The sequence below is a fragment of the Nomascus leucogenys genome, chromosome 8, assembly GCF_006542625.1.
Source record: "Nomascus leucogenys isolate Asia chromosome 8, Asia_NLE_v1, whole genome shotgun sequence".
Lineage (NCBI taxonomy): Eukaryota > Metazoa > Chordata > Mammalia > Primates > Hylobatidae > Nomascus > Nomascus leucogenys.
Window position 1 is genome coordinate 109,255,207 of NC_044388.1, and position 127,022 is coordinate 109,382,228.

The 127,022-nt window shown below is 53.8% G+C and overlaps 2 protein-coding genes across 8 annotated transcripts; both read right to left on the bottom strand.

The window, feature by feature from the left end:
- Positions 1–1,924: 1,924 nt before the first annotated feature.
- RALGDS (ral guanine nucleotide dissociation stimulator) lies at positions 1,925–53,004 on the bottom strand. Of its 7 annotated transcripts, none has more exons than XM_030818100.1 (18): positions 52,752–53,004; positions 15,999–16,109; positions 14,379–14,572; positions 13,716–13,775; positions 12,746–12,939; positions 12,058–12,482; positions 11,130–11,345; positions 10,690–10,793; positions 9,977–10,061; positions 8,409–8,477; positions 7,893–7,979; positions 7,385–7,417; positions 6,933–7,054; positions 6,630–6,725; positions 6,094–6,295; positions 5,677–5,919; positions 4,423–4,537; positions 1,925–2,978 (listed from the first exon to the last, which is right to left on the bottom strand). In XM_030818100.1, the coding sequence occupies exons 1-18, from the start codon at positions 52,767–52,769 to the stop codon at positions 2,803–2,805; spliced, it is 2,550 nt and encodes an 849-aa protein (XP_030673960.1). In that variant the 5' UTR covers positions 52,770–53,004; the 3' UTR covers positions 1,925–2,802. The 7 variants fall into 7 exon arrangements, with proteins under 7 accessions (XP_030673960.1, XP_003276844.1, XP_030673959.1 ...); XM_003276796.3 differs by having other exon boundaries at positions 13,716–13,811; XM_030818099.1 differs by lacking the exon at positions 52,752–53,004 and adding an exon at positions 32,835–33,092 and having other exon boundaries at positions 13,716–13,811.
- Positions 53,005–56,757: 3,753 nt separating this feature from the next.
- Positions 56,758–98,198, bottom strand: GBGT1 (globoside alpha-1,3-N-acetylgalactosaminyltransferase 1 (FORS blood group)). The gene is made up of 16 exons (XM_030818103.1): positions 96,188–98,198; positions 94,351–94,721; positions 90,542–90,676; positions 76,251–76,409; positions 75,397–75,984; positions 73,454–73,547; positions 70,804–70,921; positions 70,192–70,358; positions 67,748–68,151; positions 67,326–67,476; positions 65,917–66,106; positions 65,247–65,312; positions 59,828–59,878; positions 59,714–59,749; positions 58,993–59,127; positions 56,758–58,054 (listed from the first exon to the last, which is right to left on the bottom strand). The coding sequence occupies exons 11-16, from the start codon at positions 66,000–66,002 to the stop codon at positions 57,529–57,531; spliced, it is 900 nt and encodes a 299-aa protein (XP_030673963.1). The 5' UTR covers positions 66,003–66,106; positions 67,326–67,476; positions 67,748–68,151; positions 70,192–70,358; positions 70,804–70,921; positions 73,454–73,547; positions 75,397–75,984; positions 76,251–76,409; positions 90,542–90,676; positions 94,351–94,721; positions 96,188–98,198; the 3' UTR covers positions 56,758–57,528.
- Positions 98,199–127,022: the final 28,824 nt, after the last annotated feature.

The window sequence follows — 127,022 nt, forward strand, 5'->3', positions numbered from 1 at the left end:
GGCATGTGCCACCATGCCTGGCTAATTTTTGTATTTTTAGTAGAGACAAGGTTTCACCATGTTGGCCAGGTTGGTCTCAAACTCCTGACTTCAGATGATCTGCCCACCTCGGCCTCCCAAAGTGCTGGGATTACAGGTGTGAGCCACCACGCTCAGCCTTCTTGCAGCACTTTAAATATGTCATCCTATTACCTTCTAGACTCCATGGTTTCTGATGATAAATCAGCTGTTAATCCTGAGGATCTCTTGTATATGATGAATCTCTTCTTGCTTTTAAGATTTTCTGTCTTTTGACAATTTGACTAATAAATTTGGGTATGGATCTGAGTTTATCCTGTTTGAAACTCATTGAGCTTCTTGGATATGGAGATTTATGTCTTTCATCAAATTTGGGAAGTTCTGGACCATTATTCAAATAATCTCTGCCTTTTCTGAACTCTCATTAAATATATGTTGGTACATTTAATGGTGTCGCACAAGAACCTCTAGTTCTGTTCATTTTTCTTCCTTTTTCTTTCTGTTCCCTAGACAGAATAATTTCTATTGCCTTATCTTCCAGTACACTGATTGTTTCTTCTGCCTGCTCAAATCTGCTGTTGAATTGCTCTAGTACATTTTTCTTCTCAGTTATACTTTTCAGCTCCAGAACTTCTGGTTGGTTTTTATAATTTCTATCCCTTTATTGCTAACCACCCATTTGCTCATCCATTATTTTCCATGGTTTCCTTTAGCTCATCAAGCATATTTAGGACAAGTGATTTAATGTCTCTGACTAGTAATTTTAATGTCTGAGCTTCCTCAAGGATAGTTTTTGTCAAATCCTCTTTTCCCCTGTGAATGACCCATATTTTTGTTTCTTTGTAATTTTTTGAGAACTGAACATTGAGTATTATAATGCAGTGACTCTGGAAATCAGATTGTCTCCCTCCTCAGGAATTGCTTTTTTGCTTATTAAAGGATGCAGTCTTCTGTGTCCATAGTGACTTTTCCAGGCTTATAGTTGTTAGGCTTATATTTGTATGTTTGCCAGGCTTATATTTGTATTCCTTGTTGTGTATAGTCACGAAGTTTCTGTTCTGTTGTCTCTTGGTCAGCCTGTGACTTGATGGAGATCCCCTTAACTGTTGGAGTTCAGCAGCCTCTCCCTTCACCAAGTGTTCCCCTGGTGACTATGTCCGACCAGGTTCCAGAGTCCCAAAACAGTTTATTCTGATAGTTTTCTTTTTTCCAGCTTAATCGTTGTTTCTGTGGAGAGACTGAACCCTGGGGCATCCTACTCTGCCATCTTTTGTCACAAATGTTACTTTATTATTATTATTTTTTGAGACAGAGTCTCACACTGTTGCCCAGGCTGGAGGGCAGTGGCGTGATCTCAGCTCACTGCAACCTCCGCCTCCCAGGTTCAAGTGATTCTCTTGTGTCAGCCTCCCGAGTAGCTGGGATTAAAGGTGCCTGCCACCATGCCTGGCTAATTTTTTTTATTTTTAGTAGATATGGGGTTTCACTATGTTGGCCAGGCTGGTCTCAAACGCCTGACCTCATGATCCACCTGCTTTGGCCTCCCAAAGTGCTGGGATTACAGGCATGAGCCACCACGCCTGGCCACAAATGTTACTTTTAAAGACAGCTAAATTTCAGAAATTCTTGCTATGCCTTGTGAAAGTACCTCCAAACTCTAATCCCAGGAGTTCTGAGGGCTGTCTCAGCACATTTCCCAGTTTAATGGTGCCAAAATGAACATCTGCTGTATGAAAGGTAAACTTTTGTGTTTCCTTCAATGTGCTGAGAAGGGTAGCTGGCTTTTCCTGTGCATAAAATAACTGGATAACCCTGCAAGGGTCCTTATTTAAACATGGAATGTGAGAGTCTCTATCTCATTTTAATTAAGACAGGTAATGAAAGAACAAAACTGCAATGACCAGGCTATAGTAGAAACAGGATTTTAATATAATATTCAAGTCTAGCATTTGCTATTTACAACAAATAAATATTGCCCCTCCCCAATCAGTAAACATTTTTTTTTTCTTTTTTCTTTTTATACAAATATTCAATCACCCCACCCCCACCCCAAATCCTCCTTCCTCACTAACCCCCGTCTTGCATGGTCTCGTAAAGCCCAGGATGCAGTGGTGAATGGCACTTGCAGTGGCATGAGATTCAACATCGATGGGACTCAGCTGGGACTGTCCTCACTCACCGGGTGCAGAGTCTGGTCCATGAAGAGGGTTTCTCTCTCTGCTCCCGGGGGAGGGCTGGGGTAAGTGGTAGGTGAGACTCCCTCACTCTCAGTTGGCCCTGATGATGGAATCTTTGGTGCAGCCTGAGAAAGGCTAGAGTGGTGGGAGGGGCCGGGACCCCTGTGAAGGTCACAGGCCAGTGCCCGTGGGCATGAGGAGAGAACTGCAGTGGTCAGACACGGTGGGTGAGTGGGTGCTCTGGGATGCCCATGGGCACAGGTGGCAGTGACCCACACCTGGGAAGGTGTCAGGGAAGTGTACAGAGGTGGTGCCCAGGGGCAGGCAGGGCACCATGCCATGCCCGTTGGCACTGCTCCTTGGCAAAAGTCAGCTAGTCCTCTGGTTCCACAGAGCAGAAGGCACCTAAGGCAGCGAGTGGTCCACGGGAGGCCAGGTCAGCCTGACCAATGGCAGGCGTCAATCCCAGCAGCAGGAGAGGTTCAGGATGAAACTGGAGTCGGGGGTACCCTGGGCTGGCCGGTGGGAGGAAGGTGTCCAGCTGGCCTGGGCCACTCTGGTCCATAAGTGCTTGGCTACCAGCCAGCCAGACCCTGGGAAGATGCCCTCAGAAGATGCCCTTGGCAATCTTGAGTCCTTTCTGCTTCATGCGAGGGAGGGTTGAGCTGGCTCCATGCTTGACCTTCACTCCCTTGGTGAAGGTCCGCTTCTTCAGGACGAAGTCATAATTGGCGGTGGAGTTCATGGCATAGAAGACGTTGGCGTTTTCAGGGATCTTCAGCTCTGGTGGGGGAGGGGCAGAGGGGTGATCAGTGATGCTCCTGGGGGCCCTGCAGGATACCCCTACCGCTTGAGAGCCCATACCCATACAAGGACTGTCTTGAGCCACAGACCTCAGATCCCCCTCCAATACAGCTCCAGGACTCCAAGGACCCCTCTCAATGACTCCTGCCTGAGGACAGACTCTGCTGAGGTCCTCACAAAACCTGATGACTCTTGTTTAAACAGGGACTGACTGCAGAACCACCCCCGCCCCCGGCTTGGCCTGAACTGGCAGAGGGTCACCCCGTCCTGCCCATACTGCAGTGCTGGCTGCCCAGCTGGAACAGGCTTTCTAGAATCCAGGTCACCTCCCAGAATCCTGCCCTACTGAGGAAAAGGGCTCCGAGGACCAGGAAAGGACAGGCTTGCCCCAGGGCTCTGGCGCCCGTTCCAGGGAGGCCTGTACTCCTTGAACCCTGGCACCCAGCAAGCACTTCCTCTTGGCTCCATTTCCCACCATCTCCTCTGGCCCACATCCTGCTATAAACCAGACCTGGGCTCGATTCGTGCTCCTGCCGACATCGTGTGGCTTTTCGTCATCTTCTTTAACCTCTCTAGGCCTCAGTCTTCCTTTTCTGTAAGATGGGGGTCCCACCTACCCTGCCCACCTAACCAAAATGGTGCAAGAAGCTGCCAGAGGATTTAGACTATAACTTCTAGGGATCATAGGAGTTATTGCTTACTGTCTGGGCTAATGGTGGGGGGTGGTGTTCAGCTCACTGGAAAGAAAGCAGCGATGGTAATATTTGTAGTTAACTTTTATGGTGCACATAGATGCTTTATATATACATGCATATATATACACACATATACTGCATATATGTGCACATATATACATACATATAGATTTTTATATATATGATGAACACACTGGCTACTTTCATTTCCATTTGGGGGATGAGAAGACAAGCACAGAGGGCTTAAGGCGCTTGCCCAGCGTCTCCAGGCCCAGGATACCCCACTCTGAGCCTGCACTGGTTCTTGACACTTTCCCAGTTTCTAGAATACTGAGTTGGCCTCCTAGTAGCCTGTTCTGCTTTTACAGTCACACACCCATGGATTTTAACACTTGACACTTTGCTCCACAGCAGTCACCACTCTTTGTAGAGCACATGTCTTCTTGTCTTAGCCAGAAAGCGTCCCTTCCAGTGGGCCACCTGGGTGACCTGTCCCGGTGAAAACGCCTTTTCTCTTTGCTCCTCACTGATGTGAGCTTTGAATTACCTGTTCACGCCTAGGGAAGGGCACACACTGGGGAGTTCCAGTGGTCGCTGGGGACAGCAAGCAGACAATGGGGGCTGCCCTGTCCACAGTGTCTACCCACACTCTGCTGGTGAATTCTCTGGGGCTGGGGAGTGGTGCGGCCCTGCCCCCTCCGCCGTCGCCCTCTGGTCCTCTGACTTACTCCGGTCATCTGAGAGAATCTGCAGCAGCTCATAGTCCTCCGGCTCCTCCTCCTCCAGGTTGTGTTTGTCCATGGCCTTGCGGATTACGGCCGGAGCCTTATCTTGGCTGGTCACCTGCATCGTGGCGGGGGACGGACCGTCAGGGAAAAGACCCTGGAGCGTCTCCCTAGAGTGCAGTGGCCAAGGACCGTCTGGAGTCCCCTCAGCACGGAGCACAGGCACTCACAGCCTCTGGCCAGGTGCTGGGTCCAGAGAGGGCTTTGTCACCTTCTCCTGCTCCCCAAGTGAGGCCTCCGTCCTTCTCCTGTTCCCCATGTGAGGCCTCCATGGAATGAGGAGGGGTCTGTCCCAGCAGTGCCTACCCTGCTTCTCCTGTAAGAGCCTGTTCCCTCCTCCCACACTTCCTTGGGAAGCACTTGCCCCTCCAGGATAACAGCATCATTGAGCCTGGGGAACAGACAGTCCCTAGTCTAAGCCCTGGAGGTAAGAAAGGAGGGGCCGGCCAGGATGCTCAGTGTGGTCAGCACAGGCCAGGCCCCTGCTACCTTGACCCTGAGGGCCAGAGCACAGGCGGAACTCGGACATAGGGCTACAGCTGACTGCTTAATGACAACCATGCTAGCTCCTGGCAACGAGGGGTCAGGAGGGTGTGTGAATAATGAATGGGGCACCTGACCCAGGGCTGGGGTACAGAGGGTGGGGGTTACAAATGGTTCATCTGTCGCAGGACACCTGGAGGATGAAGAAAGAGCCCTCAGGCGAATCTATTCTGTGAGCAATTCCCATCTGCTGTCTCCAAATCCTATCCAGACTCAGACTCTGACCCCGCTGGCCCCCTCCAGGGCTCCCAGCCTGGTTGCCACAGTGGCCTCCTAACCAACACCCCTGCGGCTCTGGCACCAGCCCACGCCAGACAGAGAAGCCAGCCGTCACTGCTCCTGTCTTCCTCCCTGAGAAAGTCGAGGTCCTGGCAGTGCTCAGGGCCTATGTAGCCAGGCCCTGGATACTTCTCTGACCTCACCTCCCCCGCAGCACTGCCTCTTCACCTCCTGGGAGCTTTGCACGGCTGCTCCTTCCCTCCCCCTCTGCCCTCAGGCCAGCCTTGTCCCTGACCACTACCTTCTTCATCTCTGTACCTGGCTGACATCTGTCCTTCCCCCGCAACTACAAGGCGGACCCCGGGAGGGCAGGGATGGTGCACCGTGTTCAGGGTGCATTTGCCGCCGGTGGAGGGAGGGACCCACCCGGCTTACCAGGATGCTCTTGTACATGTTGCCGTTGTCCACGTCCAGGCTGACACGGATGATACAGCAGTCGCCCACCTGCTGGTTGTAGAGCGGCAGCGCGGAGCTGGAGTTGCAGAGCCCTGAGACGGAGCGCTTGTGGGTGCGCGTGGCAGCCACGGGCGTGGTGGAGGCTGAGGAGGACGAGGTGCTGCTGGAGGCCGAGCTGATGCCGGAGGTCTCCGGGGATGACTGTGAGGCTGATTCCCAGAACTGAGGGAGATGGTAAGATCAGCAGATCCCCCTGCCCTGTGGGGGCACCCCAGGCCAGCTGCCAGATGGGGAACCTTCCAGAAGCTGTGTTCAGGACCCAGGGCTTCCTGGCCCCGTGCATGGATTTGGAGTGGGAGATGGGAAAGGATACTAGGGAGAAGAGCAGGCAGTCACCTTCTTTTCCTGGCCATCAGGAGACTCCGGGACGAAGCTGATGTTGATCTCCTCCACATCGGAGCTAGAGGAGCCGGCCGAGTGCACGCTGAGCGCGTCAGCAACGTCCCCGCTGCTGAGGTAGGGGCCACACCTGAGCTGGTCACAGGACTTGGAGTGGGAGCTGCCACTGGTACTGAGCTCAGTGCTGGGGGCCTGGCGGCTGGGTGAAGGGTTGGCTTAGTTAAGGGGGGTCCCCAAGGACACATCCCAACCCCATAGCCCCTGCACTCTGTGCACGAGGACTGTGCAAAGTGCTGGGACAGTTGCCAGTACTCCGTTCACCAGAGCCATCTGGGAAAGCATTTAGCATCACCCGATTTCAGAGGAGGAATCTGAGGCCCAAAAAGGTGAGGGGACTCACCCCGGTCTCAGGGCCAGTCAGCAGCGGGGTAGGATTCCAGGGCCAGCCTCCCTGACTCCCTGAGCCCAGGCTCAGCCCTGAAGCTTCTGAGCCCCAAGGCAGCTACCCCTGCCACCCTTGGCCAGGCCCTTACTCGCTCCAGCGCTTGACAATGGCTGTGTTCTTCTTGGACCTGAGGGTGTTGCTGGCTGACTCAGATGGGGGCTCCAGCTCGCACGACAGGTTGTAGCTATGAGCAGAGGGGCAGTGGTGTGACGACCGGGGGCCATGCTCCAGCCTTCCCCCCGCACCGGCCCAGAAGCTGGAGTCGGGATGCCCCAGCCATCCTCAGGCACCAGGGGCTGATGCTGACCACGGGTCATAGCTGCTGGCCCTCTGGAGCTGGCCCCCCAGGACAGCTCGCCCACACTGTCCCCATTTGCTGCCGCGGCCTCACCTCTCAGTCTCGCTGAGCCGTTCCATGGCCTGGAACCAGGCCCCAAATTGCTCATCTGGCGCGATGCTGTAGTTGTTGCAGGCCGACTGCAGCAGCTTGATCTGGGCGATCACCTCGAACTCCTGGGGCCAGAGGGGGAAGCACAGGGTGGTGACAAGGCCCCCCGGGCAGGACAGGGGCTAGTCTCTGGGTCTTTGCTCTTGGAGTCCCTTCATCCCCTCTACTCCCATCCAGGCCTTCCCGTTCTCAAAGCTGGGCTCAAACAGCCATTCCCCAGGAGGTGGTCCTAGGTTATAACCTCCTACCCCCACCCTCCAGTGGGAGGGGACCCCCTTCTCTCTCTTTCCAAATGTCCCATGAATCTAAAAGGGGGAGGGTGGGAGTCGAGTGTCCTACCCTGGTGGGTCTGTTTTCCACCCCTCCTCAAGTCAGGGCTGCCTGCAGCTGCTTACCTTCCTCCTCTTCTCGAAGTTGATGAGTCTGCCCTGGAAGATGGACACCCAATGGCCATCAGAAAGTGACCCCTTGACCATTACAGCCTCCCTACCTCTTGCTGCACTACCAAGAGTGCCCACAAGGGGGCAGGGCGCACACACCCCTGGACTGAAGCTGGTGCTGGGCACCAGGGCAAGGGGACATGCGGGCGGGCAGAGGCTTGGGGACTTCTTGTCCAGCCCTCTCCAAGGACAATGGACTGAGGCCTTGGGCGAGAAGGCCCTGCTCAGCCACCACGTGCCGCCTGACCTTTGAGGGCCTGGCTTCCCTCTGCGCTCAGGGTCACTGCCTGAGGGACGGGCTGTGTCCCACTCAGCCAAACCCTGCTGCAGCTCTGTGTTTGGGCAGCCCTGGGGTGTCACCAGCAGGGCACTGAGCTGTTTACTTATTGCTGGGACAGGCGTGGCAGCCCAGCCCCCAGGGCTCAAGGAAGGTCTCTCCTCCAGCCCCGCCCGGCACACTCACATACAGATAGTCCTTCATGGCGGTGTCCAGCATCACCAGGTCGGTGAGGAACGTGCCCAGGTAGGGAACGGTGCCCTGGATGATGCCCTGTGACATTAAGGTAGGAGGATGAGCAAGGCTCCTCCCCTGAAGGCTTTCTCAGCCCCCAGCCCCAACTGGCCTCACTTGGAACAGCTGGGGGACCTCTCTGGGGGCCTCCTGGGGCCCGCTGCCTCCCTGGCCCCCAGATTCCCTCTAGCCATCTCCCTGGCTGGCATCTGGGAAGTGCCAGGTTCCCGAGTCGTGTGGCCCTTGGCCCTCCCCAGCCCCACACCCGCCTGAGCCGGCTCTGTCAGGCCTGTCCTTTTGTGGCTGCAGCTGGTCTTCTCAGATACCAGCTGATCCAAGCATGGCTCTGCTAGGGTCCAGGGGAGGCCACCTCTAATGGGGCCCATACACCGTGGCTACAGAGGAAACGGCCCTCCTCCCTACCCCGAGGCCAGTCCCCTGCCCCTCCGTGGCCTTGGGCACTCTCACCGTCTCCTTTGGCCGTTTTTGGGCTCTCTTGGGGTTCATCTCCAGGGTGGCAAACTTGGAGGTCCCCTCCTGGCAGGGTAGAGGACAGGGTGAGCGAGGCCTTATCCCCTCGGCCCTTAGCCCTCAGGCACCCTGAGCTGGGGTGCTGCCAGTGTGCTCGGGTTCCAGGGCTGATCTTGTATCAATACTCACTAGTGAGGGATCCTAGGCCGGCGGCCTGGCCTTTCTGAGCCTGCCTCCCTCCCTGGAAAGTGCGGATGAGAACTCCACCTGCTGCATGGTGCGGTGGCTCACGCCAGTAATCCCAGCATTTTGGAAGGCCAAGGCAGGTGGATCACTTGAGGTCAGGAGTTCAAGACCAGCCTGGCCAACACAGTGAAACCCCATCTCTACTAAAAAATACAAAAATTAGCTGGGCATGGTGGTGCACACCTATAATCCCAGCTACTTGGGAAGCTGAGGCAGGAGAATCCCTTGAACCCAGGAGGTGGGGATTGCAGTGAGCCGAGATCACGCCATTGCACTCCAGTCTGGGAGACAGAGCGAGACTCTTTCTCTAAAACAAAAACTCCGCCTGCCTCGCAGGGCCTCAGAGACTCTGTGCCACAGTCCCATTATGGCTGCACACTCCTTTCTCCCTTAAACCTTCCATGAGGTCAGCACCCCAGGGCTGGCATTCCTCCATTTTCCAGATGAGGAAACCATGGCCCTGAGATGGGCAGCGACTTGCCCTGGGCCCCCCACGGACTCAGAACAGGCTCTTCTGTCCTAGCCAGAGGCTCTGCCCCATCTGCCTTTACCCGTTTGGCCACTGATCCAGGGTACCGTCCTCTGGGCTTCTCGTGCGTGCCAGGGCCCCCAGTGGAGCTGTGCCATGAAGGGAGAGGGATAGGTGTCCCAGGAGCCCCCTGTGATGCTCCCCTGTAGGGAACTCTGTGTCCACGCAGGAGGGGGGCCTAGATGCCATTTCACTGACCGGGTACGGCAGGGGCACCAGGCAGTGACACTTTACTCCCTCTGAGGCCTTGTGAATCCATTAGTCACTGAAAGTTCTCAGTCATCTGGGGTATCCACCACAGCTAATGGGGTGCCATGGGAAGAATTCTACAGGGTTCTCTGGTCAGTGTCTCTTCTTGGGGCAGGGTAGGGAAGCCACACGGGGCCTCCAAATCTGCCTCCCAGGTCTGGCCACCTGGCCCCTGGCATCCCCTGCAGCTCCTGCCCCTGGGGTAGGCAGGCTGCCCTCTCCTTGGGTGTGTAGAGCAGACAGAGGTAGCGTCAGGAGCCTGGCCTCCTGGGGACACACTGGGCCCGTGTGGGGGCAGGAGCCGCATCCCCTTCCCACCCAGCAGGAGGGACCAGCGAGGAAGCCAGAGACCTGCTGGTCCTGACGCCCATCTACTCCTCCTGGAACCTCCACTGCCATCCTTACTGTGTCCAATTAACTGGGGCCCTGTCCCTCAAACGCCCAGGGGCCAAACAGATCCCTCTTCCCCCTTCATGCACACGGGAAAGGAACTTTTCCAGCAAGAAGCGAATGCCCCAGCCCCAGCCCGCCGCCACTCCACCTTGATGAGCAGCTCCCGGCTCAATGAGTAGTTGTTCTCATCTGAGAAGATCGCCGACAGCTTCTGAAAGATCCGGAAACTGTCCCTGTCAGAAGGGCAAAGAAGGAAGGAGAAAGCTGCGAATGGCGGGGAGGGGTGTGAGTGCAAATCTATTTTATTTTAGAGCTGAAAGACCCCCAGACTGCCTGAACGCAGCACACAGGGTTCCCCAGAGCACTAACGCTCTGCAGGTCTGGGGAGGGGGCCTTCATGTTGGTGCAACACGACCCCTGTTCCCGTTTCCACTGAGCAGCTATTTCCAAAGGGTTATTTTCTTTTTTTGGAGACAGTTTCAGTCACCCAGGCTGCAGTGCAGTGGCCCGATCTCGACTCATTGCAACCTCCACCTCCTGGGTCCAAGAGATTCTCCTGCCTCAGCCTCCCAAGTAGCTGGGATTACAGGTGTTAGCCATTGTGCCTGGCACAAAGGTTTTGATTTCCAATTGGATAAGGGTTCTGTGGCTACAACACAAATACCTGAAAATCTCTGATGTGGCCTCAACCCACCATCTGACGGCCTAGGAAGCTGAGCTCTGAGGCAGAGCTGCCAACTCAGGTCAGTGGAGGGTCCCTGCCCTCAGGGTTTGTGGCCTCCCATGGGCTCACTAAGGGGGCGATGCCAGCCCTGTGGGAGGTCCCTGGTGCACCAGGAGCTCCTACAGAGGCATGCCCACCTGGAAACATCTTCCCACGTCTTCTTCAGACGGTGGATGGAGTTGCTCTGCAGGGCAGAGAGGATGGCATACAGTGACGAGAAGTTCTTGAGGATCCGGCACTCCTGGGGCGGGAAGAACAGGAGGCGTGAGGTGGGGCCGGAGCTCCCAGCTTGCCTGGCCTCAGTCCCCCTTGGCTGAGCCTCCCCTCCTAATGAGACAGACACCCAGGGAGTCCCCAGAGGGCACGCCTGCGACCAGGGGGTGACAGGAGGATTTTAGCTCAACCCAAGGAAAGAGCGTAAGGAAGACGTGAGTGTCCAGGCAGTGGGCTGGGACAGTCAAGGCCAGCGTGCCCCTGGGAAGAGTGGACTGGAGCCTGCACAGGGCCCTGGACTGGAGACCACAATGTGAGAACAGATGAAGGCAAAGTGGGGGCCCAGGCCCCTCCTGTGGCATACCCTGGCCACCTCGATCCAGTGCTCCACCACCCTGGCCCTGTCTGGGGCTTTTGTGCTTCGGTCCCCGAGGCAGGTGGTGATGACGCAGTTGGCCACACTGTTGAACTGGGTGACGGTGGCGCGGATGGTGGGCGCCAGGTGCTCCTTGCCCTTCTTGTCCCGTTGGGACCAGATGGAGCCCAGGCAGTGGTAGGGCACCACCTTCTTGAACAGTTCCTGGGGAGGAGGAGGCTAAGTGTCACCTGGTCCTGCGCCAGCAGTCTGGGCTGGTGCTTGGGAAGCTGAGGATGCAGCTTGAGCCTTGTGGAGGTTTTATCCCATGTCCATGCGGGGTGCCCAGCACACAAGTGACCCAGGACAAACTGCTGGTGGGAACAAGAGGAGCACTGCCTCGCGCAGCCTCACCAAGCCCCGGCGCCCACAGGTGGCTCACGCCTGCATGGACCAAACGGCACCGCCTGCCCACCCCCTGGCGCCCCATCCCCCTGCCTCAGTCTGCTCCCCATCCAGACGCACATCGGCTGTGGGCGCTACAACTAGGGGCTTTGTCCAGTGTCTGCCATGGGCCCCAGGACACACCAAGTGCCTAATGAGTGCTGAGGCTGGTGAGCCTCCTCAACAGATGGGGGTGACCCACGGGTGCACCTTGGTGAGCACCCTCCACTCCCACAGGCCAGGCCTGCTGAGCTTCCTGTCTGTTCCGTCTGGAATCTGCATAGTCACTCTGGAGGACAGGGGTGACCTCATCTCTACTGTCCAGAAGCAAACTGAGGACTTGGGGTTAAGAGACTTGCCCTGGTTACTTGGTGTGTAGCAGCAGAGCTGGGATTTGACCAGAACATCAGCTCTGGACCAGGAAATGGTAGGTCTGGGGCAGCAGATGCCAGAAGGCAGGCCCATCCCTGCCCTGCCAAGCTGAACTGCTCACCGCATCCATTCGTGTAAACTGCTCTGCCACCAGGTCGGGAGGGAACAGCAAGAGGTGAGGCTTCTCCTCACTCAGCCCGTTCTCTGCAACCACGGGTGAAGGCCAGGAAGGCTCTAATGATGGAACTGGCACTGGAGCTGGCTCCAGCTCTAGAGTTTGTGAGGGAGCTGGATCCTGGTCTGGAGCTGGATCCTGGTCTGGAGCTGGCGCTGGAGCCAGGTCTAGTCCCACAGTTGGCTCTGGAGCCTGCTGGAGCTCCAGAGCTGGTGCTGGAGCTACTTCTAGCTCTGAACCTGGAGCTGGTGTTGGAGCTGGCGTTGGAGCTGGCTCTGGGGCTGCAGCTGGCACTGGGCTAGGTGCTCGAGCTGGTGTTAGAGCTAGCTCTAGTTCTGGAGTTGGTTTTAGAGCTGGCACTGGTGATAGAGCTGCAAGAGGAGAAAAGTTCAACATGCCAGCCTTTCCTGTGCCTTTCCAAAGACACGGAACAGCCCCGGCTTCCAGAGAAGCCTCTCCCCCTGAACCCATAAAACGTGTACCAGGCCCCCCTCCCGCCTGTGGTCCCTGCCTGTGTGGTCTGAGGCTCATCTGAGCCCCTGGCCCAGCACCAGACCCTGGAGCCTCCCCTTCGTGTGGCCCAGCACCGACCCCTCCTCCTTCACCCTCTGGCACCCACCCCAGTCCTCCTCACCCTCAGGCTCTGCCTCGATGGGTTCCGAGTGCTCCAGCTGGGCCAGGAGAAGGTGGGCACGGCGCTCCAGGTCTGAGCCTGGCATGTTGAGCTGCACGTAGGCCACCAGCTGCTTGAGGCAGGGAAAGTCCGGAGGTTGACAGAAATCCTCCGAGTACTGGTCCAGCCAGGTGCCCAGGATGGAGGAGATGGCACTGGGGACAGGTGGGTGGCAGCAGAGTCAGAGGCCTGGGATCCCCTTCCCCATGGTTCTCCCAGGGTTCCCCTGAGCCAGGCTGGGCTCCTGCGCTGGCCCCTGTCCATCTGAAGGCCACCTGCCCCAGCCCAAGCCCCCTTGGCTGTCCAGGCAAAAGAACCAAGGAGGCCCCTGGTCGGTGGCGACCACCTCTCCCCTCCTCCAGGGAAGCCCAGCCCATGCCTCTGCATGTCTCCCCCAGCACCCCCTCCTCGCTGGCACGTAAACTCCACGAGGGACCTGTCCTCCTGCCCGGCATCTGCAGGTCCCTGGCGGCTCCTCAACTTGGAGCTGAGTGCTGGCGAGCTGCCTTACTCTCTGAGAGCTATGCGTGGGTCTCGTCTTCCCACTAAGCCCGTTCTCCCAGAGGGTGGGGTGCAGCCTGCCCGCTGAGCACTCACTATTGAGGGCCAAGGCAATGTGAGAGCAGAGGCTCACCCCCACCTCCTGCCCTGGGCCCCTAGATCAGGGCACACTGATTCAAGCCCAGCTGGGATGAGGCTGTGGTGGGATGGGTTCCCGCCGGGGGCTGCTCTGAGCCCCAGCCACCCCAGGACCCCTCCACAGCTCTCGGTCATCTTTCTTCCTGCAGGCGAAGCCCCCAGACCCCAGCCCTCTGGCAGGAACCACAAGAGGTGTGGGAGCCAGGGTTCTGCCCAGGAGCCCCAGCCCCATGTACTCTCCCACTGTTCGGTGGAGACAGGGTCCCTTCCTCTTGGCTCAAAGCTCACTCACTTTTTAAGTTGGTCCTGGGGTCCACCATCCTCGTCGGAATAGGGGAGGACGCAGCCGTATCTAGAGGAGGCCGTGAGGGCGTCACATCTACCGTACCTGCTTACGATGTCTAGTGTTACTGTCTGACTCTCCGACTAGAACGGAGGCCCAGGATGGCAGGGATTTTTTTTTTTTTTTTGCTTTTTTTCATCAAATTATACTAAATGCCTAGAAAAGGGCCAGCACACAGTATGTGCTTCATATACATGTGTTCAATGAATGAGCCCCAACCAGCTCCTTCCCAGCTATCTGAGCGCCCCTTGGGCCCCTCCAACAGCCCCCAGATAGAATCCGGAATGTCCTTGACAAGTGGGAAAACTGCTTCGCCCAAGGCCACATACAAGAGAGGCTTGGGGCAGACAGCTTCCCCATGGGGACAGGAAAAGCATAAAAATGAGCACCACAGCCCCGCAGCCCATTCCTTATAGGGCAAGGCGTTGGGGGAGCACTTTCCGTGTCTCGTCCCGCCCAGGCCTGACGACAACCCCATGAGGTCCTCTTAGCACTCAGTTTTTCTTTTGTATGAGCAAAGCGAGGCTCAGAGAGGTCAATCAGCATTGCCAAGACCCACAGCCGGGTGGGGCGGGGGCGAGGGCCCCTGTGCAGTGGAGGGCTCATGCTCACCTTTTGAACAGCAGGTCCAGGACTTGTTGGGTGGTGGTGAAGGCTCTGTAGGTACACAGGAAGATGGTGACGTAGGAGAGGTCGCTGCCCTGGAAGGCGGGCACCAGGTGCTCCACCAGCTTCTCCAGCGTGCCAGCCTTCACGGTCCGCACCTTGCAAGTCTCATAAAGGTTCAGGGCCGACTCATTCTCATACTGGGGTGGGACAGAGGAGGGACAGACAGTCAGTGGCAGCACACGAATCTCCTGGAGCTCAGATGGAACCCCGAGCCCTCAGCAGCTTGTGGCAAGAGGCAGGACTGGGTGTCTCTGGCAGAACAAGGTTATCGGCTTTAAAAGGAGAATTTCAGGCCAGGTGTGGTGGCTCACACCAGTAATTCCGGCACTTTGGGAGGCCAAGGTGGGAGCATCACTTGAAGCCAGGAGTTCGAGACCAGCCTGGGCAACAAAGTGAAATCCCCTAGCTCTACAAAAAATACAAAATTAGCCAGGTGTGGTGGCGCACGCCTGTGGTCCTAACTACCTGGGGAACTGAGGTGGGAAGATGGCTTGAGCCCAGGAGGTCAAGGCTGCTGTGAGCTATGATCATACCAGTGCATGGCAGCCCAGGTGACAGAGTGAGACCCTGTCTCTAAAAGAGTGAAAAAATTTTTAAAGTAGAATTTGAGGTGCGGGGATGATTTAAATACTAACACCTTGAGGTCAGTTGTTAGCTGAGTAATGGTAGCTGCCCTGTGGGAAGAGCGTCATCTGAGAGTTCTAACAAAATATCCCCATTCTAGAGACGAGGAAACAGAGGCTTATCCAGCGGCTGGGAGGGACTGGCCCATTAGGATGCACAGCATCTTCCCTGTGGCATTTTTGTTTTGTTTGAGACAATCACCTAGGCTAGAGTGCAGTGGTGTGATCTCGGCTCACTGCAACCTCAGCCTCCTGGGCTCAAGCAATTCTCATGTCTCAGCCTCCCAAGTAGTTGGGATTACAGGCACACACCACCATGCTTGGCTAATTTTTGTATTTTTAGTAGAGATGGGGTTTCACCATGTGGGCCAGGCTGGTCTCAAACTCCTGACCTTAGGCGACCCTCCTGCCTTGGCCTCCCAAAATGCTGGGATTACAGGCACAAGCCACGGCGCCTGGCTCCTGCAGCACTGTTGAAGTGTCCTCAGAGGACTCACAGTGGCCCCACAGCCATGAGGAGCTGAACTGGGGCAGTGGCTCCAGCCTCCCTTCTGGAATATTACGCAGCTGAGTCAGGCCCCGGCTCTCAACCTGGAGGACCCCCAGGGATGTGTTCTGGGAGATGGCAACTTGCAGAGACCTCTAACGGCCTGAAGCCCTTTTGTTCTTGGGTGAAGACAGCCCCACTACTCCAGATGGTGTGCACATCTGGGAGAAGGCATGGAGGATGGTGAGGCGGATGGCTGCACACCCAGGGAAGGGAGGTCAAACATGAAAACTTGCTGCAGAAAACCTGATTAAGCCTGGGCTGGACAGTGGGGAGTCGGGAAGGGAGTGAGGGCCATTTCCTTTGGGATCAGAACTGTGGGGCCCTCAAGTGAAAAAGCCCTGGGAGGGATCCCCAGCTGCGTCTCCTAGTGGAGACCTAGAGCGCACTCACCCCGAGCCAGCGCTGGCCCTTGTTGGCTCCGTGGTGCAGTTGCACCTTGCGCAGGGAGATGGAGTAGATGACTCCGTTGATCAGCTCCTCATCGATCTCCTGCGTGGAGCTCTGTGAAGACAACGCCCAGCAGCCGGGCGTGGGGACGTCAAGGGCCTGCCTGGCCACCATGCAGGGGATGCACCTGTGCAACCTGTTTCCCAGATAGGGCACGGACTGGCGGCTGCACAGACCTACAGCCTGGGGTGGAATGAGATCACAGCTCGAGGGCCACTGTCCTGGCACTCCACTTCCCCAACTCAGCTAGCCAAGACCTGGGATGTGATCATGATGAGTCTACCAGGCTTCCAATCCCCTACAATCCCCTAGTAACTGGCTTCTGCTCCTGCCCAGGACAGACCCACCCTCGAGCCATCCCCCTCCACACACGGGACTGTTATTCAGCCATTGCACAGATGGGTAAATGGAGGCTGAGAGAGGAACAACTGGTCCAAGGGCATGCTGCCTCGGGTGAGTGGCGAGGCAGGGCTCCCCGGGCTCTGACATGGTTGACTGCGTTCAGGCACCTATGCCCCGAGAGAAGGTCCCCCTACCTCCCCAGGGCCAGAGGCCCATGGGCGTCCTCACACTCACCCCTCCTCTACCCAGCCTGGGGGGCCCTGGCTGACCCAGCAGGAATGGGCAGCTCCTCTGGGCCCAGCCCTGGTGCGTCAGCAGCCCAGGTCTGGGCAGGTGTAGGGCACCCCCGACGGCCACATCCCAGCCACTTCCTTCCCCTCTGCTCATTCATGCCCTCGTGCCTGCTTGGGCAATGGGAGTTCCCAGTTCTCTGACCATCATCACGTGAGGGGACGGGTGTGAGAGGTGACGGTGCTGGTATCCAGGCAGATGCTGGGGTTCCACAGAGCCCTAAACCACAGGCCTGGGCTGGAACAGGAAGAGGGCATCTGGCCCCAGGCAGTAAGGAAAGGCCGTTGTCTTAGGAGACAGACTCCCCCAACCTGGCAGGCTGGCCTAGGTCACTTAGCCACAATCACCCCCAGCCTCACAGCCCCCTATGCCACCTGCTCTGTCCAGGGACGGAATGAGCTTGCAGCGGGTAGAGGAGCCAGGGGGGGTAAGGACACAACCTCAGAGGTTAGGAAGGAGCTGAGAGGTACTGGCCTGGCCCAGGGTCATTAACTGTGCAGTCAGTGCCCCAACCCAGGTGGGCGTGGAGCTCAGAGAAGGCGTGGCAGACAGCGCTGCCTCGGGCCCTTCCCTCAACCCCAGCGGGAGCCAGGTAGACTGTCCAGCATGCTGGGGACGGGACCCTGGCCTCCTGCCTCCTGCGCACCCTCGGAGGCCCAGGAGCCATCCTGGAAGTCCACTTCCTCCGACCTGAGGTCGCCTCCCACTCTGGGCTTTGGACAACAGGAAAGCTGCGGGCATTGTCTGGGCTCCTGACCGCCACCGCCTCTGGACAGAGAGCCAGCCCCATTTCTTGGAAGTTAGCAGGGAAGCCACAGGCACGCTCACACCCCACAAACAGCCCCGCCAGCGGAGGTCTGGCCCTTCCACTGACAGGAAAAGAGACATAGGCTCACCCCCCTTTTCCTGACTCACACATCTCTCCCCTGCCTAGAAAATTGTTCCTTTGAAAAGAAAAGCATTAGAGGTTACAGTGACCAGGGCCCCCAACCACCCGGGCCTCCTCAGGGGTCCCAGACTGCCGCCTGTGAAGGCCGTTGGCTCAGCTGGGAGTCTGTCTCTCTCCCGGGGATTTTAGCCACATCTGGACCAGCTGGGAGACAGACAGACAGTACCCTGAGTGTCCAAGTCACCGGCAGTGGCTCTGAGATCTCGTGCAGGACAAGCCCGTCACAGGGGACTAAACATTAACCCTGGGGGAGCCCGGCACAGCACCCAGGTCCTGGCTGAGCACCATCAGTGCCTGCTGGACAGAGGTGTCCCCAGGCAGGCCAATCCCCAGGAGGGGCTGAAGCCAGGTGGCCTCGGCTGTCCCTGAGCAGGTCCAGAGAGCGGCTCCGTGAGCTGGCAGGCCAGCAGCTGGCCCAGCCCCGCTTGGTGTCATGTGATCCCTGCACCCTTCCCCCACCCCCGGGGGGGCCCTCTTCTGCCAGCCGGGTGGTGGGGAGGGATGCAGGCCCAACGCTGAGAGCCACGCTTGCTTGGGGTAAGGGAGTTGCCACCCTGTCACGCAGTCGGGGAGACGCTCTAGCCTGCGTGGAGCTGGCCTGTCTTCTCTGGCCGCTTCCCGTCACAGCAGCAGCAGGCATGGAATCAGACCATAGAGCTACGTGGAGCACAGCGGCCGTTTAAACCGTCTGCTCAGATGGTGGAGGTGCAGGCTCCAGAGAGAGCTGCCCTGGGGTCTGGGAACAAAGTGGCAGAATAAGGCCTCTAGCCCTTGCTCTGAGCCCGCTCACAGGACAGAGAAAGAAAGCAGCCAACAGCCCTGGCAGCTGCCCCAGGACCCTCTGCAGCAAGAAAGGCAGGGTTCCAGCACCCACAGGCCACCCTAGGTCACTGTTAGCAGACAGCCCATCTTGGCAGTGCCCGGGCCCCAGGGCACTCTGGCCGGGCTGGGAGCTCAGAGGGGGAGGAGCAGCAACGGTCTAATGAACAGCTGATGCAGAGAAAACGCTTTCCCCCAAGGGCAGGTGCCCAGGCAGCCGCTATGAGCTGACTGCTAGGAGGAGAAACGAACACCACATGCTTGGCTGTGTCCTCAGGGGACACTCCTGTCCCACCCCCAGCAGGCATGCTGATGTCCCTGGGCTCTGGGACCCAGTCGGCAGCTGTGCCTGTAAACACACTGGCCTTCTAACATTTGGGTCAGTGCAGTGAGGGTGGCATATGTGGTCCCTGGTGAGCAGGGGCCCCCACACCCCAATGTCTCCAGGGACACAGCCCAGAGCCCTGAAGATGAGGAGGGGAAACAGGGCCTGGTGGTGTCTGATGAGTGTGTCACCTGATCAGCCATCTCAGAGTGACAGGCCAGCAGGATGCCGTGTCCCTGGCTGACAGAAGGAGGAAGCCACAGGCCAAACCCAGACTCCCTCTGGGTAGAATAGTGAGCGTCTTAAGGAGCCCTACGGGGCCTGCCCCAGCCCTGCCATCTCCCTGCCCAGGCCAACAGCACCTCCTCCCAGCATCAGCCTTCTGGTGCAGCTCTGGACTCAGACCCCTTTCCTTGGAAACCGTAGCTAGTGGCCCCCTGCCCCATGGACGGCTCCAGGAACTCACCGGCCCCTCCCAGGGAGACATGGCTAAGGGCTGAAGCAGAATGAGGAGAGGGCTCTAGCCTGCACTGCGGCCTGGTCCTCCCCGGGTCTGTGCGTGGAAAGGCTCACAGCAGAGCCTCTGTGTGCGTGAGATCGTCCTGGTGGACCTCCCAAGCCCCTCTAGGCTGCTGCTCAGGTCCCAGTCACCAGAGGTCACCCCAGGATGCTTGCCGCCCCCCTGCCAGCACCTCACAGTTCTGGCCCACCAGACAGCAGCTCACTGTCTCTTGCTGGCTCTGCCCAGCCCCTGGCCCTTGGCCTTGGTGTGTCATCTGGGCAGGGCAGCATCACCTGTCACAGGCAACAGTGGGGGTCATGAGAGAATGCACACAGCTCGGCGACCGGCACTGGGACCTGATGGCGTGGTACCGGACGACACCTGACATCACAGCCCCCCGGGGCCGGCGACGGATGCTGGGCCGTAAAAACCTGAGGGAAACTTGTCTGAGGGCTGCCTAAGGCTCAGGGACCTAGCCGAGGGACACTGTGAAGAGAGGCTGAGTCACCCTGAAACCCAGTGGGTGGGAGCAGCTTTCTGACTTCAGCTTCCTGCTCCAATACAGAAGCTATCTGCTCTGATACGTAAAACGCATCAGAGAAGGCTGCTTGCTCTCTACAGAGCCCAGGCTCCTGCGACAGTGCGGGGCCCACGCTGCTGTGCCCTTCTCCGTCCTACAGAGGTGGGGACCCAGGCCTGAGGAGGGAAGCCAGTGGGGCTGTGTGCTGGCTGAGACAGAGATGAGAGCCCAGGACCACGAGCCTCACCAGGGGAGGTGGAACGCAAGCGCCTCGTGTCCATGCGCCTCCTGCCCTCGGGCCTGCCCTCCAGCTCCGGGTGGGTGGACCCAACCCTGATCCCCAGCGCACGGACAAGGCGTCAAGATGATAGGAGGCCAGCCCGGGGTGTGGGTGGGCCACACTCCTGATCCCGGGCACGGCAGCCCACAGAGGCGGCCTCAGACCGGGACAACACGAGGTGTCTGCCCACCAGGATGCTCCCTGGCCTCAGAAAGTGGAGGCTGGGAACCAACCTGTGCTGAGCCCCGCAAAGGCCGGCCCATCTCTCCAGAAACCCTCCCTGCTGGCCTGTGCCCTGCTACTCACTGATGGGAAAATCGTGCCTCAAGCAGGAGAAGGGAGAACCAGACCTCCAGGTCAGCCACAAGCCTTGGGCATCCAGGGTCCCTGTCCACACCCAGCCCGACAGTCAGGTGAACACAGGGCCAGGCCCGGGAGGGGCGTGGCTGGTGGCAGCTGAGGAGGAAGGTGGGCTGGTCCCAAGGGGGTGCAGGGCAGGGCCAGCTGAAGGTCCAGCCCCAACTTTAACCAGCCACGGTGCCCAGCACATGCGGGCACTTCCTGGGTGCAAGGCCCTTTGGACACCCATCACGTTTAATCCTCCTAATGCCCTGCCTGATGGATAAGGAAATAGCCTGAGAGGAACTCGCCCAGGTCGGGAGCCAGGAAGTGGCAGCCAGAACAGGGATTTGAACCCTGGCCTGTTGGGACCCACCCAGGCCTGGTGTTGCCTCTGCCACAGTCTCAGGCTTGGAACAGAGTCCAGCCCCTTGTGGCACGGATTTGGAGGAGGGGCCAGAGACAGGAAAGATTTCCTCAGGTCACACAGCAAATTCACAGGGGAGGGTGGCAGGGCCTGCTTTCCAGCACCTGCATCTCTAAGAGGTTTGTGGATGTGCCCTGGGCAAAAGGCCTGCAAGACACCAGGCCAGGGAAGTGCCATGCCGAAGGTGCCAGGTGATACACCCCAGGAGCCCAGGGCACTTGGAAGGCTCAGGCCACTCCCCTGGCACCTAATCAGAAAACCTCACTGTGGCAGCTGCCACCCGTCCACTGTGCCAAGTGCTGTGCAGGCTGCTCCTCAGGCCTCTTGTGTAACTCGAGAGTCCTCACCAGAACCCTAAGAGGAAAGCTGGCATCATGTCCATTTTACAGATGAGGAAACTGAGGCTCAGGAGCATGTCTACAGCTGCTAGGGAGCTGAGCTGGCATCCCAACATAGCTCTCCTCTCTCCAGAGCCCAGGCTCCCTGCCCCTCGGTTGAGATGGACACAAGTCTCCAGGAATGACTGCAGGGGAGGCTGCCAAAGCATGCAAGCTTCCCCGTGGAGGAAGACGCCAAAACCCTCCAACGCAGGTGCCCTGCCCTGCCCGCCAAGCCACCGTTGGGCTGTCATCCCACTGCCTCCCCGGCCCGTGGGCAACCAAGGTGTGCGGAACTGGGAGAACTGGGTCTGCTCAAAGCTCAGCTTGTCCTGCATGAGGCTGCAGGCATCAGTGTCTGCCCCTTGACAATCGAATGGGGAGCACTGCTCTGCTGGTGCTGTATATCTGGGAACACAGCGATTCTGGGCCTGCAAGGCTGGAAGTCCAACCCTGGGACTGGGTGGCCACAGCATGGTGGTACCACACCATGGGAGCCATCTGGGCGGCCAGCCAGCAGCCCTTGGGAACCAGTCCTTGACTGCCTGGGCGCAGCTTCCTGAAACCGCTCCACTGGCTCGTTCAGAGCCTGCCTGCAGAGGGCCAGTGATAAATCTCCCCACTCTTTTCTCATTGGCAACACAGACAGGTCCTGGAAATGCCCAACTTCCAGGTTAAGAATCAGACCCCAGCCCTGCCAGCGAGCAGCTTAGTACCTCCCAGGGCCATTCCTGAGCCTCCTGGGAAACAGGCCAGCATGACTGAGCCTCCCCCGCCTGGAGGAGGAACAAAGACCCAGGACCAGCCAGCCTGGATTTAAGCATGGGCTATGTTCTCTGTGGCACCTACTGTGTGCAGGAGCCATCAGGAGTCGGAGAAGGCACAGGCAGCCCAGAAGCCCTGAGGTCAGGTGAGCAGTAGGGAAGCTTATGGCTTCCCTTCTCCTGGGGGACCCTCCTGAATAGAGCAAGAGGGGAGCCTGAGGGTCCTGGGGGCTGCCCCTTTGAAGTCACCGAGGAAGCTCTCCTGGAAGACCACAGTCTGCACACATGCATGCAGGGACACACACCACACACACCCACACAGGGACAGGCCCCTTGCCTTGGGGTCTTCAGTGTCAAAGTGCTCATGAGCCCTGGGGATTAAACTGAAGACCTGCACACAGTGTGATGAAGAGATCAAACAGTGGGAAGACGTGGGAGGCTGAAGGGAGATGCTCCCTGTGAATACAGAGAGGCCCTCTTCACTCCAGCCCACCTACAACTGCCCTCAGGCCTTGGGTCAGAATCCTGCCCCTGCCACTGACCAGCTTGGTCACTCTGTGCCATCTAATTAACCTCTGTTGCCTCAGTGACTTTATCTGTCAAGTGAGCTCTTAACAGTCTTGACCCCAAAAGAAGGTGATGCAAATTACTTAGCCAAGGACCTCCCCAAAATCTGCTGGCTCTTATTAGCTGTTACTTTAAACCTGCGGGGTCCAGTTCTGGGCTTGCTTCCTCCGGGTAGCTCTCCCCAGCGTCCTGTGGCTCAGAGCACTTTTGCCTTCCTCTGAGCCATAAGCTTCCCTACTGCTCACCTGACCTCAGGGCTTCTGGGCTGCCTGTGCCTTCTCCGATTCCTGATGGCTCCCGCACACAGTAGATGCCACAGAGAACACAGCCCATGCTTAAATCCTGGCTGCGGCCCTTGCTGGCTGCACGGGCGTTTAGGTCAGAGACTTCCCTTCTCTGACTCCCTAGCTTCCTAGAAGGTGGTGTTGGTATCTACTCTGTAGGGTTGGTCTAAGGCAGATGAAGTGAAAGGGTGGCCCACAACCTGCACTTTTTGCCTGGCCAAAGCAACAGCCTGTCCAGAGATGGGGGCACGGACCAGGTCACCTCCAGAAAGCAAGAACTGTGCAGGCCAAGCTGGGTCGGTGGTGGCTTGGCTTAGAATCAAGAAGATAAGCGGAAGCCCAGATGTGAGGACATCTGGCAGCCCAGAGGGAAGCACCGGGTGGAAGCTAGGTGGGGAAACGGGGATGCGGGGGAAGGCAGAAACTGTCTGGTGGTTTCCAGAGAGGACAGGGACCAAGTGCGCAGCGTCAGCTCTGGCAGGCCACATAACCACCAGGAAACCAGCCCCAGGATGGGGGGTGTTGGCAGGAGGGACAGGGACTTCCCCGCCCCCTCCCGTGGGCCCTTGGTAAATGGTCATTGTGTTCAGTTTCCGGCAGTGGGCTCCTTTTCTGCCAGGATCCTGGTTTTCCTGACCCAGCCAGAAGCTTCCCCTTCGATTTCTAAATAGCAGCCGCGGTCTGGATCTCAGTGCTGAGGCTGGGCGAGGAGTGCCAGGGCCAGAGAGAAGGAAGACAAGACCCCCAGGCAGGGGTGGGGCTCAGTTCTTCCTCTCCCTCGGTTCCTCAGGGAGGGAGAGAGGGAACCTGCACGGCCCCTGTGAGCGCTCGGCCGGACCCTCCCAGCACACAAAGCCCGAGCTGCTGCCAGAGGTAATGAAAGCCAGATGAGCGCTGGGCTGCTGTCAGCCTCCCACCCCCACCCTCCCAGGGGTCCCTCTCCAGCCGCCAATGAGGACCAGAGCCCTGGATAGATGAGGGTTGAGGGAACACGTCTGGTCCGGCCATCTGCCAAGCTCAGGAGGAAAGGGTCTCTCAGGCTCGGGGTGTTCCCCCACCAAGAGCTCTGCCCAACACTGGGCGGAGAAACAAGTCTCATCCAGGCCCTGTCTAGGTACCGGGACACCAAGAGGCACGAGACTCAGGCTAACAATCGCCAGCAATCACAACGCACCACAGTCTAAAGCCATGAAACGACTGGAGATGCACCAAGGCAACACGATGCAGCACGGGGACTCAGGAGGTTCACTGTGAAGGCTGCAGCCCAGCCAAAGCTCTGATGGGCCCTGAGCCCCCGATCCAGGGATGGCCTCTGTGCAGGCCCTGTGCCCAGGCAGAGCAGGGCGAGGGGGGCGTCTCTGGATTCCACTCCCTCTGCTGTGTAGTCAGGAGCAGTCAGGTGGGAGGCAGATGGCACCACTCAGAGACCCAGGGCACACGAGCAACAAGCCCCCACCCTCACCTAGTCACCCTCCCCTCCATCCATCACAGGTACACCACTCCCTTCTCTGAATCCTACACAGTCCTTACCGATTCAGGGTGTTGGCACTCTTTCCAGTGAAGCAGAAACAAGTCTTGCCCGCCCTGGGCCTGGGCCACCACCCTCCCCTCACCACCAGGACATCTGGTCCCACGTGTTGGAGGCCTGCTGCTCCGCCCCATCCCCCGACCCTCCCCCCACCCCGCTCTGAGCAGCCCCGATGTCCCTGGTCACCAGATCCACATCTGCCCCAAGTAGGGTCTGGAAGGCCCCATATGGTCTCATCACCTCTGAGGATTCTAGGATTTGGCCTTCCCGACTACTTGTTCCACACCTGCATCGTGAAGGCTAACGATGCGGTGCAGGCCCTGGGTGGGCAACTGAGTGAAATAAGGCACAGGCCACGGATGTAAACAGTGACAGTGTCGCAGGAAAAGGTCCACCTGGGCTGCAGGGGCTCGGTGACAGCAGGCTCTGGGACGGTATTGAGGGGGGCCAAAACCCCAGCCGTGGTCCCTATTGTTGGATGGGGCGCGGCAGCAGCCCCCCCCCCCCCCGCCCACCCTGCTGGCTGATTTCTGCAGAAGGCCCCGACCCCCATCTATGGAGGAGAGAGGAGGGAGGCGGCGCGCTGGGATCGCCTGGCCCCGTCCGGGGCTCGCCCCGGCCTGCCCAGCTCCGCCGCGGGTGGGGAGGCTCCGACGCACCCCCTGCCCGACCGCCCCAGCTCACCCACCTCCGGGCGCCGCAGGTCGGGGTCTAGCTGCGTGAAGCTGTGCAGCACCACCGGGCAGCTGTCAGGGACGCCCACCTCCAGGCGCACGGCGTCCCACACGCTGCGGCTCCGCCGGGAGCCCGGAAACAGCGGCTCGGCGCCGCCAGCAGGCCCGGCCGCCTCGGCCCACATGCGCTGCACCATGGAAGGCTCGCGGCGGGGGCCGGGCCGCGGGACCCGGGGCAGCGCGGGCGCGGGGCCGGCCCGGCGCGCGGCGGGGGCGGCGGCGCGGCCCGCGCGACTGGGCTTTGCCTCTGCTGTGAGCCCGCGGCCCGGCCCTGCTGATGTCAGGCTGGGGGTGGGGCCAGGGAGGGGCGGAGCCGGAGAGTCCGAGAGATGCGCGCGTGCGCGCGCCCGCGGCCCCGCCCCCGCCGAGGTCAGACCCGGGGCGGGACCGGGAGCCTGGAGGGGCGGGGTCTGAACAAAGAGGGCGGGGCCGGGGGAGGTCGAGTGGCGCGCGTTGGCTGGGTCTCCCGGAGGACCGGCCGTCATTTGTGTCGTGGGGCCTTGGATACCCCGGTTAGGCACCGTTTCCGTGTCACGCTGCTGCAGTGCGTGTGTTGTGTAGGGCTGAAATGTGTACGTGCTGATGATCTGTGGGGAAGCCGCCCTGGAGTCAGCTACCCCAAATTCCAGCGAAGCCTCTCCCCAGCTCTGTGGCCTTCCACAAGTTGCTTAACCCCTCTGAGTCTCACTGTTTCTTCATCTGGAAAATCTGGGTAGTGAAAATGACTTCCTCAAACAGTTGCGGGGAGGATGACGTTACGTAATGGACATAAAGCACTCAGCACCTGCACCTGACAACAGGCTCATGCGGAGTTTGGAGAGGCTGACCATATGTTCAGTGACCCTGTCAGTGCAATTGGAAATCCTGAGTGTGGGGCTGTGTGTGCAGTGGGGGAAAGGGTCAGAGAGTGGGGCCCTACCATTTTTGGGGCAAAGCCCCACACTATCCCCTTTCAGCCTTACAGACACCCTCAGAGGAGGGGAAGCCAGGGAGGTGGGGGAGAGCGGGAGGCACCAAGGTTGGGGCTGAGAGGCATCTGACAAGGAGGAAGGCATCAAGAGTGACAACGCTGGGCAGAGCACATGGCTGCGTGGCCTGTCAGCTGGGGCTGCTTGTCGCTTGGACATCCCTGGTCTCAGGGTGGAAGTGGGGCTGCTGGGGCTGAAGGGGAAGCAGGGACAGGGAGATCCTCAACTACTCTTTCTGGAAGCCAGTGAGGAAGGAAGACAGCCTGGGGCTTAACAGCAGGGCCAGGAGAATGGATGAATGAATGGGACCCTTCCTCATGCCTCACCCATCACTGGGCCTGCCCTGGCCTCAGCCTTCAGTCCTCACGGAGGCCAGCAATTGCTGCCAGCAGCCCTGGCCATGCCAACCTCCCCAGGTCTGGTCCGTACCATTGGGCCTCAGTTTCTCCATCTGTAAACTGAGAGGGCGGGACCAGACAGCACATCCCACAAGCACATCTTGCCCCCTTCCCAAGTGCCAATCCTCAGACACCCACGAAACACTTCCACTGTGACTGGAGTGAGGCAGCAGGTCATCCTTTGAAAACCAGACCCCCATGTGCACACGACTAGAAGGGCCTACTTCACAAAAATTATGGTGGTAAGTTGCAGCTGGGTGGAAGCTATACTGGTTTTCATTTTACTTCTCTGAATTTCTAATTTCTAAAATCAGTATTTTAATAATCAGCTGTATGTGATAAATGCTGTTTTTGATTTTGTTTTTGAGACAGAGTCTCACTCTGTCACCCAGGCTGGAGTGCAGTGGTGTGATCTCGGCTCACTGCAGCCTCCGCCTCTTGGGTTCAAGTGATTCTCCTGCCTCAGCCTCTCGAGGAGCTGGGATTACAGGCACCCGCCACCATGCCCAGCTAGTTCTGTATTTTTCGTAGAGACAGGGTTTCACCATGTTGGCCAGGCTGGTCTTGAACTCCTGACCTCAAGTGAACTGCTCGCCTCGGCCTCCCAACGAGCTGGGATTACAGGCATGAGCACCACGCCCGGCCTGTTTTTTTTTTTTTTTTTAAAAAAAAGCAAGATGGGTAGATTTGATTTGGGATGGAGATCCCTAGAGGCTGTTTAGGAAGCCTCCAAGCCATTTGGCCGGGGAGAGTAATGTAGGTGAGGCGCATTTAGAGGCATGAGGTCCCCACAGGGCCACAAAGAGGTGACCTAGACATTGCCCTCTGGCCCTAAGCTCCTCCTCCCATCCCCTTCTCCTGGGGCCAAGCTCCCAATGCCTCCAGAAACTGGAAGTCCAGAAGCTGCCTGCCACTGACTTTATCTCCTCTGCTCTCTCTATCTCCTTCGCTGAGTGATGGGCCTGGGAACAAGCGCCCACCCGTTTTATAGCCCAGAAGGACAAGTGACTCATGAAGACATAGAGGAGTCACCACTATTCTGGCCTTGGAGGTCCCGGGTGCAGGGGCGAGGGGTGGCCCCAAGGAGTCTGGAGAGGTGAAGGGTAAAGAATTCATCACACTAAACCCCCCAGCGCGGCTGGCCTGGCTCCCTCCCATCTGACTATATCATCTACAGGAACCAGGGCAGGGGAGGGCATTACTTAGCCAGTCCCTCTGGCTGGTGTCTGTTTTTACAAAGTTCCCCTTCCTGCCTTGTTCACCTACCTTTGGGACTCCCCTCCCAACTTCTGGGAAGCCTGATCACTGCTCTGGCTGCACATGAGACACACACACAGACACAGAGAGACACAAAGATACACAGCGATGCATACACAGAGACACATACATAGAGACAGAGACACAGACACACACACACACAGACCCACAGAGACACATACAGAGACACAGGCGCACACACACACACACACAAAGACACAGAGACAGACACAGAGACACAGACGCACAGAGACAGACACAGGCACACACATATAGAGACAGAGACACACACACAGAGACATAGGAACAGAGACACACACACAGGGATAGAGACACACAGACAGAGACATACATACTCAGAGACATAGAGACAGACACAGAGCCTGGGTGTGGTGGCTCGTGCCTGTAACCCAGAGCTTAGGGAGGCAGAGGCAGGATTTCTTGAGCCCAGAAATTGGAGACCAGCTTGGGCAACATAGCAAGACCCCATTCTCCACAAAAAGGGAAAAAACAGGTTTGAGATAGACACAGACACACATACACAGATATAGAGACATAGACACAGATACACATGCCCCCCTAATGAATGCACAGGTAAACTTCCCTGCACAGGATGTGTTGCCCAATGCCCTCAGATCGGGCGGGCCTGACTCTGCCCCACACTGTTAGCAACTGGGGTTGGCATTCATGGGATGCCTCCTGCATGCAAGACCCTCTCCTGAGGCCTCCTGTGCCTCCTGCAAGCTGTGGGGACACCCTAACCAAGGGCAAGGCCATCCTGGGACAGCACGTGTCACCAGTGGAGGAACACAGCACCACTCAGTGTTCTCCTCAAAACCCAAACCTAATCAAAGCAGGCCTCTGCATATAACTGCCATTTGTGGGATTACAGGGGACAGAGGAACATTTTCAACACACCACAAGGGTGCAATCCACAAATCCAGGCTGTGGGAACCTCTACAGGACAAACAACCCAGTTTCTTCAACAAATACATTTCAGAGGACAAAGAAAGGGGAAACTAGATTAAAAGAAGGGTCAGAGACATCTAACAAATGCAATGTGTGGATTTTGGATCATGATGTCAGCAAGACAACTGTTTTTAAAAAAACAACTATAAGACATGTGGATTGTCTGAACACTGCTGCATATTGGATGACATTAGACATCTTTTTAGGTGTGAGAATGGTGTTGCGGTCACTAGTAGAGTTACATCTTGGGCTATCTGTGGATGGCATCACATGCCTGGGATTCATGTAAACATCTCCAGGGGTGGGCAGGGAGTGGGACAGTGAGAGGTGAACAAGAGTGGCCCTGAACCGATGGTCGTGAAAGCTGGGGGTCCTTATGCCATTTTCTCTATTTTTGTGTCTATTTGGAATTATCCATAATAAAAGTTATAAGAAGAAAAATGGCCAGACGCAGTGGCTCACGCCTGTAATCCCAGCACTTTGGGAGGTTGAGCTGGGTGGATCACTTGAGGTCAGGAGGTCGAGACCAGCCTGGCCAACGTGGTGAAACCTCGTCTCTACTAAAAATACAAAAAGATTAGCCTGGCATGGTGACGCGTGCCTGTAATCCCAGCTACTTGGGAGGCTGAGGCAGGAGAATCGCTTGAACCTGGGAGATGGAGGTTGCAGTGAGCTGAGATTGCACCACTGCACTCCAGCCTGGGCGACAAAGCGAGACTCCATCTCAAAAAAAGAGAAGAAAAAGGACACAGCTTGAGACTCACCCTCTGATGCCTCTGAGGCTCCTAGCAGTCCTCCAGAGAGGGATACAAACTTCTGACCCCGGGCAGTGACTCCTGCCAGGCTCACCGTTTCCTGTATCACTCTCTGTGGGCACAGGGGTCACTGATGGCATCTTTACTACGAAAGGGGTTGGGCGCTCTGCTGTGGGGACTGAGGCCGTGGGCAGCTAGAACCCGAGTCCGGATGCCCAGATGGGGCTGTCAGAGGTGGGTGGGGGCAGTCCGGGTGAACTTGGGTGGGTTTGACACTCAAGGCCAATGACAACCCTATGCTTGGCGGTTGGAGCCTCTGCTGGGAGGAACTAAGGACTCCTGAGAGCACTAAGCACCGCCCGGAAGTGGGGGGTTCTTAACAAGCGGCGTCGGTCCCTTCCTCTCTCCTGCCCCAGCTCACGCCCCCCCACAGCCCCACCTAGCCTTCCCAGGTTCCCAACCCCGCCCCCCCCACCGCCCGGGACAGGCACCTGCCTTTCCTTGGGGGCTACAACCACAAGCCCCCGGAGAGCACGGCTGCACAGACCTTTCGGAAGTCGGGACGCTGCTCGCAGAGGAACTTAAAAAGGCAGGCTGCGAACTGAGAGCTGGCAGCCAGATCCTGCCCACGCATGTGTTTTGTTTGGCTTGCCAAGTGTTTTTAAAATTTTAAGCCAACAGTAAAAGGTCAGGTGACTTCACATAAAAATCCACATTTCCCTCTTCTCCTGTAACTCTGGCTGACCTGACCACACCGGGTGTGTGTTCCCGAGTGCCACCGGAAGCTGATTGCAGCTGCCCCCTGTAGCCAGGGCATGTGTGGGGATCGCCCTAACAACTGTCCCCCCACTCCCGCAGTGCCCAGTGCCCGACACCCTGGGGAGTCGCTGCCACCCCAGAGGGGCCACCAATTCAACGTGTGACAACCCAAAGTGGAGGGGAGCAGAGGAGGAAGAGACAGAGGGGGACACACAGATGGAAACTGAGCCAAAGAACCAAGGGTGAGCCTGAGGACCACAGCGAGGGACAGCGGGAGAGGGAGGCAGCAGGCAGACGGAGGCGAGGAGAGATTCCCTGGGCATCTTACGTCACTCTCCGGCCCCTGAGCAGCTGTCTCGTTTAAGAAAAAGTGTGTTCAGGCTGAATCTCTGGGGTCCCTCTTCTTCCTGCTCCCATACTCAGACACCACGGCCAGTGGGGTCTTGATCCCGCAAAGCCCCCCACTGCCCTCAGGCAGAAGATCACTGGCTCGGTGTGGCCCCAGCTCCCCACTCCAGGTTCCCTCTCAGCAGAACTGCTGCAGCTCCTTCTTCATGCCGCCCCTTCTGTCTGGCTGGTGCGTCCCTCCTTCCACCCACTCCTTGGCCGGTACATCCTTGGCCGGTACCTGAGAGGCGGATCATAAAAGCTGCCCCTATGGACCTTCAAGTCGGGACCCAGGCCTGCCTTTACGCAGGGCCCTGGGCAATGAGGTTTGGGCCTGGGGTGCAGTTCTGGGGACTGCCGGACACACAGCAGTTCAGAGCGGGAACTGGGCACAAGGCAGTGTCTGGGTGACTGTGGCCTTTGGCCATCACCTTTTCCAACCGGGGCTTGGCCAAGGCCGGGAGGAATGGCAGCCAGGTACCCTGACTCAGGTCAGGCCCTGGTGGAAAACCTGTCACCTCCTGTTGGGCAGGTGGAGGTCATTGACCCCGTCTGTCTCTTGTGATCTATATTTAGAGTCCGGGGAGGACATGAAAAGGGTGAGGCCTGGACACGCTCCTCGGTCATTTCCCAACACTGACGTCACCATTCCTAGCCTGCCTAGGTCCTGGGGTGGCCCTCGGTGGGTGGGTGAGCACACACCTTGGCAGGAGGTGACGCAGCTGGACCACGCGTGGGAACTCCCGGCACAGCGGGCGGGCCTGGCTCAGCCCCACCTCCCCTGCACTGGGTTCCTGGCAACCTCTGGTGGCTTCTTCCTCCTCCTTCTGCCCCCAGGATGCAGGGGTCCCCACAGGCGAGAGGCTGAACTCAGAGCTGGCCAGGTGAGAAGCAAAGCACCGAACCACTGAAATCTCCAGGAGACCACACTGGTGGCGGATGTGACAGCAACCCTCTGACCTCACAGGGCGCTGCTGATCCAGCGCAACTGGAACAAGGTGTGCCGATGCCCACAGCAGTGGAAACGGCCCTGGATGGGGATGCAGAGGGCTCCGGATCAGCCTGGGGCTCACTGGGGGGCCCTGCTGTCATCCCTTGGAAATGGGTACACCCCCGGCATATTGAGGGGGAGGCACGCAGAGGAACAAACGTGATAAATGCATCCATGGGCTGCAAACCGGGGGCTGCTTGGACAGCTGTCCCCCACTCCTGCAGTGCTCGCTGCCTGGCACCGTGAGGAGTCACTGCCACCCCCGAGGGGCCACCAATTCAACATGTGACAGGCCGAAGTGGAGGAAAGCAGAGGAGAGAGGAAGACATAGAGAGAAACTGAGCCCAAGACCCAAAAGTGAGCCGGAGGACCACAGCAGGAGAGGGAGGCAGCAGGCAGACGGAAGCGAGGAGAGACAGCGCAGAGGGGCTGTGGGGGCCGCTGGGCACACCTGGCTGAGGAAGGGACCAAAGGCCCAGAGGGTCCCATAGTCTCAGCCTAGTACCTGTCCCCAAGCCCAGGGGCCCTGATCACAAGACAGCGACGTCTATCCGACAGCTGTGATAGGCGGGGCACATCACACCCCGAGGGGCCCCGGCATCCATGATCTCCCCTCCTGGAGGGTGGTCAGCTGCCATCCTGGCCCCAGACTCCTTGGAAATGCTCCACAAAGTGCCAGCTGGAAATGTCACAGCACAGGGGGCCTTGGGATGAGCCAGCCCCAAGGGGCCATTCTTTCCTGTGGGTTTGGGGAACTCTTTTAAGATCTGGAGCACAGATTCAGGTTCCAGTGCCTGCTCTGTGTCTTCCTAGCCTTAGTTTCACCTCTGGGGCCTCAGTTTCTCCATCAGTAAAATGGGGACAGTAACCGTCATAGCACCAGGCTCTCAGGCTTCTCAGGCGAGCAGACAGTGAAGCAGTGCACAGAAGTCCTTGGTAATCCAAGAAGTACCCTCTGGACGGAGCTGCCAGGACAGCCCGCAGCCACCCTGGACTGACCCATGGGGCTGGGGGCAGCTGGGGAGGCCAAGTGCGTGCACACGGGCACCAGCAGCAGAGCAGACCCCCAGTCTCCTCTCTCATACCCGAGATGGGAGATGAAGACTCCCCTGTGAGTTCCAAACCCCTCCAACCAGTTCTGGCAGGGAAGAAAGGGAGTCCTGGGAAAGCAACTCCCACGCCTGGGGCTCGGCGGTGACCCAACCAGCCCCTCCCCGGCAGAGGCACTGGTTGCCCTGGAAACTCACCTCGGTGGTGGCCGGTGCTGGCAGAGGTGCCAGCCAAGGTGTCAGGCTTTGGAGAGCGGCACGACGGGCAATGGCCCTTCTCCTGGCGGTCACCACAGAGACACAGGCAAAGAACACGGAGCCCTTCCTCCCCCTGGGCACGGCAGGCCTGGCACAAACCTGGCCTGCTTCCCGGGCCATGGTGGGGTGAGAGCCAGGTGGGGAGTGGGCCCTGCGGGAGGCCCTCTGCCAGTGTGCTCGTCGCCTGCGTGCCCTAGTGGAGTGGAGCACCCAAGTGCCTAGGCCTGGTGTCACCCGCGTGGCTGTCATACTTGCTCCTGTGACAGGCAGGGCCAGGAATTCCCACTTGTACCAGGCCATGGGCCAGCCAAGGACAGGTGGAAAGGCTGCCCCAAGCTAGCCTAGCTTTCTCCCTTAATTCTCCAAGTCCCCACTCCCATTCCCCCTGTGGCGGGGGCCTGGAAACCACCACACAGAGACAGAAAGGTGACAGATACAAGTAACCAAATCAAAACAGGGCTCAGTCAGCAGAGCCACCAGGTGGATGTGAGTCTAGCCAGAGGCACTGGGAGGCAGGCAGGAGACCCCCACTCACTTGTTCTGGAAGGCTTCCCTGCCCCCTAGACCTGAGCTCCTCCATCCCTGGCACCCAGGCATGAGATTTCCTTTCTTTTCTTCTTTCTTCTCTTCTCTTCTCCTTCTCTTCTTTCTTTTTTCTTTCTTTTTTCTCTTTCTTCCTTCTCTCTTTCTCCTCTCCTCTCCTCCTCCTCTCTCCTCCTCTTCTTCTTCTTCTTCTTTTTTTTTTTTTTTTTTTTTTTTCCTGAGATGGAGTCTCGCTCTGTCGCCCAGGCTGGAGTGCAGTGGCATGGTCTCGGCTCACTGCACCTCCGCCTCCCGGGTTCAAGTGATTCTCCTGCCTCAGCCTCCCGAGTAGCTGGGATTACAGGCGTCCGCCACCACACCCAGCTAATTTTTGTATTTTTAGTAGAGATGGGGTTTCATTACATTGGCCAGGCTGGTCTCGAACTCCTGACCTCGTGATATGCCTGCCTCAGCCTCCCAAAGCGCTGGGATTACAGGTGTGAGCCACCACACTCAGCCCCTTGGCTAATTTTTTGTATTTTCATTAGAGATGGGGTTTTGCCATGTTGGCCAGGCTGGTCTCGAACTCTTGACCTCAGGTGATCCACCTGCCTTGGCCTCCCAAAATGGTAAGATTACAGGCGTGAGCCACCACACCCGGCCACAAGATTTCATTTTAACTGGGCGCAGGGGTGGGGGTTGCCAACTGTTTGTTTCATTAAGTAGGGTGGTAAAAAATAATAACATCACCACCACTACTCCCACCATTCAGAAAAAACACCACCAAAGGTAACAAGAAAGGGCTGCCATCAGAAAGAAGGGCAGGCATGAAATGAGTACATTTGGCTTTTAGAATAATTTACTAGAGTGACTACCGGAGTTGTAAACAACGGCCACCACCACCACAACAACACAACAACTTACTACCTTGTCCCTGTCCCTGTTTTTCTCATTTTGCTGCAAACCAGACATTGGAAGCCATCGGACGCATCCAACACACGCATCTGACAAGTGGAAAGACTGAGCCCCAGGGAGAGCAGGGACTTGCCCAAGATCTCACAGGAAAAGTGTCTGTCCAGCTGCTCTGCAAAGCTTGCAGACGCTCCCTCCATCCTGACCTGGGGGTCAGAACACTCAGAGCCCCAACCCCAAAGCCCAGAGATGCCAGGGTGAAGTCAGAGGCCAAGAGTTTCAGCTACTTCCTTACCTTCCTGGGACCCTGGCCGGGTGGATGCCCAGTCCCTGGCTGCAAGCGGAGGGCACAGGGCAGGGAGCAGAACAGCAGAGGCAGGGAGGATTGGGTATGGGCAGGGGCTGTGGAGCGCCCCCACAGGCACATCAGGCCCCGGGGCTCAGCTTCCAGCCCAGACACTGCCCCAGCAGCACCTCGCTCCCAGCCCTGCTCCTCTGAGCATCTCACATCCTCTTCCGGTGGTTTTGTGGGCCTCAGGGGACCCAGCTGAGCAGATAGTTCAGGGCCTGGGAGCTCTGCCACCCTCAGGGTGGGGACTGTCAGGGGATGTGGGTGGGCATCTGGGGGTGGGGGCCAGGCTGGGCTGGGGGAGCATCAGAGAAATGGAGCTAGAGGGTTTCAGGGGGCCCTGAAACCTACCTCCCTGTACTCACCCTGTGGCCAGAACAAGTCACTTCCACTAAAATCCCTCCACCATTTCTGTCCCATCCAGAAGAGAATCCCAAGTCCTCACCTGCCCACAGCCCCCTCCTACTAACTCCAGCTGCCAACATCCTCTGTTGGGAACCATGTTCTTCCCCCTTGGTCTCAGGACTCGGCCCCCAGTCAGAGCAGCCTTCTCCGACGCCCCTGTCTTAATGCACCAACACCATCCCTGCCCCAGCCACCCATTCCCTGTCCTTTTTCATCTGGCACACTTCCTCCTCTGTGCCAGGCTCCAAGGCCCTGTCCCCTGGGAAAGTCAGGCATCACCGCTGGCCTGTCTTGCACACAGTGACTCAACCTTGACCTTCGAGAAACAATAGAGCCAACCAGGCTGTGAATTGGTCAGCCCAGGACTGAAATTCTGATCCCCAGGGACTCTGGAACCCTGGGCCAATGATTTAGCATCTCTGGGCCTCAGTTTGCTCCCCTGTAAAATGGGCACAAGGGTGCTGAAAGATTCCGCAAGAACTCAGCATGGGCTCGGCTCATGGCCGTGCTTGGCAGATGTGCAATGATCATCTCCAACGGGGATTGAGGAATTCAGGTGCCACAGGGTCAGGCACATAACAGACATTTGATCAATGTTGGTGGATGCTGCCCCTGTGCCAGGAGTGCCATAGCCTGACTCCATCCCGAAGAGCAAGGTCCAGATGGCAGTCCGGGGTCTGCCCAGTGCTCAGAGTGTGGCTTGTAACTGGATCCTAGCAGATAGCTCGGAAATGCTTGCTGATGTAGAAGCACACACAGATGGGTACTGCAAGGCAGGCCCGGTCCCCGGAGAGGGGACCAGTGAAGAGGAAACTGTCTGGGTACACACTATTAACAGGAGAGAAGCCCTGTGCAGACAGGCAGGATCTGGGTGAGGCAGGTGGCAGGGGTTGGCATCCGAGCAGGGATCCGCGGCTGTCCCCAGCCTCGGCCTCTCACCCCGGTGTTGCCGACTGCCTGGCCATGTGACTGTGGGCATTGTGTGGTGTGGTAGCTCACCATGTGGTTTGAGTGGGTGGGGAGGGCTTTCCCTGAGCCTCGGTTTCCTTGTCTGCCAAGTGTGACCTCTTAGCCCAGCCCCGTAGAAGGGCTCAGTGGGCGAGAAGGTGTTTCCTACAGTGTGCGCGCATTTGGTTGGGTGGGGGGCTTAAAGAGGCCCTGGAAAGAAGCGCTCAACTTTCTTTTTTTCTTTTTTTTTTTTTTGAGACGGAGTCTCGCTCTGTCACCAAGGCTGGAGTGCAGTGGCGCCTTCTCGGCTCACTGCAACCTCTGACTCCCAGGTTCAAGTGAGTCTCCTGCCTCAGCCTCCCAAGTAGCCAGGATAAAAGGCACGCGGCACCACGCCCAGCTAATTTTTGTATTTTTAGTAGAGATGGGGTTTCACATGTTGGCCAGGATAGTCTCAAACTCCTGACCTCGAGATCCACCTGCCTCAGCCTCCCAAAGTGCTGGGATTACAGGCGTGAGCCACTGCGCCTGGCCAGAAGCGCTCAACTTTCACGGTGGGGCACCAGTAGGGGAGTGGCAGGGACCCAGGCCACCCTGCTAGGTGTGTTTGTGAGCTAATGCCTTTGCTTGGACAAGCAGCTCCCGGGTACCAGGCCCTGTGCAGGGCATCGCATCTCTCATGCAAGCTTTCTGTGCTATTCTTGAATAGCCCACTCTAGCCCAGCTTCCCAAGCCTGTTACCCCCATATCTCCCCTGCCCCCACCTCCAGCGCAGGTCAGCCTGGCCTCAGGGCCCAATCCTGGGGCTCCTCCTTTCAGAGCCAGGGTGGGCAGGGCTACGCAGGGCAGTGGGCACTGAGCTTCCTGGAAAGGCCACTGAGGGACTGCAGACACAGGCCGCAGGAGGAGCAGCACCAGCTGCCACGCAGAAACGCAGGAGCCCCGAGGAGGTGGTGCTGGTGGGAGGGAAGCAGCAGGGCCATGCACCCCTCCTCCCACCCACGTGGTCCCTGGCCCTGCCTCTGCCGCCAGCCTGGGGGAGAGCAGGGTCTTTGTTCCCTGCCGGCCAGGCCGCCACGTGATGCGTCACATCACTGTCACTGCCTGGAACGAAGACCGCCATGGACAGCCCAGGCGCTGGGGCCTGGGGGTGAGGCCAGTTGGAGGAGCTCCACCTGCAGCCTCCCCACCCCAACTCTGGCTGCCTTCAGGAGCTGGGCCTAGTGAGGGCCATACATGGCACAGACATTTCCAGCTACTGTGCATGAAGCTCACGACGGCCCCGACCTCGGGCTTCTCCCAGGACACACGACCTGCCAGCGGTCCCACGATGCTCTGCCCAGCACGCCAGGTGGCCTGGGATAATGCACCTGGCCACACACACAAGCCCAGGCTAGCAAAACCCAACCCACAGGCACCTTTCTAGGTAGGGGCAGGCCCTGGCCGGGGGCGAGGCCCATTGTTTACAAACACTGTGCAGCTGTCGCTAGGAGCTGTGACTCAGAGCCAGAGCAGTGACTCCTCGTGAAGCTGTTTACTCGGCACCACATCCTGTCCAGGAAGCAGATAGCAGAGGCCGAGGCCTGGCTTTTGCTCCTCTTTCCTGCTGCTAACTTGACTCAGGGACCTGCTGACCAGACTCTGTGTCCAGCTTGGGGGACACTCCAGCTCCCCTCGCCCTGGCTTCTGGGAACCTGAGGCCGCATCAAGTCGCTCAACACATATTCAGGCCCAGCCAGCTCTGCTAGGTAGTGATGGTGCTGTGGCCCTGCACGACACAGATCCTGCCCCTGGAGGCTGCACCTATGCCTGGCATCCCCTCCCTCTTTGGCTCTGACTAGGAGACTCCCAGGGACGGGGGCACCACTGACACCTGTCACCGTGCAGCCCAGAGGCAAATCCTTGCCACGTTCAGAAGCCTGGGAGGCAGGATCAACTCCTGATACCCCTTCGTACCCTAGAGCCTAGTCTGGCGCTGCCTTTAGCACACCTCAGTGGGGACAAAGCACTTTTCCAGACAGCCTCTGCCAGAAAGATGAAGCCACAGTCATCATCTCTGTTGTAAAACTGAGAAAACTGAGGCCCAGAGAGGGCGAGCAACTTGCCTGATGTCACACAGCGTGTTAGTGCCAAGGCAGGGTGTAAGTCCGGCCCCCAAGGCTGCTTGCTTTCCTCTACTCTGTTTCAAATGAAGGATCACAAGTAGATTTGTTCCAGGCAGCACACAGACTTGACGCTGCTGGGACCCTGTCCCTGGGGTGGGTGGTCTGTCCCCTGTAGGAGGCCTAGGCTGGCGACTCTGACTCCCATTTCTGCTGATCACTGCTGCCTCCAACCTGGCGCCTAAACCGGAGTCAACAACCCTCTGATAATTTCTACTATGCACTGCCATGCCAATGCGGGTATCAGTTCACCATCACGATATGTGAGGCAGGTTTTGCAGGCGAGTTTGAGGATGAAGCTCAGAGATGGCACAAAACTCATCCAAGGCCACACAGCAGAGCAGGGCTTCCAATCCTGTCTGGCTCTGAGGTTTGCACTCCCAGGCACTCCTTCCTGCAAACTCCTAGCAGGAAGACTCTTTATAACTCTTCATAAAGAGTCAAAGGTGATTTTATCCTCACGGTGCCCTTCTAAGTTCAGGGTGCAAGTATCTCAATGACCTCCAGTTCACAGGAGGGCCCCTGCGTGTGGTGGGGAGGCAGAGCCTCAGAATGACTTGTGGAAGTCTACACACCCCAATGGCGAGGCCCTTTCCCCTGCTCCAGGCTGGGGAGAACTGGGGACTCCCAGGAGCAGCAGAGCCACGGGACACACCTGCCAAGGCATGTGGAAGGTGGGCCACCCTGGAGTGGGGAGAGAAAGGCAAAGAGGGGCTGTGCTTATTTTGGCAGCTGGGGCTTGGCACCACCCCAGGCAGGATAGTAATTCAGCAACTGGCTGATTCACCCACCGCAGGGCTCCCCTGCACTGGCTGCCTGCCTGCCGGCCCCTATTACCAGCCCACTGAGTCACGCAGGTTGCCAAGAAGCTGAGGATCCAAGAATCCAGGCCCTGCCCCAGCCGCTCCCATTGGCTTTGAGCCCAGCAGGACCCAGCCCTGCCGAGGGCACCGCAGCTCCCCTCCCCAACCCTGCCTGCCCCCAGGTCCAGCTCCAGGAGGAACCCAGCGTCTAACTGTAAGGCTCCAAGCAGTGGCTGGGAGCTGGGGCCTACAGTGTCAGGAGTCTGGGGCCAAGCCCTCGTCCTGTCACTTCCTGGCTGGGTGGAGCTGGGTGAGCCAGGTAGGTCCCTTTCCCTTGCTGAGACTTGGTTCTGGCCCATAAACAGGGATCATCTCTGCCTCAAAAAGACTGCATGCTGAAATGAAACACTGGATGGGAAGCACTCAAGATAGGGCCTGGCACATGCTCCGTGTCAGAAAATGGCACCCCAAGGTGGCATCCTCTGCAGGGAAGAACCAGAGTTCTTATTTTGAATTCAAGGCCAGCTGATACTTCTGTAAAATGCAACTGAAATGTTGCAGCAATGTCAACTGCCATAGAGTTTCTAAACAATGTCAATTTCTCTACTGAAGGAGATGAGGATCAGTAACAGAGTTTGTAGCCTGCACTGTCTGCAGACCACAGAGAGGGCCCGGGGCACAGCTATATTCACACAGCCAGACCACGCGAATTTACTGAACACCTACTACGTGCCAGGCACTATTCGAGTGCCAGCAATAGACCAGGGAAAAACACAAAACATAAAAATCACCTTTGGCCTGGGTCATAATAAGTAAAATGCATTTTTGAAAATAAGAATGCTCCAGAAGGCAAAAACAGAACGGGGAAGGCTGATGGGGCCCATGGGGCAGGAGCAGGTGCTACAACTGCAGACAGGCCAGGAGAGCTGAGGGGGCAGCGCAGGTATGGCTGGAAGGAGGGACATTAAAACATTTCACCTAGGCCAGGCTCAGTGGCTCACGCCTGTAATCCCAGCACTTTGGGAGGCCGAGGCGGGCGGATCACTTGAGCTCAGGAGTTCGAGACCAGCCTGGCCAACACGGTAAAACCCCATCTCTACTAAAATTACAAAAAATAGACGGGTGTGGTGGTGTGCCTGTAGTCCCAGCTACTTGGGAGGCTGAAGCAGGAGAACTGCTTGAACCCGGGAGGTAAAGGTTGCAGTGAGCTGAGATCATGCCACTGCACTCCGGCCTGGGCGACAGAGCAAGACTCCGTCTCAAAACAAAACAAAACAAAACAACACAATTCACCTACCACAGGGTCCTTTCATGCCCCCCATGGCGGGGAGGTTGTAAGCTCCTTGAGAGCAGGGACTCTGTTCCCCAGGGTCCTGATGCCTGGAACAGCATCTAGCACACAGCTGGCTCTCCGTAAATGCCTAGATGAACAAGTGAGCTCGACAGGCCAGACTCTAAAATATTCGGAGGTTCTTGTGGGAAGATCACCAGGAGAGCTCCTTGGAAGAGGTGATGAGGCTGGAGAGGGGCCTGATGGAGGGCAGGGGGGCAGAGGGCCAGGGAAGGGCGGGGCCGTCTCTGCTCACCTGGCTCCCTCCCATTAAAGTGCTTTCCCAGGAACCAGACTGAGAAGAGAGGCAGAAGCAAGCCCAGGTGGGGGAAGAGCGAGGAGGAAGGCAGCCAGGCTTTCTGGGAAGCAAGAGCCCTTTTTCTTAGAAGCAAGGCCCTGGAGTTTCCCAGAAGCCAGGCTGCCCTGGGACGGTGGAGGCAGTGGTAGACGGTCAGGTTGGCCCTGGTTTAACCTAGGGGATTTTCCCTTCCTAAATTCCTGGCCCAGGAACAATTCTTGGGGAATGGGTCTCTGTTCACAGGTAAGTAGAAGTTGCTCTGGTGTGGGCAAAGAGACCTCTCCCCAAGGCACAGCCATGGCTGGTGAGGATGGGGGATGGCGGCTGAGCCCACAGTCAGGCCCCTGTGTCCAGCAGGCCCTGGTCACCCAGTGCACTCAGGCCAGGGGAACCAGGACAAATGGGCCCTTGTAGTTGGGAGGCTGCCTGCCGTGCCAGGGACACTGTGTGCCCGGTGCTGCCACCAGCCTGCCGCCTGCCTGAAGGGGCTGAGGGCCTGGGAAGTGGGGCTACCGTTTCCGAAGGGGACCTCCTGAGCTGCCCTGGCCTCCGGAGAGGGCACAGGGCCTTGGCTGGCTGCCAGGAGGTGGCAGGGCTGGTGCCCGTTGCCCTCCTTCTCAGAGTCCTTTGCCTGCAAGAAGTTCCCCAGGGCTAGAGAAGAGCAATCCCTTGGGACTCTAGGGCCCTGGGTCTGAAGGACACTGCTGTGTCCCACCCTCCTGCCACCCACTGTCCCGTTAACCCCTGGGCTTGGCTCCTTCCTTGGCTTCTCCCCTGGAAGGCGAGGCTCAAGGGCCTCTCCTGTCTGCCTCACCTGGGATGCCTGACAAAGGACAGCAAGGTACCAGCTGCCCTCCCCTGCCCAAGGACCCTCCAAGCCTCACCTGGGATGCCTGACAAAGGACAGCAAGGTACCAGCTGCCCTCCCCTGCCCAAGGACCTTCCAAGCCTCACCTGGGATGCCTGACAAAGGACAGCAAGGTACCAGCTGCCCTCCCCTGCCCAGGAACCCCCCAAGAACTGTTCAGGTCTCCGTGCCAGCATCACAGTTGGCAGCTGGGTGTGCCAGGCAGTGGCTGAGCAGTTTCCAGCCACCACAACCCTGTGAGCTGGGCCCGGCTGTCAACCCAGTAACACATGAGAAAACTGACACTCAGCCCTCCTCATGGTCATGGCTCCGGCCTGGGCCTGGTGCTTTGTTTGTTTGAGACAGAGTCTTGTTCTGTCACCCAGGCTGGAGTGATCTCGGCTCGCTGCAACCTCTGCCTCCCAGGTTCAAGCAATTCTCCTGCCTCAGCCTCCTGAGTAGCTGGAATTACAGGTGTGCACCACCACGCCTGGCTAATTTTTGTATTTTTAGTAGAGATGGGGTTTCACCATGTTGGCCAGGCTGGCCTCAAACTCCTGACCTCAGGTGATCCACCCGCCTCGACTTCCAAAGTGCTGGGAGTACAGGCATGAGCCACCGCACCTGTCCAGGTCTAGTGCTTTAAAAAGGCAAAATGCAAATCCCCACTCCCTCCCACACTCACTGTGGCAACGTGCTCTCCCTCCCCAGGCACCAGCCATGTGTCCCCACACGCAGCCACACGTACCTCTTTATATCTGTGCTCCCTCAGCCACTGTCAAGCTTGTCACATCTGAACGCATGCATGCTGCAGACATATGGGGTCACCCAAAGGCAGAGAGATGCCCCTGCCCCCGACACACATGCTAGAATGCACATGTACCCCACCGCATCCCACAGCACACAGCCGCTGCCCCTGCAGGCCCAGAGGCCCCGGATACACACCCTGCTCCCTGCATATCTGCCAGACAGCAATGGGTACCCCGGTGTCCCCAGACCCCTGAGCACACTCCCTCAGGGCTGTGGAGAGGGGAGGAGGCAGGGCTGCATGCAGCGACTCCCCGGCCCCAGCGGCTGGGAAGGAAACACCTCATGGAGTCCTGAAGAACGGCAAGCGGCTGTTTCGAGGGGGCAGGGGGACCAGGCAGGCGGTGCTGCCAGCTGAGACCTTCCACACTGGGCACTACCCACCTGCCCACTACCCCCAGCTGTCACCTCTCCAGCCACCCAGGGCCTGGGGCCAGGTGGACTGCTTCACCCTTGAACTCCAGTCCTGTCAACTGGGCAGCAGGGCCTGGAACTTGGCCTCAGGGAAGAAGGGGGTGGGGGGAAAGTGGGACGCGTGGCCTGGGCAACTTACTCGCCTCCTCGGGGCCATAGTTCCCCTACCTGAAAAAACCTGTGGGTTCAACTTAGGGCCTGCAAGTGTCCCTGCCCTCCGCCCACTCCCTGGCTCCCCAAGGGCAGCGGGGGCTGGTGGGCCATCGGCCATCTCCCTTCTGTGAAGCGGAGCGGACATTGGCTGCCATCTGCGGAGGGCCTGCCCGTGCGGTGCCAGGGGCCTCAGGAACACCTCACACTCCCCCACATCCGTAGGCCCACAGAGGAGGCAATGGGGGTGCAGAGGAGTTAGGGAACCCACTTGTCTGGGTCCCCTGAGGCCAAGCCAGGGCTCCCATCCCGCCTCCCAGGCTTCTCTCCCCTTGACTTCTAGACAGCCCGAACTTCCCTGGGGCTGCTGTTCCTGGTGACCATCATGACAGATGACAGCACTAGTCAGGTGATTAATCAGCTGATCACGGCCGGGCATGGTGGCTCATGCCTGTAATCCCAGCACTTTGGGAGGCCGAGGCAGGCAGATCATGAGGTCAGGAGATCAAGACCATCCTGGCTAACACGATGAAACCCTGTCTCTACTAAAAATACAAAAAATTAGCTGGGCATAGTGCTGTGTGCCTGTAGTCCCAGCTACTCAGGAGGCTGAGGCAGGAGAATGGCGTGAACCCTGGAGGCGGAGCTTGCAGTGAGCAGAGATGGCACCACTGCATTCCAGCCTGGGCGACAGAGCAAGACTCCGTCTCAAAAAAAAAAAAAAAAAAAAACAAAAAATCAGCTGATCACTTGATCATCGGGACAGATAAGTGCTGCTGCAGCTATAGCCCAGCACGGGTGGGGTGGGAGCCGGAATCCCTTTGAAATGGATTCAGGTCAGGTGGTGGCAGCCCCCAGGACTTAAATACCTTCTGCCACCCTCCTCACAGTCTCACCCTCCCCACAGTCCCCCCCTCCCCGCGGTCCCGCCCTCCCCGCGGTCCCCCCCTCCCCACGGTCCCGCCCTCCCCACAGTCCCACCCTCCCCACGGTCCCACCCTCCCAGTTTTGAACTTACATTACAGTCAAAGGGCGCCCCCCGCACCCCCCCCCACACACACATCTGGGATCAGGACAAAGTCCCAAGAGGGGCGGGTGCCAGAGGTGGGGGAAGTTCCTGGACTCAGGGCCTCTGGTTGGCCAAGGGTGCTTTCTTCTTTCTCTCCACTGGACAAGCCCACCCCTCCCTGCCTTCCTCCCTCGCAACACAAAGGTCAGATGGGCACACCTGACCTCTCAGGTGGTGTCCAGCAGAGAGGTCCTGCACCCTTCCCATGGGAGCCCTTTCTGGACCCCAACCTAGAAAGAGGGAAGGACTGGGGTGCCCTCCAGCAGGCAGTGGATCCGGGCCTCCCTAATCCTTCCCAGAAGGACTGGACAGCTCAATTCAGCTAATTATGTGCCCACCAGGCAGTGCAGGGAGGGGAGGCCAACGTGGGGGAGGGGGGTGGTCCTTGGTGCAGCACCCACGCAGGGTGGGTGGGGCTGTGTGCCTGAATCTTCCCTCCCACCAGCTGAAGTGGCCTTCTGCCGCCTGTTCCTTGGTGCTGGGCTGGGGGCTCGCCTCGTCCGCCCGCCTTCTTGGTGTGGCATCTGGCATGAATGTGGGCCGGGGCTGCACGCACCTTGGGCTGTGGGCTGGCAGCTCCCCGCCACTGTCTGTGCTGCCCCCTGCCCTGCCCCTCCTCCTGTGGCACTCCAACTGGGGGTGGCTGGGCAGAGTCCCCAGGGGGTCACCCTGAGCCCAGCCGACGACCCCCAAGTGAACATACAAGCTCAGCACCCAACTCCGGAGGTGGGCACGCCCCTTGCCCATTTGACAGATGGGGCAAGGGAGGCTCAGAGGGGTGAGATCATGACTCAGGGTCACACAGTGAGCAAATGATCAGGGTCAGACTGGCATCCTGGCTCCATGAGAGCACCGGGAGGACCCGGGGAGTGGTCACCAACAGTCCCACCCTCACTGCCATCCCCAGAGAGAACATCTGAGGCAACCGGGTCTCACAGCCTTCCCATCCCCAAAGTCCAACCCACTGGGCAGTGTGGCCCCACCTGCCTTCTCCCACCATTCTGCTGCCCCACCCTTTCCCAGGGTTTGGGGCTCCAACTCGCTCCTTCCAGGCTGGACACCCCTCATCCATGTTCTCACCTCGGCTCCGACAGTGCCCAGGTCTGGGTGCAGGGTGGGTGCCCACAGACTAAGGTAGCCCCTTTGGGAGCCCAGAGGGCAGGGCTTCCTTACACCCTCACAGCAACTGTGGGGGCCTCAGGGCAGACAGGGAGGCTCAGAGGCGTCCTGTGCTTCTTCTAGGATGCCCGGCAGTAAGAGCTGAGCTGGAATTCAGACCCAGATGTCCTGCTCCAAAGCCACCTGCCTCACCTGAGGACCGGGGGTCTGATGGCCGAGGTGGATGCCGACAGGTGAGGAGGAAGGACAGTGGCCGGCCTGGTCCTGGTCCCCTCACTCTCCTGCCCCAAGGCCCCAGTAGGTGACATAATTCACAGGGCAATGTTTATGCACTGAATGGTGAACACACAGGCAGAGGGGTAGATGGGCCACCAATGGGGAAACTGAGGCCAGTGAGAAGGGACACACTAAGGTCACATAGTCAGTCGGTATCAAAGTTGGCCCAGAACCACAGTCCCCTGTTCCAGGGGCTCTACCCAGCCCAACCACAACCTGGCATGCCATCCTGCCCCAGGCCAGGGAGCCCACAGCTGCAGGGCGGCAAAGCACATGATACCACACACGGTACCCCATGGCCCCACACACTCTGGCTGGCACCGAGCCATCGCTGTGCCTTCTGACCTTGCGTTTTCTGACATTCTGCCACTGTCAACTCTCACTCAGGTATCCAGGAAGTGGCCTGTGTTGCTAGGGGACTGGCTTGATGCCAGGTGGCTGGCAGAGTGGGGAAATGGGGAGCGGGGAGTGGACTGGGGTGTCCCTCAGGAAGGATCCAGGGGCAGAGGCTACTGGGTCCTGTGTCAGGGTGGAGGGCCATGAGAAGTATCCGAGGAAACTCAGCCGGTCAGGCCCCTTCCTCCCCAGGCTCTAAGGAAGGTCCTGGACCCTGGTCTCTGCATTTTCTCTTTCAGCCTCAGAGTCTTCTTTTCGGGCCAGGGGTGGGTGTGCGCTGGTGGGGGTTGGAGGTGAGCCATCGGAAAGCCCATCGGAAAGCCCCAGCCCTGAGCCTTCCTGCAGGCAAGTATTTTGGGGGCCAGCAGTTGCCAAGCAACTGCTCTGGGTTGCCATGGGAACACTCACTTTTTTCTGGGGCTTGTCATTTTTAGGGGGATGCCACGATGCTTCCCATTCCCTTTCCTCTCCACTTCCTCATCCTGGCTTGGCTGCCCTGGGAGGGGACACTGGGAGCCCATAAGCTCACACCCCACCCCTGTGGGGGACCCACATACCCCTGGCCCTAAGATTCTTTGAGGCTCCAGAATCAAGAACCCCCAAAATGCAGAGCCCAGAGTCCAAGGCCCTCATTAGAGCAGGGAGACGATGAAAGGGGCTCATTAGCTCTGTTTACGTCTCCTTGCCGACATTAACCACCACTGGGGGCCTGGGGCCTCCCAGCCCCGCCCTGCCCAGCAGCTGGGCCCAGCCCTGACCGTTGGAAGGCCACTGTAATTGGAAGGAATGTGGTCCTGGTGCCTGGCCCTTCCCAGGCTTGTGTGCACACAGGGAGGTGCCATTGCCAAACTGCCACTACCTAGCTGTGGGAGTCCCTTCCCCTTCCAGTGCCTCAGTCTCCCCACCTGGAAGTGAGGATGGCAGTGGCACTTACCTTGCAGAGTGCTGAGCAGATACAAGGGACACTTTAGCACAGGGCCTATGGGCTGGCTGTCATCACCAGGCACCTCTGCAGCAGGGGACAGAGGGAAGGACTCTGTGGAGAATAGCCCTGTGGCTAGCATGCAATGGTGACTGACCACGCCACTGATGGCAGAGTGGCCAGTGAATCCAGGTCCCCAGGCTTGTAGCCCATGCCTTCTCCACAAGATCTGTCTGCCCCATACCCCTGACCCTTCCACAGAAGCCAGGGTGCTCCCCACGGGCCAGGCACCCAGCGCCAGCCAGGTGTGCAGAGGCCAATATCTGCTGTGCGAATCAATCACTGAACCAACTGTCAAGGACCAGCAGCCTCAGGGGCGGGCCTGGTAGCTCGGTGAGTGAGGAGGTGGTGGGAGCGCCTTGTGCAGGTAGGGAGGTGACAGTAAGAAATGGCCTCTGGCCGGATGCAGTGTCTCATGCCTTTAATCCTAGCACTTTGGGAGGCCGAGGTAGCAGGATCGCTTGGGCCCTGGTGTTTGAGACCAGCCTGGGCAACATGGTGAAACTCTTGTTTCTACAAAAAAAATCCAAAAATTAGCTGGGAGTGTTGGCGTGCATCTGCCACCCCAGCTACTCTGGAGGTCTGAGCCCAGGAGGTCGAGGCTGCAGTGAGCCATGATCCGGCCCCTGCACTGCAACCTGGGCCACGGAGAAAGACCCTGTCTCAAAAAAAAAAAAAAAAAAGGAATGGCTTCCACTCATTCCACTCCTGGGCCAGCGGCCCACTGTGCACTCCACTCCCTTTCGCTGATGCCATGTGAGCGGCTCCATGGCGGGGACCTGATCCCTGCTCCTCAGCCCCACACTGCCTTGCCCCTTTGTATATCAAAGGGGCCTCTGAGGGGCCCTGCTGACCCCCATCAGGAGCAGCAGGACCACCTCAGGCATCCCAGCTCCCCTGAGGCAGGGTCTGGGGCTGGGGTTGGGGGGAAGGACCCCTCAAGTCTCTATTTGCACAGACAGCCCACCCGTGCCCAGGGCTGCCTTCCGAGCACACGCAGGCCTGGGCCTGCAGTAACAGGAGAGCTATTTGCAAACCGCAGGTGTAATCAGCCGCAGGGCCTCTGGAGAGGCCTGAGAAAGGACAGCTCGGCTTGCAGGTGAGAAACCAAACGAAAGGCAAACTCCTGGCCCCTGTGGGCCCGGCCCCTGCAGCCTCGCAGGTCCCCTATCCCTCCTCCCTGCCTTCCTTTTCGCCCCGTTGACACCACGGTCTGCAAACCATGGTCCTCCTCGCCACCCCGTCACCTCCTCCTCGGCCCCCCCGCCGGCCTCCAACGCAAAGTCGCCACCCAGTCACCCCGCCTCGGCCCCGCCTGGTTTGATTTCCTCCCGTGTGTGTCACCCATGAGGTGGCCGTGCCCCTGGCCTGTTTACAGCTGTGCGCAGGCTCCTCGCAACCCGAAAGCGAGACCTTTGTCTGCGGCAGCTCCGCGCCGGGCTGGGCGGCCGCACGGGAGGGCACAGCGCCACCTGCTGGTGCTGCCGCCAGAACGCGCCAAACTGGGGAGCAGGCGGGCTCCGCTCACGCCCCCACACCCCCTAGCTGGGGGCTGGGTTCCTGCGATGTCCTCCGACTCCCCGCTGCTCCCCTACTCCCCGTAGGCACGCGGGTACCTGGCCTTTGGGAGGGGGATCATTCCCAATACTCCTGTTACGGTTGAACTGTGTCCCCCAAAAAGATCCCTGGTACCCGTGAATGAGATCTTATTTGGAAATAGGGTCTGTGCGGATAGAATCTGGGTGAGGTCATACTGGATTAGGGTGGGCCTTAATCCAATGACTGCTATCCTTATGATAACAGGGAAAATTGGACAGACACGCACATGCGGCCATGTGATGATGGAGGCACAGTTTGGAGTCACAAGTCTACAAAACCAGGAACGAATGCCAAGGAAACTGGCAGCCACCAGAGGTTGGAAGATACAAGGAAGGATCCTCTCCTAGAGCCTTCAGAGACAGCAGGGCCTTGCTGACCCCTGGATTTTGGACTTCTGGCCTTTAGAACTGTGAGAGAATAAATTTCTGTTGTGTTGAGCCACCCAGCACTTTGTAACAGCAGCCCGGGAAACTGACCCGATAGACACTGGCCCCAGTCATCGCCCTCTGTGCCATCACCACACCTCCCCTCCGCGAATCAACCATGACCACAGGACACCTCCTTCTGGAATCTCTCTGTGCCCACCCACTCCCCAGATGAGCACTTCCCCTTCCCCTGGCAACTTCCCAGACTGTGTTACCCCCCGCCCTGGCATGGCCTGGCCCAGGAGACAGATACGAAATGAATGAGTGAATATCCACCTTTGCTACTTCGTCATATTCAGATGTTTGTAAAAATCAAGTGGCAGCAGTGCTGGGGGTTAAGGAAATGGGGAGAGTGATGGCAGGTGTGTGAGGGGAGACAAGGGGGCACTTCCAGGTACTCACAGCCACCCTGGGAGCTGGGACAGCCAACCAGTGTGTTCTCATGCCCCCAGCCCCTGAGGCTCAGAGAGGGAAAGCCATCTGGGTCACCAAGCTCCTGTCTCTTGCCAGTTCTGTGACCCCAAACTAGTCATTGTGCCTTTCAGGGCCTCCCCAGTCTCCCGACCTGCACAATGGGGATGGTTCTAACATCTACTTCCTGGGGACATCACCATGCTAATGTGAGACAATACTACAAAACCTGTCAGCTACCTCACAGACTTAGAGATGGAAGGATTAGGAAGGGAAGGGGCCTTCAGAGACTGCAGGGCCCTGCTGACCCCTGGATTTTAGACCTCTGGCCTTTACAACTGTGAGGAAAGAGACTTCTCACAGGGGCGAGACACAGCCCGGAATACAAGTCGGACAGGCTGGGCACTGGTGCTGTGATCTAGGGAAAGTCACTCCCTTCTTGGTCTGGTTTCCTCGTCTGCACCATGAACGGGTTGAAAATTAAGCAAAAATCAGATATTGGCCCCCTGTGGCATACAGGAGCATCTTCCAATGGGAACACCTTCTGATGGCTCCCATTATGTTTGTTTGTTTGTTCGTTTGTTTATTGAGACAGGGTCTGGCTCTGTCGCCCAGGCTGGAGTGCAGTGGCATGATCTTGGCTCACCGCAATCTCCACCTCCCAGGTTCACGTGATTCTCCTGCCTCAGCCTCCAGAGTAGCTGGGATTATAGGCACCTGCCAAGACACCCAGCTAATTTTTGTATTTCTTTTTTTTTTTTGAGACAGAGTCTCGCTCTGTCGCCCAGGCTGGAGTGCAGTGGCGCAATCTCGGCTCACTGCAAGCTCCGCCTCCCGGGTTCACGCCATTCTCCTGCCTCAGCCTCTCCGAGTAGCTGGGACTACAGGCGCCCGCCACCACGCCCGGCTAATTTTTTTGTATTTTTTAGTAGAGACAGGGTTTCACCGTGGTCTCAATCTCCTGACCTCGTGATCCGCCCGCCTCAGCCTCCCAAAGTGCTGGGATTACAAGTGTGAGCCACCGCGCCCGGCCTGTATTTCTTTTTTGTAGAGATGGGGTTTCACCATGTTGGCCAGGCTGGTGTTGAACTCCTGACCTCAGGTGATCCACCTGCCTCGGCCTCCCAAAGTGCTGAGATTACAGGTGTGAGCCACCGCACCCGACCTCTGTTATGTTCAGAATCAGGCCTGACTGCCTCCTCTCAGCCACTGTCCCAGGCAGCCTCCACACTGGCTCCAGAGATCCCTGCCTCCTGGTACATAAGTTGCTGAGTGATCCCCTTCCTCCGAGGGTGATTGGATTTAGTGACTGGCTTCTCACCAACAGAATACAGCACAGATGACATGAGGTCACTTCCAAGATTTACAAAACACTGTGACTTCTGTCTTGCTTGTTTGCTTTTGTTTTCCTCCCCACCCTCACCCCTCACTCTGGGGAAGTGAGTTCTGATGCCATGAGCTGCCTGCCCTACAGAGAGACCCACATGGCAGTGAACCAAGGGAGGGCTCCCACCAACAGTCACAGAGGAACTGACGCCCTCAGTCAAAACTGAATCCTGCCAGTAACATGAGAATGGCCTGGGGGCGGGTCCTGCCCAGTCCAGCCATGGATGAGACCCCAGTCCCAGCCTCCCTTGAGACCTGGGGGCAGAGGCACCCAGCTGAGCTGCCCTGGATCCGGGTCCACAGAAACTGTGTGATGATCAATGTCTGTTGCTGGAAGCTGTACATTAGGGTAGTGTTGTCACACAGCTGTCTCCAGGCCCCTGGGCTGCCCCTCCCGCCCCCAGCTCACTTGGGCCACACTGGCCTCCTTTCTCACTCCTCTCTGGCCAAACTCATTTCTGCCTCCCAGCCCTGCCTGCTGAGCCTTCTCCATCACACTGTCTAGACTCGTGCAGGGCTGGCCCATGCTTCGTCTTCTGGTCACAGCACAGATGTCCCCTTAGCAAGACCTCTCAGACCCCTACCCAGCAGGCCCCAGCCCTCCCTGGCAGCCCCGGCATTATTTTCGCTGCAGCACTTGCTTTTTCCTTTCTGTGCCTGTTTGCTTTTGTGCCCTGTCCATCGCCCCCTCCAGACTGCCAGCTCCGGAGGGCAGGCCCCCCTGGGTCACTTTCAGAGCCATACCCAAGCCCAACGCTGCCCCCTCCCCAACCCAGGGTGAGTGCTTGGGCACACCTGCTGAAGGGAAAGAGGAGGCTCTCGGAGTCCCCTCCCGCCTCTGAGCAGCTCACATTGTGGAAAGGGATGCTAGTAATGGGGGGTGTGCATTGGGTGGAGGCCGGGGTCCCCCAGAGGGACCCTGCCGGGCTCTCCCTGACTCCAGTTGCTCCAAGGAGCACAGTGGGCACTGCCTCCCCCTGGTGGCCGGCAATAGCACAGCAGCAGCCTCAGGCAGAAAACCCAGAAAACAAAACACACACCTTTGTTTGGGTGTTGTCAAGGTAGCAGCTTTCCCGAGTCCCAGGGGGTCAAAGGAGCAGAACCTGCAGTCTCCAGGAGTAATTCAAGGAGCCTCAGAAGCTTCGTTTGCTCCCCTTTTTCCCTCTGCTGGCCCCGGGGTGTCCAGTTCACTCGTGAGGCCTCCTCACTCCAACCAGGGCAACGGCTCCGGCCCCACTTCCAAATAAGAACCCTGAGGCTTCAACAAGGACAGTCTTGTCCCACAAGAGTGGTCCAGTGCTTGGCCACGTTCTGCACCACCCCAGACCTTCAGCCCTTCAGCCCCCCAGACTTCTCTTGCTCAGAAGGACCTCCAAGAAGAAGGCATTTTCCACAGACCTCGGTGGGTAGTGGGGGCATCCCCAATGGAGACCTAAGGCCGACAGACACGTCTACGGGCCTGTGGGACCCTTGGGGTCACCCAGGCCAAACATTCCGATTTATAGAGCAGGAATTCGAGGCTTCCTTTCCTACAGCCCGTCCACATTGAAGGAGTCTTTTCCTGCGTCCAGGTGATCACAGCGGTGAACACAGAACCCCACAATCTGTCCTCTCCAGGCTGCCCCACCCCAGACAGATCCTGGGAACCTTGGAGAACCCCCGCCCATCAAGCTGGCGTGTCCTCCCCTTGCCCCCCACCCCGTGCCATGGCCCCAGGCATGTTGTTGGGTACCGGATGCCCCTGCCCATGGCAGAGCAGCCCCTGCCCTCTTTCTTCTTTCCCTCAGTCGCTTCCCCAGCGTCCCGTCCTACTCTGAGCCCCAGGAAGTGTGTGGTGTGTGTGTCTGCGTGTGTGTGAGCATGTATGCGCAGGCCTGCGCCTGTGCGTGCGCGGAGAAGCCCAGGCAAAGGAGCCCACATGGCAGATGGGCAGGGGTCCCCAGATCTTAGAGGCTGTCATTCCCAAAGCAAACCCCACGAGAAGGGTGAGCCGAGCCCTTCCCGGCCTAAGAGACCGGAACCCTCCCTTCATCTCTGGACTCCGCCAACTTCGTGTGCCCCGGGCCAGTCCCTGCCCCTCTCCTGTCCTCAGTTTCCCTACTGTCCCGGGCGGGTTGGACGCGGAGCTGCGTAAGCGCACGCTCTGCGTGGACGCGGCGCTGGGCTCCCTCCCCCCGGTGGGTGTGGGCGGGGGCGTGAGGTCCTCCCTCCACTCGCGACGCGGGGCTGGGGACGGCGCGCACTCACCTGGCAATCTACCATCATCCTCAGCCTTGGTGGCTCATCGCCGGCCCCAGGGCGGAGCCCGGGGCTCGCAGAGGCCGCTCGCCTCGGCCCGCGCGCGGCGCAGGGGTGCGCCCGGCTGCGGGGCTCATGGCGCGGCCTCCGGTCCCCGCCGGGCCCAGGACTTTGCGGCCCTCGGGGCCGCCCCGGCCGCCGCCAGCGCCGCTCCCATTGTCTGCGCCGCGCCGCGCTCCGGCCGCTCGGGCCCCGCCGCTCGGTTCCGCTCCGGCTCCCGGGGCTCGGGCCCGGGTGGGCGGGGACAGCCTCGGCCCCGCCCCAGCCCGCCCGCAGGTGCGAGGGGCGCGCCCCGCTGCGCGAGCTCGGGGACGCGCTCGGGGGCGCGCTCAGGCCTCCCTCCCGCGGGCCAACGCGGGTGTTCCCCGCGCGGGGCAGCCGGGCCTGGTGTCCAAGGCTGGGCGCGCACACGGGGCCTGCGCGGGACCGCAGACAGCGCGTGCACGTCACTCCCCCTCGCCGCGCGCACGCGCCACGCGCCACGCGCCACGCTCCAAGCACTGTGTGCGGCCGATCTCACGTGTCCCTCCGCCCCAGCCGCCTGCTCAGTACTCCCCACCCCGCTGGGACCTAGGGCCAACCTCGCCCCAGCCAGGCGGGGGCCGCTGAGTCGGCGCGCCGGCGTCACCAAATATACACGTTCACCCTGTCGCCCAGCACCCCGATGCCACCTGCTGGACTCGGCTTGGCGGATGGCTGGGTGCTGGGGGACCCGAGGTGATAGCGGACTCAGCCTGGGCAGGGAGAAAGTCAGGTCTCCCCTTCCCCTCCTCTTCCCCACCTCCCTCCTTGTCTTCCCCGACAGCACCCGGGACCACAAGGTCCAGCTGCAGCTTCAGCTGGTGTAAGACGGGGCTCGAGGGAGCCTTGGGGAAGGAGGTCTCACACTGGGGTTGAGCGACTGTTGGGGGTGGTCAGTGTTATTAGGGCTCACTGATTTCGTCCCTTTTTATTTTTTATTTATTTATTTTTGTTTTTGAGATAGAGTCTCGTTTGTTTGTTTTTTGAGACGAAGTCTCACTCTTGTCCCCCAGGCTGGAGTGCAATGGTCGATCTCAGCTCACTGCAGCCTCCGCCTCCCAGGTTCAAGCAATTCTGCCTCAGCCTCCTGAGTAGCTGGGATTACAGGCACCTGCCACCACGCCCGGTTAATTTTGTATTTTTAGTAGAGACAGGGTTTCACCATGTTGGCCAGGCTGGTCTGGAACTCCAGACGTCAGGTGATCCGCCCGCCTCGGCCTCCCAAAGTGCTGGGATTACAGGCATGAGCCACTGCACCAGCCGCAGTCTCCTTCTTGTCCACCAGGCTGGCGTGCAGTGGCTAGATCACGGCTCACTGCAACTTCTGCCTCCTGGGTTCAAGTGATTCTCCTGCCTCAGCCTCCCAAGTAGCTGGGATTACAGGTGCACGCCGCCACCAGCACGCCCTACTAATTTGTGTTTTTAGTAGAGACAGAATTTCACCATGTTGGCCAGGCTGGTCTCGAACTTCTGACCTCAGGTGATCTGCCGGCTCGGCCTCCCAAAGTGTTGGGATTACAGGCGTGAGTCACTGTGCCTGGCCGTCCCTTTTATTTATTTATTTTATTTATTTTAATTTTTTGAGACAGAGTCTCATTCTGTCACCCAAACTGGAGTGCAATGGCACAGTCTCGGCTCACTGCAACCTCTGCCTCCCAGGTTCAAGTGATTATCCCATCTCAGCCTCCCGAGTAGCTGGGACTACAGGCATGTGCCATCACACCTGGCTAATTTTTGTATTTTTAGTAGAGACGGGTTTTCACTGTGTTGGCCAGGCTGGTCTGGAACTTCTGAGCTCGTAATCTGCCCACCTTGGCCTCCCAAAGTGCTGGGATTACAGGCGTGAGCCACTGTGCCCCGCCCTTTTTATTTTTAAAAAAACTATGTAGAGACGAAGCCTCACTGTGTTGCCCAGGCTGGTTTGGAACTCTTGGGCTCCTGCGATCCTCCTGCCTTGGCCTCCCAAAGTGCCAGAATTACAGGCGTGAGCCACCGTGCCCAGCTTCATTCAATTTTATATCAGAGCCAAGTCACCAGCACTGCAGGCCACTCAGCTGTAAGTGGCCAGGCCCTGCTGTGCATGGTGACCCCCACTTCATGGCTCTTCCCCGTCATTCATCCCCGAGCTGGTCATCAGCGGCCTCATCCTGTGTTGGGGCCTCGCTGGCCAGGTATCCCCTGAGTCCAGCACTTGGGCCCCATATATATTGATCCTCCTGCTGGGACAGACATGCAGTGACCCCTGCCTCCTTGCCTGGCATTCAGAACCCTGTGTGACCTGGTCCCTATACCCCAACTCTAGCCTCCTGGGGCCATCCTGACCCAGGGACCCCATCAAGCCCCTGCCCCTCTCAGAGCCCCCTGCCAGCACTGCCCCTCCCCGTATCCTCCTCCACAATGCACTCACCTTCAGAGCTGCACTCCTCCCACCCTGTGCACAGCACAGTCTCGAACCCAGATGACCTGGGTTCGAACCTGCAGCTGGGCCACATCACAGGCAAGCTCATGGTGACCTCTCAGAGTCTGTTTCCTCTACTGAAAATGGGTCAGGGACTCCCACCCGGGAGGGTGTGCCAGGGGTAAAGCTGGGTGTAAGTGGGGTGAGGGAGGTATGGGGGATTTCTCCCCTGCTAGGCGGAGCGGCCCAGGACTCAGAGTCTGCTGTCACCTCAGGTCCCCCATCTCCCAGCCATCCACCCAGCTGAGTCGGGCGCTTCCATGGCCCTGTCTCTGCTTTCAACAGAAGCTCCTCGGAGGCAGGGCCTACTCCTTCAGCACAGAACCCCTTCCATGGAGCACGTGCTCCCTATGAGGGACACAGAGGCCATGGTTCCATTCCTGCTCCTCTGCCCAGGAGGCACCCAGAGCCCCTTCAAGACTCCAGGCCTCTCCAGCCCAGTCTGTCTCCTCCAACTGGTCACTCCATCTGTCCACACTCTCGGGATCTGTCGCTGCTCACCGGCCAAACCACAGGTGCAGGAAGAATGAACTCAGGGCTGGCCCCAGCTTTTCCACAGGTGACCAAGTGGGTGGGTGCCTGCCCGTTCTAGTATGACCAGAGTCTACCCCACCCTCCTCTCTGTCTTCTCCTTCCATGGAAAAGATGCTGCTGTCTCCAGGGTGGTGAGCACCAGGCCGCCAAGCCCTGAACCCATACCCCACCCCATTTCTTCGTGGCCAGGCAGACAGAACCACACTGTAGGCCTCTGAAGTCCTTCTGGGTCCAGACTGGAGAGGTCATCTTCCCGCGCCCTCTAATCCTGGCCTGTACCATTGGCTCAGAGTCCCACGCCCACTGGTGACCTCACAGGGCTGCAGTGACCCTGGATACAGGAGCTCCCAGGGTTGTCCGGCTGCTGGGCTGCATACCCCTCTACGCAGTTGGGAGTGTGGCGGATCTGCTAGCACGCTCCGCTTCACCCAGTCTCCCTGGAGAACTGGAATGAATTCCTGTCCGTTGCAGCCTCTAGCTTTAGCTCAGATTTTCTGGAGTAACTATATCCCCTACCCCCCGCCCCTATTCGATTGTGTTTGAAATCCAGTCTGCCTGTGTCCCCACTGCCTGATGGAACAGACACTGGGGACACAGGCAGGCTGGATGTGCAGGTAAAAACCACCTTAGTGGCCGGGCACAGTGGCTCATACCTGTAATCCCAGCACTTTGGGAGGTCGAGGCAGGTGGATCACTTGAGGCCAGGAGTTTGAGACCAGCCTGGCCAACATGGTGAAACCCTGTCTCTACTAAAAATACAAAAATTAACTGGGTGTGGCAGGCGCCTGTAATCCCAGCTACTCGGGAGTCTGAGGCAGGAGAATCACTTGAACCTGGGGGGCAGAGGTTGCAGAGAGCCAAGATCACGCCACTGAACTCCAGCCTGGGTGACAGGAGTGAAATTCGGTCTCAAAAAAAACAAAACAAAACAAAACAAAAAAATCACCCTAGCTAGGGTTGAGCACACACCCCCTTTAATATAAAACTGCCCCAAACCCTCTTAAGAAGGAGATGGCTAGTCCCCTGAGAGTGTGGCTCACTTTGGGGTGCAGGAAACCAGAGGGAGCCTAGACCTGCTCCATTTCAAAGGCTGGCTCTGGGGGCCTGAGTGAGGAATTGGCTACATGTGGTTGGGAGACATCAAGGGACCCAGGACCCCTGTCACCAGAGAAAAGGGGTCTAGGGCGCCTTCATACTAGGGTATTAGAAGTGCTACGTTAAGGGCAATATGTAATAAGCGGGGGACTGGCGCGGCAGGGTTCTGGCACTCTGAGTCGGGCTGAGGCTTCAGAGCCTGCCCCACAAAGGCACGGCTGCAGAACGCGGCAAGCCTGCCGGGCCCTGCCTTCGTCACTGCGCCTCGCCTCCCCCTGTCTCACCGTTCCTATGCCGCATTACGGTGAGATCTTGTGTGCTACTGTGTGCATAGCCCTCTGCAGTTCACAGTGGCCTTTCCACATCCCTTTTCCGGTGGAACTCGCCTGACTGACAGAGGGAGGTGGGACAGGGCTGGTCTGCACGCTAGTGAAGCACTGGTGGCTGCAGGTCTTTGGGTCCCCATCCATGGCAGCCGTCAGCTCCTCAGGCAGCTGATATCCTTGTCCAGTGTAGAAAAGCGGATCAGCTTCAGGCTGGGTGGCTGGGGCTTCCTGTCGTCCCAGAGGTACTCAGGGGACAGCACCTTGGACGGCTTGTTTGAGATGAAGCGACGGTTCAGGTGGCTTTCCTCCCGCCAGGCTGCCATGATGCCATTGGCCTTGTCTGCCAGGATGGCCATGTGGCAGCCCCTGGTAAACTCATATACCCTGGCCACCTGCCCCCCGAAGACTGCCCCACCATAATAGAAGTCCCCTTCGCTGTCTGCCACAAAGGCAGTGGAAACACGCCTGCGCTCATAGGGGAACTGCTGGCGGGGAATGGCGTAGTAGCTTGGGTGAATGGCAGCCACCAGGTCTCCCAGTGTCTCAGGGCCCCACGGGTTCTGAAACACCATGTCCACATCAAGGCAGAAGACGTAGTCCACCTCTTGGTGAGCCCTCTTAGCAACGTGCTGGCTGATGGTCTCCGTCCGGCGCGTGGATGTCTCCTCTCACTAGGAGTGACCTTCGATGGGGATGGTGCTGAGGAGACGGTGGGGACCCAGCGGGACCCCGGGAACGGCTGCAGGGTTGTCAGTGAAGATGTAGTAGTGCAGCCGGTACCCACGCATGAAGAACTCCTTGGCCGACTCCAGGAAGGACTGGATGAAGTGAGTGTACCTAGTGATGATCACCCGGTCACCCACTGCTACCCCAGCAGCCTGACTGGGTCCCCACTGTGTGCCGGGGTCAGCCAGGCTGGGGTCCACTTGCCAGCTCCCCATGTCAAGATGTCACTCTCCTCCGGCCCTCTGGGTCCTCATTTGTCCAATTCCCAAAATGCTAGTACCAGCCTCTTACGGCTATTGTAAGCATGTTCCTGGTAGAGTTTCTTACGCTCCCAGACCGGGTGAACTTTTAATGAGCAATTTCTAAGTGCCCAGCGACGTTCTAAGAATTCTTATGATCTTTGATCCTCATAAGCTGTCTTAAAGCGTGCCCATTTTATAGGCAGGAACATTGAGGATCACAGAGAAGAAAGTAGGGAAGAAGCAGGTAAGTGAACGAATCAAGGGAAGGCAAGTTGAGCTAGATGCTGGGGACATGGAGTGGGGTGTGGTTGACACAGCCCTGCCCCCAGGCCAAAACTCACTGGACAAGAAGGACACCTGACCCTAGGTGGGCCATTCATCATCTGGCCATGCTTTAGGGATTGGGACTCCAGGAAGGAGTCCCAGAGGCCCAGAGGGAGGCTGCCAAGCGGCAGCTCCTAAAGGAAGGCCAGGTGGGGTCATGGGAGAGACGAGGGCAGAGGAGGGGTCTAGATGAAACAGGGAGGGGCAAGGGCACCTCCTGACAAAGTCTTGTGCTGTGCCCTCACCTGGACTCTGCCTCCCGTCTATGCTAGAGCCAGATCCCCTACCCCAGGAAGCCTCCATCCCACTATCACACCCTACACTGTACTTTCTATCTGCTCGGCACCTGGTTCTGAGCCTCCCGGGTGCCCAGCGGGGTCCTGTGTCCACGTCTGGTCTCTTCCCAACTATAAACTCCTGTGGCTCAGGAAGACCTCCTTCCCCTTCCCCAGCCCACTACTCACTTCCCCACGGCAAACACTGTGACCCCAGTGGTCAGGTTCAGTGGCTGGTAGATGTGCTGCAGAAGCTCTGGGTTGAAGGTTCCCTCAGAGACGATGGGCGCCAACCAGGGTGTGAGTGTCAGCAGCTGTGTGGGCCTGGCAGCAGGGGGGCCGTGGGCAATGAGACCCTCCCCTGTGAAACCCTGAGTCTCATCCCGGCCCTGGCTCTCACACTGTGTGACCCGGGGCAGCTTCGTCCCCATCTCTGGGCCCCCCGTCCTCATATGGAAAGTGGGGATAATGATAGCCACCTCCCAGCAGGACTGGGAGGACCAGGAGTTAACGCACACCAAGGAGGAGGTGGCATTGTCCATGTGTGCCAAACCCCTAATAAATGAGAGTCATTAAAAAGGGCAAGACCACATGGTCATGAACAATGGCCTGAGCACCTGCTGAGTGCAAGCACGGTGCAGATGTTACAATACCTCTCATCTGCTCCTCCAGCCTCCAGTGAGCTAGGCACTATTATCCACCTGCACAGAAAAAGCTCAGAGCAGTTGGGTACGCTGCCCAGGGTCACACAGCCCAGGTCCCTGACTCCCAGCCCTGTGTCTTTCCACAGTCCCTAACTCTCTGGGCCCCAAGGCCACCCTGATATTAGCACCTCCACTACCCCAACTTATAAATCAGAGCTCTTTTGGCCCTTCCCCTGACCCCCATCAGGCCTCTCCATGACACCTACCTGTGCTCCAGCAGCTTGGGCTGCGGGTACTGTGACCTGCAACCAAGAAGGGCCAGTGGTGGAGGGGAGCCACCACCTTCAGGGCCACAAAAGAGGAAATGCCAGTCTCCTTACCATACCACGGGCTGGAGTGGCTTCTCCCTCTTGTAGTGCAGCTTCATGTTGCTGGTGGCAGAGGCAAGAAAGAGCCATCATCATGGGGCTGGGGACAGAGATACTCAGCACAGGAAGAAGGAGGAGTCAGAGGCCCCTGCGGGCGGGCACCCAGGGTCCGTGCAGGCTCCTTCTGACCTTCCCCCACAGCCCCACCTGACTCTACAGAGGAGCTGGGGACCCCTACAGAAGTGATCTGTCCAGGGTCATTGAGAGACTAAGTGGCAGGGCAGTGATTCGAACCCAGTGCCGCTTGGTCCTAAGGCTGATGCTTTTCCAACCACGTCGCTCTCGTTGTCGGAAAGAAGATTTGAAAACCTGCAAAGGGCCAGGCACGGTGGCTCACGCCTGTAATCCCAGCACTTTGGGAGGCCGAGGCGGGTGGATCACAAGGCCAGGAGTTCAAGACCAGCCTGGCCAAGATGGTGAAACCGCGTCTCTACTAAAAATACAAAAATTAGCTGGGCGTGGTGCCAGGCGCCTGTAATCCCAGCTACTCCGGAGGCTGAGGCAGGAGAATTGCTTGAACCCGGGAGGCAGAGGTTGCAGTGAGCTGAGATCGCACCATTGCACTCCAGCCTGCGTGACAGAGTGAGATTCCATCTCAAAAAAAAAAAAAAAAAAAAAAAAAAGGAAGAAAAGCTGCAAAGGCCTGGTGACTGGGACCTTGGGTGAGCTAAGAGCTAATTAAGCTGAGCCCACTGTAATGCTCAGTTGTAAGCAATCCTCCTGCCTTAGCCTCCTAAGTAGCTGGACCTGCCAGGCACTCATTACCACCCCCGGCTGATTTTTTAAAATTTTGTAGAGATGGGGTCTTGCTATGTTGCCCAGGCTGGTCTGTGAAAGTATTTTGTAGATGTGATTAACATTCTATATCAGTTGATTTTACCTAAAAGAGTATCCTAGACAACCTGGGTGGGACTGATCCAATTGGTTGAAAGGCCTTAAGAAGAGAACTGGTAGCCAGCCCAGGTGGCTCACACCTATAGTCTCAGCACTTTGGGAGGCCGACGTGGGCAAAACGCTTGAGCCCAGTAGTTCAAGACCAGCCTGGGCAACATGGCAAGACCTCATCTCTACAAAAACAACAAAAATTAGCTGGGTGTGGTGGTGTGCACCTGTGGTCCTGACTACTTGGGAGGCTGAAGCAGGAGGATGGTTTGAGCCCAGGAGGTGGAGGTTGTAGTGAGCTGTAATCACACTACTGCACTCCAGCCTGGGCCACCCACAAAGTGAGACCCTGTCTCAAAAAAAAAAAAAAAAAGAACTTTCACCTGTGGGCTGTGGTGTCCGCTCCTATCTGAGTTTCAGCTGCCTAGCCAGCCTCACCATCACTTAAGTCAATTTTCCTAGGTACATTGGCTATCTGTCTACCTTCCTACCTCTTACTGGTTCTGTTTCTCTAGTGGAACACTGACTGCCATTTCTCTGCATCTGCAAAATGGGCAAAACCATCCTTAGCCTTAGCGATGTGGTAAGAATTACAAAAGGTGTGTGAGGGGCTCTTGGCCCATGTCCAGCATGGAGCAAGTGCTCAGTAAGGTGAGGGATCCTGGGCAAGTCTTGGCAGGCAGCCTGCATGGTCAGTTTCAAGGTCAAACTGGATGGAGAAGAAAGAAGGGGGTCCATGAAGGAGGTGCCAGGGCTGCAGGGTCAGACCCCTGGGCTCACCTCTGGCTCTGCCACTAACTGGCCCAGGGACCTGGAGCCAGACATTTGACCCTGTGAACTTTAGTTTCCTCATCCACAAAATGAGGACAATAAAACCATCCACTCAGAGTGTTTCCAGCAGGTGGAAGCGAGGTGCGGAGAAGGAAAAGACCGGCCGGGCGCGGTGGCTCACGCCTGTAATCCCAGCACTTTGGGAGGCCAAGGCGGGCGGATCACAAGGTCAAGAGATCAAGACCATCCTGGGCAACATGGTGAAACCCCATTTCTACTAAAAATACAAAAATTAGCCGGGCGTGGTGGTGGGCATCTGTAGTCCCAGCTACTCGGGAGGCTGAGGGAGGAGAATCGCTTGAACCCGGGAGGCAGAGGGTGCAGTGAGCCGAGATCCCGCCACTGCACTCCAGCCTGGCGACAGAGCGAGACTCCGTCTCAAAAAAAAGGGAAAGGCCACCCAGCCAGCAGCAGCAAGAAAAGGCCCGATGCTGACTGTCCCCAGGCAGAAGCTCGTAAGGATGCCACCCACTGATGACACAGTAGTCTGCCAGGTCCTTGTAAGTTTCTTTTCTTTCTTTTCCTTTTTGAGGTGGGGTCTATCTGTGTTGGCCAGGCTGGAGTGCAGTGGCACAATCTCGGCTAACTGCAGCCTTGACCGCCTGAGCTCAAGCGATCCTCCCACACCAGCCCCCTGAGGAGCTGGGACCACAGGCGCCACATCCAGCTGTTTTTGTGTTAATATTTTTGGTAGAGACTGGGTTTCACCATGTTGCCCAGGCTGGTCTTGAACTCCTGAGCTCAAGTGATCTGCCTGTCTCAGCCCCCTAAAGTGCTGGGATTACAGGTATGAGCTGCCTTGCCTGGTGCCCTGTGAGTTTCAATACATCATGTATGATGGGGTGGTTGAAGCCTCCTTGAACTCTTCCACCTCTAGGCTATGCTTTTTTATTTGTGGTAAAGTATACAAAACACAAGATTTCCTACTTTAGCCATATTTAAGTGCACAATTCAGCGGCATTAGGTACATTCACATCGTCATGCAACCATCCAACACTTGTGTCCAGAACTTTTTCATCATCCCAAAAGGAAGCTTGGTCCTCATTAAACAACAGCTTGCCATTGCCCCTCCCACCCCCCGGGAATCATAATTCTACTTCTGCCTCTATGAACTTGAGTATGGAAGGTACTTCCTATAAGTGGAATAATAAAGTTTTTGTCCTTTTGTGATTAGTAGCTACTTTTTTTTCTTTTTTTAGATGGAGTCTCAGTAACCTCGTCATCCCAGCTGGAGTGCAGTGGTGTGATCTTGGCTCACTGTAACTTCAGCCTCCTGGGTTCAAGTGATTCTCCTGCCTCAGCCTCCCAAGTAGCTGGGAGTACAGGTGTGTGCCACCACAGCCCGCCAATTTTTGTATTTTTATTAGAGACGGGGTTTCATCATGTTGCCCAGGCTGGTCTCGAACTCCTGAGCTCAAGTGATCCACCAGCCTCGGCCTCCCAAAGTGCTGAGATTACAGGCATAAGCCGATACACCCAGCCAAGTTGCTACTCTTGAATCAATTTTTTAAAGTCAGTTTGTCAAATTGGCCCTCTGCCCTAGTTTCCTACAAGCAAGCATGTTTCAGGGCCCTGCTCGGAAAGCCCTGGGATTCCAAAAAGCGGTCAGGAGTTAGAAGGAGCACCAAACAACCCAGCATTCTGCGCCTCCCTGGCAGCGAGCTCCTCTTTTCTCTCCACAAGCCCAGACACACTCCAGCTGCAGTGAAGAGTTACACACAAGAATACAAAAGCAGGCCGGTGTGGTGGCTCATGCCTGCAATCCCGGCAGGGGCGAGTTGGGAGAACACTTTGAGGCCAGGAGTTCCAGACCAGCCTGGGCAACATGTGAGACCCTGTCTCTACAAACAAATAAAACAAAATTAGCTAGGAGGTGTGGTGGCGAGTACCTGTGGTCCTAGCTACTCCGGAGGCTAAGGTGTGAGGATCACTTGAGCCCAGGAGGCCAAGGCTGTAGCGAGCTGTGATCGTGCCACTGCACTCCAGCCTGGGCAACAGAGCCAGACCTTATCTCCCCCCACCACACACACACACACAAGATAGACAAACTGGAAAGAAAAAAAAAAGTTGTAGGTATACTCAGCCAAGAGTGATGATAGAGAACTCACAAACAGAGAAGGTGGGGAAGAAGCACTTCACACAAGAAAAAATTCAATTAATGGGAAGACGTAGGGAAATGAGAGTCTCACTAGTAATAATAATAATAAAAAAAAATTAAGGCCAGGGGTGGTGGTTCACGCCTTTAATCCCAGCACTTTTGGAGGCCGATGGGGGGCAAAGCCTGGCCAAGGGGGGCAAAGACCAACCTGGCCAACATGATGAAACACTGTTTCTACTAAAAATACAAAAATTAGCTGGTGCACCTGTAATCCCAGCTATTCAGGTGGCTGAGGCATGACAATTGCTTGAACCCGGGAGGCGGAGGTTGCAATGAGCTGAGATCACACCACTGTACTCCAGCCTGGGCGGCAGAGCAAGACTCTGTCTCAATATAATAATAATAATAAATAAATAAAATTTATACCAAAGAGGATAGCATTTTCCCTCTCCCAATCAGCAAGGTAGGTTCATTTTTGTTTTCATAACCCCTGGTATTCCCGGCAGTAGCCCAGGTGTACACGGTGGCTTTGCTGGGTACTGCTTGGGCAGGGCACATGAATGAGTGACTGATGTGCTGTGGTCCTTCTGGAAATAACCCAATGAGTTGCATCAGAACCTATCCGCATCCTCTGGCCACTAAGGGAACATATCTGAACAAAGTGATCTTTGAAATGGAGAAACGGTCATGCTGCTCATCACAAACTAACTTAGAGCCTGGGAAACTGGGAGCAACCTAAATGCCAAGAGCAATTGGTGGTGGGAAAGAGAGAGGGGCTCAAAAATTATGTAGCAGCCCCTGGGTGGAATAAGATGATGGCGACCGGACCGATGCATTAGCTCATGCCTGTAATCTCAGCACTTTGGGAGGCTGAGGCAGGCGGATCACTTGAGGTCAGGAGTTCGAGACCAGCCTGGCCAACATGGTGAAACGCCCTCTCAACTAAAAATACGAAAATTAGCCGGGTATGGTGGCGGGTGCCTGTAATCCCAGCTACTTGGGATGCTGAGACAGGAGAATCTCTTGAACCGGGGAGGCAGAGGTTGCCGTGAGCCGAGATCGCGCCACTGCACTCCAGCCAGGGCGACAGAATGAGACTCTGACTCAAAAAAAAAAAAAAAAAAAGACTCCTTAGGTGAGGAGGACTTTGGTCACATGTTCATTTGTTCCTTGAATCCATGGAACACAAAATTGAGCAACAAGGTCAAGTCCTAAAAGCACTGAACCCCTGCTGGTCACCGGGAGCAATAGCAGGCTATTTATGGGCATCATTGCACTCCATGTTCTCAGTGGCCAGACACAGCAAGCGAGGCTCACAGCTGTGCAACATGTGGAAGGTCAGACCATGCAGGGGGCTGCAAGGATGCTGGAAGACCGAAAAGGGAATTTCACTTCACGCTTGTCACAGCCCTTAAATTACCTAAATCCTATTGCATTTATCAGAAACATGAACTTAGGACTCAGGAAGCGACAGATGAAGTGAACTTAAATACTTCCCTGTCTCCCCAACTGTGAGCAGCCCACAGGGCCCCCAGTTCTCCTAGCCCCACCCATACTTACAAGATCTCTGGGCAGGGGAGATAATAGGGGACATAGGAGACTGGCAGCCAGTTCTCAAGATACACCCTGTGAATAAAAAAAATCTGTCTATCCATTCTGCTCCAGAGGCTGAAAACACACCTCATGCACATAACTGGGAGTGAAGGCCTCCCACAGTGCATTAGGAGGCCAGGTCCCCTGTCATTCTGTAGGTCTGGCTGACCTTGGAGGACAAAGCCTGCTGGTATTCCCAGCATGTGTCACAGGGCCTGCCATGCAGTCATTCATTCACCCATAGAGTCATTCATTCCTAGGGAGTATATATTCTTGATGCCAGGCCCCCCACACAAACAGCAGTGTGAGGGGCAGCCCCAGGAGCTTCATGGAAGGACAGAAACAGAGGGTGAATTTGGAACCGGGAACAGGGATTCCCCATCAACATTGGTTGAAGGATGGTCCAGGCAGAGAAAAGAGCAAATCAAAGGCCAAGAGGCCAGTACAAGGCAGAATTCAGAAGCCAGAGACACTAGTTGGGTCTTGCTGGGGCTGGGGATGGAGAACAGGTGAGTCAGGAGGGGTTGATGGTATCTGGAATCCTATGAGGAGATCAAGGTTTTGGGGTTGACCTGCAGAGACAGGGGGAGTCCTGGGTGGGGATAGAGACAGGCAGAGCTCCGTGGGGCAGACTCACCACAGGACACTGAGACTTATGCCCGCCAACAGGCAGAAACCCAGACCCAGGGCCAGTCTCCGGCGATGCATTGCTGGGGGCTGCATCTAAGCCTGGGCACCTGAAGAGACCCCGCCGGCCTGGGTGGATGAGGCTGTCCCCTCGCAGGGATGTCAGGCTCTGAGCCTGGTCTCTGAGGTCCCAGGAACACCTGCAAAGGAACAGGTTTTTGTTTTTTTGAGATGGAGTTTCACTCTTGTCACCCAGGCTGGAGTGCAGTGGCGCAATCTCCGTTCACTGCAACCTCTTCTCTTGGATTCAAGCTATTCTCTTGTCTCAGCCTCCCGAGTAGCTGGGATTACAGGCATAAGCCACCATGCCAAGCTAATTTTTGTATTTTTAGTAGAGACGAGATTTCACCATGTTGGTCAGGCTGGTCTCCTGACCTCAGGTGATCCACCCGCCTCAGCCTCCCAAAGTGCTGGGATTACAGGCTTGAGCCACTGCACCGGGCCAGGAACGCTCTTTATCGGGAGACGGTGACCCCAGCCCTGCAGCCCTGCCCTCCCCTCGGCCACCCACTGGGGTCGTGTGGACTCTAGGTCCTGCTGGACCCCGGGCTCAGCTCTGGCAGCTCTGGGAGGCGCATGGTGGCAGTGGCTCGGTGCTCAGCTGTTGCTTCCAGCTGTCTTTTGGGAGAGGGGCTGGGACCGACTTCGCGGAGGCGGCGGACCCCTGCCTTGGCTCCCGCGTCTCCCTCACTAGGTCCATTGTCGGAGGTGAGCCGAGGCCGCCGGGAGGGGCGCATGGGCCAGTCCACCGTCCGCTGGAAATCAAGCCCCGAGGCACAGCGAGGACACACGCAGTCTCAGCGCAGGATGCGCGGGAAGCGGCGCCCAGGATTCCCCGAGGGGAGCGAGGTGGCCGCTGTCCACCTCTCCGGGAGGCAGGGCCCAGGTTCTCCACGGAACGATGCGAACGCGACTCAACTCGCTGGCTCGGTGACCTTGGGCTAGTCATCCCCTGCTCCCGGCCTCAGTGGATGGGGGGCGGCACGCGGCGCCCAGCGGGAGGACAGGCGGGAACGGCTGTAAAACGCTGGGCGCAGCCCGGGCCACAGTCAGCGGAAAGCCGGGGTCCTGGGGATTAGGCCGCTGCCACTCGGGAGTGTCCGGCAAGCCCTCTGCCTCTCTCTTCCTCTGGGGCCTCAGTTTCCCCACCCGGGCCTCCAAGCCCCGTCTCGCCCCCGCCTCCCGCGAACGCAGAGCCCAGCCCCGAGCGCAGCCGGCCCCAGTCCGTGGTCGGGACCCGGGACCCTGGGTCCGAGATGCGCACCTCCTGGGCTCGGGGCCCTCCTCCTTTGCCCCCTGCGTGGCAGGAACTGGGTGGGGCCGAGGGAGCGCGACTGTCCCTACGGGGTGCAGACTTACTCCTTGCTGCCGGACCGGCGTTAGGACGGATGGAGGGGCGCCACCCCGGCGCGGAAAACGGACTCAGCTGGCCTGGGCCCCCGCGATACCCAGGCCATCGGCGGCGCAGGTGGAGCCTGGAGCAGGGCAGGCAGCGGGGCCGCGCGCGAGGCTGGAGAAGCCAGACAGGAAAGAGGGAGCCGCAGCCCCGCCCACCTACCGCAGGCCCCGCCCCTGCGGTCCGAGAGCCCCTTCCCTGCGGGCTGGGAGCAGGACCCCGGGGGACCGAGCGCCTGAGCTGACCCCTGGGCCTGGCTTCCGCTAGCCGCCTAGAACTCTGCCTAGGATGCAGCAGGCCCAACGCGGGGGGCCAAGAACCGCAGGTCCGGGGCCAGGGTAGGGTGCGGGTGGACAAATGATGCGATTTGTGGGGAAAACCTTACCTTGTTTATAAGAGCTTTGAAACAGTCACGGAAAAGGAGAACCAGCTGGACGCAGCTTGCTGTCCGGTTTAGGATCTGTCCTCCTTTGCTCAGGGCCTCTGAGCCAGGCGCCCCTACCCAGCGAGGGGACACAAGTGAGTGGCTCCCAGAATTACCCGGAGCCTCCGCGTCCTCTTCTGTGAAATGGGACTGGCAGCACTTTCTTCCCACGGCCTGTCGCGGTTGCATTATCCCTTCCACGAAGGGCTGCTCGTGTCCATCCCAGGGACTCTGGGACCCCAGGAGAGACCCTCTTGCAGCTCACCAGAGGTCGGTCGGCGCATGGGGTAGAAGGTTTTCGTAGCAAAAACCTCTCCTAGGAAGGGTGCGGGAGGGGAGGGACAGGAAGGCGAAATGAAGGGGCCCTAAGGGAAAATAAAGGTGAGAGTAACCAAAGGGGTGGGGGGTGGGACCCAGCCAGAGACGGGCTCAGAGAGGTTACGGGTGTGCTCCAGGTCACAGTGCAGCTGGAAGTTGGAAACCCACCCCTGTCTGGTGCCTGGGCACAGCCTCTCAGGCCCCTCAGGGGTGTGATGATTACCTGTGTCCTTGGGGTTTCTCTAGAGCACCTTGGGGTTCCTGTAAGGCAGGGCCTGTTTTCTCAGTCTGCGGGAGCCTGGCACGGGCCCTGGGAGCTGGTGAGTGCTGTTCAAAAGGTCATGCTTCCACCTCTTCGCTGCAAACACTAGCTCCCTGGGACCTGGTCTGGGATCTGCTGATTCATTTTCCTTACTCGATTTATGTTTGCAAAGTTCCCTGGTCTGCCTTCCAGACACCGATGCCTCTCTGGGAATTGTTTTCTAATACAGCTTTAAGGTGAGCAAGACAGGACCGACCTAGCCCTATGGCTGTGCCTACTGGCCACAGCCTTCCCTTGGCCCAGCCAGCAGTCTCTCCATCCCTCCCCGCTGCACCCCCAGAGGAGAAAAAATGTGGCTTAAAGACAGCACTGGCCCGGAGGGGGCTGGGTGCAAAAAAGGTAAAGAAAGACAAGAGAGACCTCCATGACTTAAAAACGTAATAATCAAAGGCAAGGGAGGTAAAAGGAAGATGGGAGAAAACACTGTAGGTGCATATGGGCATCTTTCTCATCAGCGAGTTAAGTGGGCCGAAATAGGAATGTAGGCAGAGACTTGCAGTGTTCAAGGGAACCAGAAAGAACAAATCCAAGCCAGGCAGAGCGGGAGAAGAGCAGTGGGGAGAAGAGTCACTGCTAGCCTTCCAGTTCTGTCTCTCTCTGTCTCTGTTTTTCTGTCTGTCTCTCTATATATGACTTAAAGAAAACTCTTATTAAATATTACTTAAGGCCGAGCATGGTGGCTCAAGCCTGTAATCCCAGCACTTTGGGAGGCCAGGGTGGGAGGATCACATGAGCCCAGGAGTTCAAGAGCAGCCTGGGCAACATAGCAAGCTATGAGGCTGGAGCAAGGGTGCCAGAGTGAGACTATGTCTCAAAAATAAGTAAATAAATAAAATTTTTGTTTTACTTAACTTTTTTTTTTTTTTAGATGGAGTCTCACTCTGTCACCTGGGCTGGAGTGCAGTGGTGCGATCTGTTGAGATGGAGTCTTGCTCTGTCGCCCAGGCTGGGCTGCAGTGGCTCAATCTCGGCTCACTGCAACCTCTGCCTCCCAGTTCAAGCAATTCTCCTGCCTCAGCCTCCTGAGTAGCTGGGATTACAACACCTGGCTGATTTTTATATTTTTTTAAGTAGAGATGGGGTTTCACCATGTTGGCTAGGCTGGTCTCAAACTCCTGACCTCAGGTCATCCACCCACCTTGGCCTCCCCAAGTGCTGGGATTACAGGTGTGAGCCACTGTGCCTGGCCTTACTTAACTGTCTTTTGAGGAGGTGGTGGGCCACTGAAGCTGGGACCCAGATCGGTGCTTCCACTGCTGGCTGTGGGTGAGATGCTGTCCCTGCTTTTGGGCTGTGAGCTCTCAGGACGTGGATGGTGCCTGGGGTTCACTGTCATATTCCAGGTGTCTGCACACAACAGGGGTGCTGGATGCATGAATGAGTGAAGGAATGAATGAACCCAAGACTTCTTTGTGTCTCAGGTTCCTCCTCTGTCAAATAAGAGTACCTGCTTCAAGGGGCTGTTGGGAGGATGACACTGATTCATTCATCTATTTATTCAATAAATGTGAAGTGCCTCCTGTGCCTGAGGCTCTGTTCTAGAGGCTAAGAACAAACGGTGAACAAGCATGTTCCCCACTGGTGTGGAGTCCCCACCCCCCGAGCAGGGTTTAAATGAGGAAAGACGGGTCTCAGGCACGTCCAAGCTCAGCGACAGCAGCTGCTGGGATCGGGAGGTCACACGCAAGTTCTTGTGCAGCAGCTCAGGACCAGCCTGGGTGGGGTCGGCAGTGGAGGGGACATAGGATTCTTGGTCCCAACTCACAGGCTATCCAATGTCCCTCTGTGGCCATTCCCCTCACTGGGCCTCAGCTTTTCATCTGGAAAATGGGCTTGTGAGGACATCCATCTTTCAGTTTCTCCATAAATTGGTCTTGATCTTCTGAAGCAGACAAAGAAGTGACCTGTCTTCCCACTGGTAATCCTGGAGGGCTAAGGGTTGCATTCATGAAGGGAATGGGGAAATGTCCTCTCCTAGGGGAATGGCTAAAGTCCCCCTTCTGGTTAGTGGCAGAGCTGGGCTGAGACCCCTTGGCTCAGACAAGAGAGACCTCCATGACTTAAAAATATAATAATCAAAGGCAAGGGAGGCCCTTGGGCTCCCCACCATGCACAGATCCTCTGTAATTGATCCCCCGTTGGGACCTACCTCTGGGATGCCAGAGAATGCTCCAGAGTGTTTCCCAGAAATAAGAGAGTTCATGGTCAAGTCTGGGAACTCAGGTGAGCAGGGGTGGCAGAACCCCCCAGACCTTTAATCTCTAAGGGGAGGTGGGGAGAGTCTGCAGAGCTTCCCTGGTGGTGGAGCTGGGGTGGAGGGACTGGGCAGGGTGGAGGCAGGCCCCGTGGCCCCCCGTGTGGACCTCACTTTCCTCACCTTAGGAGAAGCTTCTGTCTGGAACAAGAGCCAGTGCTCTCCTGAGTGGTCGGCAGGCATCTCTGCAAAGCTCAATTTGGACCCAGACATTGATCTTGGTTCCCCTTGGCCTTGGAACCTGGGGGTGGGCAGCAGCAGGAGGGTCCTGAGGACAGACCCCAAGTCTCAGCCCATCACCCAAGGTTCTGCCCCTGCTTTGCTGGGTGATCTTGGACAAAGCCTCAGTTTTTCCCACTATGCATCACAGCGACAGTTTCCTTTAGTGCTTGTCAAGCTGTGCCTCTCAGAGGCCTAGGAATGGGGTGTCAGGGAGGAGGCTCCTGAAGTGTGTCTGGGTTGGGGGTAGGGAGTCCAGACCTCATCCCAGCTCCACCCTGAGCAGCTCTGTCCTGGGTTTGGTACATTGGGGTTCTACATCTGTATTATCAGAACAATGTTTCACTGCCCCAAAAAGGTGGGGTTGAAAGACTACAGGGCTGGGTGGACTCTGGCCCAGCCCTGCTCCTCTGGGGCTCCCTGCACTGTGTTCCTCTTTGACCTGGTGGTTCAGGAGGACAAGTGCATTCACATCTATACAGCTGGCCCACCCAGAACCCAGTGGCATCCAGGAGCCATTCTCTGATCCAAGCCCATCATCCTGCACTAGCTAAGGCCTGGCCTGGATACAAGCAGAACCCACCGCACCCTGTCCTAGGGGAGCCAGTCCAAGCACTAACTGAAACCAGCCAGCTAGGCCCGGAGGAGAGATCCCAGGGCTGGTTCCTGGGCCCCCAGCACCTGGGAGAGGAGCTTCTTGGCTGTGCTGGAAGCCACACCTAGACCTTGACCCCAGGGATGCCCGGAGAACACATGTTCAGCAGGCTCCCCTGAGAGCAGAAGGGGCCACGCTTCAGAAACGGTGGAAAGATGAAAACCCAGCCTCTGCCTGCATCAGGACAATGAAATAAGATAATGAGTTAGATAGCATATCTCACCTACGAAGTGTGCAGCCATTTCCCCCAAAGCTCCTTGAGTGGAAAACACACACACACACACACACACACACTCTCTCTCTCTCTCTCAAAAGGCTTTTTCTCTTCCCTCATTCAACATTCAACACAGAAGATTTCTGTGGTCCAGTGTGTGGGGGTTTCCCACACACCAGGCAACAGACACCAGTTGGGTGTCCTCTAATTCAATTTGATTTTGACACTGTCTACCTGGAGGTAGCATCAGATCCCCCGGGGTTGAGATCTCAGTCCCACAAGACTGCCCCCTCCCCCACTTCCCACTGACACCATCACAAATCTGGGTTTCCAAGAAGAATCACTTGAACCTGGGAGGCAGAGGTTTCAGTGAGCTGAGATCACGCCATTGCACTCCAGCCTGAGTGATAGAGTGAGACTCCATCTCCAAAACAAACAAAAAAACAAACAAACAAATCTGGGCTTCCAGAGCTTCTGACTCACTAGCTGCAAACTGGGGTTCCCACAGCCTCCTCTTTGGGTTCAATTAATTTGCTAGAGCAGCTCACAGAACTCAGGGAAACATATTTACCGGTTTATTATAAAAGATATTACAAAGGATACAGATGAAGGGATGTGTAGGGCGAGGTATGGGGGAAGGGGTGCGAAGCTTCCGGCCCTCCCCGGACGCCCACCCTCTGGGAGCCTCTGTGTGTTCAGCCATCCGGAAGCTCCCTAAACCCCGTCCTCTTGGGCCTTTTATGGAGGCTCCATTGGATAATTGGATAGGCATGACTGAAGCATGGACAACTGTGTAGAAACATGGTTGGACAAAAAGGGCATGGTCTAGCATTAGCGCACAATCTAGCATTAGTGCACAATCTAGCATTAGCACATGATCTAGCATTAGCACATGGTCTAGCATTAGCACACGATCTAGCATTAGCACATGGTTTAGCATTAGCACATGATCTAGCATTAGCACATTATCTAGCATTAGCACATTATCTAGCATTAGCACATTATCTAGCATTAGCACATGGTCTAGCATTGGCGCAGAGTCTAACATTGGCACACAGTCTAGCATTAGCGCATGGTCTAGCATTAGCACATGATCTAGCATTAGCACACGGTCTAGCATTGGTGCACAGTGTAGCATTGGTGCACAGTCTAGCATTAGTGTACAGTCTAGCATTAGCGCACGGTCTAGCATTAGCACATGATCTAGCATTAGCACATGGTCTAGCATTGGTGCACGGTCTAGCATTAGCACAAGATCTAGCATTAGCACACGATCTAGCATTAGCGCACGGTCTAGCATTAGCGCACAGTCTAGCATTAGCACTGCATTAGCACATGGATTCTAGCATTAGCACATCAGCATGGTTTAGGCATTAAGCACACATCGATCTAGCATTAGCACATTATCTAGCATTAGCACATTGGGTCTAGCATTGGCTGGCAGCAGATGTCTAGCTACACATTGGGCACAGTGCAGTCTAGCATTAGTGTACAGTCTAGCATTAGCGCACGGTCTAGCATTAGCACATGATCTAGCATTAGCACATGGTCTAGCATTGGTGCACGGTCTAGCCTTGGTGCACGATCTAGCATTAGCACAAGATCTAGCATTAGCACACGGTCTAGCATTAGCGCACGGTCTAGCATTAGCGCACGGTCTAGCATTAGTGGAGTGGGAAACTCACAAGGCCTGTCTGTGCAGATTCTTCTTGGCTTCTCCCTGCAGCATTCCTTCCTCCAGGGTATGGGGCAGGACTCCTAAAATGGGGATCTTGTGACCTACAATTAGACACAAGGTAGGTCAGAGAATTTATGGCCAGACAGAAAGGCAGGGGAAGATTCTTGCCTTGGGGAGAAAAAGGAGCAGGTGAAAGGAGGGCAGGAGAAGATCAGAGAGAGAGAGAGAGACATTCTGTTTTCTGAGGCCTGCTCCTGAGGCCTAAAACACCCCAACATTATAACAAGCGCTATGGGAGTTATGAGCCAGGAATCATGGATGGACATATATATATTTGGTATGATATCACACCCCTGAAATTTGAAACCCTTGGAGTGGCTGAGGGGGATGGACACTTTCCCCCTGGCAGTGGGAGAGGGGTCTGGACTCTCCTCCTGGAGGGTGAGTTGGCACTAAGACCCCAGCACACCCGCCCTTGGATTCAGTTTGTCTACTTCTAGAAAACAGGAAAGGTTTAGAGACATGAACAAAGGGTTCAAGTTCGAGGATAGTCATCTCTGCCCATCTCAGAGCCCCGAGTGGCACACTTGCCCCCCAGCCTTGAGCAGGGGGATCTGGTGTCCCTGGAGAAAGAAACACGCCCCGCAGCCATTAAAGGTGCTGCTGTTAGCCGGGCGCGGTGGCTCACACCTGTAATCCCAGCACTTTTGGAGGCCAAGGTGGGCAGATCACGAGGTCAGGAGTTTGAGACCAGCCTGGCCACATAGTGAGACCCCATCTCTACTAAAAATACAAAAAAAGAAAAAAATTAGCCAGGCATGGTGGCATGTTCCTGTAATCCCAGCTACTCAGGAGGCTGAGGCAGGAGAATTGCTTGAACTCGTGAGGCAGAGTTTGCAGTGAGCCGAGACTGCGCCACTGCACTCCAGCCTGGGCGATAGAGTGAGACTCCATCTCAAAAAAAAAAAAAAAAAAAATGCTGGTGTCAGATCAGGCACGGTGGCTCACACCTGTAATCCCAGAACTTTGGGAGGCCAAGGCAGGTGGATCGCTTGAGCCCAGGATTTCAAGACAAGCCTGGGTAACATAGGGAGACCCCATCTCCACAAAAAAATTAGCTGAATGTGGTGGCATGCACCTGTGGTCCCAGCTACTTGGGAGGCAGAGGCAGGAGGATGGCTTCAGCCCAAGAAGTTGAGGCTGCAGTGAGCCACAATCGTGCCACTGCTCTCCAGCCTGGGTGACAGAGCAAGACCCTGTCTCAAAGAAAAAAAAAATGCTGCTGTCAGACAGAAGTCAGCACACACTTCAGTGGACCGTGAGCCGAGTTAATGGGGTAGGCTGGGATTTTATTTATTTATTTATTTTTGAGATGGAGTTTCACTCTTGTTGCCCAGGCTGGAGTGCAATGGTGCCATCTCAGCTCACTGGAACCTCTGCCTCCCAGGTTCAAGCAATTCTCTTGCCTCAGCTTCCCAAGTAGCTGGGATTACAGGTGCCCGCCACCATGCCCAGCTAACTTTTTGTATTTTTAGTAGAGACAGGGTTTCACCCTGTTGGTCAGGCTGGTTTCAAACTCCTGACCTCAGGAGATCCACCCACCTCAGCCTCCCAAAGTGCTGGAATTACAGGCGTGAGCCACCGTGACTGGCCTGGATTTTAAACAAAATAGAAAACATTAGAGAGTGGCCTCCCAGGAAGGGCCAGGGTTTCGTGGACTGCTGGTCTCAGGTGTGTGCGTGTGGATGCCATCAGACATGAAGTGTTCTAGATGGGGGACAGGCCAGGTGTGGCAGGTGTGGGAGGGAGTTGGGGTAGCCCAGGACACCTGTACAGGAGAGGCCTCCTGGCCTCTGACATCCTTGCTCAGGGCTCCCTGTTCCCAGGAGAGTGGGGAGCCTTGTCTTTGAGCCAGACAGACCCGGCTAAATCCCCAGCACTGCTACTTACTGGCCAGGAGGTGCTTCCATTTCCCACTTGGAGCATGGGGGAACCGCGTTCTCCACCTCAGAGGCTCGGTTGCAGATGACACGGTTTGCTCTCCAGACTCTGGTGCACACTGATGGCAGCTGGTAGATGACTGCACCCGCATCTGGCTTGGCTGTACTAAGCAGCTCCTTCACCCAGCCCGCTGCTCCCTCACCCAGCCCGCTGCTCCCTCACCCAGCCCGCTGCTCCCTCACCCAGCCCGCTGCTCCCTCACCCAGCCCGCAGCTCCCTCACCCAGCCCGCTGCTCCGAGCTTGACCAGGCACTATGGTTACCTCTCAGGCACCAGGTGCCCTCCTGGCTGAGCTTTCCTGGCCCGAGGAGGCCGCTTACTCCTGCCTCTCACAAGCGGGATGCGTGTGGAGACCCCAGGGAGGCAGAGAGGATGCAGCCCCTGGCTGTGCTGGGGTTTTTCTACTTACAAAGCTCCTGGTGCATTTGCTTCAGGCTCTGTGCCGAGGCAGCCCGAGCTGGGCAGGAACCACAGCTGCACCGCTCTCTGGCTGAGAGACTTTAGTCATGACCGTTTCCCTCTCTGAGCACTGGCTTCCTTGTTTAGAACAGAACAGGGATCCACGGTGAAGACCCCTGCTCCCAGGTGGGATGGCATCATGTACCTCAAACCCCATGGGAGCTTCCTCTTTTGCACACCAGCACCAGCCAGTAGAGCAAGAGCATTAATGCCCCAGGGATGACCCTCTACCACAGAGACGGAGCCCATCCAGGTGGGACACTAGGAGCCGAGACTGAGCCCAGGCGCCCACTGCAGAGATTGCTCATCAGGGCCACTCTCTGGCTCCCCTCCTCCGGGCTCACCTTCCCACGTCCTCACTCAGGCATCTTGGGATCATCTGTAACAAATGACGTGTCCCCAAATCCTTGTCTGCTTTCAGGGACCCAAACTCTGCCAGGGTTCCACACTGGCTGCAGGACTTGAGCAGGTGGTCTCCACCTTCTGGATTTGAGTGTCCTGATCTGTAAAATGGGGACAAAAGTCCTAACTCATGAAGTCATTAAAGGAGACACGGCATGTGCACATGCAAAGTGATGCACAGTCAAAATGCCAATCAATTGCAAAGGGGAATGCAAATCGTGGGAAGAAACCGGAGCTCGCCTGGCTGAGGAAGGGCTGCTGGCAGCCTGTCCAGACATAGCAAACCACTGCCGAGGGAGACCCTGGCAGGGTCGGATCACTTAGCAATGGAGGAAGAGACAACTGACAAAAAAGGTAACGCGACAGAGGTTTTCAAAGAGAACAATTTAAGCACTAGAAGATTTAAGAACCCTTAGGAAAATTAATGAGGCCTTAGAAGATTTCTGCTGATACGCTATAATTTTGTCGTAAAAATTGTGTCACACATACCTAATCTATAGTGGACTTATTTATTCATTGTTGTTTCTAAAACTCAGTGTATACTTGCTATTATAGCTTCCTTTTTTGGGGGAGGGGGGTTGGGACAGTCTTTCTCTATCACCCAGGCTGGAGTGCAGTGGCGTGATCTCAGCTCACTGCAACCTCTGCCTGTCAGGTTCAAGCGATTCTCAGCCTCAGCCTCCCCAGTAGCTGGGATTACAGGTGCCCGCCACCACGCCCGGCTAATTTTTGTATTTTCATTAGAGACGAAGTTTCTCCATGTTGGCCAGGCTGGTCTCAAACTCCTGACCTCAGGTCATCCACCCGCCACAGCCTCCCAAAGTGCTGTGATTACATGTGTGAGCCACTGCACTGGGCCACATTTTGTTAAATATACATCTGGCTGGACGTGGTGGCTCACACTTGTAATCCCAGCACTTTGGGAGGCCGAAGTGGGAGGATCCCTTGAAGCCAGGAGTTCAAGACCAGCCTGGGCAACATGGAGAAACCCCATTTCTACAAAAATTACAAAAATACAAAAATTAACTGGGTGTGGGAGTGTGTGCCTGTAGTTTCAGCTACTTGGGAGTGTGAGGTGGGAGGATTGCTTGAGCCAGGGAGGGAGAGATAGCAATGAGATTGCACCATTGCACTTCAGCCTGGATGACAGAGTGAGACCCTGTCTTAAAGCAAACAAGCAAATAAAAAAGGCTACATTTATTTTTCATATTTTTATTTCATTTTTCAAGATCAAGTGCCAAGTAGGCCTTTTCTCCATTATTTCTTTCAAATACAGGCCTCTCTTTTAATAAAGTGGCCAATTCCCGGTGCCCATCATCCCTGCTAACCCCATGGACCATCCCTGCATGTCACAGAGTGGGCGTGAGCTCCACGTGGGGAGTGACCTCGTCGGATCACGCTCACTGAGGCACACAGCTGGGCACACAGCAGGACCAGAGAATATTTGCTGAATGAGTGAATGCATCAGGAAGCTATGGTGCCGGTGTTACCAGCGGTTAAAGTAAAACTTCAGACAAGTTAAATTTGATGGAGTTTAATTGGAAAAAAAAAAAAGAAATGATTCACAAATCGGGCAGCCTCCAGAATCACAGCAGATTCAGAGAGACTCCAGGGGTTCCTCATGGTCAGAACAAATTTATAGACAAAAACGTAAAGTGATGTACAGGAATTGGAGGTGAGGTACAGAAACAGTGAGATTGGTTGCAGCTCGGCGTTTGCCTTAGTTGAACACAGTTTGAACACTCAGTAGTCTGTGAGTGGTTGAAGTATGGCCGCTGAGACTGGCCAACACTCAGCCATTATTATAGGTGCATACTACTAAGTTGGGTTTTCCATTTTGTCTGCCTGTTAAGCCAGCTTATGGTTCATCCACAAGGACTCAAATACAGAGGTAGGGAGTCCCTTCTTAGGCCATATTTAGTTTGCTTTAACAATTCCCCTCTTTTGGTCAGCCTCTCAATTTAGAGAGATTGAGCGAAACTTTAGGCATTGATGCCACTCTCTGTCACCATCCTAAAGACTTATTTGGTCTCAGTGTGGAATTCACAAGTCTTCTTTAGTTTTAGTATGGAGTCTCACACGGTCTTCTTTGGTGTTAATATGGAATTCATAAGTTGCAGCTTTGTATCAGCTAAATGATTCTTTATGTTATTTTTGACCTGGTTGGAAAGAGACCATTCAACTCTTAATGGATGGCTGCATACAAAACATTTAAGACTTGAGAGGATACAGTGTATCAGGGTGACGATTATTATGACTATCAAGAGAATACTATCAAAATGCCAAGGCGTACTCCTTAATAAGAGTGCTTATGAAACGAACCGAACCAAATTAGCCAAGTGAAGGTTCAGACAATATAGGCAGTTCAACAGTGTTAGGGTCTAATTGGTCATTATCCTCGTTTACAGTATGATAGCGATTAAGGACCATGGTTTGCTGTAAAGTGGCCTGACTTAAAGAGTTACTCATTTTCATTGTTACACTGGTAATACAAGTCATAATAACTTGGGAACCTACCAGAAGAATTATAAGGATTAGAAGCCCTTGGAAAACCCGAGCTTGCCATCCACCCTTAGGATGCCTGCAAACCGTTAGTTGCTCTTATAAACATGTCATGGGCTCCTTTCTCTTGACAGATGTCTTTAATGTATTTGGTGGCAGTGTCTAAGGAAACGGCAGTATCAGCACCTTTTAAATTAAGCTTCCTGTAGTAACAAAATCAGGTAAGAGATCAGTACAACATTCAGTTTTGTTTAACACCAAACCTAGGCTTCCAGCTTGAGCAAAGAGATCTGAGGTTGCACGATGTTCCAGTAAGTGTTTTTGTTGAATACGTGTGTTGTCATCTACCTTTTTTTCTTTTTTTTTTTTTGAGATGGAGTCTCACTCTGTTGCCCAGGCTGGAGTGCAATGGCATTATCTTGGCTCACTGCAACCACCACCTCCTGGGTTCAAGCGATTCTACTGCCTCAGCCTCCCAAGTAGCTGGGATTACAGGCATGAGCCACCACGCCCGGCTAATTTTTGTATTTTTAGTAGAGATGGGGTTTCATCATGTTGGCCAGGCTGGTCTCAAACTTCTGACCTCAAGAGATCTGCCCACCTCGCCCTCCCAAAATGCTGGGATTACAGGCGTGAGCCACCACGCCCAGCCCTGTCATCTACCTTTCTGAGAGTAGCTTCTACCCATCTGAAACCCTGGGAGGTCTGATTGATTACAAAATCCAAGACTTTTTCCCAATTTATGAATTAGCTTTAAATTCCATACAACTGGTATCTCACTACCACCAAGAGTGCTCCCCCAGGAGCCCCACTGGAATCTTTTCTCAGAAGAAACTGGCTTATCCTCGAATATTTCAAGGCTAGTGCTAATTTCAGTTATTGATCATTTTGGCCTCCAATCATAAGGGCCATCATGAGAATTTTCAGGGGAAGCTATTTGAAAGGCAGGAGTAAGCCAGGCCACATAACAAGAACCGAACCAACGAGGAGGCAGAACAGGATATGCAGACTCTTCACAGACCCAGTATAGACCCTCGGGGATTGGAAAAGAGGGCCACCTAGTTGCATTTGGGCAGAGATCAGTCAGATTTGTTCAATCATAAATCTGCATACCTCCTGAACAACGTCCAGTGGGAAATTTACTTTTCTGTAGCCCCTTTATAACATGTTGTAAGGGTATGTAACCATATCTAGTAAAAAAGAGACCACACTGATTTAATCCAGTTACATTATACAAGCAATCACTTGTATCGACATAAGTAATTCCCAAATCTTGAGTGCCTGATGTCTGGAAGCACAATATATCTTTTGCTGGCATCACTTGGATTTTTTTTTGAGACAAAGTTTCGCTCTTGTTGCCGAGGCTGGAGTGGAGTGTAATGGCACGATCTCAGCTCACTGCAACCTCTGACTCCCAGGTTCAAGTGATTCTCCTACCTCAGCCTCCCCAGTAGCTGGGATTACAGGCGCCTACCACCATGCCTGGCTAATTTTTGTATTTTTAGTAGAGATGGGGTTTCACCATGTTGGCCAGGCTGGTCTTGAACTCCTGACCTCAGTTGATCCACCTGCCTCAGCCTCCCAAAGTGCTGGGATTACAGACGTGAGCCACTGCACCCAGCCTTGGATTGGTTTTTTATATTTGGTAATGATCGAGTTATCAATTGAAAAAGTTAGAGTGTTGTTTTTAGCGAGTGTAGGAAGCAAGCAGCAGTGATGTTTAGAATATCAAGAATAAATTTCTGTTCTTCCCCTGGAGTTTCAGGTAACTCTCATTGGGAACGCGGAGGGGCACTGGCACCAGGGGAATAATTTCCTGATTTTTTTGGCATTAGCCCACAAACCCAGCAATTACTCTGGTTTTGTGCTGGAGCGTAAACTTGAGCTAAAGCCATCCACTGATTATGGTGCCATGGCTTTGCCTGTAGGGAAAAGGACAAGATTAGGACAGAAGATGAGGAAAACAGAAAAGCACATGAGGCTTCCCTGATGACAGAGAAGCCTTGGTCCATGCTCTTGGGAAAGCTGCCAAAACTAGGGTGCTGTCTGCTTCTGAGGAGAGACTTCCTTGGTCAGCTTTACTGTAAAGTCTCCAACAGGTGTACAGTTTCAGAAGTCTAAAGGGGCCCTTTTTTTTGTTTGTTTTTTGTCGCCCAGGCTGGAGTGCAGTGGCGCAATCTCGGCTCACTGCAAGCTCTGCCTCCCGGGTTCACGCCATTCTCCTGCCTCAGCCTCCCGAGTAGCTGGGACTACAGGCACGTGCCACCACGCCCGGCTAATTTTTTGTATTTTTAGTAGAGACGGGGTTTCACCGTGTTAGCCAGGATGGTCTCGATCTCCTGACCTTGTGATCCGCCCACCTCAGCCTCTCAAAGTGCTGGGATTACAGGCGTGAGCCACCGCGCCCGGCCTGAAGGAGCCCTTTTGAGTCATGAGACATGAACCCAAGATTCAAGGCCCTGAAGCTTCACTGCACTATGGGTGGTGAGAAGAGCTTGGTATGGTCCCTTCCAATGAGGTTCAAGAGCGGTCTTCCTCTGATGTCGTTTCCAGAAGACCCAGTCTCCAGGTTCCAGATCATGGAGGATTTGATTGTCCTCAGTTGGTGGATCTGGAAAAGCTTCCTATACCTGGTGGAAGTATACTTTGGTATAATACATTAAAGCCTTGTAGTATTTAGTCATATCAGAGCTTAAGAGATCAGGAGAAGCATGAAGTGCTATTATTAGGGACATAGGCCTTCCAGTGACTATTTCGTAAGGCGTCAATTTATGTTTTCCAATGGGAGTGGATCTGATTGCAATTCAAGTTATTACCTTGGGCCAAGGCAAACCAATTGATTCAGTTAACTTTGCCAATTTCAGTTTTAATATGCCATTTGTTCTTTCAACCTTTCCTGAAGACTGAGGGCGATAGGGATAATGGTAATTGCTCCCTGTCAGTAACACCTTATTGAACTGCTTTATAACGTGCACAGTAAAATGAGTTCCTGTATTGCTGGAGATTTTTAGAGGGATCCCCCACAAAGAAAAGCCATTTTAAAATAATTTCTTAGCTATGGTCACAGCATCAGCTTTCCTATACGGGAAGGCCTCTATCCAACCAGAAAACATGCAAACTATTACAAGAACATACTGATACCCCATTGCGGGTCACAACTGAATTAAGTCCAGCTGTAAATGCTCAAATGGTTCATCAGGTGGTGGAAATATATGACCGGAAGTTTTGATTGTTTTTCCAGGACTATGAGTTTGACAAGTCAAACATTGATTATAAACCATTTTAGCAATTTTGGAACAGTCACCCCACCAGTATTTTTTCATAATTTGGATCATTTTGTCTGTTCCATGATGAGTGGTGGAGTGCAGAGTTTGCAACGATGGAAGCTTCAAAGACTCAGGAAGGACCAAGCGGCCGTCTGGGCCCTCCGTGACTCTGTGCATCACATTAAATTTACATCCTTTTAGATACCAATTTTGCTTTTCCAAATCAGGTGCACTGCACTGTTTACTAAATAGGTCATCATAAGGAAGTTGGCTTGGCTTAATGCAATGGAGGTCATTCAGATTGCATATCTTAACAGCTTCAGCACTAGCTGATTTAGCATAAAAATCTGCTAAAGCATTCCCCTGATATTTGGGTTCAGTTCTACAAGTATGAGCTTCAATCTTAGTAACAACAATCTACAATGGTAACAGGATAGCCGAAAGGGGCTCATTTACTTGGGGTCCATTTTTGATGGAGGTCCCACTAGAGATAAGAAACCCCCGTAGTTTCCATATCATGCCAAAATCATGTACTACTCCGAAAGCATATCTACTAGCTGTATAAATATTTACTGACTTGTCCTTAGCTATATGACAAACTTGGGTTAAGGACAAAAAGCTCTGCAGGTTGGGCTGACTTAAATTGAGAAAGAGTTTCCTTCTCTATTAACTCATTTTGGGTGGTAACAGCATATTCTGCCTGGTATTTTCCTTCTGAGATTTTAGGATAGGACCCATCAACGAAAAGTATTAATTCAGGATTATCCAGTGCGGTATCTCGTAAATCAGCATGAGGGGCCACTATTTCTGACACTACACTTACACAATTGTGATCTTCACCATCATCAGGCAGAGGTAACAAAGAAGCAGGGTTAAGTAGATTACAGCATTTTAGATGAAGATTAGGAGATAGCAGTAATTCATAAGATGTTAGTTTACTTACTGAAAAATGCTGGGTTTGGTTGGAATTTAACAGGCTTTCCACAGCATGTGAGATTTGCAAATTAAGTTCACTTCCTAAAACCAGATCTGATGAAGCTTCTACCAGCTCGGCAGTTGCTGCTACTGCTTTTAAACAGTTAGAATATGCCTTAGAGTCTGGGCCTAATTGCAGGCTATCATATGCAATGGACCTATGTTTAGCAGCATGTGCTTGTGTAAGGACTCCTAATGCCTGATTGTCACACTCATGAACAAACAAGGTGAAAGGCTTAGGGTATTTTGGAAGTCCTAAAGCTGGGGGCTGTTGTAAGGCCAACTTCATTTGGCTAAAAGCCTGCTTATGACTATCTTCCCAAGGTAAAGGCTCTGGTACAGCATTTTTCGTGAGTTCATACAATGGAGAAGCTATTAAGGAAAAATTCGGAACCCAGGATCTGCAATATCATGTAAGTCCAAGAAATCCTCTTAATTGTCTTTTGGTTTCAGGTCAAAGAAAACTTTGAATAGTTTTTACCCTCCCAGGTGAGAGGAAATCCCTTTGGCAATCAAGTCATGTCCCAAATAGTGGACTTTTTCTTTTGAAAACTGAAGTTTTTCCACTGATGCCTTGTGACCTTTACACGCAAGTTGCTGTAAAAGGTAAACTGAGTCCATTTCAGAGCACTCCTTAGTGGGAGAGCATAACAATAAGTCATCTACATACTGAATGAGAGTAGAATTTTGAGGAAATTGTAGTGTTATTAAGTCCTGATGCAATGCCTGGGAAAAATATGAAGTGGCTTTACAGCCCAGGTGTATTGCCTGTTTTTCCAAGTAAAGGCAAACAAGTATTGACTTTTTTTTTCTTTTTTTTTTTTTTTGAGTCGGAGTTTCACTGTTGTTGCCCAGGCTAGAATGCAATGGCATGGTCTTCGCTCATTGCAACCTCTGCCTCCTGGGTTCAAGTAATTCTCCTGCCTCAGCCTCCCGAGTAGCTGGGATTACCGGTGCCTGCCATCATGCCTGACTACTTTTTGTATTTTTAGTAGAGATGGGGTTTCACCACGTTGGTCAGGCTGGTCTCGAGCTCCTGGCCTCAGGTGATTCGCCTGCCTCAGCCTTCAAAAGTGCTGGGATTACAGGCATGAGCCACCAAGCTTTCTTTATGAACTGGAATGCTAAAGAAGGCTGAGCAGAGATCTATTACTGTGGACCACTTGGAACTAATTGGTACATTAGATAATAAAGTATCAGGATTTGGAACTACAGGAATCTTGGTATTACAATTTTATTAATTGCCCATAAATCTTGAACAAATCTCTAGCCTCGTCCATTTGGTTTTTTAACTGGAGGATTGGAGTGTTACAAGGGCTGGTGCATGGGATTATGAGTCTTTATTTAATTAAATCCTCTACAATTGGCGAGAGCCCTTGAACTGCTTCAGGTTTTAGAGGAAATTGGGGTAATTTCGGCAAAGGTTTAGAATGATCTGTTTGTACTTTTATAGGTTCCAAACTTTTAATTCTTACCATATCAGTTGGGGAAGAGGCCCAAAAGCATTTAGATATTTTTGAAAGATCAGGGCTATTACAGGCCTGAGTTTCAATCTTACAGATTTCTGTCTGTAGACAGCATAACAATTCTAGTCCAGGAGAATCAGGAAACTCTAAGATTATTTCTCCTAAGAAAAATTTTATGTGCCCTTTTAGCTTTGAAAGTAAATCTCGCCCTAACAAGTTTACTGGAGGAGTATAACATGGTAAAAAAGTGCTTTTCTGAAAAGGGGCCCAAAGTTAATTGGATTGGTTCAGATACGGGAACCTCTTGAACTTGATTTGAAACCCCCACCACAGAAATGACCTTTTTACTCTGAGGGATTTGTTGGCTTATTAAAGCGGGGTTTATGGTAGACAGAGTAGCCCCCATATCCCCGAGGACTGTACACAACTCCCCATTTATTTTAACCTGTTTCTCCACGTTGGTTTTGTTTTTTTTTTTTGAGACAGAGTCTCGCTCTGTTGCCCAGGCTGGAGTGCAGTGGCGCAATCTCGGCTCACTGCAAGCTCCGCCTCCCGGGTTCACGCCATTCTCCTGCCTCAGCCTCTCCGAGCAGCTGGGACTACAGGCGCCCGCCACCACGCCCGTCTAATTTTTTTTATTATTATTATTTTTAGTAGAGACGGGGTTTCACCGTGGTCTCGATCTCCTGACCTCGTGATCCGCCCGCCTCGGCCTCCCAAAGTGCTGGGATTACAAGCGTGAGCCACCGCGCCCGGCCGGTCTCCACGCTGATTTAAAGGTATGGAGAGGCCAGGCGCGGTGGCTCACGCTTGTAATCCCAGCACTTTGGGAGGCCGAGGCGGGCGGATCACGAGGTCAGGAGATCGAGACCACGGTGAAACCCCGTCTCTACTAAAAATACAAAAAAAAATTAGCCGGGCGTGGTGGCGGGCGCCTGTAGTCCCAGCTACTCGGAGAGGCTGAGGCAGGAGAATGGCGTGAACCCGGGAGGCGGGGAGCTTGCAGTGAGCCGAGATCGCGCCACTGCACTCCAGCCTGGGTGAAAGAGCGAGACTCCGTCTCAAAAAAAAAAAAAAAAAAAAAAAAAAAGGTATGGAGAGCAATCTACTGGAGAATCCCTTGGAACCTCATTAAGGTTGATTATTATCAGGAGGCCTAAGGTCTCTTGGGCTCCCTCTAGTGGTGAAACAGTTTGACCGAAAGGGAGGCTCATCGGTGGACTGATGTAAAAGCGGACAATCCCTTTTCCAGTGCCCTGGTTGTTTGCAATACAGGCAGACATCTTGGGGTAAAGAACTTCTTGTTCTAGGACCTCTTGATTGTGATTTAAAATGAGAAGGAGGCAGAGCGCGGTGGCTCACGCCTGTAATCCCAGCAATTTGGGAGGCCAAGGCGGGTGGATATTTTGAGGTCAGGAGTTCGAGACCAGCCTGGCCAACATGGTGAAAACCTGTCTGTACTAAAAATGCAAAAATTAGCTGGGCACGGTGGCACGCACCTGTAATCCCAGCTACCTGGGAGGCTGAGGCATGAGAATCGCTTGAACCTGGGAGGTGGAGGTTGCAGTGAGCCGAGATCTCGCCACTGCACTCCAGCCTGGGTGACAGAGCAAAACTCCGTCTCTAAATAAATAAATAAAATGATTGACCCCTTGGGTCCCGGTCCCTGTAACTGTTATAACTGAAGGGCCATAAGCTTGTTAGCCTTTTGAGTTTTTTCTTGCTCTAGAGTCCTCTCAAAATGTTCAGCTAAGGCCAACAATTTAGTCGTATCTGTAACTTCCTATCCCAACTTATGTATTTTAATTAAATTGCTGAGTTCGGGATGGAGTCCATTTACAAATAGAGCACTTAATGCCGTTTCAGTCCTTGCAGGGAATACTTCTTGCTGTACTCGGATCCCAGAATGTTTCACAAACCGCATTTCTGAGTTCTGTAATCTGAAACTGAAATCTTTTTTTGTTTGTTTACAAGATTGTATGATGGACCAGTCAATTTTTTGTGGAAAAATTTTAGGAATTGAATTTAAAAGGGTTTCAGCAATTTTTCCAGCGACTTTTGGTCCTTCTTGTGAGGAGCTTTTGGAGGGGTCTTTAATATCCTCCTCAGGTTTGTCCCATTCTGCTGCTGCCATCCATTTCCGAGCTTTACCAGGCCCCAATATCATGGGAATACATTAGTCAAGGTCAGGAAGTCCTGGATCATAAGCTCCTATGAGGATTCTAAATTCCTCAGTACATTTTTGAGGATTTTCTCTTGGATCAAGGAAGTCCCTCACAATGGCTCTAAGCTCAGTTTTAGACCATGGAGTGAAAGTAGTTATAGCAGGCAGGCATGACTGGTCAGAAAGTCTCACTTTGTAAGGTGTCTGTCTAACTTAATTTTTTTTTTAATAATCTTCAGGGTGAAAGGGTAATATATATTTTTTTTTATTTTTTATTTTTTTGAGACAGAGTCTCACTCTGTCACCCAAGCTGGAGTGCAGTGGTATGGTCTCGGCTCACTGCAACCTCTGCCTCCTGGGTTCAAGCAGTTCTCCTGCCTCAGCCTCCCGAGTAGCTGGGATTACAGGCGTGCAGCACCACACCCAGCTAATTTTGTATTTTTAGTAGAGACGAGGTTTCACCATATTGGCCAGGCTGGTCTCAAACTCCTGATCTCAGGTGATCCACCCACCTCGGCCTCCCAAAGTGCTGGGATTATAGGCATGAGCCACCATGCCTGGCCTGAAAGGGTAATTTAGCAAAAAGGTTAGTGGACTCAGAGTATGTAGGTAGAGAAGGATAAAGAGAAGGAACAGTCGGGATGAGGTCAGTCACAGTACAGTCCTCTTTCATCATGTCCTTAGTCTGTTGCTTAAGCTTTTCATTGCTTTTTGCGAAGAATCTTTTAAGGAGTCAATTTTTGATTCATTTACTCTTGTAGGGGCCTCTGCATACCAATAAAAGAATACACATCCCACTGTTTCGTGGGCTTTTTCATTCCCCCTTTTCTAATATGCCTCATAAATAAACAGTTTTATCCAAATTAAAACTTCCCCATTGCAGCCATCTTAATTCTAAGTTTTCTTTAGTTAGGTTAACCCATTTTTCTAAAAATGCACAAGTTCTGGGCCCATAATTTTTATGCATAAAATTAGCTGGAGTCCCAGAATGTAGAGTCCCAGACTCCTCGGATTGAGAGGTGTGGACGGCAAGCCACCCAGGTGCCGAGGCAAGAGACTGAGGGCACGAGCTGTTCCAGTGTAATAAAATATATAAGAATAGTTATACTAGATATAGATCATAGATATGATTATATATGAATGTCATTAATCATTAGTTTGTAGCAATTACTCTTTATTCCAATATTATACTAATCCTTGCTCTACAATCATAACCTAGGAAAAACCAGGCCATACAGAGATAGGAGCTGAGGGGACACAGTGAGAAGTGACCAGAAGACAACAGTGTGAGCCTTCTGTTATGCCCGGACAGGGCCACCAGAGGGCTCCTTGGTCTAGTGGTAATGCCAGCATCTGGGAAGACACCCATTGCCAAGTGGACCGTGGTCTAGCAGTAGCGTCAGTGTCAAGGAAAAACACCCGCTACTTAGCAGACCGGGAAAGGGAGTCTCCCTTTCCCTGGGGGAGTTTAGAGAAGACTCTACTCCTCCACCTCTTGTGGAGGGCCTGACATCAGTCAGGCCTGCCCACAGTTATCCAGAGGCCTAACCGTCTCCCTATGACGCTGTGCTTCAGTGGTCACGCTCCTAGTCCGCCTTCATGTTCCATCCTGTACACCTGGCTCTGCCTTTTAGATAGCAGTAGCAAATTAGTGAAAGTAATAAAAGTCTCTGATAAGCCGAAATAATGGCATAAGCTGTCTCTTTCTCTCTCTCCCCTCTCTCTGTCTCTCTGCCTTGGCTTCCAGGCAGGGAAGGGCCCCGTGTCCAGTGGACACGTGACCCATGTGACCTTACCTATCATTAGAGATGGCTCACATTCCTTACCCTGCCCCTTTTTCTTGTACCCAATAAATATCCGCACAGCCTTGCATTCGGGGCCACTACTGGTCTCCGCGTCTTGGTGGTAGTGGTACCCCAGGCCCAGCTGTCTTTTATCTCTTTGTCTTGTGTCTTTATTTCTACACTCTCTCCTCTCCACACACGGGGAGAAAACCCACTGACCCTGTGGGGCTGGACCCTACAGAGAGGGTTGCATCTGAGCTGGTTCCAGCACTTGGAGTAGGGGCTGCTGCTGGTCCCAGGCTCCATGTTGGGGGCCTGGCAGCCAGATGGAAGGTTCAGCTTTGCAGCAGTCACACCTGCTGGGTGAATGGGTGTTCTAAGGGTGCTCGTTGGCACAGGTGGCTGTGACTCATATCTGGGAAGGTGTGAGGGAAGTGCATGGAGGCCAGCTATCCCTTTGGTGTCAGGGCTCCGTCCCCATGGGTAGTGCTCCTTGGAAAAAGTCAGCTACTCCTTTGGATCCTGGGGAGCAAAAGGCATCTAAGGCAGTGAGTAGTCCACAGAGGCCAGGTCAGCCTGGTGACCAGGAGGTGTCCTGCCCAGCAGCAGGACAGGTTCAGTGTGAAACTGGAATCTGGAGGTGGCCTGGGCTGACAGGTGGGTGGAGGGTGTCTGGATGGCTTTGTCCACTCCAGTCTGTAAGTTCTTAGCCACTCTGCAAGTGAGACCCTAGGAAGGGAAGCCCTGGTTGGTGCCAGGGGTTGATTAGAAGACGCCCTCGCAGGCATGGAGGTTCATGCCTGTAATCCCAGCACTTTGGGAGGCTGAGGCAGAAGGATTGCTTGAGCTCAGGAGTTCAAGACCAGCTTGGGCAAGATGGTGAAACTCTGTCTCTACAAAAAATTCAAAAAATTAGCATGTGCTTGTGGTCCCAGCTACTTGAGAGGCTGAGGTGGCAGGATCACTTGAGTCCATGAGGTCAAGGCTGCTGTGAGCCAAGATGACGCCACTGCACTCCAGTCTGGGTGACAGAGTGAGACCCTGTCGTAAAGAAAACAAAACAAACAAACAAAAAACCCCCAAAACCCCATAAAGTTAGCAGATGGAAGGAAATAATAAAGATTAGAGCAGAGATAAATGGGATAGAGGACAGAGGAGCACTAGAGGAAATCAGTGAAAACATGTTCCTTTTTCTTTTTCTTTTTTTTTTTTTTGAGACAGAGTCTTGCTCTGTCGCCCAGGCTGGAGTGCAGTGGCGCAATCTCGGCTCACTGCTAGCTCCGCCTCCCGGGTTCACGCTATTCTCCTGCCTCAGCCTCTCTGAGTAGCTGGGACTACAGGAGCCCGCCACCATGCCCAGCTATTTTTGTATTTTTAGTAGAGGCGGGGTTTCACGGTGGTCTCAATCTCCTGACCTCGTGATCTGCCCGCCTCGGCCTCCCAAAGTGCTGGGATTACAGGCGTGAGCCACCGTGCCCGGCCAGCATGTTCCTTCCATGAAAAGTTTACAAAATTGAGAAAGCTTTAGCGAGTTGACTAAGAAAAAAAGAGATAAGACTCAAATTACTAAAATCAGAAATGACAGGGTGACATCAGAAATGACAGGGTGACATCACCAATGACCCCACGGAAATAAAAAGGATTTATAAAGAGAATGCTAGGAACAATTGTAGGCCAACTAGTTAGTTAACATAAATGAAATGGACACATTCCTAGAAATATACAAACTACCACACCTGAGTCAAGAAATGGAAAATCTAAACAGACCTGTCAGAGTGAGGAGATTGAGTCAGTGATCAGAAACTTCCCCAGAAAGAAAAGCCCAGAACCAGGTAACTTCACTGACGAATCCTCCCAAACATTTAACATGTAACATCAATCCTTCCCAGACTTCCCGACATCTTCAATACAACACACCGTCTCCCTAGAATGAAGGGGAAAACCCGCCATCTCAATTCATGCAGAAAAAGCATTTGACAAAATCCAACACTCATGATACGAGCACTCAATAAAAGAGAAACAGAAGGGGAACTTCCTCAACAGGATAAAGAGTTCTTATGAAAAACGCACACCTACTGTGACTCGGTGGTGAAAGACTGAGAGCTTTCCGCCTAAGATGAACAAGACGAGGATGCCTGCTTTCAGCACTTCACTCCAACATCGCGATGGAAGTTTGGCCGAGCAATTAGGCAAGACAAAGAAATAAAGGCACTGAAATTGGAAAGGAAGAAGTAAAAATATCTCTGTTTTCTTGGTTTTTTTTTTTTGTGATGGAGTCTCTCCCTGTCACCCAGGCTGGAGTGCAGTGGCGCAATCTCAGCTCACTGCAACCTCTGCCTCCCAGCTTCAAGTGATTCTCCTGCCTCAGCCTCCCAAGTAGCTGGGATTGCAGGTGCACACCACCACGCCCAGCTAATTTTTGTATTTTTAGTAGAGATGGGGTTTCACCATGTTGGCCAGGCTGGTCTTGAACTCCTGACCTTGTAGTCCATCCGCCTCGGCCTCCCAAAGTGTTGGGATTACAGGCATGAGCCACTGCACCCGGCCAAGTATCTCTATTTATTGATGACATGAACTTATTTGTAGAAAATTCTATGGAATAAAAATAGTGTTAGAGTTAATGAACAATTTCAGCAAAGTTTCAGCAGAGATGAGGAACACACATACAGATCAGTGGAATACAGTTGAGAATCAGGAGATAAATCCATACATGTACGTCAATTGATTTCCAACATGGCCATCAGGATCATTCAATGAGGCAGAAACAGTCTCTTTCACAAATGGTGCCAGCAGAACTGGATGTCCTCAGGCGAAAGAGGGAGGCTGGAGCCTTACCTAATACCATATAAGATATTGACTTAAAAGGAATTAAAGACCTAAATTAGAGAAATGAAACTTTAACACTCGGCCGGGTGTGGTGGCTCATGCCTGTAATCTCAGCACTTTGGGAGGCTGAGGTGTGTGGAACGCCTGTGGCCAGGAGTTCGAGACCAGCCTGGCCAACATGGTAAAATCTGTCTCTATTAAAAATACAAAAAAATTAACCAGATATGGTGGCACATGCCTGTAATCCCAGCTACTCGGGTGGCTGAGGCACGAGAATTGTTTGAACACAGGAGGCGGAGGCTGCAGTGAGCCGAGGTCGCGCCACTGCACTCACTCCAGCCTAGGCGGGGGGAAGAAAAATGACACTCTTAGAAAAAAACATGGGAGCAAATCTTTATGCCCTTTGATTTGGAAATGGTTTCTTAAATATACAAAAAGCACAAACAACAGAAGAAAAAAACAGATAAATTGGACTTCATTGAAATTAAAACCCCTTAAGTACACCCTGAAAAGAATGAAAAGCGAACCCACGGAATGGTAGAAAATATTTGCAAATTATAAATCTGACAACGGTTTTATATCCAGAATAGGTACAGAATTTTTACTGCTCAACATCAAAACACAAATAACCTAATTAAAAATGGGTAAAAGACTTGCACAGACATTTCTGCAAAGCAGATGTACAAGTAAGTGGCCATTAGCACCGGAAAAGATGATTCGCATCCTGAGATATTGGAGAAATGTAAACCAAAACCACAATGAGATCCCACTTCACAGCCACTAGGTGGCTACATTTTAAAAAATGAAAGTAACGACTGCTGGAGAGGATGTTGAGGAAACCAAAGCCTCATATTTTGCTGGAGTAAGTGTAAAATGGTGCAGTGGCTGGAAAGCAGTTTGGCAGTTCCCAGAAAATTCAGCATAGTGCTACCATTGGACTCCGTGATTTCTTTCCTAGGTATATACCCAAAAGAATTGAATACAAGCTGGGTGTGGTGGCTCATGCCTATAATTCCAGCACTTTGGGAGGATGAGGTAGGAGGATCACTTGAGGCCAGGAGCAGTTCAAGGTCAGTCTAGGCAACACAGTAAGACCTCATCTCTACAAAAAAAAACAAAACTTAGTCGGGTGTGATGACGTGTGCCTGTAATCCCAACTACTCAGGAGGCTGAGGTGAGAGGATTGCTTGAACCTGGGTTGTCGAGGCTGCAGTGAGCCATGATTGTGCCATTGCACTCCAGCCTGGGCAGGCAACAGAGTGAGACCCTGTCTCAAAAAAAAAAAAAGTGTGGTCTGTCCATACAGTGGAATATTATTCAGCCATAAGGAGAGATGAGGTATTGATATATGCTACAAAGCAGATGAACCTTGAAAACCTCTTACTAAATGCAAGAAACCCTTCAGCGAAGGCCACACGTGATATGATTTCACTTGTATGAAAAATCCAGAGAAGGTAGACGAGTAGACATGGGTGGCAGATTCGAGGCTGACAGCAGGGGGAGCTCTAATGCCAGCTCAAGGGCCAGCTCTGGTGCTAGACGCGCGCGCGGAGTGGGAGATGGGGCGTGACTGCTTACCAGGGGCGGGGTTTCCATTTGGGGTGATGGAAGTGTTTAGAACTAGAGAGTGGTGATGGTGCCCAGGATGGTGAATGTAGTGAATACCACTCAGTTGTACCATTGAGTATGTTTTAAAAGGTAAACTTTAGGCCGGGCGTGGTGGCTCATGCCTGTAATCCCAGCACTTTGGGAGGCCGAGGCGGGCGGATTACGAGGTCAGGAGTTCAAGACCAGCCTGGCCAACATGGTGACCCACCCCGCCCCGTCTCTACTAAAAATACAAAAATTAGCCGGGCATGGTGGCGGGCGCCTGTAATCCTGCGCCTGTAATGCCATGCCTGTAATCCAGAGCTGAGGCAGGAGAATCGCTTGAACTCTGGAGGCGGAGGTTGCAGTGAGCTGAGATCATGCCATTGCACTCCAGCCTGACGACAGAGCAATACTCCGTGTCAAAAAAAAAAAAAGTAACCTTTATTTTATATGAATTTTATAACATAAAATACAGGTAACTATAAAGTATATGAATAAAAGAAAACCAGGCAGGAAAAAAAAAAAGAATGCCTTTGACAGGTGAGGGTCATGAAGGTTCTGGTTCTGGGGCTGGCACTGGCTGTATCTTGAGAGCTGGGACTGGAGCTGGTGCCAGAGCTGAGTCTAGCTATGGTTCTGGGCCAGTGACTGGCTCTCCCTCTGGAGGTGATGGCAGAGTAAGGTCTTGACGTGTAGCCAGCACTAGCCTTAGCTATGAGATGGATGCTGGAGTGGCTCTAGGTCAGGAGGTGATGCTACAGGAGGTTCTGGGGCTGTATCTGAAATGAAAACTCTCACTGGCTGTCTCCTTGAATTGGTGCTGGGGCAGGTCATAGCTCTAGAGATGGCACCAGAGTTGGGGTTAGAGCTGCCTCTATCCCTGGAGTTGCTGGGAGTGGTGGTGCTTGAGCGATTTCTAGATTGGTGTTGGAGCTAGAGCTCTTGTTGCAGCTGGGGTTAGCTCTAGAGATGGTATCCGAGAGAGCTGCCTCTGTCTCTGGAGTTGCTTCGGTGTTGGAGCTAGAGCTCTTGTGTAGGCTCTGGAGGCAGCACAGGCTCTAGCTGGGAGCTAGTGCTAGAGTTGGCTCTGGACCTGACTTCCTCTGAATCTGGTGCTGGCTGTAGTATGAGCCTGGCATTGACTCTAATTCTGTAATCAGTTTGGAGCCGGTTCAAGCTCTAGAGCTGGTGCTAGAACTACCACTGCAGCTAGTGCTGCCACTGGCTCTTCCTCTGAACTTGGCACTGAGTCTAGCTCTGTGTCTGGTACTGGCTCCAATTCTAAATTGGTTTGGGAGCTGGTTCTGGCTCTAGATGAGGCCCGTGGGGACCGTCTGCCTCCTCTCAGGCTGGGCATGCTGCCTGCATGGTCCAGAATGGGTTACTTGTCAAAACAGTCCTGCAGGAGAGGCCTGAGTGAGGGGACCAGGGACTGCCCGCCTGCCTGGCACCCCAGGACGCTCTTGTACCTGTTGCCTTGTCCTTGTCCAGGCCAATATGGATGATGTGGCGTTGCCTACCTGCAGGTTGTAGAGCAGTGTTAGGAGCTGTGGCTGCAGAGCCCTGAGACTGGTAATTTGAAGGTGGGTTTAGCAGCCATGGTGTGCTGGAGGGTGAAGAGGAGGAAGTGCTGCTGGAGTCAGAGTTGATGCTGGAGGTCCCCGGGCATGACAGCAAGGTCGATTCCCAGAACTGTGGGAATAGCAAGATCAGCAGAAGCCTGGACCCTGCAGGGCTTCTGAGGCCAGCGTCCCTCTCTGGGGCTTCTTAGCAGCTCCATTCAGGAGTCAAGGGGTTGTCCCTTCTTTTGTGGGTGCAGAGTGGGGAATGCAGCACCTGGCTGGGAGGGGACATAGAATGAAACACCTGTCAGGGAGAAGGGCGAGCAGTCGCCTTCTTTCCCTGCCATTAGGGGGCTCCAGGACAAAGCTGGCATTGATCTCCTCCACTTTGCATCTGGAGGAGCCGGCTGAGTGAGTGCATTGGCAATGTCCCGGCTGCTGAGGGAGGAGCTCACCTGAGCTGGTCTCAGGGCTTGAGTGGAAGCTGCCTCTGGTCCTGAGCTCACTGCTGGGGGCCTGGCGGCTGGAAGGGCAGCTTCACCATAGTCAGATCTGCTGGGTGAGTGGGTGCTCCAGGATGCCCCAGACATGGATGGCAGTGACCTGTACTAGAAGGGTGTCAGGGACATGCTGGCGGGGGGCAGCACCTGGGGCCAACAGGGCTTGGAACATGGTGGCAGCACCCTCTGGAAAGGGTTAGCTGGTCCTCTGGTTCCCGGGGCACAGAAGGCACTTATGGCGGTCCACTGAGGCCAGGTCAGCCTGGTGACCAACAGGTGTTTTATCCAACAGAAGGACAGAGTCACTGGAGTCTGGGGTGGCCTGGGCTTGCAGGTGGGTGGAAGGTGCCTGACTGGCCTGGTCCCCTCCAGTCTGTAAGTGCCTAGCCACCAGCCAGACCCTTGGGAGGGCGGCCCTGTGGTGAGTCAGCACAGGAGATGGCTGAGAGGATGCTCTTGGGAATCTCCAGTCCCTTCTGCTTCATGCAAGGAGGGCCAAGCTGGCTCCACACCTGACCTGTGTCCCCTTGGTAAGCGTTGCTTCTTTTGGACAAAGTCACAGTCTGCGGTAGAGTTCATGGTTGAAAACGTGTTGGCGTTGTCAGGGGTCTTCAGCTTGGTGGGGAAGGGCAGAAGGATGGTCAGCTGTGCTCAAGAGGGGGCCACAGGCCAGACAGAGAACTCCATAGAGACAAAGTGGATGAGTGGTTGTCAGGGGTGAGGGGTGGAGAGTGACTGCTTAATGGGTACAGGGTGTCTGTTAGTGGTGATGAAAACATTCTAGAACTAGACAGTGGTGATGGTTATACCACATAGTAAATGCATTTAATATCCATGAATTGTACAGTTTACAATGATTAAAGTTTGAATTTCATTTCATTGTGTGTAATTTGTTTTAGTTTTTTGAGACAGAGTATTGCTCTGTCACCCAGGCTGGAGTGCAGTGATGTAATCTCGGCTCACTGCAACCTCAACCTCCCAGGCTCAAGGGATCCTCCCACCTCAGCCTCCCGAGGAGCTGGGACTACCGCTTGGCTAATTTTTTTTTTTTTTTTTTTTTTTGGTAGAAACAGGGTTTCACCATGTTTCCCAGGCTGGTCTCAAACTCCTGAGCTCCAGCGATCCATGTGCCTCGGCCTCCCAAAGAGCTGGAATTATAGGCATGAGTCACTGCACCTGATCTGTCTATGAAATTTAAATCACAAAACATAATAAACCATAAAGAATATGAAACAGAAACATACTATAAAAATGAAATGTTGCCATCCCAGGGAGGGGCAGTAAAGCTCTGGCACAGGAGCTGGTGCTGAAGGTGGCGCCCACCTGAGGCTCCCGCACTGGAGCTGGAGTGGTGGCCGATGCTCGAGCTGCTGGATTCTGGCTGTGAAACTGGCTCAGTAGCTGGGGCCTGAGCCGGGGCTGGAGCTGCCTCTATCCTGGGCAGTGGTGCTGGAGCTGGATCTAGAACTGGCTCTTGTTCTGGAGCTGATTCTAACTCTAGCCTGGTGCCAGAAGGAGTGCAAGAACCGACACTGAAGATGGCTTTAGCTCTGGAGCTGGTCCAAGTGTTGCAGCTGGAGGTGGCTCTAGCTTTGTAGCCTCCACTGCTGGCTGTGGGTGAGATGCTGTCCCCTCTGTTGGGCTGTGAGCTCTCAGGACAGGGATGGTGTATAGGTTCACTGTCATTCCAGGGGTCTGGGGTTCACCATCATATTCCAGGTGTCTGGCATTCACTGTTGTATTCCAGGTATCTGTGGTTCACCGCTGTATTCCAGGTGTCTGGGGTTCACTGACATATTCCAGGGGCCTGGGGTTCACCACCATATTCCAGGTGTCTGGGGTTCACCGTCGTATTCCAGGTGTCTGGGTTCACTGTTATATTCCAGGTGTCTGGGATTCACCATCGCATTCCTGGTGTCTGGGATTCACTGTCGTATTCCAGATATCTGGGGTTCACTGCTGTATTCCAGGTGTCTGGGTTCACCATCGTATTCCAGGGGCCTAGGGTTCACCATCATATTCCACGGGTCTGGGGTTCACCATCGTATTCCAGGGGTCTGGCATTCACCATCATATTCCAGGGGTCTGGGGCTCACTGTTATATTCCAGGTGTCTGAGGCTCACTGTCATATTCCAGGTGTCTGCATACAACAGGGAGCAGCACACAGGTGCTGAATGCATGAATGAATGAATGAACCCAAGACTTCTTTGTGTCGCAGGATTCTTTAGAGCACCCACTCGAAGGGCTGTTGGGAGGATTACACTGATTCATTCATCTATTTTTCAGTAAACACTAAGCACCTCCTGTGTCAGGCTCTGTTCTAGAGGCTTGAGAGAGTTGCTGTGAACAAGCACAGTCCCCACTGGTGTGAGGCTGCCCGAGCAGGGTTTAAATGAGGGGAGGCATGTCTCAAGCACGTGGTCCAAGCTCAGTGGGAGCAGCTGCCGGGATCGGTAGGTCAGGCACAAGTTTCTGTCCAGCAGCTCAGGGCCAGCCTGGGTGGGGCCTGTGATGGAGGGGATGTGGGATCCTTGCTTCGAACGGCCATGCCATGCTATCCATGATTCTCAATGGCTTTCCCCTCACTGGGCCTCAGTTTTCCCATGTATAAAATGGGCATGCGAAGAAATCCATTTACTGGTTCCATAACGAAGTTGGCCTTGATTCTTTAAGGTAAGCAAAGAAGAGCTCCCTGCGGTTTGTCTGTCTTCACGTGACCTGGAGGCCCAGGGTTAGAGTTCACTGCACGACCTGGGCTATGTGCCCCCACGGGAGGACTGGCCAATGTCTCTCTTCTGGTCAGTGGTTGAGCTGGGCCGGGAGCTCCGGCCTGGCCCCTAGTGACCATGATGACCCAGGTGCTGGGGACACGCTGGTAAAGCAATCTCCCAAGGTGCTGCCAAATCCAGCTGGGTGTCTCAGGCACAGAGTGCTAGCCCTGGTAGCAATTGGGTTTAGCCAGAGATCTTTCCGGAGTGATACATAAAAGGCTCCCTCCTTTCACTCTTTCTTATTTTCTTTCCCAACTACATTGTATTTTGTCATGTGGATGGTCATCATTTATTTAACCAGACCCTCGCTGGAGGAAACTGGGTTGTTTCTAATCTTTTGCTCTTGCGAGGAAAGCCGCAATCAATAACTGTGAACACACGTCAAGTGTAGAAGTGTTAAGTGGGATGAATTCCCTGTACTGGGACTGATAAATGAAAGGGTAAATACATTTGTTATTTTGTGGGGTTTTTGTTGTTGTTGTTATTCTTTTGAGACAGAGCCTCTCTCTGTTGCCCAGGCTGGAGTGCAGTGGTGCGATCTTGGCTCACTGCAACCTCCATCTCCTGGGTTCAAGTGCCTCAGCCTCCCAAGTAGCTGGGATTACAGGAGCACCATCATGCCCAGCTAATTTTTGTATTTTTTTGTAGAGATGGGGTTTCACCATGTTGGCCAAGTTGGTCTCAAACTCCTGACCTCAAGTGATCCGCCTGCTTTGGCCTCCCAAAGTGCTAGTATTACAAGTGTGAGCCACTGCGCCTGGCCAATTTGTAACTTTGATAGATATGGTCAAACTGCATCCATTGGCAGGCAACTTATATTTCTGTCGGCAATGAATAAAAGTTCCTATTTCTACACAGCTTCGGAGTATATTTTCAAGCCTTTGGATTAGACAATTTTGTATATTATCATTGAGAATGAACATACGCTCATATGCTTAAAGCCTTTTGTATTTCTTTCTGTAAAGGGTCTCATACTCTCTTTGGCTGATCTTTTTCTTATCAGTTTCTAGGAGCTCTTTACATATTGGGGATGCGAGTCATTTTCCTGAGATGAGTTGCAGGTATTTGTTCCCAGCTTATTCCTTCCTTTTCACATTGTGGGGCTCCCCCTACCACGTATTACTGAGTTGAGTTCTCCCCAAATTGCTCTATAGATGCAATACATTCTTTGTGAAATACGACAGCAGATATTGCTATGTGGAATCTGAGGAACCAATTTAAAAATTTATGTAGAAATACAAAGGACTAAAATAGAATCAGAAGAATCTTGAATAAGAACACATTTGGAGGACTTATGCTACGAGATATTCAGACTTACGACGCTACAGGAGTCAAGGCAGTGAGGTTGTAGTGCACAAAACAGACACACAGAGCAACAGAAAAGAATGCAGGCTCGCGGGGTGGGGTGACTCACGCTTGTAATCTCAGCACTTTGGGAGGCGGAGGCAGGCAGATCTCTTGAGGCCAGGAGTTCTAGATCAGCCTGGCCAACATAGTGAAACCCAGTCTCTACTAAAAACACAAAAGTTAGCCAGGTATGGTGGCACGTGCCTATATTCCCAGCTGCTAGGGAGGCTGAGGCAGGAGAATCACTTGAACCTGGGAGGTGGAGGTTGCAGTGAGCCAAGATCGCGCCACTGCACTCCAGCCTGGGGAACAGAGTGAGACTCTGTCTCAAAAAAAAAAAAAAAAAAAAGAAAAGAAAAAGAAAAAAGGAAGAAAAAGAAGGAAGGAAGGAAGGAAGGAAGGAAGGAAGGAAGGAAAGAAAGAAAGAGAAAGAAAGAAAGAGAGAGAAAGAAGAAAGAAAGAAAGAAAGAAAGAAAGAAAGAAAGAAAGAAAGAAAGAAAGAGAAAAGAAAAGAGAGAGAGAATGGAGACAACCCAGACTGAAACATAGACATTTATGAATCCCATGAGCTGAATACGGAAAGCCAGACACATGAGAGTATATTCTGAGGATGAAGCAACATATGAACCATGCAGACACATCAGCAGAACGAAGGACAAACTCCATGGTAATGCCAACTGATGCAGAAACAGCATGTGGCAAGATTCAATATCCTTTCACAGTAAAAAAAACACAACACTCCACACATAGGAAGAGGATGAAACTGCCTCAACACAATGAAGGTCGCTTATGAAAAGCTCACTTCTAACATCATACTCAATCGTGACAGGCTCAACGCTTTTCCTCTGAGAGTGGGAACAAGCAAGGGTGCTGGCTCTTGTCTTTGCTATTCAAGTTAGTATTGAAACTCATAACCAGATGAGTTAGGCGAGAAAAAGAAAGCAAAGGCATCAAATTGGAAAGGAAGAAGTAAAATCATCCCTGTATGCAGACGACATGATCTTATATTTAGCAAACCCTAAAGTTACCAAAAAAGTTAGAAATGTAAATGAATTCAGCCAAGTTGCTGATACAAAATCAGCATTCAAAAATCAGTTGCCTTTCCATACACTAACAATCAACAATCCAAAAGGAATTAAGAAAAAAATTTCAATACAATGGCATCAAAAAGAATAAAATACTAATGGATAAACCTACCCTACAAGCTCAAAGACTTGTACACTGAAAACTATAAAATGTTGCTGAAAGAAATTAGAGAAGACACAAATAAATGGAAAGATATCTTGTGTTCTTGAATTCAAAGACTTTAATATTGTCAAATTTCCCTACCACTTGAAGTGATTCAGTGCAATTTCTATCAAAATCCAAATGGTATTTTTTTCATAAATATAAAAATTCACCCCAAAATTCACACGGAATCTCAAAGGACCCCAAATAGCCAAGACAATTTGGAAAAAGAACAAAGTGGAGGACTCACACTTCCTGAATTCAAAACATATTACTAAACTACAGTAATCAAAACAGTATGGTACTGGCCAAAGGCAAAGATATAGACCAATGGAATAAAACAGAGAACTCTTGTGTATATGTTCAAGCAATCCTCAACAATGGTGCTGAGACCTGTCACTGGGGAAAGGACAGTTTCTCCAACAAATGGTGCTGGGAAAAATGATATTCATGTGCAGAAGCATAAAGGAAGACCCTTGCCTTACACCACATCCAAAAATTAACTAGAAATGAAATAAGGACCTAATGGTAACTGCACAACCTCTAGAAGAAAATACAGGAAAATTTGAAATTGCATATCTGACTTTTCAGATATGACACCAAAAACACAGGCAAACCAAAGCAAAAACAGACAGACAGAAGTACATCAATCATAAATACTTTCAGGCATCAAAAAACACTAACAGCAAAGTGAAAAGGTAACTTACAAGCTCAGAGAAAATATTTGCAAATCATATCTCTGATACGGATTTTTATCTAGAATAAATAAACCCTACAACTCAACAAGAAAACAAATACTCCCACTTAAAAAAATGAGTAAAAAGTGCTGAAGAAAAAAAAAAGAAAAAAATGGTAAAGGACTTCAGTAGACATTTTTCTAAAGATGGTTTTCTTTTCTTTCTTTTTTTTTTTTTTTTTTTGAGACGGAGTTTTACCGTTGTTGCCCAGGCTGGAGTGCAATGGCGTGATCTTGGCTCACTGCAACCTCCGCCTCCCGGGTTCAAGTGATTCTCCTGCCTCAGCCTTCCAAGTAGCTGAGATTACAGGCATCTGCCACCACGCCTGGCTAATTTTTGTATTTTTAGTAGAGACAGGGTTTCACCATGTTGGCCAGGCTGGTCTTGAACTCCTGACCTCAGGCGATCCGCCTGCCTTGGCACCCCAAAGTGCTGGGATTATAGGCGTGAGCCACCGCACCCGGCCTTAAAGATGGTTTTCAAATGACCAACAAGCACACAAAAACAGGCTTCACGTCACTAATTATCAGAGCATGCAAACCAAGTCCACAATGAGATACTATCCTCACATTCATTAGGACGGCAACTATCAATAACAATTGTTGGCAAGGATGTGGAGAAGTTGGAACACTTGTGCTCCATTGGTGGGAATGTAAATGCTGCAGCCTATGTGGAAAAAAGTGTGGAGGTTCCTCACATCATTAAAAATGCGAGTACCATATCATCCAGCAATCCCACTCCTGCATGTATTGCCAAAACAATTGAAAACTGGGTCTGGAAAAGATACTTCCACATCCATACTCACAGCAGGACTATTCACTGTAACCAAGAGGTGGAAGCATCCTAAATGTCCATCAAAAGATGAACAGATAAGCAAATATGGTATGTGGTATATATGTATAAGAAAATATTGGCCAGGCGCGGTGGCTCACGCCTGTAATCCCAGCACTTTGGGAGGCCGAGGCGGGCGGATCACGAGGTCAGGAGATCGAGACCATCCTGGCTAACATGGTGAAACCCCGTCTCTACTAAAAATACAAAAAATTAGCCGGGCGTGGTGGCAGGCACCTGTAGTCTCAGCTACTCGGGAGGCTGAGGCCAGAGAATGGCGTGAACCTGGGAGGCCGAGCTTGCAGTGAGCCAAGATGGCGCCACTGCACTCCAGCCTGGGCAACAGAGCGAGACTCCATCTCAAAAACAAAAACGAAACAAAACAAAAAAACAAAAACAAAACTTGTACAAAAACAAATGTGTGTAGCAGCTCCATTCATAATTGCTAGAAACTGGAAAGAACTCAAACACCTTCACCACCAATAGGGCAAACCATTGTACATCCACGCAATGAAATACTTCTCAGCAATTAAAAGGAGCAAGCTGTTGATATGCTTAACAACATGGATTAATATCAACGGCAATATGCTGAATGAGTGAAGCCAATCTAAAGAGGCTGCATACTATGCAATTCCACTTATGTCATATTCTAGAGAAGACACAACTATAGAGATGGAAGAAAGATTGAGGTCCCCAGAGGTGAAGGGCTGGGGGAGGATTTGACTGTGGAGGGTAAGCAGGAGTGGGTGCTGGGGGTGGCAGATCTGCTCTGTGTGCTGATGATAGTGATGGTTACACAAATCTATACATGTGGCTGTGTGTGGTGGCTCACGCCTGTAATCCCAGCACTTTGGGAGGCCGAGGAGGGCAAATCACCTGAGGTCAGGTGTTCGAGACCAGCTTGGCCAATATGGTGAAACCCTGCCTCTACTAAAAATACAAAAATTAGCCAGGCACGGTGGTGGGCACCTGTAATCCCAGCTACTTGGGAGACTGAGGCGGGAGAATTGCTTGAACCCTCTAGGTGGAGGTTGCAGTGAACAGAGATCGCACCACTGCACTCCCGCCTGGGTGACAGGACCAGACTCTGTTTAAAAAAAAAAAAATCTATACACATGCTAAAATCCACAGAACTGTCCATGAAAAAAACCACTTTTTTTCTGTGTGAATATCAAAATAAAATAATAAAAAAAATCAGAAAGAGACTCAACGTTAAAAAACAAAGAATGAAAAGGAAAATATATTTTCCAAAAGAAGTTGCTGTGAAATATGAGGAGAAACATCAAATGTGAACACACAAAGATGCTTGGTGCTGATAACAGGAATGATCATCCTTAGGGAAAACAAAATCACCACCATTGAGCTAGCCACACCAAAACAATTATAAATTCTAAATAATATATGGAGCAAAAACTAACTGAATTTAAGAAGAACATGAGAAATCAACAACTGAAGCGAGATTATTTAACAGATATTCAGAAACAAATGGATAAAGTAGAGAAAAATATTTGAGAGTGTAAGATCTAAGTAATGTGATCAGTTAATAGGCATTTGTGTAAATATGCAACTACCAAAACCCACAAATTAAGTCCAAGCACATGAGAAATGTTTGCAAAAACTTTTCAGCCATATATCAGAAAGGAAGTATCAATAGATTCCCATAATTGACAGTGTATACTCAGGATTACAAAGGAACTTATGAACTACTGAGAAATCAATAACAGTGACAGCAATCTCTATCAACATTTGTTGGATGCAGCTAAAGGTGTCCTTTGTTGCACTCAGAGAAAATTACAGACATAAGCATTAGAAACATAAAACATGGAAATATGGCCGGGCGTGGTGGCTCACGCCTGTAATCTCAGCACTTTGGGAGGCCAAGGCAGGTGGATCACTTCAGGCCAGGAGTTCAAGACCAGCCTGGCTAACATGGTGAAATCCTGCCTCTACTAAAAAAAAAAATACAAAAATTAGCCGGGCATGGTCATGGGCACCTGTAATCCCAGCTACTCGGGAGGCTGATGCAGGAGAATCGCTTGAACCCAGGAGGCAGAGGTTGCAGTGAGCCAAGATCACGCCACTGCACTCCAGCCTGGGGCGACAGAGCAAGACCCTGTCTCAAAAAAAAAAAAAAAAAAAAAGAAACATATAACATATAAATAAATGAACCAAGTGTTCTAATCAATATTAAAAATAATAACAGAGCAGGCCAGGAGCAGTGGCTCATGCCTGTAATCCCAGCACTTTGGGAGGCTGAGGCGGGTGGATCACTCGAGGTCAGGAGTTCAAGACCAGCCTGGCCAACATGGTGAAACTCCGTCTCTACTAAAAATACAAAAATTAGGCCGGGTGCGGTGGCTCATGCCTGTAATCCCAGCACTTTGGGAGGCCGAGGCAGGCGGATCACAAGGTCAGGAGTTCCAGACCAGCCTGGTCAACATGGCGAAAACCCATCTCTACTTAAAATACAAAATAAATAAATGAATAAATAAATAAATAAGCCGGGCGTGGTGGCGGGCACCTGTAATTCCGGTTACTCAGGAGGCTGAGGCAGGAGAATCGCTTGAACCTGGGAGGCAGAGGTTGCAGTGAGCGAGATGGCCCCACTATATTCCAGCCCGGGCGACAGTGTGAGACTCTGTCTGAAAAAAAAAACCCAAGAAAACAAAAATTAGCCAAGCATGGTGGCCCTCTGCTGTAGTCCCAGCTACTTGGGAGGCTGAGGGAGGAGAATCACTTGAACCCGGGAGGCGGAGGTTGCAGTGAGCTGAGATGGCGCCACCGCACTCCAGCCTGGGGGACAGAGTGAGACTCCGTCTCAACAAACAAACAAACAAACAAATAACAGAGCAAAACCAAAATGCCAAGGGAACGTGAGATAGGAGTGCAAGCTGGGAGTCGGCACAGGGCGAGGCAGAGACACTCCTCGGGGGCAGAAGCTGGTTCCTTACAGAATGGAAAGAAAGAAGTGGACTCTGGGGAGACTGGAGAAGAACAGAAACACAGGAGGCAGAAATAAATACTGCGGATGGAAGCAGAGACAAAACAAAATGTAAGCTGCTCCAAATCGGCGGCGGAGCGAGTTTTGGAAGAGCGACGGTGTGGAAACCCCCGGTGCCTTCCTCTCCCAGCTGCAGCTGCGTTCCCAGGCAGGCTTCCCGGGAGCCAGGGACGGAGGCCCAGGACTCCGCCAGGGGTGGGTCCGTTCCCCTTCTTCGAGGGAGTGTGACCCACAGGCCCCACGGAAAGGCAGCCGCACTCCCGTGACATTCCACAAGGCCCCGCAGGCCGGCCCCTGGCCTGCCCCCAGAGAACTGCTCGCAGGCAATGCCCTGCAGCCTGAGACCCGGGCACCCCGGCCTTTGCCCCAAGGAGGCTGGGGACAGAAAGGCTTCCTTCAGGATTCTCTGCAGGAGATGAGCAAAACGTCCGCAGAGCCAGTGACTGCGGGACCCACGACAACTTCGGGTCACGCCTGCCGGGAGGAGCAGCACCTGGACCTGAGCCCGGGGACGGGCAAACGAACGCAGCTCGCGAGTGGCCCAGAGAGCGGGAACCAGAGCGCCCCGACGGCAGCGGAGGCCACCGCGGGCGCCAAACCAGTAACGCGCCCCTTGAGGACAGGAGGCCACGGCGCAAAAGCAGACTGGGCTCGGAAACACGTGCTTTACAGGTGGGGAAATGAGTGAGGCGATGCAGGAAAGACCGCAGCCAGACGTAGAAGGTGAAGACCACCGCGAAGAGGAAGCTCGCAGCCAGAGCTGAGTGAGAGCCCGCGGGCGGGAGGGGGCCGGGCGCGCGGGAGCCTTCCCTGCAAACCCCGGCCGTTCCAGGAGCAGCGAGACGCACGGGTGGAGGACAGGAGACCAAGAATGGCATAAAATTTCTCCGAGCAGAAGGAACGCCGCTGAGTGTGAGCGTGAGATTGCTAGCTCTCACAAATTCAGGCAAGGCAGGTGAGGAGAGACACAGGCCTGCGCATCCTGGAAAGCTCTTGGACTTAAAAGATGAAAATAAATGATCCTGGAAAGATCTCGAAAGATCAAGAATATAAAACGCTTTTGTTTGTTTGTTTTTAATAAAACGAACCCCGCGTGTGCAGATTGCTTGGGTTCGCACAGATGCAGGGAGGGCATCTCATCGATGGAAAATGGGATACTCATGGGCATGGCATGAAGTGACACCACAATTCCCTAAATTGTTTGCTGTGGTTGCTCACTGGGACATGGCACCCACTGGAACCAAGGCTTTGGGAAGCCAACTGGCTGCTATGCTTGGCCACAAATGTGGTAATGATGACTGCAAGGAGAATGGGGTGGGGGCTACCCTGACTGATCTGGGCTTTCAGAAAGGAAATGCCAAGGTCCGAGCTTGAGTAACAGGCAAGACACTAGAGACGCTCCATCCTGGCCTTAGAATAATATTTCATTCTTGCAGCCACAGAGCAGAAATGGCTGAAAATCAGACTCCATATTTAATAGTGTGGGTTGCACGGTGAGTTGGATTCAAAAGTTGCCAAGTGTTTTATGTGAAAGTTGGGTCACTGCTTAAGGAGTGGGACCATGACACACAGAACTGGGAAATTTATGTGATCTCAGATGGAAGTGAGAAACTTGATCCCCTCCCCAAACCCCCTGAACCTGCCTGGGCAGAGTCACCCTCTCCTCCTTTGCGTGAGGAGATGAGACTTCTCTTTCTCAGACATCTTCCCCCGAGGCAGTTGTGTGGGGATGGATTCTAGGGGCGTTACACCAGGAGAACCGTGCTTCAATGTGGACCCAAGGTGAGTGTGTCAGTGCATATGTACTGAGCACGGCAGAGCTCTCGGCATGGATTGGCTCTGCCCAAGCCCCTGCACCAGGAGACAGGAGACCGCCAAGCTCTCATGGCATCCAAGAGCAGGAGGTGTATCCCTGGGGTGGCCCCGGCCCCCTAAATGCTTGCCTGACAGCTCAGCACTGCAGGTGAATTTGCTGTGTGTCCTGGCCAGCACCCAGCTGCCCCTTCTTAGAGCTTTTGCTAAAAAGGGCTTACACCTGTGACTCCTTCCTCTGACCCTTTGAGAAGTCTGTGTTTCTCCTACAATGCAGAAGTGTCTTTCTCAGGCTGGGTGCAGTGGCTCACATCCATAATCCCAGCACTTTGGGAGGAATAGGTGGGTGGATCAATTGAGGTCAGGAGTTCAAGATCAGCCTGGCCAACATGGTGAAACCCTGACTTAACTAAAAGTACAAAAATTAGCGGGGCGTGGAGGCACATGCCTGTAATCTCAGCTACTCAGGAGGCTGAGGCAGGAGAATCGCCTGAACCTGGGAAGCAGAAGAGGTTGCAGGAAGCCGAGATCATGCCACTGCGCTCCAGCCTGCATGACAGAGCAAGACTCCAAAAAAAAAAAAAAAAAAAAAAAAAAAAAAGTGTCATTCTCAAGGACCTGAGAGCCATTCCTTGGAAATGTGACCTTCAGGAAGAATGGGCCTCCATCTTCCAGACTCTGTTGGGGGACAGAGTCCTCCTTCCATAACCGCCACACAGCTGGCCCCACTGCACCGACCCTGACCAGCTCTCTGTAACTCTTCACTGGAGCCCCCACTCCCTCCCGCACCCCCTCCCACTCTCCCTTCACAACGCCCCTTCACCCCTGCACAAAGTGGCATGGAACCAGTCTGTCCCTGGCTCTCAGAAGTTGCTGAATAAATACTGTCCTCACCGCTTTAACTAGCGTCCAGCCTGGCTCACTGGTGACGATGTATCCAAAATGCCGTATTTCACACATTGGCTTGAGCGGGAGAGCAGCTCTCACGATGGCTTCCAGGACTGGCTGAGCTGGCGTCGTGACCTCACTCACAGGGGCTGGGACACCAGAGTGGCCCCATATAACACGGAGAAATGACTCAGCGCTGCAGGTGTTTGAAGGGTTCCCAGGGTTTGCTTTAGGCTGGTGGGGGAAGACACAGCCGTAGGAATGACTGTGGGAGGGAGGCTTATTACACTCAGGCCCCTAGAAACAGGAGGGGCGGGGCCTCACGGAAGCACCAGGGCCTGTCTGGAGGCACCGGGCGGGGCGGAGCCTGCACTGAGGTTCCTGCGGTTCCCACGTTTCCCACGGGAAGGAACGGAGGAAGCAGGGTAAACGGGCTCAAGGAGGGCTGGTTTCAATAATGTCCCAGGCCCTGGGGTGTGGGGCCTGGCTGTCCCTAGCTGTCTGGTACCTGCCCTGGGGAGGGTGTGGGCTCTGGACTGGTTGGTTTGCATATGGAAGGCACACTTACAGACAAGTCATCTGCTATTTCTAGAAATTAGCCAACTCCAGGAGAAGCGCTTCCTCCAGGGTTAGCAAGACCCCAGATGTCAAAGGGTCCAAAATCAGAAAGTAAAGGCCGTGGTTCACACAGAGAGGGTGTCAGAGACAGGTCGTGCAGTCATTTGAAAAGCAAATTACTGTAAAGAATCCCCAACTGGTAACAGGAGAGGGGCTGCCAACGGGTAAAGAGGACTCTAACACCACAGAAATAACAGAAATGGGAGCCAGCTCTACCCCAGGGCTCAGGCTCAGCACCGGGGCAGGAACAACCTGGAAGGCGTTCAGGCCGCCGTGGAGAGGGTGTGTCTGTGCCCCCGGGGATGGCAGAGAAGTTCACTGTGCCGTCACAAGGTCCGTGACATGAGGGAGAGCAGGGAGGACGCACCTGTGCTGTCACAAGGTCTTCATGTTTTAAGTAAAGGACGCAGTGCTCGCTCCAAGTCCACTGTGAATTAAGGATGTCATTGTTACCCCTAGAGCAGACACTTTTAAAATAATGCAGAGAGGGATCATAAAAAAAATGACACATGAATTGAGATGAAATTGGGATGAACAGAGCCATTAGGGCTGATGGGCTGCCCTCTGACCTTCCGTAACATCTTCCAAGGCATTCTCCGGTCCTCTTTCTTCACCACTTTCTTCACAGCCCACTTTATTCCCCACCAGTCCTCCAGGGACACCTCCTCTGCAGATGGCCCCTCCGCACCGACCCTGTGCCTCCCTAAGAGGTCGATTCCGGTCCAGCGCCTTCCAAACTCCCTTTCCAGCTCCCGTGCAGTCACGCTCTGGTCCACACGAGAGTTCTCATTATCGCCGCACGTAGCGAGGGGTGCTCCCTTCTGGGGTGCACGCAGATCGGGTGTCTGTCTTCTTCTATCACTGCTGCCCCATCATCCTCTCCTCTCTGCACAGTCGCCCAGTCAGTCCCTGGGCCTGGGCTCTGGCACTGGCCCTGCGGGAGAGGGGGTCCTGGCTTCCCTGTGGAGGTTGTGTGGAGCACCCAGAACTTTATGAGCTACAGGTGCTTGCATGGGCTCTTTGCACTCATCTGTGTGGCGTCTGAAGACTGGTGCAGAGACTCGCTCACCTGAGATGGGCGTGCTGGCCGGCATGGTCACGTCTGCCTGCTGCAGTTGACACCCTCTACAGCCATGTCACCCCTGGAGCCCGGCAGATGGGAGATGGAGCTGGGGATGTGTGGCATCTGCTATGAGTGAGAACCTCAGACACCTCATAAGAACCAAGATTCATCTTGAGATGCAGAAAGCGGAGCCCAAATGGAATCGGGTTTCTTTTATTTTTTATCTTATTTTTTGATACAGGGTCTTGCTCTGTCCCCCAGGCTGGAGTGACATGATCATAGCTCATTGCAGCCTCGACCTCCTGGGCTCAAGCAATCCTCCCACCTCAGCCTCCCGAGTATCTGGGATTACAGGTGTGCACCAGCGAGCCTGGCTAATTTTTTTTTTTTTGGTAGAGATGGGGTCTCGCTATGTTGCCCAGGCTGGTCTCCAACTCCTGGCTTCAAGTGATTCTCTCACCTCAGCCTCCCAAAGTGCTGGAACACAGGCATGAGCCACCATGCCTGGCCAGAATCCAGTTTTTTGTTTTGTTTTGTTTTGTTTTATTATACTTTAAGTTCTAGGGTACATGTGCACAACATGCAGGTTTGTTACATATGTATACATGTGCCATGTCGGTGTGCTGCACCCATTAACTCATCATTTACATTAGGTATATCTCCTAATGCTATCCCTCCCCCTCCCCCTCCCCCCACCCCACAACAGGCCCCGGTGTGTGATGTTCCCCTTCCTGTGTCCATGTGTTCTCATTGTTCAATTCCCACCTATGAGTGAGAACATGCGGTGTTTGGTTTTTTGTCCTTGCGATAGTTTGCTGAGAATGATGGTTTCCAGCTTCATCCATGTCCCTACAAAGAACATGAACTCATCATTTTTTATGGCTACAGAGTATTCCATGGTGTATATGTGCCACATTTTCTTAATCCAGTCTATCATTGACAGACATTTGGGTTGGTTCCAAATCTTTGCTATTGTGAATAGTGCCACAATAAACATACGTGTGCATGTGTCTTTATAGTTTTTTTTTTTTTTTTTAATGCAGTCTTGACCCATCCCTGAGGCCCTGGTTAGGGGCCGGCCCCTTCCTGAGCCGCTGATTGGTCCACACAGCAGCCGGGCCCTAATCAGACGGCCCCACTGGGGGGCCACTCCCCACCAGCCCTCATTGCCCCAAGGCCAGGTACCAGACAATCAGGGACAGCCCCTATGCCCTGGAGCAGAGAAATGACTCATGTTAGCTGTCTACAGGCAGCCGGTCACCTGCTACCCTTTCCGCTCCCTCCCCTGAGCTCCACAGGCTACTCTCCTGTCCCGGGCTCAAGCCACCCCGTGTGGCCCTGCCTGGCAGCTGCCCTCTCCTGCGGAGCAGCAAGTCACTAAGAGTCTGCCTCTCCTCGCTCCCAGTGTCACTGTGCGATGTTGCGGCATCGAAAGAAACTTTAAATCCTACAAACCGCCAGGGTCAGGAAAGGCACCTGCGCCAGGTGGGACCTCTGGTGGCTGCTCCCAAGCTGGGAACTTGCTGTCCCAAACCTACCCAGGCACAGAGAGGGACAGCGTGGAGCCAGACCCTGGGGGCAGTGCTGGTGTGGTTCGCTGGAGGACAGGACTGGCTTCCCCGGTGAGCTCAAGCCTGAGCCACACCCTGCCTTGAGCTGCTGTCCCCTCCCCGAACGTCCAGCCTCACGGACTCAGCGTCAGTGCCGAGGGCCCTGGTGGCCCCATCCCTGCACTTCTCCAAAGCAGAAATTTACTGCCAGGACTACAAGTCTAGAGTCTGCAAGCCCTGCCTGCTGGCTCTGACTCTGATCCGGGGGTAAACACCTTTTCCCAAAGGGGCCTGCATGGCACCAGATATTCCCTAGTAGGAGGAGGTGGTGGGCAGTACCCAGCACTGCCCCTGATAGCCCACAGGGGCCTCTACTCCCTCAGGCCCCCTCCAGCCGAGGCACCTCACTGGCACAGTTTGCCCTCAAGCATTGCGTGAGCAGGCAGGGCTGAGAGAAGCCTCCCAGCAGGTCTGCCCACCTCCCCAGCACCAGAGCTCTCCTGGGTGGGGAAAGGGAAGGCCCTAGACCAGGTTGCAGGTGCCCGGCGGCTGGCAGACACTCACAGCATGGTGACCTTGGCTTCCAGGTTGCCCCCTTCCAGGGCTGTGAGAGTCACGGGTGTCACCGATTCCAGATTCATCTCAGGGAGCTCCCTGTCCACCATCATGGCCTTCAGATACCACGTGCCTGACACCTGGAGAAAGTTCTTCTCTATCAGGCTCAGGCCGACCGCTCCAGAGCCTCCCCCTTCCCTGGCCTGCAGCCCCCCAGACTCTACCGACCCCAAGGGCTGGAGACGGGGAACATTCCCCAATCTAATCCACCCAGAAAACACCCAGCACCCTCGCCAGGCCCACTTGAAGGTGGCTCCAGCCCCCGAAAGTCAGCCAGGACCACAGGAGCCCTCACCCCCAGGAGAGAAGTGAAATCAGCCAGACCCCCACCCTCCCAGCCCTGCCCTTCTGCACCCCGGCCCCCCCAGCCCAGACTCCTGCTGTCCCATCTCACCATTCTTCAGGGCAGGGCTTTAATGCCCAACCTGAAAATGAGAGTCTCCTTGGATGGGGGAGGGATGGGGTCTCCATCCAGCAGTCTCAGCCTCGCCCCGTGGCCCCTCCAGCCCACCCTCCCTATCCAAGCCTCACATCCGGAATCTCCTTGTCTGAGGCCAGGAGGTGGTGGGCCTGTAGGGCAGCAAAGACGCTGAGGCTGACGGCCAAGAGCAGGGGCTTCATCTCTGGGGTCTGTGTCCACGGCTGCCTGACAGGTCGCTTGCTGGGGCTGGGAGAGGCTGTGCCACTCCTCCCACAGCCGCCCTTTATACCGTTGGGCTCAGGGTCCCCCAGGGACCTGGCACAGGAGACTGACCAATCCCTTCCTGGATGTAAACCACGGCCAGTTCTGCAACGGAGCAGAAAACGTGCCATTGTTGTTGGAGGCTGGTGAATAACAGCTTGTTAATTCCAGAGGATCACCTGGACAGGACCAGGTCCAGAGGAGCGGGTTTGCAGATTTCACCTGAAGGGAAACTGAAGGGAGTGAAGGGCGTGCAGGCCTCCTGGGTACATGTGCAGCAGTAACAGATGCCCTCCAGCCATCCCACACACGCTGACGTGCACATCGCCAAGGGGGTTTGGGGTTGGAGTCCGAGGGCCGTGGGCTTGGGGCTCGGCTGAGCTTCCTGCATCTTTGGGCAGGTTACTTGGCCTCAGATTCATCATGGAAAAACAGGGATCCTCCTGTGTGAACACGGTACCATGTGCATTTAAAGAGGGTGTCCACTCTCCTGAGCAAGGTATGCAGTGAGGACCCTCTCTGCTCCACACACAGAGCAGCAATAGGCCAGATAAGACCAAGATATGTACACACGCACACACACACACACTCACTCACATAAAACCAGGAATGGAGGAGAACCACAGGCTGGTGATGGGGCAGAGGCAGGGACCTGTCAGCTCCAAGTCCCAAGGCAGGCAGAGAGGGCCTAGGTCCAGCTCCTGAGAGTGATGGGAGGGGCTTCCCTGACTCCAGAAAGGAAGCTGAGAAACCCTTCCTGACACATCCCAGGGCTGTAACTTCTTATAACTTAGTGGAGCACTGTGGGCATAGGAAGGCAAGAGGACATCGACACAGCCTCAAGGGCAGAAGCTGAGACAAACCGTCCTCGGAAAGGGTGACTTTATCTGTGACATCCTCCACATCACTGCAGAGCAGAAGCCTGGGACCTGGGGCAGAGGCTATGAAACACTGCTAGACAGAGAACAGTGACAACAAGATGGCGGAGAAAGGCAGAAATGCAGAGACACAATATCCTCGCCTTGAAATGAGCAAGGCCAGGTTCCAAATTACCCAAGGAAACACCACACTAAGAAAGGCAGGCTAAAAACGAGCAATTGGTACAGGAACTTACACCAGCTAAGGAAAGTCTGACACACATTTTTAAACGGCAGGAGTATGATCAAGATGTCTAGCGATTTAAAAATATATAAAGTATAAAATTAGAACTGGCCAGAATATAAGAAACAAGGAGAGATGAAATAGAAATAATTACAAATCTTGAAGATGAATAAGAAAATGAATAAAAAACTCAATAGACAGGTTAAATTCCAGACTTGACATAGTAGAAAAGAGACTTAGTGTCACGGAAGATAGTACTAACAAAATCAATGAAGACAGAAAAATTAGAAAGAGAAATTGAGGTGTTACAGATAGATTCAGTCTCCAGCCTGGAGCTAGTAATAAAATGAGTGGAGGAAACCAACCAGAGTGCAGCAGCTCTGAAAACACAACACACACACAGATATACACACACGTGCACGCACATGCACACGCACATGCACACACACATGCACATGTTGCACACATACAAATGCACACACACCCATACACATGCACACACACATGCACACACGCAGACATACACACGTGCACACACACCACACATGCATACATACATGCACATACATGCACACATACATACACGCATACATGCATGCACACATACACACTCACATACACATATACACACATGCACAAAGTTAACACACATGGAGAATAGATCAGGAGGCTCCAATATAAACAGAATAGGAGTTCCGAAAGAAAAACATTTTCTAAAATGGCAACAAAGCAACAGAATAGCTCAGAATTCTTCAGAATTGAAAAAACATGAGATCCCAGATCTAAATCACCAAGGAATGATCAAAATTGAGAAATCCACTCCTAGAATATTACGGTGAAGTGTAGATCATCCAGGAGAGGAGAAAAAAAGTCAAAACGACCAGAAAGAAGAGCCACACTACATACCAAAAAAGCAGATGTGGGCCGATGGCAGACTTCTCAATAGCCACGCTACCTTCCGGAAGACAGTGGAGTGACGTCTTTAACAGACCCAGGGGAAGTAACATACACCTTTGAATGTTATTCTCAGCACAACTTTCTTAAAATATTGAAGGCAAAATAAGGACATCTCGGACATTAAAAAACAACTAAGGCCCAGCGTGGTGGCTCACGCCTGTAATACCAGCACTTTAGGAAGCCAAGGCGAGGTCAGGAGTTCGAGACCAGCCTGACCAACATGGTGAAACCCTATCTTGACTAAAAATACAAAAATTAGCCAGGCATGGTGGCATGCACCTGTAATCCCAGCTACTCAGGAGGTGAAGGCAGGAGAATTGCTTGAACCTGGGAGGCAGAGGTTACAGTGAGCTGAGATCATGCCACTGCACTCCAGCCTGGGCAACAGAGCAAGACTCCATCTCAAAAAAAAAATAATAAAAATTAAACAACAACAACAACTGAGAGCGTCTACCACTCACTGGTCTCCATCAAAGGGAGTTTGAAAGGGAGAATTTTAGCAAGTCTATAGGAGACCGAGGTCGGGGTGATAAATGATGTCAGCAACGCAAACTACCCGCTGGCTGTACAAACACGAATGGTGCAGACTTTGATGGTGGGGAAAGGTTCTGTTTTAGTGGATATTTAAAGAGTGCTAAATGCACACAAAACACACTTGTGCCCACATGCATGTGTTCATACGAACAAAAAGATGCACATTAAGCACAAGAGAATAGTGATGTATGGAGAGAGGGAAGTGGAAAGGGGTGGGCAGGGATAATAAATTTTCAAAATACATAAAGAAGCCTGTTAGACAAAAGCATGATTTATTTTTTCATCAGTATAGATGCAAAGGGGGCCAACATGAAAACAATTAAAAGCACAATCACAAGAAGATGAATGTTCATGAATTTGAAGGCATACTGCCTCAAAATGCAAGAAGCCAAAACAGACGGAAGAACAAAGGGGTCAAATCCACAGTCGGAACAGGAGACGCCAGCACTTCTCCATTAGAAACAGAGGGCGAGGGTTTTAAAAGTTCACACCCATTTCGGAGCTTTGGAACCAACATTGTAAAGTATACAAACGCACTGCCTCAAAAGCTAAACAATTATACTGTTATAATTGTTACAATGAACAATTCTTAATTGCTAATTCTTATTAAATACACATGGAATAGTTTCAAAATAGGCCACATACCAGGCAATATGGGGAATTTCACAGAACCAACACAGCAGAGCCTGCCCTTTGTAACTACAAGGCAATAAAATAGAATCAACAATGAACAGAGTGTTACATAAAGAGAAATACGAACTTGAAGCCTGTAGCCTTAAACGCATCTATTATACAATAAAGACGTCAGAACAGAAGTCCTCTCTGTGAAAAGTTCTCGGTCATGAACACGCACGAATGCCCCCGGCCAGCTCTGCGCTCCTTTGTCAGGACGGAAGTCCTCTCTCTATGAAAAGTTCTCGGTCATGAATATGCACGTGCCCGGCCAGCTCTGCGCTCCTTCGTCAGGACAGAAGTTCCCTCTCTCTGAAAAATTCTCGGTCATGAACACGCACGAATGTCCGGCTAGCTCTGCGCTCCTTGGTCAGGACAGAACTCCTCTCTCTGTGTGAAAAGTTCTCGGTCATCAACACGCATGAATGCCCGGCCAGCTGTGCACTCCTTTGGTTGTCACCTCGCAAAGGAGAATTGATCAGAGCTGCTGCTTACGGGGCAGATGCCCGTGGCAGCATCACCACATGCACATCGTGACGGTGGCCGCGTGTGTTATGCAGTCCCCAACAGATGATGAGAAACCAACCTGAACCTCACGTCAGAGGGAAGGCGGAGTTATCTTTCCATTCTCTTTATGAAAAATTATTTTCATAGGAAGCAATAATCAAGGGGTAGCAGCCAAGAGATATAGAGAAAATAAGTTTGACAGAGGTATGCCTGGGAGTAACTAATCAAATCTTGTTTTTTTCTTCCATTTGATGATGTTTAGTGCACCTATCTGCTTTTTCATGTGTGAGCCTTGTGATTTTTTTATCACTTCAAATAAATATTTATTTTCATATCTAATTTGGATTTATATTGCTATTATTATTTAAAGTAACTCCTAAAGTTTACATATATTTTAAGCCCCACAAAATCCATCTACTCCTGGCTATATCTGTGAGTTTAATTTCCTTTTAAAATAATATGAATATATACCAATGAGATTTTCTAATGCTGGGCATGTGCGATGGGTGTTTTTGTTCTCGGCTTGTTCTCTGGGCGCTGAAATAGTCAGGATTAGGACAGTGGACCATGAAGAAAGTGCCCAGATGTGCTGGTACCTGTGACTCAGGAGAAAGGGAGGCAGTGTGAATTACACGTTCTTTTATTTGGGCTCTTGCTGCTCCCACGTTACTGTCACAATATTTTCCGTGGAGTTGAAAAGCAAATGCCCCAAGACAAGCACAGAGGGTGCAGGGGTTGGGGTGTCCCGAGGGTGGGGCTGTGGGCAGGGCCTGGACCCCCCGCACTGCGGCTCCTCTTCTGTCCCCAGGGGTTCCGTCCTCCTCGGTGGCCTGCAGGGCCTCTGTCCACTGCCGGGCCACTGACTAGGCTACAGAGAGACGGTGACAGTCAGGTTTCTCGGGTCCCCCGGGCTAGGGGAACACATGAGCCTTTCAGCCACCCCGTTGACCACACATGGGACAAAGGCAGAGCGGCCCCTTGTCCCGTCTCCTGGAGGCTGGTGCTCAAATGAGTAAAATCAGGGAATCCTGAGGTTCTTCCTGCTCAGACACAACGCCCTAGTGAGGTCACTTCCTGACACGTGTTTAAAGGATGCACACGTGTTATAAATCTTAGAAAGCTGGAAGAGGGGAGAAAATCACTTCCAATCCCACCTCCCCAGTGACTCACTCGTGAGTTGGAACAGTTTCCTTCCTGTCTTTTTTCTAACAGAGCGTCTTGCGTGGATGCGGTGACAAAGATGTGTCACCCGCCTGTGACCGAAGGAAGCTGCAGGAAGGACACCCAAGGGCCTTGTGGCGTCTCTCCTGCACCCTGCACTTCCCCGGGGCCAACGCCAAGGGCAAGGCCAGCCATGGTGGGCAGCAGCCCCTCTGCTGGAGACGGCGCCTGCCCCAAGGCCGAGGCTCCAAACTCGGCCCCCCACTGAGCATCTGATTTCCTGAGTCCCCCTCCGAGGGTTCCAGGATTTGACCTCACTGTTCCCACCCCCCTGAGTCTGTGTGCTTTTAGGCCTGTGTGGCCTTCCCTGTCCGTGCCCTGAGTCTACCCGGCCGCTACCATCCTTCAAAACCCAGCCCAGTCCCACCTCCTGGAGGAGGAAGGGGCCCTGCCTGCCTGGCCTCCGGGGCGTCTTGGGCCAGGGCAGCTGCAGCAGTCCCTGCACGTCCCTGTCACAGATGGGTGCCTGTTCTGAAGGAGCCCAGTCATCCCGACAGGCCTCGACCCTCTCTGGCCACCCAGGCTCCCTCGTCCTTCTGGGCTGGGCTCAGCAGAGGCTCTTGAGGCTCAGCTGGGCTGAGTGGAGTTGCGGGTGGTGGAAGTGAGGGGCACTTGGCCATGGGGGCCCAGGGCGTGGCAGGGGGGCCCAGGGCGCATTCGTGGAGGGGCTCCTTCCCGGGAAAGGTCGCGCCGTGTTTGTGTTCCGGCTCTTTCCTCTGCCTGAGATCCTCCGAGGCCCTGGCTTATCTGCACACAGGACCCTGTGTGCCACAGCATGCTCCATGTCATGGTGAATGTCACACAAACAAGAACGTGCCTGGAGGCTGCCTGGATCTGTCTTCCTGCCTATCAGCTGCCAAGGTGATGCTGTGGACACGGCCGTCCCCACTTGCTTCCCCACTCATGGAGCTCCTCATGGGCTCAACACCCCCCTTCCAGAAGGCTGGTCCCAGGAGGGGAGTTGCCGGCGTCTGGAAGCCTGGCAGGCTTCTGTAGCACGGCCAGCATGAGGTCCATGAGTCGGGGTGGAAGAGGCCCCGTGACACGGGGAACACACTAAGCTCCTAGCCCAGCTCTTCTCCTGGAGGACGGGATGCCCTCGCTCTGCCGCTGGGGAAGGAGTGCGCAGGGGGCTTGAGGCCAGCGCAGGAACTGCCCCCCAAATCTCACTCCGGGATCGGCACTTTCCTGGAAGACCCAAGGAGTAAGGAGAAGGAAGAGCAGTGGGGAGGGAGGGAGGGAGTCCCAAGCCAGGTGCCACAGAGAGGGGGCAGCGTGACCCTGTCCAGGTCACCTCCTGGGAAACTGAGGCCCAGCCAGGCAGAACCGGGTCTCCTGGTTCCAGCCACCACCCGACACTCAGGCAGCTGCCACCTGGGAGGCAGGAGATGTCTGAGGTGGGGTCTTCATACCACAAGCCACGTGGAGGGAGGCCACGTTCCCTGTCCTCCCACCTGCACACACACCCTCCCCCAGGTAAGCACTAGGAAGCCCCTCTCTGGGGTGGAGGTGGATGCTAACGTTCTGTGCAACTCTTTGGTTCGGTGAGTCCTTTTTGGTGAAAGGGCTCAGAGATGCGGCTAAAGCCTGTACCAGCCTTGCACTCCCATGAGGGAGCTGTTACCCTCGTGCCCCTTTCATGGGAGAGGAAGGTGAGTCTGGAAATGGTGAGGAAGGGGCTGAACTTGCTTGGAGGCTGGCACAACCCCAGGCTCACACCCGCCAGCAATGTTAAGAGGCACCGGGAGCTGAGAAGGGCTGAGGGTGCCACGCCGGGGGTGGACCGGGTCTGATCTGCCCCCTCCTCTGAGGCCCTCTCCTTCCTTCCTGTGTTGGCCTTTGAAGCCCACAGTTTCAGCATCCATCACGGACCCCACGGCACACCCAAGCGCTGCTGAGGACATTAACTCCTGCTTTTGAATTTTCAGTGCTTTCTGATTATTTGTAGACTCAAAATCAGAAGAGGCTACTTGCCCTAAACAGAACATGGTATATTTGCATTGCAGATCATTTTACATTTTTATGAAAAAATGCAGTTTGTCTACAAAGTCACCCCCCTCCAAAAACACAACAAAACATAAAACCTCCCTAGAGATTTTGACAGGGCTGCCATCAGGTGTGTAACTGATTTGGGGATAACTCCCCCATCCCTTTGCTTTCCATTACCCTGTGGCCCCTGCATACTTCAGGGCAGGTGGCCTTTGCCTTGTGAGCACCATACATTTTTGGGGGCATTTCCTGGGCATCTGGTAGAGCCGTAGGTGAGAATGGCCCCAGTGGTACTGGGCAGATGTGAGCACTGGGACGATGTTAGTGCAGGAAGTCAGGGGCCCATCAGAGCTGTTGGTGGCTGACGTGGTATCCATTCCCCTCCCTGCATCCCCCCAACACACCAGCATCCTCATGGATGGTGACTGTGCTCCCCACTCCAGGGCTTGTCTGATTGATCTAATGGGGCGCTGTCCCTCTGGTCTGTGATTGCTCTGGAATGGGCCAGGGATCCCAGAGAAGAAACACGCAGAGGGCATCTGAGAACCGCAGCAGGGGACCCAGTTGGGATGAGGCAGCCCTGGGGACCTTGAGGAGAGAGGCAGGAAGAGAGGCAGGGATGGCCACCGGCCACGTCAGAGCAGCACCGCTGCCGATTCCCAGCAACATGGAGTGGGCCCCTTGGCAAAGCAACAGGACGTATCTTTGAAACGGCAGCAGCTGACCTTTAAAACAGCGGCAAGCCATGCCTGTCTCAAAACGTTTAAATCCTCACCCCAAACCATTATGCGGCTCACTGCATCCATGGAAAGCCAATGTCAAAATCTGCGTGCACACTGGCCTCCCTGGCATGGCCATTCTTTGAGGTCGCTGGCTCGAAGACCCCAGCACTGCCAGATGGGGAAACTGGCAAACCCAGGAACTCCAAGGCTCAGCTCAACAGCCACACCCTTCCGCAGGCCAAAGGAAGCAAGAGCTTTCTCTTTCTCACTGTTCTCAGGGATTCATTGTCTTTGTTTCTGTTTTTTGTTTTGTTTTGTGTTTTGGGAAGGGGACCATGTCACAGGTTACTATAGAAACAACCCCTGAATCAGATGGGGGACGAAGCTGTTATTCCTCAGGGAGGCTCTTCAACTTGAACTGATTGTGGGGTCATTCTTTAGAAAACGGCTGTTTTTGCCCTGGGAACATTTTAAAATTATTTCTTCTTCCTTTGCCTCAGATGGGAGGAGCATCGTGCTACTGGATCACCTCTGATCACTTTTTCCTTTTTTTCTTTTTGTTATCCAAAGCCCAGCTGGCCCATCACAGGGTCATGTGTGAAAAGAGGGCTTCATGTAGCTGTTCAGAAGAATGTTTTCAGTTTGTACTCATCTCAGAAAATGCTTCTGAAATGATGTTAATAAAGAAAACAAGATGCCAACGTGCACATTCAGCCTGGGCCTCACGCAGCCTGGAGAAAATGTGCCAAAATGTCAGCATGGAAAGGATTCACAGTGATCTCTAATTTCTTTCTCAGACCTTTATCAAGTTCTTACTATTTATTTGTTTGTTTATGGAGATGCGGTCTCACTTTGTTACCCAGGCTGGTCTTGAGCTCCTGGGCTCAAGCGATCCTCCCGCCTCCACCTCCTAAAGCGTTGGGATTAAAGGTGTGAGCCTCCATGCCAGGCGTTACTTTTTAAGAGCATATATAACTTAGCCATGAGAGAAACAGCAGCATTTTTCAGCAACAACAAAAGGGAGAGAGATGACAGAAAGGCCCCCCAGCAGAGCTGGGCAGGGTTGGCGGAAGAACCGTGGGCAGTGGGAGCAGCGACCCCAAATTCAGCCCCGGGCCCCGCCTCCAGGTCAGCTCCTGGCAGGGTGGCCCTACCAGGGTGAAGGGCGGCTGTCTGCGGCCTCCAGGTCACCAGCAGGGCCTGGCTTATGATCTATGAACCCCCACTCCATCTAGAGGTTAGGGCTGTAGATGGGGCGGGGATTCGGTTAGAGAGGGCAGGGTGGAGGGGAGGATAGAAAGGGACCAGGGAGGTCCAGGCCCAGTGGGGGCTGAGCTGGGCGGGGGAGGCGGGGCCGAGATGGGCGGAGCAGAGGAGTGGGATGAGCGTGGTTGGGGCAGGGCCAGTGGGCAGGGTCAAGGCTGTGTTGAGGGGCAGAGTGGGCGTGGTCGGGGCGGGGCCGGTGGGCGGGACCCGGCGGTGCGGAGCTGCACCCAGAGTTTGTAAGTATCAGGGAAGCTGGGCAGACAGGCTGACCCACGGACCTTGACCACCTACCTGAGCTTCCACTCAGCTTCAAGGCTGTGGGGATCGTTTCTTAGCCAAGGTGAAAGGCCCTGAGCCCTCCAGTGGGCTCTGAGGGTTTGAATGTTTATTCTAAATGGGCTGCAGCACGGAGTGCGCGTGCGCTCAAGGACCAGCTGGCTAGGAGCGCCTTCTCCAGTCACCCAATGAGACAGATCTGGAATGTTCATCCGCGGTCTTCCCAGTGGTCCTCTCCTGAGCACGCTGGGCATGGGGTTGGGAGGTGGGCACACTTCTTCAGTGCGTGGTACTTTCTGTTCCTCCCGATGACATTGGTCTCTCCCAAATTCCCCAGGCATAGGAACAGCCACAAGAGCCAACTCACATTTCCCAAAGCCCTCTGGGGGCATGGCAGCGCCCTGGGCAGAGGAGAGACCTGCCCACCTCAGCTGGGAGAAATCCCAGTGGTGCTTTCCGTGTCCCCCAGGCTCGATGACTGCCATACTTACCAGCTGGGGGCGCTGGTGAGCACTGCCAGTCTCCAGCGCCCCCCTTACCCCGGGGCAGTGCTGCTTTCAGCACGGCGACTCCGAAAGGCAAGGAGTTAAAGGCACAAGGATCCTAGCACTTTGGGAGGCTCAGGTGGGTGGATCACTCGAGGTCAGGAGTTCGAGATCAGCCTGACCAACATGGTGAAACCTCGTCTCTACTAAAAATACAAAAAATTAGCTGGGTTTGGTGGCGGTCACCTGTAATCCCAGCTACACGGGAGGCTGAGGCAGGAGAATCGCTTGAACCCGGGAGGCGGAGGTTGCAGTGAGCCGAGATAGCACCACTGCACTCCAGCCTGGCAACAGGGTGAGACTCCCTCAAAAAAAAAAAAACAAAAAACAAAAAACCAGGCACACAGAGCAAGTGGCGGGAAAGCCAGACGGAAGCGAAATGGGACTTCGCCCCTCCAAGCCTCCTGTGGATAAAATGTCAAAGCTGGCCACTCCCCCTTGACTCAACGGAGCTGCCGCCCCGAGCCCCTTTCATCATCCTCCCCACAGCCCTGAAAGTTCTGTAACTCCACTTTAGGGACCAGTGATTCCCGGCTCAGGGCCTGAGCTGTTTCTGGAGCTTTCACTCTGGGCAGTGTGGGGGAGGGGGTCCCTGCTGCCTTCAGGTCTGGGCACTCTCCAGGACACTGGGGCTAGCCCGGAGCCAGGCCACCTGAGATTCTGAGGCTGCCCTCTCTTGAGCCCACGGTGCTGACTGGCGGTCCTTCGTCTGGCAAACTCAGCCCTGGGCACAAAGTCAGGACAACAAAATGGTGTGCACAGAATGACTCATTTCATGTTTTTAAAAACCTTTTGGCCAGGCGCGGTGGCTCACGCCTGTAATCCCAGCACTTTGGGAGGCCGAGGCGGGTGGATCACGAGGTCAGGAGATTGAAACCACCCTGGCTAACACGGTGAAACCCCGTCTCTAGTAAACACACAGACACACACACACACACACACACACACACACACACACAAAATTAGCTGCGCGTGGTGGCGGGTGTCTGTAGTTCCAGCTACTCAGAGAGGCTGAGGCAGGAGAATGGCGTGAACCCGGGAGGCGGAGCTTGCAGTGAGCCGAGATCGCACCACTGCACTCCAGCCTGGGCGACAGAGCGAGACTCCGTCAAAAAAAAAAAACCGTTTTACAGCTGCGCATGTGTGTAAAAACAGGACACAGCACTTCTGCCACCCCACGTGCCGGTAATGCTCCGACTCCTTTACTCCTCTACTCCTCATTCCCAGGCCCAGGGGCAGGCTCTGCTGTCCTCTCCATTTTACAGGCAAGGAAACTCAGGCTTGGGGTTAGAGAGCAGAGATGGCCTGTAGTGAGCGGGACAAGAGCCTGGGACCTTTGGCTCCAGGGTGCCACACTCCCCCCACCTACTGTCCCAGGTAGAGGAGCTTTTGGGGTTGGGTGGTTACTTTCTGCTCATCTCCTTCCTTTTTTATGTTTATTTTATTTTATTTATTTTATATTTTATTTCATTTTATTTTATTTTATTTTATATTTTGGGACATGGTCGGGCTGGGTCCCCCAGGCTGCAATGCAGTGGCCTGATCACAGCTCATTGTAGCCTCGAACTCCCAGGCTCAAGTGAACCTCCCATCTCACCCTCCCGAGTAGTTGGGACTACAGGTGAGTGCCACCATGCCTGTCTAATTTTTTTTTTTTTTTTTTGCATTATTTGTAGAGATGGGGTTTCACCATGTTCCCCAGGCTGGTCTCAAACTCCTGAGCTCCAGTGATCCACCCACCTCGGCCTCCCAAAGTGCTGAGATTACAGGCATGAGCCACCGCACCCAACCTGCCTGCTTCTATATGACTTTATTTTTCTCCCATGAGCACTTATTACTCTTTTAATCATGAAGAAAAAGAGCCTTCCTGGTTGGAGTCCAGTCAAGCAAGGAGAAGGAAGCATGAAGGAGGAAAGCGTAGCTGGGGAGCAGTGTGTGAAATTCAGTGACCACCCACTGAGCAGGGGTGCCCCAGCCAGGCAGTTGCTCAGAAGCACAGCTCCAAACACAGGGATCCGTTCTTTCTAGAACCTTCCTAGAGGCCTGCTGCTTCCACCGGGAGGTACTTGTTGTGATTTGTATGAGACATGAGTTGTCCATTTCCTATTCCTCATGACCAAATGTGTCTTTCCAATTACAGTCATTGTAAAAATGAAATGTGAGTGAAGATGATGATTCCAGGGCAATGGTTGTCAACTGTGGCTGCTCTGTAGAATCATCGGGGGAACTTCAAAAGATACTGATGCCAGCCGGGCGCAGTGGCTCACACCTATATTCCCAGCACTTTGGGAGGCTGAAGCAGGAAATCGCTTGAGCTCAGAAGTTAGAGACCAGTCTGGGCAACATAGTGAGACTTCATCTCTACAAACACTTTTTAAAAATTAACCAGGCATGGTGGCACGTGTCCGTAGTCCCAGCTACTCAAGAGGTTGAGGTCGGAGGATCTCTTGAGCCCAGGAGTTCAAGGCTACAGTGCGCTGTGATTACGCCACTGCATTCTAGCCTGGGCAACAGAGAAAGACCCCCATCTCTTAAAAAAAAATGTTGACACCTGGGCCAGGCAACTAAATCACAAGGTTCAAGTGTGGCTCCCGGCAAAGGGAATTTTAAAAGCACCCTAGGTGACTCTAATGTGCAGCCAAGATTAGAACTGTTGTTTTCTAGAGAGAGGGAGGCATGGGGGAGAGGGTAGCAGGAAAGAGAACGGATTTGTTTCGCTTGTTCTTTCACTATTTCTTTAGGCTCATTAATCAGGAATGCTTGGACACAAAGAAGGGAACAACAGATAACGGGACCTAGCTGAGAGTGAAGCACGGGAGTAGGGAAAGGATAAAAAAAAAATACCTATCGGGTACTATGATTATTACCTGGGTGACTAAATAGCCTATACAACAAACCCCCAAGACACGGAGTTTACCTATATGACAATCCCGCACATGCTCCCCTAAACCTAAAAGTTTTTTTTAAATCAGGAATACTTAGCCTAGTCCATTTTCATCCCGAATATTGCAGTTCATTTTTCATATTCAACATTTCCACAGATCTTTAAATAAAAACAGAGCAAGAAACAGGCACCTCAAGGGATGGTCACTGTTACAGCATTCGCCTGAGACTGCCACTTCTGTTGAGAAGTCACAGAAACCTCCACCCAGGCAGGTACCGAGAACAGCAGACCCAGTGATGATGCGCTGAGGGGCAGCTCCAGAGGCTGCAGAATCTCTTTCAGCCACTGAGCGGGAGCCCAAGTCACCACCCTCACTTGACATAGGAGGAAAACAAGGCTTAGAAGGTCCAGTGGCCCAGGCAGCAGCAAAGCTGCAATTTCGAAGCCGACTTGGTTCCAAAGCCCAAGCTTTTAACCATCATGCTATAGGACACCATGCAGTCCTCCAGATTCATTATATTTTTTATTATTTATTTATTTATATTTTTTCAGAATTAAATCATTTTATTTTTGCCTTAAGAATCTCTAAGAATCGGCAGTGGCTCACACGTGTAATCCCAGCACTTTGGGAGGCCAAGGCAGGAGGATCACGAGGTCAAGAGATCGAGACCATCCTGTCCAACATGGTGAAACCCCACCTCTACTAAAAATACAAAAATTAGCTCGGCATGGTGGTGCACGCCTGTAGTCCCAGCTACTTGGGAGGCTGAGGCAGAAGAATCGCTTGAACCCGGGAGGTGGAGGTTGCAGTGAGCCGAGATTGGGCCACTACACTCCAGCGTGGGCGACAGGGTGAGACTCCATCTCAAAAAAAAAAAAAAAGAAGAAGCTCTAAGAACTAACATCAGGAATGGTTAATGAAACGTAGAAGTTAAAGTCATGACAGGAAAGATTGTAGAAGTATGAACATCACAGTATTGGGAGAAATGAACAAGGTTTCATATGGTTGACCAGCCAGGAAGCCAGTGCTGCTGAGTTGGCATTTAACTCTTTAGAATATGCACACCTTGACAATACCAAATACCTTGATCAATGTTTACCATCTTTATCTTTTTGGTACAATAGCGGAAAATGTGGCGTTATTTCTTCATAGTGGTTGTGTGTGGGGGATCGTTACCACCAAAATCATAATAATCATTTATAGTATATTTTAAAGTTAGTCTTGCAAGATCATTATGGCATTTTAAAATCTCTGTAGTTTGAACATTTTCATTTTATCATTTCTTTTAACAAATTACTATTTCAAATAGTTCCTATCCAGAATATTTACAAGTAATTTAGCATAGAAGCAAATTTGAAGCTAACTTCAAGGAAGAAAAAAGGTTCAATAGCCAGAGAGCTAAGTATAAGACAGAAAAACCACATAGTAATTTTAAACTTGCTGCAGATTTCCAATCCAATGAATACCAGGAATGAAGGATTTTTTCTTCCAAACAAGTATTTCACATGAACTCTGAACCTTGGATATGGAAACTTCTAGAAAAACTGAAGACCCTGAGACACATGCAAGTAAGAGTCTTCTGGCAAAAATACAATTTAATTTTCCAGTTTCCCTCCTCTCAAAAAACTCCAGAGGATACCTTTAGTAGGCACAGAGTATAATGTCATGTTCAAAATTTACAAAGCACAGCAGCAGCAAATAATTACGTCCCTATCATTCAGAATGGATAGTTTTTCATTAAAGAATTAGTTCCTGGTTTGTCATAATAGGCTTGTAGAAACTGCCAAGTTTTATTATGCAAACTAATTGACCTAGTAGTTGAGTCGGAAAGATCTGGAAGCTCTGCGGGCATCAGTGTCATTTACACTGGTAGAAGTAATTATGTCCAACTGGTGAAATAGCATTAACGAAACTCAAACTAATTTCCACTGATAACATTTCAGAGTGCACACTATAGTCAAACAGCAATGTTATAAATACCTACGCAGAAAAGAAACAGATAGGGTGATTCCAGCGATCACAGAGTCTTAAGTTATAAGGTAATCTCAAATTTCCCAACGGTTGGTTTACAAAATGGTTTGAAAGTCTAGACTTACAGAACAGAAAACAGATAAATGCACATCACTCTACCCCTTGGCAAGCAAAGGATATACATTTTTTTGTATTATTGCATGAACTGATGCCTGATACCCTCAGCTACCAACTTAAGAAACGCTGAAACCACTACCTTCAAATCCAGCTTACCATCAGAAGAACTATGT

Bases quoted from the DNA above. Each gene is read 5' to 3' on its own strand.
- GBGT1 (XM_030818103.1), bottom strand. From the start codon at position 66,002: ATGCAGCCCCCAGCAATGCATCGCCGGAGACTGGCCCTGGGTCTGGGT. The intron at 59,750-59,827 runs GTAAGGAGACTG...TCTTGGTTGCAG, and splicing joins CCACTCCAGCCCGTGGTATG to GTCACAGTACCCGCAGCCCA. The intron at 58,055-58,992 runs GTGAGTAGTGGG...CACTTCATCCAG, and splicing joins ACAGTGTTTGCCGTGGGGAA to TCCTTCCTGGAGTCGGCCAA.
- RALGDS (XM_003276795.2), bottom strand. From the start codon at position 25,240: ATGGTGCAGCGCATGTGGGCCGAGGCGGCCGGGCCTGCTGGCGGCGCC. The intron at 12,483-12,745 runs GTGAGGAGGACT...CTCCTCTTGCAG, and splicing joins CATCGAGGCAGAGCCTGAGG to CTCTATCACCAGTGCCAGCT. The intron at 7,418-7,892 runs GTGAGTGTGCCG...TCCATCTTCCAG, and splicing joins CCATGAAGGACTATCTGTAT to GGCAGACTCATCAACTTCGA.